This window comes from Perna viridis, chromosome 14 (assembly GCF_037379345.1).
Source record: "Perna viridis isolate PV_CMFRI_1.1 ecotype Kerala chromosome 14, ASM3737934v1, whole genome shotgun sequence".
Classification (NCBI taxonomy): domain Eukaryota; kingdom Metazoa; phylum Mollusca; class Bivalvia; order Mytilida; family Mytilidae; genus Perna; species Perna viridis.
Genome location: NC_142458.1, coordinates 3,315,082 through 3,436,977, shown reverse-complemented (window position 1 = coordinate 3,436,977; position 121,896 = coordinate 3,315,082). Strand labels below are relative to the sequence as shown.

The following is a 121,896-nucleotide window of genomic DNA, read 5'->3' as shown; positions in this document are numbered from 1 at the left end:
ATGATTTTAAAGTACACATTCTCAGCTTTATTTTGACTACTTTTAATCACACAAATAATGCACTTACAATGCATATGTCTAGGTTCAGTGTGTTGTTGGTACTACATAGGTGGGGGGTGGCCATTTGACCCGGAAGTGGTTAGTGAGACCTAAGCCATGTTGGGAGTTATTGCCCTTTTTCAACGATTTTTGCTATTTTTAATATCATTTCTTTCCAAAATCTTCTTCTCTGACACTACATGACCAATTAAAACCAAACTTGGTATGAATGTTCCTTGGGGTATACTGCATAGAGTTGATGTGGAGATTTTTTATTCGTCAAAAAAACATGTCCACCGTTATTAAAAATAGAACATAGGGGTCAGACAGTAGTTTTTCACATATATCTCCTAAACCATTTGGTTTATCCAAATTCTATCAATAGTTGAAATGATCCATATTATTAGGACTACAAAAGTCTTCAGACTCCTTGTAAGAGTTATTGTCCTTGAAAGGGAAAAAATGACATTTTTTAAAATATTTTTCAGTTAATATCTTGAAAAAAAGATAGATTAAAAGAAACTTTCAATTGTTGAAAAGATCTTGTGATAGTTCCTACCAAAGACTTCTTTAGTAAAAATTGTAGGACAACTTCTTGTTTAATTTATTGCCTTTGAAAGGCAAAATTCAAGAAGGTGAGCGATACAGGCTCCTGGGAGCCTCTTGTTTTTTTCGGTAGTAGTCCTTCAAAAACCTAGCTTCATATGACTAAAGAAAGTCAAGAGAAGAGTGGTGCAAAGTTCATTCCCATAATTGTTCTACTGGTCAGTTAAAACACCTTTCCTCCAAAATTGACAAAAATTTTGTTAACCAACATTTTAACATTGCACTAAGCAATTCTCCTGAATACTGACTGTTTTGACAAATTAATCCTTTTCTCCATCTTTGATTTGAAGTAAATGTCTACTCCCCAGATTTGTATAGAAACATCAGTGAATAAGATCATGCAGAATAATGTAATATTGAAGTGCGGTGTATGAAGTAGGAATATCTCAAGTTCTTTACACAGATACTATTACAAAAGATAAGGTTACCAGAAGAGATACTCTGCATAAGTTCTTTGAAATTTAGAGAATTTACGTTGGATTCACGCCACTTTTAGTGTAAAGACACTTGTGAATTTGAAGGATAAACCATAATTTCATCACCTAAAGTAATATCAAATTAAAGTTCGTTTTTGTCTGCAAAAACATGTCTCCCCCGTCCCGCAAACTGGATCTACTTGCAGAATCCATCCCGTCCACATAACAGCTTCATAAAATTCTGTTGAGAGGCTGCAGAGAAGTTGCCCTAATTGGTTCTGAAGTTCAAAAGGGCACAACACCCACAAAAATTTGGGGATCAAAATTTCCTTGCGATACGCTCTGAAACATGTAATGTTCTTGCTACATACTAAATTTCATAAAATTTGGTTCAACAGATTCAGGCGACTTGCCTGACAAAGGTAATTTATGAAGATTTTTGGTAAATTTCAAAGTTCGAAGGGGCATAACTCCTACCAAAATTGGGAAAGTTTCCTGGTAATATGCACAATAACACATGATGTTCTTACAACATACCACTTTCATAAAATTCGGTTCAGTAGTTTCAGGGGAGTTGTGCTGACAAAATAATTTATGAGGATTATTTGCAAATTTCTTTCTAAGTTAAAAGGGGCAGAACTCCAACAAAAATTGGGGGATCTTAATATCCTGGTAATATGCACTACATACGAAGTTCTTGCTACATACCAAATTTCGTCAAATTTGGTTCAGTAGATTCAGATGAGTTGCACTGACAAACTTTGTGACAGAACACAGATGAACAGGCCAAAAACAATATGTCTCCCTACCTACGTGAGGGTGTGGGGGAGACATAAAATGAAAATAAACATAATTGTTAATTATGTATAATTTCAGTTACGCTATGTTATTTGTGTGGAGATGATTTTACGAGGTTTTCAAAAACAGTGGAAATTGGCAAATTGGAAGTAAATATACAATAAAAAAAAAGAATCGTAATGGTAAAATCCAGATTTGAACTAGCGGAATTCCACTTTAAAGCCAAAAAAAATCATGCCTGTTTGTTGTGTATGTCTGTTTTCCATGTCTGGTCTTTCTTATTACTTTCTTCTGATTACCACTATAACCTTGGTTCCCTTGATTACTCTTTCATTAGGAATATGTTGGGTTGCCTAGTGATTGCCATGTTAAATGAATCCTGAGCACCAACTAAGAACCATAAATTGATAAAATCAGAAGTAAATACATATACAGTTTGTGTATATCTAAAAATCAGGAATTGTGAAGGAAAAATGAAGATTTGTAAAATTCATGTGCAAATAACACCCCATGAAAGGGGGAGAGGGTCAAGTTACTTTAATTGGCATAAAGCATACAAAATGCAAAAAGTACCACAAAATCATGGTTTTATTATCAATCACTCAAACAACCTAGCCATATTAACACAACATTATCTATGGCGGTTTTACAATGTAGCAAAATGGATGTTTTGTACAAAACAATTAACAGCTTCTATATTCAGGATAAATAGATACTCAGATATATATATTCAACGTAATGTTAATGAATATCATCTACGTCATTACTCATAGTACTTAAAATAAGGATGTTTTGGTATCACAGACATTGCATAGATTTCTAAACTAAGTAATTCTGTCCCCTGATCACAGAAGCTGCTATTGTTTTTTTCCAATTTCAGCCATTTTGTTTAATTAGGTAATTCACACATGATCGCTTGGTTAGTATTCTGTGGAATGGTACAATTTGGTAGCAAATGAGAATCACAGCCAGTAGCTAAATATTGTCTCTATATCCTAATATAGAAATATCTGTATTTATAGACATAAATCCCGTAATAGGAATCTCCATAATTAAATATAGAAATGTCTATGTCATGGAACATACACAAGTATGTGTCCTTTAACTGAGTTGCCTTCACATTTCATTCAAATTATAAAATATTTTCACAAGTCATGTACGTGCATACACATTTGCTGGAAAAATACTGCTTTTTTCAACATCTGTAGTACAGCATTGATTTCATGAAAACATTTTATAAGACACTATGTAAACATACAAAGCAACCTAAGTTTAGAAAAAACTATAAATATAAGGTATTATTTCTTCAACGCTGGGGTTAGTTAATACATAAACATCTCATTAATCCAAAAATCTTGCCCATCTGAAAACAACTCAACCATACATATGTGCTTTTGGTCCATTAAAACATTCATTTTACATAAAAAAGTAAATATTCAAACTATATCACTTCATTGGTATTATGGCATTTGGGAATATTTTGGACTAATTGAGTTACCTATATAAATTGCATTGCAATTTTGTCATTATTAGATCAATAAATAAAGACTTTCTGTGTACAAATCTATGACTAGTCTTTTTTTGATTTGTCAAACTCTTCATGTGTAATACAAATCACCAATTAATCATTGAAGTTGATATGATTGTAAAAATGAATGCACCAATATATAACGGGAGATGAATCAGAATTCAATTGAAAATTCCTTTAGCACTAATTATACATCAAAGTTGATAATTCAGAAGATAGCAGAATGGCTACAAATGCCCAGCATTCTTGTATTTTATCTTTAAAGTTGTAACAGAGTTAATGTTGTCATTTATTACATTAAGTACGAAACAAATCAGTCACTGAGAGAAAAATTTCTGCCTAATTGAAGAAATTGCTGCCAATAAAAAACTTCAGACCTATCTTAATGAAAATTGGTACATAGAATATTCCTAAAAGTTGATGTCATTATTTGAGTTGACGGTTGAGTTCTTCAGAGATGGCTGCCAAGAAGTCCATTGTGTACAGATACTGTTCTGGTTTTATACTGGAAAAGATAAGAAAATCATATATCATGTAAATAGATCTGTGGAAAATTCAGTCAATGAGGGGAACAATCATACATTGTATAAAGAGGGCCACTTTCAATGTGGCTACATATGAGAATCTTAATGTAATGTATCATTAATTATACGGAAAACAATATTATAATAATAGCAGTAAAGCATAGCAATTGTATAAACCTGGATACTGTTGTAGTATACAGACATGGTTTTAAAAATTGGAAGTAAATATACATTAAAAAAAGTAAGTAAAATGTAAAATCAGGAAATTTCTCTTCTATAACATATCATGTCTGAGTATAAGTTGCTTCTGTATCTAAGGTTTTGCATGTTTCCATTCAGTCTTCCTTATTGTTTTGGATTACTCAGGCCTTTCATCATTTCTATATTTTGAACATTTAGTATTTATTAGCACTTACTCCCATGGGGACTTCCATGGAGCTATTTTAATTATGAAGACGATCTCATATAGACCATTGAAATATCAATAGAAATTTCCTATACAGTATTTGTCTTCACACACTGAAGCATAGAAACAAATCTATTCAACCCATGCACGATGTAATTGATTAACTTCCATAGATCATGTCAAAAGACACAATCCATTTCCTATTCATGTTATGAATTTTTAATTTTAGTGTTAATTTGCCAATCAGTACAATTTACCTTTCAGCATATACGAACTTACTTTTTCAGACCATATATACAGCCAGCCAAGTCCTTGGTCATTTTACCAGAGTCGACTGTAGCTACACATGCTTTCTCTAATGTGTTGGCAAATCTGCAAACGAAAAGTATCAATGTTAAATGATCTACATTATACCATGTATATACAATTACTAAGTATTTTACCATGTATATACAATTACTAAGTATTATACCATGTATATACAATTACTAAGTATTTTACCATGTATATACAATTACTAAGTATTATACCATGTATATATAATTACTAAATATTTTACCATGTATATACAATTACTAAGTATTATACCATGTATATACAATTACTAAGTATTTTACCATGTATATACAATTACTAAGTATTATACCATGTATATACAATTACTAAGTATTTTCATATAAAACAAAATAAAATATACCAAATCTGAAGGTGTTAACTAACAAAGATGAATATAGCAAGATTTGCAGTTATATGCAGTAAAATAAAGAATCATACAGGTAAATTGTTCACTTGAAAGGGTAAGGATCTATTAATAGTACCATGTATATCTGATTTTGATTTTATTATACCGTATTTTGGTGTGTACAGTGCACATATATGTATTGTGCACATATAAGTATTATGCGCAGTGCAATTTTGAAGGTCTAATTGTGTGACTAAAACATCATGTAGACATCAGTAGCTACATTAATTGAATAATTTTAATTTTGAAGGATGATAAACTTGACACAGGATAAATGAAATGGCTTATAAAACAAAATCTAAAGTCTGTAAAATCGGACATTTTCAGTTTTGTTTGTAACTCAAATTTCACAATTTTTCATTTAAAAACATACTTTTAAATAAGAAAATTGTAAGAAACAATAAAAATAAGTATCAGAATAATCATTTTCAGCTATAAAAGCATTAAAAAAGGAGGGTTTGACAAAAAAGGAATTAGTCACTTTTTGGTTTTTAGTTGTTTCATATTAATTTCTAACCATGCTTCGTAAGAGTTTATAAGAAGGAAATACTGTACAATCTTTGTTTGAAACATGTTATTAAGTTATTTGAACATGATTTGAAGAAAATATCACTAAAAATATAATACTTAAAGATGTATTTGATGATTAGATAAAATATCTGTTAGTAACATTTCATTTCCGGTTTGTTTGTTTACTTTATGAAATGTCTTTTCACGTACTGAAATCTTTAATTTCGTGGCCAATTCTTATGTATTGATGTATAATCCAAAAACACCCATGTTCTGGAAATGATTTCTATGTAAAAATGTGTGCATAATACACATCAAAATACGGTAGCCAGGAATTTTAAGTCAGTCAAAGGAATCTGCTTTAAACAGTCTTGACATCCTATAATTTCAAAAAGAATCACATTTCCAATATTAAAGGAAGTTGACAAAATTGCTTACAAAGTATGCCCCAACTATATAAAGTAACAAACCAAATTTGAAACCAATCCAACTATTGGGAGCAGAGATCATTTCATGTAGTGAAAATGTACCTTTGTAATTCTGGGTTTCCATCTAATTTTCCTCTGTGTTCAAGACCTCTGGTCCAGGCGTAGATACTGGCTACGGGGTTTGTGCTGGTTGGGTTTCCTTTTTGGTGTTCTCTGTAATGACGTGTGACGGTACCGTGGGCAGCCTCTGATTCGATGGTCTTACCATCTGGGGCAACTAGTACACTGGTCATCAGACCAAGGGATCCATAGCCTGAAAATAACTCACAGATTGAAGGTACTTTCTGTAGTAATCTGTAATAGTACTGCGGTACACTGTCAACTAGGCCGAAAAAAAAATGTGTGTTTACTGTCACAATGCTGAAAAAAATAGGATCAGTGGGTCTAATTATTTGTTCAAATGTAGTTTCTTGACTAATAAGCATAATAAGCTACATAGAGAGAAACAGAAGACTGTGTAATGGTATACATGCTTGTCTATCAGCTAGTTTTCTTTTTAAATTGCTGGCAGTGCTGGCACTGGAGGGCACCACAATTGTTTAATACGATAAATACCTGTACTGGTGTTGGAAAAGGCTTAAAAAAGTTAGGGTCAAAGCGATAAAATGAGGGTTGGTCGGGTGAATGTAAACACACATATTATTTTTTTTTGCCCTATCATAAATCGCAAAATTTTTGTAACAGATTTATTTTGTTTTTTTTACGTGGAAGAACATTGATTTATGTTCAAGGAATTATCACCTCACCTATGAAAAACTTTGCAGAAGATATTAGATGGAAGAACCTATAGAAAAAAAGGTGGCATTAAAATATCCTGGTGTAGTCATAAATAAGATCCAGGATCAGAATAATATAATAATCATAACACTTCATCCCCGTCTTGAAAAATATGAAAATCATCACTTTCTGAATCTTTATAAGAAAAATGAAGAAAATTAAAACATTTGATATAACATTTACTTCAAAAGTCAGCCACAGGTTTTAAAGGTCACATTGTCCAAGAAAAACAGTTACCTGCCCAAAGCTACAACTGACATATTGAATTACATACCCTGGGCTACTACATCAGACTGAACATCACCATCGTAGTTCTTGCAGGCCCAGACAAATCCACCATCAGATTTCAGGGCTTGGGCAACCATATCATCGATCAATCTGTGTTCATACCAGATTCCAAGTTTCTCAAACTCTCCCTTGTATTGCCTGCAAAATACAACACATAACCGACCACATGGTTTTCACACTGCATAGATTTTTCTCTAAATTTCAACCCCTTTTGGATGAAATGCAACTAGTTTTAAAACAAATTTAGCAATATTTGAAATCAAGCATTATTTAGCAAAGCAAAATAAAAGCAGAAATAAATAAAGTGATCATATTGTTGAAAAAGATACCAGGCAGTAAAATCTGGATTTGCGAAAGAAAAATTCCATTTAAATGACAAAGAATGTTTGAAACTTTTTTTTCATTCTTCTCGTATGAACAGCGATTAACATTCCATTTTAACTCGCTAATTTCACATGAATAGTGATTAACATTCCATTTTAATTTGCTAATTTCACTGTTCAAGTATAATCCATAAACACTGAACAATACAACAAAAAGTGTCACGTTGGTAGAAATGTTTTGAGATTGTAAAAGATGATAAAAACTTAACTGTTCAGGCTCATTCAGTGTTCTAGGATTTTTGAAAGTTTTAGGTCTCCTTGAGAAAACTTGAAATTTTCATTAACTTCCTCACAATTAAATCTATTTAGACATTCAAGTTTCCTACTAGCACAAAGGGAAAGTGAAGCTTAATAAAAAAAATTTCCCATACCAAAATCTCATTTGCCTCAGGTGATAGGGATGTGGAATCAGAGAACACTGGTCATTTAAATACAAGTCAAGGAATTATTACTTGCTATCTTGGGGAGTGCTCAATAATTAGCACTAACCAAATTCAAAGTTTACAATAGCAGCCAAGTGGTGGTTTCACACACTGCAGTACACAAGTATTACTTAAAGTAATTTACAGTTTTCAGGATCAGATTCTTTTCATAATCATATATTCTCATCCCCGTCTTGAAAATGAATTAATCATCATTTCCTGATCAATCTTCAGTGGAATTGGTCTTGTCTGCCGAACCATACCAACATAATATGTGTAAGATAAGGATTCATAAGCAATCACAAAAGGAGATTTTCCTAAAATACTTGAGATTTTCTTAAGTTTCCAATTTCAATTGATCTGCTTGTTGTAAATGTGAGTTAAAGAGGGATCTTAGGAAAATCTTAATTCTATGAAACAGGGTGTAAAACTTGTTGGATACACAGGTTAAAAAACAATGACTCTGATCTTTCCAACATTGAGAGAAATACAAATTGCTCAATTACTGTCCCATATTAATATCGGTTTCACATTTTTTAAACTGAAAGATGAAACATGAACAAGGAAATTATCAAGAACACAAAACATTAACTGTCAACGTTTTAGCTTTTCTGTATTACTTGTCATAAATTTCCTGGAAGATGTCCTTAAATCTACCATCATATCTCTTCAGAATGGTGTTCTTAGTGCTCATGTAAAGTGGCCATTTCTTGTTGATAGCATACTGGAAGCAGGCATGAGCAAATCCTGTGATACTCTGCAAACAGAATTTATACATACTTACAGTATGTGTCGTATGTAAAATGGCAACTTGAAATTTTTTTGACTGTCAACAGGGCCTAATCAAGAGAGAGAAATGAGCAAAAACTTCTTGTTTGTGCTCACTTCTCCCATTTGTCTTTGACAGGGAGGTTTTAATAATAGATTACATAGACTAAAATATCAATATTGTTATTTACAGACAGAATTTACATGACTTTCTCCATGACACTGATATATACAATCTACAAAATGTTCAGCTGTCGAGCAATACCATGTTTTCCATTTCATTTTGTCCATAATCACTCAAGCACCGATTAATCTTAATTTGCAATCTATTTACGATCAGACATTTTGTCCATAATCATTCAAGCACCGATAAATCTTGAATTTACAATCTATTTAGGATCAGACATTTTTCATAATCATATTCAATCATCCCCGTCTTGAAAATGAAATAATCATCATTTTCTGAGAAAGTAAAGGTTAAACATACACATAGATATGGTTTATGATTGAAAATAAAATTCTAAGCATTAGACTTTAAGGCAAAATACTTTGTAACTGCCAATTAATATTTTGATACTTGCTAAAATTATCTAGGTGAAAATATTTTTTAAGTCAATCCATAAATGCTTTGCCAAGCCCTGCAAGATACACACACAGAGGTCAAATCCTGAACAGATGGGCAAATATGAACACAAATTCAAGCTTGATACAGCTCTGAATTTGACTGACTTTGTTTTGTAGTAATTCAACATGCTTAGTGGGATTTTTTTATGTGCAAGCAATGGCCTTCAATTATTTTTTGCCCTTTTCTGGCTCACATTTCCTGTTGATAAGTAGGGAAGGAAATAATTTCATTTTTAAATCATAATATAACAAGAGCCAACCTGTTCTACCTTTCAAATACCACATAATTTTTTTTCAAGTCCTACTCCTACCAATAGTCCCTTGCTGTAGTTATCTCCCTTACCTCATCAGTGTTGTACATTCCCATCACACAACCTCCACCATTTGTGAAGTTGAAGACCTCCATTCTCTGTTCGGCACCACCTTCTGGTGTCCAGACCATCTCAAACTTTCCATTTCCCTGGGCAACGAAGTCGGTTGCTCTGTACTATGAAGAAAAAATTAAACTTTTACATAAAGATAGTTTATAAATATAAATTTGATAAGATAAAACACTATTCTTGTTTAGGATTTATAACATCTTATGAGACAACAATTTTAGGTTGTTCAGTCTTTAATTATTGATCCTTTTAAAACTTATTCATACTGATACTGTATATGTTTATTTCAACATTTTAATTTCAATAGTTGATCTTCCATTGATTAAATGGTAAATTTTCTTACGTAGACAGACATTTAAACATTCCTTCTTATGAAGTTTAAATTTTCCATGTTAATTCTCCAGTTAACTATGTAAGACATTTCATCAGGTAATTGTCATTAAATCTGTGAAAGTACACCTCTGTTCCCTGAAGTTAACTACATTATTGGCTGTAAAAAAATCATCATGCAGCATTGGTTCTCTTGGTAAGGCCAAAATAAAACAACTCCTATCTTGAGCGAGAGCGAGAGCGAGAGAGAGAGGGAGAGAGAGAGCCAATACAGTAAAACTTAGTTATTTTTACTTAATATAATTTTCTTCATTTCATTCAAGAAAATAACACATGGCGCACAATTTCAATTTTTGATACAGTTTTTTTTTTAACGCCACTAAGTTATCAGTATTTGGTCAATCAGGGAACATAATTGATTGGGATTAAAATTTTGTCAATGGGACTATGGCCCCCTTACCCTTCATTTCAATGGGACATTTTCCATTTTAATGGGCCATCATAAAAAACACCATGGGACAAAATATGGAATAGCAACTATAGCCAGCTTTGTGTAAATATAGCAGACTAAATTTACAATGTAGCATAAACAAACTATAATTTACACTGCAGATTAATTGTTCATTAGGAGATAAAATGTTTGATATTCAGTATAACTGTATCATATGTCGATGTCAATTAATTGTCACATCTGATCACTTTTCTTTTCTGTTGTTTGAGTTTTTATACTTATGAATTGTCTAGTGCTTAATCCTAGTCCAAACAACCACAGAACCCTAAGTTGTTTTGGTGAGAGCCTATTTTATTTTTTTTTTGTTTGGTTACAATTAGATTTTGTCCATTTATCTTGGAAATGTTTTGGTGGGGCTTTAGGACTAGATAACATGACCCCACCATCATCAATATTGTAAATAGGAGGGGTCAGAATCATATTCAGTTGGGGAGTCAGTTTCTACAACAATTGCAGTTTGATTCTGGTTACCAACATTTGCAGTTTGATTCTGGTTACCAACATTTATATTTTCTTTTGCAAAAGATAACTTTTTTGTTTTGGGTCAAGCTTTAAAAAATTACTTTGGTGACAATTTCAACTTCAAATGGGACCACCAGTACACAACCGACAGCCCATCATAACTTTGAAAAATGTTTGATGAAAATATGATGGCCTAATCAATAATTCTAATTAACTCGTTATATCCCTAGATATCTCCACCTTGAATAACATAACTTAGTTAAGTAGTTAAATGTATGACACACCTGTCTGTCATGCATAAAATAATTCACTACCAACAATGCTTACTTGGTCACCGAAGGCATGACGACCAATAACAATAGGTCTGGTCCAACCAGGGACAAGTCGTGGAATCTTCTCACAGAGGATTGGTTCACGGAACACTGTACCATTCAAAATGTTTCTGATAGTTCCATTGGGACTCAGCCACATCTTCTTTAACTTGAATTCTGAAAAAAATAATGGTTTGCAAATTATGGTCCAAGTACAGAATGTTTATATAACAATCATTATTTTCAATGTACTATAAATATCAAGGATTCAATGCTCTTTGTATATGCTATGATGTACATTCAATCAAATGGCAAAATTGCATGAACTACATGTACTAACAATGGTTGATACACTAGTTTCTGCAACTTGTCCAAATGTTGATAGTTTCTGAGAGATTAGTATGCTGGATATGAATTGACATTTCTACCATTAGAAAATCTAAAAGGAGCCTAAAACATGAATATGAGTATACATGTATAATGGCTTTGACAATAAAATTTACTGCAATGTATAACATTTGTTCAATGATGGTTCCACTTAATACACTTTTTTTCTTCAGAGAAGATTGTCGCACCAGAAAATGGCTTTCTTTTTTTTTGGAATGGTAGGATTTATAAATTTTTTTAAATGTCTGATTTCTGATGGTTATTTTAAGCCCTGAATTATATGTTCATATCATTCAGGTCACTTTGGCAACTAAGTGTACTATTATTTCATTTAAGCATTCAAGAATTCTCATTCAAATTTTTCCATCTGACAGAGAAAAGTCATCCCTTCATAGTTCTGTTTAGAAAGCTGCAAAAAAATTGCTTTTTCATCCATACCCTCAACTCTCTCTTCATCTGGGGTGATTGTGGCACATTTAACACCCACATTGTACTTCTTGATGGCCATTGCAGCATCAATGGTGACCTGGTCATCAGTTTGGTCACGGTAAGGCAAGCCCAAGTCATAATACTTGAGGTCTACATCAAGATAGGGCAAAATCAACTGCAATGAATATAAAATAAAAGTTAAACATCTATTTATATCAACAAGCTAAAACAATTAAAGCTGAGATGTGTCATGTGATGTGTCATGTGATGTGTCATGTGATGGGTCATGTCTGCTATAGCTAGTAGCAGATTCAAAATTTTAAGAGAGACAAAGAACTACAGGACCACCGTTAGTGTCCAACCCTGGTACAAAAAAAATGTAGGCAAAGGACTACAGGACCACCGTTAGTGTCCAACCCTGGTACAAAAAAAATGTAGGCAAAGGACTACAGGACCACCGTTAGTGTCCAATCCTGGTACAAAAAAAATGTAGGCAAAGGACTACAGGACCACTGTTAGTGTCCAACCCTGGTACAAAAAAAATGTAGACAAAGGACTACAGGATTACAGTTAGTGTCCAACCCTGGTACAAAAAAAATGTAGACAAAGGACTACAGGACCACCGTTAGTGTCCAACCCTGGTACAAAAAAAATGTAGGCAAAGGACTACAGGACCACTGTTAGTGTCCAACCCTGGTACAAAAAAAATGTGACAAAGGACTACAGGACCACCGTTAGTGTCCAACCCTGGTACAAAAAAAATGTAGACAAAGGACTACAGGACCACCGTTAGTGTCCAACCCTGGTACAAAAAAAATGTGACAAAGGACTACAGGACCACCGTTAGTGTCCAACCCTGGTACAAAAAAAATGTAGACAAAGGACTACAGGACCACCGTTAGTGTCCAACCCTGGTACAAAAAAAATGTAGGCAAAGGACTACAGGACCACTGTTAGTGTCCAACCCTGGTACAAAAAAAATGTGACAAAGGACTACAGGACCACCGTTAGTGTCCAACCCTGGTACAAAAAAAATGTAGACAAAGGACTACAGGACCACCGTTAGTGTCCAACCCTGGTACAAAAAAAATGTAGGCAAAGGACTACAGGACCACCGTTAGTGTCCAACCCTGGTACAAAAAAAATGTAGGCAAAGGACTACAGGACCACCGTTAGTGTCCAACCCTGGTACAAAAAAAATGTGGCAAAGGACTACAGGACCACCGTTAGTGTCCAACCCTGGTACAAAAAAAATGTGGCAAAGGACTACAGGACCACCGTTAGTGTCCAACCCTGGTACAAAAAAAATGTAGGCAAAGGACTACAGGATTACAGTTAGTGTCCAACCCAGGTAGGTACATGTAAAGGACTATAGTAACACTGTTAGTGACCAACCCTGGTACAAAAAATATTTAGTCAAAGGACTGCAGGACCACTGCTCAGTGTCCATAAGTGTCTATAAATAGCATGGGAAATCCCAGTGTTTTCACATGATAGAGGTAAATTTAGAAATCATTATGGAGATTAGGCTTCACATCACAAGAAGCAAAATGCACCTATAAAATGTACAGAAATGTTTTTCCTTTCAGAAACTGTTCAAAGTTTTTCAATAAGATCAGAACTTTTTTCACAGCACTATGAGGAACAGGGGCAATTTCTGTGTAGGACTATTTTTGCGTATGTTCCAAATGCTCATTGGTTGAATTGGTGGTCTGTAACCTAAAATAACTAAAGCTAGATAAATTCTTTTGTCCATTTAGACTGATTATTTTTTTAAACAAAATCTTAATATGACTTAATTACCGTGTCTTTGATTTTCTCCCATATGATTCTTGTCATTTCATCACCATCCAACTCAACTACTGGATTGGCAACCTTGATTCTTTTAGCAGGACCAGCATCTACAGAAAATGTAGTCCAAATTATGTATACATTTACAAAACAAAAACTAAGAAAAACATTTTTAGTAGGTATTTGTAATTACCATAATGATAAAGTCAACTCTGAGAACTTTCATGACTGGAAGAATTAACTCCTTAGACACAGTAATTCAGCTAGCGCTCGTCATTTTCGCCATTTACGAAAGGATTTCCTAAATGACGAAAATGTTTTAGATCGTTTCATCACTGAAAATTAGAAAAGCGTATAAAAAAATCCATTCAAACAGTATTTCAGATAAATTTTCGCTCTGACAAATTTATGACCCCAAGCTTGGCAATTACCTGGTCAACCAGGTGTGAAATACATTCTATTGTTGTTAACGTGGCATCCCTGATATGTGCATCGTTAATAATCCTTTAAAATAACAATTTATCAATTGTTTGATCATTAGGACCACATAAGATAATCCCAGAGTTCTCACTCAACTTCAGCCGAGCGTTTTCCACCGCCGAAAAAAGCTTTGAGTTGACTAGAGACATTTCTGATTTTAAGTACGGGTTAGGGCTCTGAAGGATTAGACAAAAATCTTAAACTCCAAAAACAGGCTATTCGCCTCATTCTAGATGCTGAACCTTTTTCTCCATCAGAACCCTTGTTCAAACAATTAGGAATCATGAAAGTAGAAACAAAGAATAAATAACACAAATACCTATTAATCTATAAATCTCTGAATGGGGAAGCACCAAGTTGCATATCATAAAAGTTTAACTATGTTTCAAGAAACAAACCTTATTCACTAAGAAATGCTGAACAAGGTAACTTGATAATCCCAAAAATTAAAACTGATCTTTTCAGACATTCATTTACATGTATATATTCTGGGTCTGTCTTGTGGAATAAGTTACCCAAATAATTATGTAATCAAGCCACTGACAACTCATTCAAAATCAATCTAAAAAAATACCTTAATACTTTTGAATAGAGTATCTATCTAAACACTATAATGAGCTTGTTAATATTCGACAGTGAGTTGACAACAACTCTATATAGCAGAACTTCTGCTAATGCAGAATACGTATGTGGTAGATACATTATTGTACTTGAAAACAGTCGAACAGATATATTAACTTGGACTTCTTGCTTAATTCTTTTCTCTTCATTGTACTCTGTGCATGATGGTCATGTATAATACTGTCCACCTTGCAAGATTTATTCTACACTAAATCCCAACGAAAGGAGAAGTCCCAAAAGTTGAAAGTTTCTATAATATATTGTACCTGTAGAACTTTCAAATTAAGGTTGTCCTACGGCAAGTGAACAATTACATTGTATCTAAGACAACATCTACTTCCAAAATTTTAAGCCTCTTTCATCAATATGACTACGTAAAGACCTCTCTGCTACAGTCTGGACTCTCAGTTTTTTCAAAGCACTTCAGAAAGCTAAATCCTGATCATTCATTGCCTGTTTAACGTAATACTTGTAATCAAGTGTTTCTAGGGCAATCTTTTGAAGAAAATATGTTCCACTTTCTGTTTTATTACTCAATTAATTTTCAAATATAATCTGAAAATTTACAACGAAGTTTCAAATTTATAAATAATTGTATAGATATATATATTCACACAGTAAGTGGGGTATGACTTGGTATAACACTTAGTACAATTCATTTTTAAAATCTGCATGCATAATTCTTTAAACAAAATATATTTAAAAATTTGTTTGAAGTTTTTATACTTTTATATTTAGAAGACATGTGCGTAATTGTAAAATCCTAACAGTGTACATAAATAAAACGAAGAATACGTTTTTGTAACTACATGAAGAGAGTAACACATGACACATCAAGTATAATAATTAATTTTGTTTCTGTATTTGCTTTTATTCAAATTGAAAACATTGAAATTCAAAGTTGACATTTGAATAGGAGTAAATAAATAAAAAAATTTGTATTTAAAACAAAAAAGATTAAATTGGTTTTTTTTACATTCTATTACGCTTTTCAAAACTTGTGAAAATGCGGCACGTTTAGTAGTGATAAATCAATTAACAGTACAAATGTTTGAATGTGATGTTAATCGCTGTGTTAATTTCAAACTTGGAAATAATTATCACATATTTAAAACACATTGCAGGGTAAAATTATACAGGTAAGGACTACCTGTAAACAGTTAAGAAACATCATGATGATGCTCAGCGGGTAGAAATTAACCTCAATCAAGTTTGAAGAAAAAAAGTATTATAATCTAATAAGTGAAATGAGGTGAAACATAAGTACAATTTATTATTTTGCTATATTAAAAAACGAACAGTTTTTTAATTATTACATTGATATTATGTTAAACAGATTTTTTTTGTTAAATGATAAATCATTTCTCAACGCTATCACATCACCGATTATCAACCAGCACTCAGCCGCGACTCAACCGTGGAACAGTGATTGCTGCAGAAGCCCAATTCTCAACGCAACTCTGCCTAAACCGTGTTAGGTGAGAAATTAACATCTGTGTTGCACCAACTGTATTTTATAAAAAAAATCATACTCATGTCTATCTGTGTTTTTTAGCTTGTACAAGAACAGGAGTTTACATTTAAAGATGAAATGATCGGTAAGCCTTGAATTTATGTAATATTACCTAGTTTCAAACACAGGGGCTCGTTCCAATGGACAATATATAGGTCATATATATTCAGAGTTCTCACTAGGATTTTTACATGGCGAGTCCTGGGACTCGTCACTTTTTGGAAAGGTGAGTCCCAGATGAACTTGGTGGATCCCACCCTTTTCCTGGTTTAAAACCAGTTTAAATGCTACATTCATTATTTTAGTGCATACATAGTACTACATATATGTATGTACAATCATACAAAACCATATCTCACTGCAAATATGCAAGTCATCCATATTAAATTGTGTAGAGTACAACTCAGCATCTTTTTTTTTTCATTTGAAAACTTATTATGTTTGCTGGTTTCATGACACAGCACAATAAATAATGTGTATTTAGTTCCATGTACCTACTAACATACCTGCCAATTTTCGAAAATCCCCCATGAGGGTTTTTATGCGGGACAATGTGTGAACCTATATATTCATGACATATTTTGCAAATTGCATGGGTTTTACTGTAGTAATGTATGAGTGAGACAATCTCTATAGCATTATAGTGCCTTTTTCAGTCGAACAACATATGCATGCACTATAATTGATTGAAAGAGTAATCAAGGGAACCAAGATTATAATGGTAATCAAAAGAATGTAATCCAGGGACAAAGACCAGACATGGAAAACAGACACACACAACAAAGAACATAAAGTAACTAAAATCATACATACAAAGTAACAAAAGTAAATGAGCAACTCAGACTCCACTAAAAACTGGGAGCATGGACCAGGTGCACCGGTAGGGCAAGCGTCCTCTGCTTTTCTAGAAACACCCGCCAAGTTGCTCATAAAAAGTCAAGTCCGGGGTAGACAAACAAGGAAAGGAAAACTATGACCCAATGAATAAATCAGTTTTCATGGTGCTGATGGATACACCATAACAATCCACGAGTTCATGATGATGACCATACAACTTCTGTAGTGATGACTGCAATCTTGTAGCAACATAACCCTGTTCCAGAAGCCTATTTATTTGAGTTCTAGCGCGATACAAAAAGTCTGTAGTTTCGGCAAGCTCTGGCATAACGTATGAGTTGTGATATGAACACTCCATATGCAGGGAAGTTTGTAAGTCCCCTTTTCTGTAGGATTCCTCCAAACCTAATTAAAATTTCTAAGTTTTATCAAATTAAAAAAAAAATAAATGAGAAAACATTCTAATTCATTTCTACCAAATGAGAATACATTGAATCTTTCCTTTTTCCCATTAATGTCAGTTGAAGGGGGGTTAGTATTTGAGTTTTGAAATTGAAGAATGATTGTAGTCAGCTTATTTGTCAAAATAAGCTTAACTTGGATACTGTGACAGTATGATGCTGCATAGTCTTCAGAGTAGTTGGAAGGGAACTTGGGCAACCCTTACTTCTCATTATATGTATACCTAAGGTGCAGTGTATGAGGAAATATTCAAGAATGTTTATAATGAATTTCCAAAATCATCACAATTTTAGAGGAATAGTATTCCTTTTAATTATTGCAAACGTACCCTTACCTGTTTAGACAACAATTAACACCTTTTGTCAGATTTATGACTGTTCTAATTACAGAAATGAGATTGAAACTAAATTTTGTTTTGTAAAAAAATTGTATGATGAATATCATGTGTAATTAACTTTGTAAACTTCCGATTGTCCGTTGTTGTAAAAAACCAGAGTTTTATAACGATTTTTAAATAAATTACTGATGTTAGGATGCAGCTGATATTGTGAAGACGCGTCCCGTGGACTCGAGATGTTTTAACCAGGCACATCCAGCACCTTTTTCTTGCATCCAGGACATGTGTACGCGCCTTAACGAGAACCCTGTATATTATCAGGACCTTGTATCTATATATAGCCATTGGCAGTTGTTTAATCTGGTTCCCGGTTAACATTCGGGTCATTACAGTTACAAAAGAGCGCACAATCATATCAAGGGGACCAATATCATAGCAGAATAGCGGAAGTCACCTGATTTAAGAGCATATCGCATTCTTGCCATTTCAGATGATGCAAGTTGGCCACAATCGGTGACAGAGAATATATGACAATTAGCAACTTTGAAGACTTCAGTTTGTTCTTGTTTTTTTTTCATTACTGCTACTTTTTTGCTTACTTTAATACTTGTAATTCAGGCATTAAATAAAAATTCTCAAGAATTACACTTGTGTATGCATGGTCCAAGGTCAAAATGGGAAGCATATTCTTTCCAGTGATTAAGGTCAATTATTCACGACAGTTTAACAGCCCCCAATAGCAAACCACGTGACACAAAATTAGTTCAAAATTGGATTGGAAAGACTCTCGGTCAACCAAGGGCAAGAGTAACTAACTGACCTCAAAGACTCAAAAGCACGGGCTAAAGTTTACAAGACTTACAATTTCTCTTAGGGTTGTTTGTAATAACTGCTGGTGCAACCAAATTCTGTGCTGTGCCACTAGCACGACAAACAACTCTTGCTAAAGCTGCAACTGGACTTGCCATTTCCACACACTTGCTGAGAAGAGACCGGCACCGGAAGTGGGTAATTAAACAAACGGGCACCTGCTAGGGGAAGGTGCTGATTAAGGCTACATATTAGAATTCAAAATTTCACTATTTTGCTTTCTTTTCGCATTAATTTTGTTGTGAGAGTTTTAGATAATATATATCTAATCAAGTTACAATTTAGATCGAGTCTTATTCATGTTTTATTTTGAAATAATACGTTGTCAAGAAGTGGGAATTTACCTATCGACGAATTGGAATAGTCTACGGAAACCGCGACGTAAAAAGCCGGTCGATACGATTGGTTCACGAAGATTCGGCCTTCCGTCGGCAGCCATCGTTGCCCTCGACACCGGCACTGTTCTAGCAGTGTGGACCAACGAAATTGGAAAATAATGGCATAATTTGCCTTTTGTAAGTTGAATTATTGGTTGCAATTTGTTTACAATCATATATCTTTTTGTGAGCTTGTATTGTTTGGCGCACATGGCTTTTCTTTTACATTCTTGCTTTATTCTGTGGTTTACCTTTGAAAATCTTTTTGATTGACCTTTTTCAAGGTGGCAAATTTAATCAGTTTTGATTAGCAAAATGTCCTTTTAATGTCATACAACAAATTACTGACATTCTGAGTGGAATGCTTTCTTTGCCATAATTTTGCCAGTATGGTGTTTTTAACATTTTGGAATTTGGGTCTACAGATTGCCACATGTTCAATAATGGAATTTGCATATGCATGTATGTAAAATTAGCTGCGAAACGTAGCACTAACTTTTTTTTGTGTTATTTTTTCAACGTTAGATTGCAAAATCAAAAAAAAAAAAGATCAAGAGCTACAATTTCGCAGCTAATGTACTATTTGCCTTACTCCAATTAATACTAATAGGTCTAGTACATTTATATCAGGTACATATAATTTAGTTGACATTAAAACATAATCTATTTGCTTTCAAAGGTGTAAATCAGAAAAAGTGATGCTTTGACAAGTTCCCTTCATTATTTGTCCCTATTGAAACCAGTGTCGGATCTAGAAATTCCGAGAAGTATGGCCTGCCCTGTAGACTTGCCTGAGAGGCCCACTCTAATGATTTACTGTATGATCAGCCAAATTCAGAATAAATATGAATTAATCCAGAGTTTCCTGATTTTTGTAAATTTCATTATCAGGTCCATCATGTCCATGCTCCAAATTTTTAGTTGAGTCTGAGTGCCTCATTAACTTTTGTTGCTTTGTATATATTATTTTGGTTATTTCGTGTTCTTTGTTGTGTGTACGTCTGTTTTCCATGTCTGGTTTTTGTCGCAGAATTACATTTTCATACATGTGAACCTACCGGCAGTAGTTCAATTCTACCGGAATTAGAACATTCCTACTGTTCTACCGTTGAAATAGAAAATCTACCGCTTTCCAAACATTATACTGTGAACAAATTTTGGACGCCATTTTTTTTTATTTACTGAAAGAAAAAACCTGAGAGGATCGAATAACAACATTTCCGGTTGATCTCGGGTAAACAGGTGAACTGTTAATTACCATTAATTAGGGTCATAAACAGTAATTTAGGGCTTTAGTGGTTATCGAAGAGACGTAATTTAAAAGATGTGTGATGATTATATAACAACAGGTGTTGATTGACAATTATCCAAAGTTTTGGTGGCACATGCTTAATTGATTAAACAATTGGGAATGGTGTAAATGGGGGACATATGATATTTTGATGGTTATGTTGACCATGCATTCACTGAAAATGAAGTATAGCTTATTTTTTATCCAAGTCATTGGAGGAACTAAGTGATTTCTTATATTTGGAGCACTGTCACGATCATCAACCGTCAAAATGCTGAAATGTAATATTGCATCTGCAGCATCTCCTGCCAAGAAAGCAAAGTACTGTTCCAAATTCAATTCTGCGTGGAAGTCAAAGTGGTACCAAGACAGTAATGACTATTTGAAATGAAATCATGCTCGTAGTGACAATTTTTAAATGAAAATTATTTATTTAATTATAGTAGATATATCCAAGGAGCTATATATAAATCCTTGATACATTGAATTGTCAATAATAAATAAAATCATTAAAATGCCCAAGTGTTACCCAATCAAAAAGGTCTTTCCAACTATTCAAATAGTGTATTCTGCATTTTTTCCCATGGAAACAGACTTAAAACAAGGTTTTCCATAAGTTTCACACGTACATGTATTTGACTCGTTACACTGAAAAAAAAAAACGCAGATGAAAACCTCCAGTTTTCAAACCAAATCTCCAGTTTTGAAGGAATGACTATCACATATATGCTTTTGATTTCCTATAGAATCTTGGATCCCTTGAATACTTTTTCATTCAATAACAATAAATATATTGTTACCAATATTTAATGTTATTACTTCTGTAACCCAAAAAACATTTAAAAGAATTCATAAAATTATAATTGACAGATTTCTTGATGCTGCATTTCCAGCAGTTTCCAGATAGGCAAAATGTAATTTTTACCTTTATCACCAGGCAGCAGGTCTTCTTGTCACTCAACGCCATTCCTTGTCTTAACTCAAAAAATTATTCAACAAATATTATTCTTTCAACTGTTTTTATATACATATGAAAAATGTACACCTCAATAATTGAAAAATTGATTATTTTTTTCCTTCATTTTTAGCTTGTTGAATTGAGCCATTTTTTTCATGAGTGTTTTCTATCATCAGGTCCAGACATTATGTCTTATTTGGACACCCAATTTTAACTAGGCTTAGCCTAGTAGACCTGTAGTCATTTGATCTTTGTTACAAAAAGGACTACATGTATATGTTCCTTATTGTTTTCAGGTTGAACTGTCAAGATGTTGTTCAGATTTAAGACATCCTCATTACTTGTGAATCTCAGTGCTAATGTTGAGAAAATCTCCATACAGTGCAGCCGTGGCTTCAAACATGCTCCAAGAGTATACTGTCAGAAGGCTGAGGGTGCTGTCCCTGGTATACCATACAAAAATTTGACTGTTGGGGTACCAAAAGAAGTCTTTTCTAATGAGAAAAGAGTCGCTATTTCACCAGCTGCTGTTGCTAATTTGGTGAAGAAAGGATTTACTGTAAACATTGAAAAAGATGCTGGTGTAGAATCAAAGTTTACAAATGCTGACTTTGAAAATGCAGGAGCGAAGGTCACATCAACCAATGATGCATTTAAGTCGGATATTGTTCTCAAGGTCAGAGCTCCAGAAGTTAAGGAACTGAGCCTGTTTAAGGACAATGCCACCCTAATTAGTTTTCTATATCCAAAACAGAATCCTGACTTGGTAAATGAACTGGCAAAACATAACATCACATCATTTGCAATGGACATGATTCCCAGAATCAGCAGAGCTCAAGTGTTTGATGCTCTCAGCTCAATGGCAAACATTGCTGGTTACAAGGCAGTTATTGAAGCATCTAATAACTTTGGCAGATTTTTCACAGGTATTAATGTGTTGATGTAAAGTGTATAGATTTTAGATGGACCACACAAATAATGATATTGCCTGGATTTTGTCTATGTGGACAGTCACAATTTGACAGGCAAATGATAATAAAAAAATATTGTCTTATAATTTTGGTTTTTAGAAGACAAGATCTTAATAATACATCAGATCTTTCCACTGACTTTTTTTTTATCTCAACATCAACTTAATATAACCCCTTCCTAAAAAAAAATGAAAAGTTCAGGGGGTATACAAACATGCGGAAGGTAACAATTTAGAAAAATTATAACAAAACCACTGTTCATGCCTTTGAACAAAAATACTATTCTGCCTATACATGTAAGTGCTAATAAAAACCAATGCATTGCTTTCTAGGTCAGATAACAGCAGCAGGTAAAGTGCCCCCAGCAAAGATCTTCATCATAGGTGGAGGTGTAGCTGGGTTGGCAGCAGTTGGTACAGCTAAGAACATGGGTGCTATTGTCAGAGCTTATGATGTAAGACCAGCCGTGAAAGAACAGGTGGAATCTCTTGGTGGAGAATTTCTGGAAGTCTCTGTTCAGGTAAAGCTCAGACCTTGTCACTTATAGTTTGCAATGATGAATGAAAAACTAATTAATTGTAGTTAAAGACAGATCTTTTTGAGGTGAAATTCTTAAAGTTTGTGTGTGTGTTAAGTTTTTGAAGCATTTTGTGGAGATATGCTTGGGCATATTGGACAATCAAGAATGCCTTCCATAAAAATCCTTTAGAATTGGGAAAAAGCAGTTGAGACTTGATACAAGGTTGAAAAGAAGACACCGTAGTCAATGTGATAATGTTTTTTAACACAACAATTACCAGAAACACATAATTATAACCTTGCCACAGGAAGTGGTGAGGTTTAATGTGATACCCTCCAAAAAGTTGCTTGTCTGTCCCATGAAAGTTTCATTAGGATGACTTAAGAAGGTATTGAACTTTGAAGGATCTCATTTACTGCCCAGTTGATGCCATATTTTTCTTATTATATCAGTGTTCTAGGATTTTTCAGAAATTGAGGTTTCCTCAGGAAAAATCTATATGAAATCAACTTTCCCACAGTCAATGACTGTTTTCATAACAAATCCTTACAGCATATGAAGTTTTCAACTTGCCACGGGAAAGTGTAACTAAGTACCTAACTTTTCCTGACCCCAATTTCACTTGCCCCAGGTAACGGGAAATAGGAATCCTAGAACACTGTATATGTTTATCTATGTTCCAGGAATCAGGTGCAGGTGAAGGAGGCTATGCCAAAGATATTAGTGAAATGTCACAGGAGTTCCAGGATGCTCAGAAAGCTCTGTATGCTAAACAATGTAAAGAAGTAGATATAGTCATCACAACAGCTCTTGTCCCTGGTAAACGGGCACCCATTCTCATTACTAAGGTAAATTAGTGAACTAGATATAGTCATCACAACAACTCTTGTCTTTGGTAAATGGGCACCCATTCTCATTACTAAGGTAAGTTAGTGAACTACATGTAGATATAGTCATCACAGCATCTCTTGTCCCTGGTAAACGGGCACCCATTCTCATTACTTAGGTAAGTTAGTGTTGCTTGTGCATTTTATATTGTCCTAAACCCAGGGCCACATAACTTGAAAAATTACTTTTGACTGAGAAAATTCTGAACTGTTTGTGGCGTCTTCAACTTCAAGACTTTGATTGAAGTGAGAGGGAAAGCACTTTGTTGTTATCTGTAGTAGAAATTTCTTAATGTCATGTTAAGCTTAGAGCAACATAAATCAGATGCCTCAATAGGATGAACACCCCTCCTTTAGTACAACAATGTGTTGAAAGAGCATACTAAAATTGTCAGTTATTTCTGTTTTTATTTCATTTTTTTTTTTTTTTATTTCTTCACTGAAATGTAAATGAATATTTTAAATGATAACCTGTTTTTCACAGGAAATGGTAGATGCTATGAAGCCAGGATCAGTCATTGTTGATTTAGCAGCAGAAGCTGGGGGTAACGTAGAGACCACAAGACCTGGAGAAATCTATAAATACAATGATGTAACACATATAGGATATTCTGATCTGCCTAGTCGTCTACCAACACAATCTAGTACATTGTATGCCAACAACATCACTAAGTTTTTACTTTCAATTGGTAAGGGAAAGTAAAGTTATGGCATATTGGTGGAAAATTTTTAAAATGTAATTTGCAAATTTTAGATTTCTCAAGCTCTATCAACAATAAACTAAGTGTTAAAGCAGTTTGAGGGAAACCTATTTTCAAACAACATTCCTATCCAAAAAAATGTTTCAGCTACTTAGCTACTTGCCTGAATCTTTAATTTCATTTCTTTTCAATAAACATTAACTTATGAAATTTTGACTAGCCTGTGTAGATTTTTACCAGACTCAGGCATATGGCTAAGGGGTCAAATATTTGAAAAAAGAGTTAATGTCTTCATAGGGACAACTGAAATGAAAGTATGTATAAAAAAGTATAAAAACAAATGATAATGATGAGAATGGTTCAAAAATAAATGAAAAAGAAGTATCACTTAATTATTGTGTTTATTTTGACTGTGGTAACTCTTTCAGGTGCAAAGGATCATTTCAGTATCAATTTTGAAGATGAGGTTGTTAGAGGAGCAATTGTCACACAAAATGTAGGTTACATTGGTGTTAAAGATAAATAAGATGACATATAACGAAAATAGGTATGGTAAATACAAACCCACTATGATGAAAATGTTAGCCTAAGGCCACCCATTGGGTTTTTTATGGAGACAAAGCTTCATGTAAATATATCTTATCATTAAAATAAAATACAGGTACATGTATGTCTGAGATTATGAAAAGACATCAAAGTAAATGCATATGGTAACCAAACAGAACACCAATAAGTACTTATTAGAACTGCCAACCCTTACTACTTTAACACAAGTCTTCTGATTTTCGCAAACAAAATAACACAGTACGAATTAAGAAAATATTATGATAATCCAGATTTTTTTCCCTTGTTATGACCTTTACCAGATTCAAAATTAGTGTAATCCTCTTAGTGGTCATTTCTGCATTTGCCAGTAATGATTTTACAATACAAAATTAACCTCATGACCTTGGTTCAAGCTCATGTAGAAGCTTTACAAAACAAAAATGTCTGCCCCTTACAAAAAATCTCCAACAGATCCCCAGCCTGACTATTTTTCATAACTTAGGTTGGCAGCTCTTATTTTATCAGGAGATTTTTATATAAATTAAAGTGAATTTTTTAATTAGTAAGATGTTTGATTCATTTTGCTGCTGATGTCATTAATTCTTCTGTTAAATTTAATATCTTTTTGAAATTGATTTGATTGTATAACATCCATTTTTGTAGGGAGCAGTTGTTCCACCAGCCCCACCACCTAAACTTGATGCTGTTGCATCCCCTCCTCCAAAGGCAGTTGCTGTCAAGGAAGTTGAGCCACCAAACAAATTTAAGATACAGATGAATGAATCAATGCAGTACACGCTTGGCTTAGGTGGTATGGTTTGGCTGGGTATGATCTCACCAAGTCCTGCCTTTGCTACCATGGTGACAACATTTGGCCTGTCCTGCATTGTAGGTAAGACTAGATTAGAGAATTAAAGGAATTTAATGCATGAGTTTTGTAGGAGTTGAGATAGTTAACTCTGTGATAAATAGAAAGGAATTTTCTACTGAACAGATCTTTTTCTACATCCTGAAATGTTACCTTGAAATTAGTTTGAAACTAGATTTATGGGGAAAGAGGTATGGGATCCTTTTTTATAAGGAAGGTGTGAAATATATTATGCTTCAAATAAGTCGGACAGAATCTAAATGTCAAAAGGAAAGTAATAGATAATTGTAAACTAATCTTTTAAAAACTCAAATGAAACAGTCAATTCCTCAGAATCAACTGTTAAAAAGGATCAGTAAATTTGATATGCTTATTAATTGTGATGTCTAATTAGTCCTTTAAACGTGACATAATTCATATTCCCAGGTTACCATACAGTATGGGGTGTTACACCAGCTCTCCATTCACCATTGATGTCTGTAACCAACGCCGTTTCTGGATCAACAGCTGTTGGTGGACTGTTACTGATGGGTGGAGGTTATTTCCCCTCTAACACCATCCAAGTTCTTGCTGCCCTGGCTGCTTTCATATCCTCTATCAATATTGGTGGTGGATTTGTTGTCACACAGAGAATGTTGGACATGTTCAAGAGACCAAGTGAGTATAGAGCAGACAAGCAAGGGAAACCAAAATGATTTCATTTAAGCAGAGTAATTAATATCTGAATATATCTGTGTACAGCCCTCAATTTAGTCTAGTGAAATGGTTGCATTGGCGACTTAAATAACGTTTTTGCGACTGAAAACAATATTAAAGTCGCCAACTGGCGACTTGAAATAATATTGACTGGCGACTGAAAAATCCGGAAAAAAATCATGTCCAAGCAGGTATTTTTCATATGTTACTCAATTGTCACCAGTACGTTTGAAAGTAGCGAGATTTTGAAAACGATTTCAAGCGTGTCATCGATTGTTTCTAATTCCCCGTATTTTCATATAAGGGTATTTAATGTACAAAACACAAAAGAAAACAACTAAACAAAGGGAACCAAAGTTGTAGTATCAGTTATTTGAGACTCAAAAATCAAGGGACACTGTTACATAACAAGTTTGGAAACCAGACAACATGAAAAACTAAAACCAAAAACACACTAAAAATTAAAAAAAGTGAATGACCCGGACAAAATGAAAATACATGGTATTACTTGAACTTGTGATAACATTTTTTCTGGTGACCTACTTTTTTTGGCTGGCGACTTAAAATTTGTGTTGGCCACTAAAATTTTAAGGTTGGTGGCCAAAAGACCACCTAGTTTCAAAAGGTACTTTGAGTGTTGGTATATGGGCTGTTCCAGTAAAACATGTATGGGACGGGGGAAAGGCACTTGAAAATTGGGATAACTCCCATAGAAGCGATATTTTTCCACTCCTACCCACCCATAGAGGTAAAAACCCACGCTTTATAGATGCCAACAGAAACAAATTAAATTTTATATATATTCTTTAACAGTATTCCCATGGTGATACATTACTTTTTTTATATGATTCAGCTGCATGTGACATATTTCATACAGATAATAGCAAGACATAGCATGATTTCATGAATGCTTCATTTCATTTAAACGTATTCTGTAGTTTTGCACATAATCAGTGTTTTAGCTAGGATTTGAAAATAGTGGGTGCACAGGGAAGAGGGCACTTTAACATGTAGCATGTTTTTTCAACCAAAAAGGGATGTTGGTGTATTTGAAGTGTTTTTTTTTTAGATTTATGTTGCATTAAGTCAGAAATATCTTTATTTATTTTTTTGCTTTTCTTGTATGTTTGTATTCTTATTAAATAATACAAGAATGATGTGTAGACAAAAATTAACATTACTTTTGGAGAATTTAAAGCAGTATACTATCACACTATAAAGGAGATGAGGGCAAGTGATTCTTAACATTTATGACATACTATGAGGTAAAATGTTGCATGAAATGAAACAAATATTCAATATTGCTCCAATTTAATTTCAAAGTCATATTATTTTCTCTAACTAATGTAATTATAACTTTTGAAAAATTACCTGTACTGTTGACAATATAGAAAATTTTAAAATGAATTGAACTGACGGAGATAACCGACATATTGAATAAACAAACATATATATATGCAACATGCAATTGTTTACACCCATGGTTCTACATAACATAGACCTGTCAACTTGAAAATATTTTTAAAATTAATTGTACAAAAGAAAATAATTATTAACTAATGATTGGCTGTCCATGAAATGGTGATAGATCCAATCAGGATCCAATTTCTATTGGTCAGTGATGGTCATCCGACAACCCTGATCAGCTGATTGATCACCAATAAATTACATGAGGTACAATGTATACCTGCGGGTTAATTGGGACAGAATGTAGTAAATGAAAGTGACACTTTTTAATTGGCTTGGGGTAATTTATTCTTCAGATAATTATAAAAGGGCACTAAGGGGGTAATATGGCAGAAGGGCGGGGTGCTGCACCCTTCCATATTGCCTAGCTAAGACAATAATTAAAAACCATGTATATTTGCTGTTTTGCCTATTTCTTGCATGTTGCACATATTCATGTATAGACTAATGCTTTTACCACTTGTACATTCATATATCTGTATATTAAAATTGTTTCATATATTAACATTCATTTTTATGCACACATATCCTCTCAAAGCTTGATTTTTGTCTTGCCTAAGAGCAAATACGAAGAAGGCCAGAATATAGGGATTACCTTTCTGTTATTCACAATTGTGAGAGTATTTGTCCATAGCAAATTTTCAACAACCACTTTATATCACAGGTCGATGATATTTGGTATGTGAAGAGAAATAGAAGATAATGCAGTATTGATCCACACTGTACAACAAAGACTGAAGCTGGTGTATTACCATGAACTATATTGTATCTCATCTAACCAGTTTCTGTGTTTATCCATATGATTGCCTTGATAGTTGTTTGAAGTTTCCTAAAATCCATTTGTTTTATCGGGGATCAATGATTTCAAGAAAACTTCTCTTCTTGTATACCTAGCACTTTCAGCTGGAAATCTGTATTTAAGCATCATTCAAGTTTGCATGCACTCTGTGCAGGTGAAGAACAAGAGAGTACAAAGTAATACTGATGTTTATCAATATCGAGAATTCTGCTCATTTGCACACTGGAGGCTATCTTGTTTAAGGGTATGGAAATTTTGGTCATTGTTGTAGACTCTTTGACAATGTTGAAGATGGAGAACAGAAGTAAAAGCCTGTTCTTTGATAATTTGGTGTTTTTGTCACATGCACATTCACTCCATAGCCCATACCCTTTTATTTTGAAGTTTTGGAATGGGTTATTCTTGATATCAATATGCAATGACTACATAGTGATATAACAACTGTTCAAATTCAGTTTCAAAAGAACCCATCAAGTTTAATTGTAAAAGAGTTGCTTTGATGATAATTTAGACACACTGAATAGATATAAGAAGATGTGGTATGAGTGCCTTCATTTTTCCAACAACCACTCACAGAGGCAAATTTTCAAGCCCAGTGCTGTGCCATAGATGCATTTTCCACCAACCCACAACCAAGTATATATTTTTTTTAAAATGCCGTTCCCGGGTCCCATGTACAATGTATGTTTTGCTGGAACAGCCCTAAAGAACTTTTTTTAGATTTATGCAGAATAAACTGCAAAGTTATGTTTCTTATAGTTAAATATTTTGGCAAAAACTATAGTAAATTCACCTTAATTTATTCCAATACACACACCTTTTTTCAGACAGGATTATTTCATTGGTAAAAAGTTGTGGTTTAAAGTTCATGACCTTGTAAATTGATCAGGTGATTGGAAAGTTTTGTATCCAAGATAAAATAAAAAGGATGGCATCTTTTCTAACAGTAAATATGGTCATATTGATTTATTGTCCTTTAAAACAAGTCCACTTTTTAGCTCACTTGGCGTCCGTCATCTGTCCTTGTCATTAACAATTTTTCCAAACTCGTCTACTCTGACACTACTTGACCAATTTTAATCAAAGTTGGTATGAATGTTCCTTGGGGTATCCTGCATAGAACTGATGTGGGGATTTTTGATCTGTTAAAAACATGGCCGCAGTTACTAAAAATTGAACATAGGGGACAGACAGTAGTTTTTCACATATATCTCCAAAATGGTTAGGCAAAGCCTATTCTGAAAGGGGTAAAAGTGTTCAGCATGATTAGATCTATCTGCGGTCAAATTTTCATGTAAATCTATTAAGCCATGTTGGAGTATGGCCCTTTTTCAAAGTTTTTTTGCTATTTTTAATGTTATTTCTTTCAAAAATCTTCTCCTCTGACACTATTTTACCAATTGAAACAAAACCTGCTATAAGTGTTTCTTGGGGTATCATGCATAGAATTGAAGTGGGGGTTTTTTGATCCGTCGAAAAACATGGCCACTGTTACTAAAAATAGAGCATAGGGGTCAGACAATAGTTTTTCGCATATATCTTCAAAACGGTTAGGTTTAGTCAAATTCTTTCAATAGCTGAAATGATCCTTATTTTTAGGACTACAAAAGTCTTCAGACATAAAATTTGTCAGACGCCTTCTTATAAGAATTATTGCCCTTGATGGGAAAATGACCTTCTTTTTTTTTTTATACAGTTTTCAGCCAATGTCTTGAAAACTATGATAGATTTAGACTTTCATTTATTGAAATGATCCTTATGATAAGTCCTATCAAAGTTTTCTTGAGTCAAAATTGTTGGACTTCTTGTTTAATTTATTGCCCTTGAAAGGCAACATTCATCCAGGTGAGCGAATCAGGCTCCTGGGAGCCTCTTGTTGTCTTCCGTTGTTACATGTATGATTTTTGTCTTACCATGTTACATGTATGATTTCAAGTGAAGTAGAAGTCACTTGCCTGTATCATGGAATTTAAACATAAATCAAAGTGTTCACTTAATCAGTGTTGAAGCTTCATGAACAGTGGAAGTTCTTAAGGCTTCAAAGGTTTTGTTGATTGACATATATCTTTTAAAATACATATTATTTAAGTATCGAGAATTGGTATTTCTGATTAATTGTTTGAAGTGTCTGTTCAACTTTGTGTTACAGCTGATCCTCCAGAATACAACAAATTGTATGGAATACCAGCAGCAGCCTTCCTGGGATCTTATGGATATGGAGCTTACATGAACACCTTTCCAGACATACATCAAATGACCTACTTAGCTTCTGGTTTGTGCTGTGTTGGAGCTTTGACTGGTCTTTCCTCACAAAGTACTGCTAGAGTTGGTAAGTTGCAGGCGTGGAAATAAGAAAATGTATTCAAATTGTCAAGATGGTAAGTTTTGTCTTAACTGAACTAGACTGGAGTGAAATTTAATTGCCTATATGATATGTTAAACAAGAAAAACTTCTAAAATTACACACCCAGTGGTCAAGAGCTGTTTTACTTGGACTTGCCCATCACAATATATTTATTCACTATAGGAAAATAGGAGAGTGCGACCTTTTTTTTTATTGATCACATCATTTTCTGTTATTATTGAGCTTTTTTTAAGGCTGTGCTTTCTAGAAAGCTTGTTAGTTATTTTTATTACAGACTACAGTTAAAGTTGGCATAATTAAACTTCCATGTGCACTCCTTGAACCGTTAAGGTTTCCCGTACGCATGATACCCAAATGCATGATAAACGAACAGTTCTATTGTGCATTTAAATGAACGCTGCTATCGTGCATTTAAATGAACGCTGCTATTGTGTGTTTTAAACACACAATAAACAAACGTTCATACCGTGCATTTTAACGCACGATAGCCGAATGATGAAAAATAATAATATTAATAAATAATGAAGAAAGAAAAAAATTAAAATTAATGAAATTATTTAAATTAATAATAGCAAAAAATATAAAAATAACAGTTGAATCAAGGAAATAAAGTACAAAAATAAACGAATGCTAAAATGGGAAACATAAATGTTGCAAGGGGTGTAAATTGAATTTTCATACAAACTTGTAAAAAGACGAAGCGATTTTTTATGTCAGAAACCTAATTTGGTCCATGATTAAGATGGGATTCTTATTTTGTTTACCAGTGATTTTCAGTAACTGTTTTATTTTACAGGAAATGCTCTTGGTATGATAGGTGTATCTGGTGGTGTTGTGGCTACCCTTGGACTACTCAAACCATCTCCTGAAAACTTCGCCCAAATGGCAGCCCTCATGGGTTCAGGTAAGATAATGCCCAAATGGCAGCCCTGATGGGTTCAGGTAGGATAACGCCCAAATGGCAGCCCTCATGAGTTCAGGTAGGATAACGCCCAAATGGCAGCCCTCATGGGTTCAGGTAGGATAACGCCCAAATGGCAGCCCTCATGGGTTCAGGTAGGATAACTCCCAAATGGCAGCCCTGATGGGTTCAGGTAAGATAACTCCCAAATAGCAGCCCTGATGGGTTCAGGTAAGATAAAGGAAAACATAGATCCACTAATCAGAAGTCCATCCACTACTGCTGTTTGTCTTATACATCTGTATGATAAACTAATGTTTGTTTGATGTTTCTCCACTCGGAGATGTAGATAGGTAGGAATATTATTTTATTTTATAGAAATAAACACCCAGAGTGTATTGTAGTCACTAAAACAGTACTGTATTGATTACTTTAGGTAGAAATTGAGGGGGAAATTAAATTACATTATGTGTAAGGCCAAAAATTGTACGGAAACAGCAAACATAAACATTTTTAATTTAGACCTGTAAGTACAGAATCACCAGTGTAATGATTTAAAATTTTGGTTAAGCATGCTTCTGTTAGTGCATCATGGCCTTGTTCACCAAAGATATTTAGATTTTATTGGAGTGAGTTATCTGTAGTCCATGAATATGTACTGAATATCCAGGCTCAACCCCAGACTCCTATGTCACCCCAAGGGCCACAGGCCCCTGGGGTGATATAGGTTGAGGGTTGATACCCCATGTGATACAGATTTTGACATGTCATGTTCATTATATCATATATATCGGGTATGCAATATAGGTTTAGAGGTGTGATATAGATTTAGAGGTGTAATATAGGTTTAGAGGTGTGATATAGGGTAGACGATATTTGGTTTAAACAAACACTTATAATGCATATGCAAAAAAAAAAAATATATATTAATCTAAATATATGATATTGCAGGTGGACTGATAGGAGTGATTGGAGGAAAGAAAGTGGAGGTAACAGACTTACCACAGATGGTTGCTCTATTCCACAGTCTGGTCGGAGCAGCTGCTGTCCTAACATGCTTTGCCAATTATCTGTTAGAACAGCCACACTTTGCCACTGACCCTGCTGCTAATGTAATTAAGACATTTCTTTTCCTTGGAACATACATTGGAGGTGTTACATTCACCGGTTCCCTGGTGGCTTTCGGAAAACTTCAAGGTACATGTATAATATATTGTCAAACTTTTCAAAATAACATATAAAAGTGCTTCCAAGGTAGAATTGCACAAGCTAGAGCCCTTTTACAGTAACTATCAGTAACTGGGTGTAACTATTGTGCTACAATAAAATGTGTGGATTTTAATGCAAGGGAGATAATCTGTCTGTTACCCTCCCTTAGCCCAATCTACATACATGTGCATGCTAGTATAAAAGAAACATAGAAGTGTAAGGGGGTTCTTAATGTATTTGTAAGTGCCTAAATGTTTAAATCAAATGCAAAACTAAAATATTTGTAGGGCAGTTGTATACAAAAGAAGTGAAAAAACTTTCACTACATTAGCTTGGTCCACAGAAAGGTGTAGGGTAAAGAGATTCTGTCATTGATATCAAAATGTTATTTTGTTTTTAAATTTTAAATTATAGTAATAAAGTGTGCTAATTTTTGTGTCTTTATTGATCTGTTTATAAACACCTAAATAAATTCCTTTACTCTGAGCTTATTTAGTGCACAGCTTAGCATTCGCGAAAAATTAGAATACCAAAATTTTTGTTTTTGCCTCAAAAATCCTAAATTTAAAAAATATAAATCTCTATATGGTACCTTAGTTTTGAAAGAGTAATCAAAGGAACCAAGATTCTAGTAGAAATCAATGCAATCCAGGGACAAAGGCCAGACATGGAAAACAGACAAACACTACAAAATACATAAAGTAACTAAAATAATATATACAAAGGAACAAAAGTAAATCAGCAACTCGGACTCCACTAAAAACTGGGAGCATGGACCAGGTGCACCGGTAGGGTAAGCGTCATCTGCTTTTCTTGAAACACCCACCAAGTTGCTCAAAAAAGTTTGGTCCGAGGTAGACGACAGAGGAAAGGAAAACTATGATATGTTGAATAAATTACTCCACATTGTGTATCATTTAGACATGCCTATGTCATATTTAAAACAGGGCAACATCAAATATAACAAAAAGAGCAGACATGATTTTCTTCCGCTTTTTCAAGTCTGGATTTTACCGTTACGTCTTATTTTGCTGTAAGTTTGCTGATTTCTGCAATTTCTGCTTATATGGTTGGCTTTGTAAATATACTTTTATAATTGGCTTTATAAAGGCATGTCTGATTAATGAATGAAAGTAGTCAGATTTTGATCTCATTAATAATTTCTTCTTTTGTTATAAGGTGTATTGAAATCTGACCCATTACTTCTACCTGGTAGACATATGATGAATGCAGGTATGATGGCAACTAATGTTGGTGCTATGGGTTATTACATGTACAGTGACAATCCTACGGTAGGGTTGGCCTGCCTCGGAACAACCACCGCTCTCTCCAGCATCATGGGAGTTACACTCACTGCTGCTATTGGAGGTAAGCTGTTACTAATATTGAATACTTCTACATGTACAATAAATACAGAATAATGACTGTTTGGAGGTTCAGATAGGAAATATCACATTTAGCTTGATATGATTAGATGTTATGTTAGAAACTGGCGTTATACTGGTCATCAGAAACTTCTGTCAGTTTGACATAACTATCATCACGACAGTATATAATAGAAAATATCTGGCAGTAAAAACAATGGAAAAATGATAAAATTACTGATAATCCAATATTTAAGCAGCAGTGATGAGACAGATTCCTATAATCAGTGTCCAGGCCTCTGAATTCTCTGATGAAATGAATCAATATCTGAGACTGCTACATAATAAATGACTCCATTAAGACTACAAAACTGTTTAGAATTGAAAATGTCAAGTTCAGTTTAAGATTAATAAACTAGTTTTAATGTGCTTCCAGTGATTCAGCACTTTAGTCCTGAACCAAGAAATGGGTTTGTCTGGCGGGGGGTCAATCAGATGCATTCATTTATCTAATTTAACGATTCGGTTTGAGTTAAATGAATTCTAATAATAACACAGGGGAATACCAAAAATACTGCAGATCTACAACATGTAAATTTGACGGCCAGAAATTTTATTCGTATCAAGGACCCCCATGACAGTTATTCAACCAGACATTTTTAATTTCAATAGTTCATTGACCGATGTCCAACACCAATCTGAATCACTGGCTTCTATTGTCGTGTAGTACACATGCTAATATTGTCCATGTGAAGTTCACATGAACTTTACTTAACAGGAACTCCATGTGAAAAATTCACACGGATTCATCGGAACTCTTTCAAATTTTATTTGCTGAATTCATGGGAAAATCATGTGAAATAATTATGCCTGTGTAGCTTGCTTGTTGGAATGCAGTAGGATCTGCAGTCACACTTTAGACTTGAAAAAGTTTGTAGTCGCTGCTTTTCATATAGGAGATAGTGTTGCATCTGGTTGCATTAAAGTTAGTATAATGGGTTAGAGTGGGGTGACATCTTTGGGCTGTTGCTTGTCTTAGCTGGCACAATGAAAACCCTTTAGCCTAGTACAAGAAGGGTTATAACAAAATTATCGAAATGATATAATCTAGGGAATAGTCAAAAAGGAAAGTCGGTATAACAAATGGTGATATTAAAGCAGGGTCTGTTTGATTGGCCTATAGTCTGTATAACTAATGACGATATAAAGGTAAAAGCAGAGTCCGTTTGATTGGCCTAAAGTCTATATAACTAATGGCGGTATAAAGGTAAAAGCAGGGTCCGTTTGATTGGCCTAAAGTCTATATAACTAATGGCAGTATAAAGGTAAAAGCAGGGTATGTTTGATTGGCCTAAAGTCTATATAACTAATGGCAGTATAAAGGTAAAAGCAGGGTCTGTTTGATTGGCCTAAAATCTGTATAACAAATGGTGATATAAAGGTAAAAGCAGTCTGTTTGATTGATCTAACATTTTCATCCTAATATGAAATATCTCTATAAAATGAGAATCAGTCCATACTGAAAAATGTGATACACCACAAAAAAGGCTACATATTTTTATTTTTGTAATTAAGTTGTTTTATGGGTCTGTATTATGAAATGTGTAATTATTCTTTCCAATCTGTCTGCTCGTAGGAGATAATCAACATTGAAAATCCAATAGATTCTATTACATTTGAGTGTCATATACAGAGATATCTCCCTTAATTTTGAAGTCTACAGTGCAGTGTTATAAAATTTTTATCTCCTAAGAACACAGGTTATATGAAAAACTGATTGCTGATTTCTGTTTACTATGGCAATTCAAACAAAATATCAAAAATAAAAATATGTAGGCTTTTCAGCCATGAATTGCATTTTGCATGATACTTAGCTGGAGTGCTGCTTAAATATTCAGTTACAAACTATATTTATTTTGTAGGAGCTGACATGCCTGTTGTGATCACAGTATTGAACAGTTATTCTGGCTGGGCTCTCTGTGCTGAAGGTTTTATGTTGAACAATAATCTCATGACCATTATTGGTTCCCTGATAGGATCATCTGGTGCCATTCTTTCCTACATCATGTGTGTTGTAAGTATCATCTGGTGCCATTCTCTCCTACATCATGTGTGTTGTAAGTATCATCTGGTGCCATTCTTTCCTACATCATGTGTGATGTAAGTATCATCAGGTGCCATTCTCTCCTACAAACATTAAGGTTGTGTAGTATAGTTTTCTATCATTTATGGCTCATGGATACACAGACAGAATTTTACCTGGCCAGAAAAATGGAAATGGATGAAATCAGAAGTAAATATACAGAAAAAAAGGAAACGTTGCAGTAAATTTTAAAAAATCTTAATTTCTGATTATAAAATTTTATCACGTCTGAAAGCAGCATACTTGTATGAAATAATACAGATTAGGTTGTTAGTAGTCCTAAATAGTTAACAACTATGAATTGTCAGTAACTTGTTTGGAATACATTGGTCACAGTGTAATTGACAGTAACTTGTTTGGAATACATTGGTCACAGTGTAATTGACAGTAACTTGTTTGGAATACATTGGTCACAGTGTAATTGACAGTAACTTGTTTGGAATGGTCACAGTGTAATTGACAGTAACTTGTTTGGAATACATTGGTCACAGTGTAATTGACAGTAACTTGTTTGGAATGGTCACAGTGTAATTGACAGTAACTTGTTTGGAATACATTGGTCACAGTGTAATTGACAGTAACTTGTTTGGAATACATTGGTCACAGTGTAATTGACAGTAACTTGTTTGGAATGGTCACAGTGTAATTAACAGTAACTTGTTTGGAATACATTGGTCACAGTGTAATTGACAGTAACTTGTTTGGAATACATTGGTCACAGTGTAATTGACAGTAACTTGTTTGGAATGGTCACAGTGTGATAATTTCACTATTAGCAGCTATGACAGTGTTCTGATTTCACTGTGATGCCAATCAATAGCTGTGATACCACTATATGTTACCTGATCATGTCATCATATCAATGAAATGCTTTTCTTTAAGTAATCGTATGTTGGCAGAGATGTTAACTTATTAAGATTTTTCTTTTTTTTTTTACAATTTTGACTGCAAATTACGCTCTAGGGATTGTGAATATTTCCTTAGTACCTTTGTTAAAATTTCAGAAAGTTCAGACGTTTACGAATCATTTCTGTAGAATACTGTAAAAATATGGATTGTCATCAAGTAGTATAAACAGATCTGTGTTTGGTTATTACTTGCCACTTAAGAAATCATAGGTTGAAAAATTATGTGACATGTATTCCTGACATTTTTTCTTAATATATCACCAGGCCATGAACAGATCATTGACCAACGTCATCCTCGGAGGATACGGAACCAAATCTACTGGAACAGGAAAACCCATGGAGATTACAGGAACTCACACTGAGATAAACGCTGATGAAGCTGTAGAGATGATCACTGAGGCCAAAAATGTCATCATCACCCCTGGTTACGGTCTGTGTGTTGCTAAGGCCCAGTATCCAATTGCAGAAATGGTAGAGTATCTGAAGAAAAAGGGCATTAACTGTCGTTTTGGAATCCATCCAGTTGCTGGTAAGATATTTAAGAGTGGTTTTTTTTTTGTCCTCCCAAATTCAAAAATATTTTCTGAAACCCGAAGACATGCATGCAGAGTTTTATTTGGATTATTTATTTATAAAGGGAAAAATCGAACAATTAGAAGCAATGATGAAATAGATTCCTTATAATATGTGTCCAGGCCTCTGACATACTTGATGAAATGAATCTAAAACTGAGCTGATTTTTGATACAGCAAGTCTAGATAAATAAATTACTGTAAAATCAGAAATAATTGCAATATTTTGATTATTGGGAAATATATTTTGACATTAAATGGCAGTAATAATTTACATTATTGAATGTTTAATGTTTCTAATGTTTAATTGTTCTGAAAATTGGATTAAGTAAAATTCAAATTTTAACTCAAATTACTAAATTGCAATAATTCTGAATTTACAATAATTATCTATAGTCGGCGTCACATAAATATAATACTGTTAAAATTTGAATAAAAATATTTGCGACGACTTTATTGACACCTACCGTCGTTTAAATTGTCTTAAATGACTTGCTCATTCGTTTAGCCAAACGGCTTCTCCCTAAACATTGAATCGTTAAATTCCGGTCAGATTTTAATTCTAGGTGCCAATATTTACATTGTAAAAAGTCGGCCATGTTTACAGTGATCGGGTTGCTAGGAGATGTTGTTTACGTTAAAATGGTTTGTCCAAAAACCAAAGAACCCAGAATGCACTTCGGCGTTATTTCGGATATCTCGGATTTATTTTACGCGAACAACGTACAATACTGAGAAGTTGATCAAGCAGAGGATTGTCACCGGAGTTCGACGGGAACTTACGAACTTCGTTTGTAAACAAATCGTCCCGTAAAAACCAACATGGCGGATATTAGTATGGGATTTTCCCGTAAGGATTTGTTACGCATGATTTAAGCTAATAAGCGACTTGTTTTTGAGAAGCTGTTTGGCTAAACGAATGAGCAAGTCATTTAAGACAATTTAAATGACGGTTGGTGTCAATAAAGTCGTAGAAAATATTTTTATTCAAATTTTAACAGTATGTTATTTATGTGACGCCGAGTATAGTGGCCATATATGTAACATGTTTTGATATAAAGTTTATTCTCTTCAAGCAACTTAATTTTTTCATTTGTTCTTTACTTCAGGACGTATGCCTGGTCAGTTGAACGTTTTGTTAGCTGAAGCTGGAGTACCCTATGACATTGTGCTGGAAATGGATGAGATCAATGACGACTTCCCAGAAACTGATTTAGTCCTGGTCATTGGAGCTAATGATACCGTTAACTCTGCCGCTGAGGAAGATCCCAACTCCATCATTGCAGGCATGCCCGTATTGAGAGTCTGGAACAGCAAAAATGTAAGGAACCTACTTAAGGTTTTCTTTTAATTGGTCCTTGTAAAGTTATGTTAATTAGTCTGAATCCACTATCATAGAATGTCCCCTAATGAGAATTATATATTTATCTCAGATTTCAAACTATCTGAGAAGTTTGTAAAAGTTGAGTTGAGGAGAAATTTGTTTTAAAATTTGTAAGGAACGATTAAGATTGGGTAGGGAGGGATATCACTAGTAGGTGTTCATTCATTGATTTTTTGTTTGAAGCAGCAATGATGAGACAGATTCCTATAATCAGTGTCCAGGCCTCTGAGATCTCTGATGAAATGAATCAATATCTGAGTCTGCAGGAAAATATGTACATAGTCCTCATGGTGTTCCTGTCTTGTTGTTCATGAACTTCATCCATTTAATACTTATGTGAAACGTCTGCTTTATATTTGCCATTGGAGAACAACAGATATGTCTTGATTTGCTGAGATTTCCTACTCTCGTTGCCAGGGCAATGAAAAATATTGAGAAGCATTTCCCTGATCATTTTAGATACACAAGTTAACAAGTACTATCTTTAAAAATAAAGATAGTCGACGCAGTAAAATTTGTTCCTTTTACTTGTAATTTTCTGCATGTCATTCAGGAAATAACACATGGCACACAATTTTAATTTTCGATACATTTTTCTCAAACGCAACTAAGTTATCAGTATTTCGTCAATCGGGAAACAGATCAGGTGACTTGCATTTCCAAGGAAGAGCATCTTTAAGGTCAGAGGGTAAAAAACTAAACTATACCGACTGCGTCTGGAAAACCTTCCCTTCATTGGGTTTGATTAGTAATGGTTTGACAACCAAGAAATAAACTTGGAATGGCCTTAGGTCAAGAAAAAATATGTATGCTTAAGGGAACATTGGATGAAAAAAAAGGGTAGGTGGGTAGGTAAAACCCTTTTATACAAACAGTTACGGGAGGATTTCTTGACTTTATTAAAAATGCTCACCTGAATAAAAATGAGCAGGTGAGAGTTTACTAGAGGAATAATATAAGCATATGATTACAACTGTTTCTAATAAACAAATAAGACTACAAGTAACATTATTGACTCACATTTGAATATTGGCCTAAATATGATCAAAACTGCCAATACAAAACAAAAGTAAACCAATTCAGGATTTAGCTGTCCAATACGTCATATTGGCCTGGTTAAAAGTGAAATTGGACGGGCCAATATGATGTGTTGTACTTGTTAGTCAATAAAGGTATAATTGCATAAGGTTTTCCATATTGGCTGAGTTACTGGTCCTCAGCAAGCAATAATGAACCAATATGGCTAGCCTCAAACCAATAACTAAGTCAATATTAAAACCTTATGCAATAATACTTAAGTATTTACAAATATGTGCAGAACTAACTTTTTAAAAATGATATTTTCAGGTGATTGTTATGAAGAGAACTCTTGGTGTTGGATATGCAGCTGTAGACAACCCCATCTTCTTCAAGACAAACACAAGCATGTTGCTGGGTGATGCCAAGAAGACATGTGATTCTCTCCTACACAAGGTCAAGGCCCATTATGGAGACGAATAATGACAGCTATTTTTAGGATTCTATTTATAGACTAGGAAATTTCCAATTTTTTTCATACCTCCATTGTTTTGTAGATGATCATTGATTTGAAATTTCTTTATATAGAGTTAATATGTATGGTAATAATTTAAAGCATTTTGTTTTGAAGAACAGTCCTTTGGTGCCAAAGAAATTTTATTTAAGATAAGGGCTAGTCTTATTACTTTAAATGTAAAAACTTAGTTTATATATCAGATATAAATCATTATTTTTCATGTATTTTTATGGTAATTTTAGATCCATTAAGGTTCTTGATAGGTTTCTTTGTGCAGCTATTAAAAAATATAAAGTCAGCAACACAAATTTGTGATCAATGATTTTAGTTTTAAATCATTGCAAGTTTTTCCTTTGAATTTACCAAAAAGTTGGAAGTAAAAAGTAAGAGATCTGATCCATTAAAAAGTTTTTCTTTTGGTTGCTATTTTTTATCCTTTTCAAATTTTTGGGTTTTTTTTCACATCTAGTGCTACAATATTGTTTCTAGGTTGTATGTTGTTAATTCCAAAATAACCAACAAAAATAATTTCTGGCTGAGCCATTTGTTTTTTTTATGACTGCTTAACAGTTATGATTCAGATACAATGGCACTTTGAGTTTAGTGTGCTTTCGATAGCAAGAGTATAATTTGGAAAAAAGATATTTTCCTACTAACAAACACAAGCACTCCATCTTAGAAATCAATTAAAACAAAGATTTTTCTTTGTAAGTTTATATTTGACTTAGAATTTGTTCTTTGTCCTTTCAGAGACATGTCTTACATGTAAAGGAATTGTTCTGGTTTTGTAGATTTCTGAAATTATAGATTTTTGTGATGTATGTGTGGACAGTGCTATGGACATGATAAGATTTTTCACATGTGCTAAAATAAAATGTGTGAAAGTTTTAAGTGATGATATCTGTTATTTCAGCCTTTCTTCCGTCATCTTTGGTTTCTAAAGGAGGGGGTAATAACAAAATTACTTAACTGATAAAATCTAGAGGGTTGTCAAAAGAAAAAAAAAAAACAAGTGGCAACATCATAGTGAAAACTGGAAAGTTGGAGACCACGACAGTGGTCATGACTTGGTAGGACATTTCATAAAAATGTAGACATTCATAGAGCTCTAAACCTCCCATTTTCATTTGGATTCATTATTTTCGTTCTATTTCAACACAAATGGGCAGCATAAAATTGCTACCAGTTAAAATAAGTAAAATCAGTAATCAAAACAGCACTGAAGATATGAATAATAAATGAGTAAAAATTAAAAGAACTGAACAATTTAAACTACCTAAACCAAGCCACAAGTTTCAAATAGTCTTGAACTTTGTAGGGAAGGTGCATCAAGTTCAAGATGAAATAATAGAATACAAGTAAAAACTACAGAAAATTAAATTGTAGACATTATGAAAATCTGTTAGATGTAAATCTGTATTTTCAGAAACAGAATATTTTTCAATAAGATATAGATATTGGAAATAACTTATTTGGCAGCGAATGAGGCATATTTTCTTATAACCTTGGTCCAAAAGCCTGACTCTTAAGACAACAGTAGGGTCTTAAAAAGTCAGAATAGTCCCTTCTAGCTGGTGACATGCCTTAACAACTGAGAAATATCAAAACTATATGCAGGGGAAGCTGGTATATTACTGTAGAAGCTTTATAGATATATATAAAGTATCCCTATTCCCTCCAGTTAGAATAAGAATTTTATACAGGATACCAGACTTCTCAGGTCAATAGCAAAACACCAGTCTTATTAAACAGGATACCAGACTTCTCGGGTCAGTAACAAAACACCGGTCAGCTTAAACAGGATACCAGACTTCTCGGGTCAATAACAATACACTGGTCAGATTATACAGGATACCAGACTTCTCGGGTCAATAACAAAACACTGTCAGATCACATAGGATACCAGACGTTTCAGGTCAATTACACACTTGAAAGAATACTTCGAATGTAATGCTTCTTAGATAATTAACAAAACACATCAGATTACACACGATACCAGACGACTCAGGTCAATAACACGCTGGTCAGAATACACAAGATATAGTGCTTCTCAGGAAATAAAAAAAAAACCCTGTTCAGAATTCCAGGTCAATAACACGCTGGTCAGAATACACCGTACATAATGCTTTTCATGTAATTAACAAAACACTGGTTATATACTCAGGATATAAGTCCTAAGGTAATAAACAAAACACTGCTCGGGATAAGAGACCTCTCAGGTCAATAACACGCCGGTCGGAATGCACAGGATATAATGATTCTTGTGTAATTAACAAAATACTGGTCAGATTACACAAAATACTAGACTTCAAAGGTCAATAACAAAAATGCTGGTCAGATTACAAAGGATACCAGACATCAAAGGTCAATAACAACACGCTGGTCAGATTACAAAGGATACCAGACATCAAAGGTCAATAACAAAACTCTGGCCAGATTACACAGAATACCTGAGTTCAAAAACAAACTTTCCATGTCAATTAGAAAACTCTGTTCAAATTTCACAGGACATCCGATATCTCATATCCTAGGCGTATTCTTCTGCGTACTATACACACACATGTATGTCCATGTAGTATATGAATTTTCGCTTGTTTTATATATGACAAGTGCCTACACATAACAAACCTTATATGTAATGCCTATGCCGCATACAAATAGAGATGGATTTTTATGGAAAAGGTCGATTTGTTTAATTTTGCAACATCTTCCGACATCCGAGTACATGTACATCAAGATTTATTCATAAAGAAAAACAAAAACAATGACTAGATTACACAGGATACCGGACTTCTCAGATCAACAACAAAACAAACACTGGCCTAATTAGACATGATATCATATTTCTTACACTGGTCAGATTATATAGGATACCAAACTGTTCAGGTTGATTACAAAACACTTCCAGACTAGGTTTAATTTCGCAACATCTTCCGACATCCGGGCACATGTACACATCCGAAATCGGGGTACATGTACACAAAGATTCATTTATATCGCCTCTAGTGACATTAATCATTTCAACATCATTTACATGTATATAATGTTCATCTGTCTATTTCCGACACTTAAAATCAGGAAAATTATATATTTGACAAGGTACAAGTAGTAAACTCAAATTACCGTTACATATAGGAATGGCGACAATACTTTCATAACAATAATCTGGCACTCATTTCTTTTAACAATACATAGTCGTGAAATTTTGAAAATGAGATAGTTCTCATTTTCGCTAAAATTTTCCACGAAATTAACCGTCCCTTTTTTTTAAAAAAAAAAAGAAGAAAGGTTCCATCTTTAGATCCGCCACTGTAATATAAACGTATTTCATGTCAATATTATACTGATACACCACGATGTAGCAGAACTAGCCGCGATGAAAAAGACAGTGTTCCCTCGATGTAATAAATGCCGTGGAGACAGGAACTGATAAAGTGTTTAATCCCCGGTTCAACCCCATCTCTTTCCCGAAATACGCGCTAGAACAAGGAGACAGTAGTACCCTGTGTAGCGCTGAGATATACGCGATAGACCGAAAAGACAGAATTAACCTGTGTAGCACTGATATATATGCGCTAGAACGAGGAGACAGTATTGCCCTGTGTAGCACTGAGATATACGCGCTAGACAGAGGAAACAGTATTGCCCGGTGTAGCACTGAGATATACGCGCTAGAACAAGGAGATAGTATTTCCCTGTGTAGCACTGAGCTATACGCGCTAGAACAAGGATATAGTATTACCCTGTTTAGTACTGGGATGGTGATCAACATACACTCTTCCTGTTTTAATGCAGCTTTTATTTTTTTTTTTTTTCATTTTGCTTATAACATTGATCTCCTTTTTGCAAAATACTAATGATGGACGGATCCAAGGGAGTGGGGATGATGCGCTGGGGGGCCCGGGCGACCTTATCAATTAGCAAAAATGAAAATAGCTTATTTTTGTGTTTAAATGCGTACATTAAAATGTGTTTATCAAGGATTTCTTGGGGTCCCTTGGTGTCCCCTAGCTTATTCTCTGGATCCGCCTCTGCAAATTTAGATACACAAATCTGTGCTGGCATATTTGAACAATGGTTGGTCGAATGATGGTACAAGAGATCCAATCTAAACTCCCCTGATATCCTACGTGTATCCGTCTTTGGAAAAGTACAAAACTTTTCCCACTACATTCTGAATTAAGCTGAAAGGACGCATGCAGCTTAAGTAAGGACATCCGAATTTTGTAAAAACTTCAAGAAGTACCACTTTCAAAATGGTGAGGTTTTTTCATATCATGTTTCACCAATATACCGATTCGTACAGAGAATGACACTTAAAAAATTGTCATTTTCATTTGTAAAATTTACAAAAAAAAAGAGGCTCTAAAAGAGCCGATCGCTCAACCTTGCAAACCATGCCCTATTAACTAAGTAAGTAAAGGTGTCATGCTTTGTTGCCATGTTTGACAAAACATTGCTGAAAAAGAGCATATACTGATGAATTCTGTAAGTTAAAAAGAATACCTAAGACACTGTAAAATGTTAAAAACATGAGGGGGCGTTAGCCAAATACATTTACTGAAAAAGAACATAATATGAAGTTAAACCAATTGCTATCTATAATTTTGTATCATCACCATTCATATCAGGAGACCATATTTATTATATAAACCAATTATCGTTGAAATCAAAGCAAGTATAAAAATTAGCGGGGAAATGGCCGCATTATTCGATAATTGAGGAAAAAATAGCAAAAAGGGCAAATATTTTTCAGGGGCACTAACTCCTACAGCAGACAACAAATCATTTTAGAAATTTCGTAAAGGTCCTTCTTCTGATGGTGAACAATATTACGGTTTTTTTATTCAACGGTTTTTGAGTTATTTGCAGAAAAAAACTGTATTTAGACTCACATATTCTGTTTTTAGTAACAGTGGCCATGTTTTTTCATCAATGAAAAATCCAAACAGTCATTTTTTTGCAGGATAATCTAAGTGTAGATGTGTATATTTTCATGATAATTAGTTGCATGTCTAGATAAGCATATTTTGATTTCCGTTAATCTTATATCCAGAAGTTTATCTTTATTATGATTTTAAGTGGTTTTCTATAGGAAAGGTGATGAAGTACAGTATCATGTTACCCATTTAGGATGTTGTTTTAAGTAGTTGTCAAAGATTTTGATTTATCGGAAACTGGTGCTAAGTTGGTGTTGAATTGGTGCTTAATTTAGGTCATTTATGTAAGATATGATAATAAAAATAGTTGGTGCATAGTTGGTGTTAAACAGTATATAAGGACTTTAAATTTCAGTTTTTTGGGGGAAATTGAAGGTTGAAATTAAGTAGTGGAATAGAATGGGATAGCCAGTCAAATAAACTTTAAGGATTGAGACTTGGCATATTTGGCTGATCGAACTTGATGTTCAGGGATATACGTTTATATATTTATTTTATGTGGTTAAGGGATGTGTTTTTGGAGACAAGTGATGCCAGAGGAATATTGTTTTTGAGAGTTGGAACTTGCCGTAACTGAAAGTTACGTCGTTACTGTTGAGAGGTTATTGTAAATTATTGACGTTAGTATAACTTGCCTTAACAGGAAGTTATCGTGTTCCGGACTATGGTCCGAGGTTCCGGGCAGTGGTCCGAGGTTATAGATTGTATATGGTTGACGAAAGTATAACTTGCCTGAACAGAAAATTATTGCTATATGGAGAATTCCTCGCTTTTTGATGTCTGTTGTGTTGTTCCCCTGTGCCATGTGAATCCAATCCGTATTAAGCGTATTAAGGAATCTGATAACTTGATTGAGCGCACGATATGTGAGTTTTCGTAATTTCCTGATGTCAAAATAACTTTTTATCCTGTAACATGTATTTTCTGTATAATCGTAATAAATTGTAGATTAGTGACAATTCTCTTTATTTTGAACCTGCCTGGAATTGTGAGCAACTTAGCTTCTGTGGTTAAAACATACCAGCCAAGAGCTTTGTGCGTACTCGACCGCCATGGCATAAGGAACAATCATTATAGCTTCCATACAAATGATCCATTCAGGAGTTTCAGACCGAAGACGACGACGACGAACGCCAAGTGATGGCAATAGCTTACATGGCCTATGGCCAGGTGAGCTAATATGGGAAATAATGTCCTAACAACCATTTTTCTGAGCAACGTCGGCAGGCGCACCTCCTTTTCAAAGTGTCTGGACCCGGCCCTACATATATGATGTATGATTTATTGAATCGAAGAAATCTAGAGTAACGTACTGGTTGTTACATTGTAATTCGTGATAAAAGTGCAAGCCACTTTGAACGTGATTTAATTTAACTTTGAAATTCTATGAATTTAAAAACTGCACAGGAAACCCCTAACTGTGCCTCAATTTGTTTCATAAGACACGTTCTCCTAAGGTATACCACAAAACATGACATGGAACGGACGATTGCTGTATACGTATGTTTCCGTTTTGTGGGTTTTACATTGTTCGCAATAATATAGCATTCTTTTAAAATCGGATATTAGCTTCGGTGACTGTGTAGATTTTTGATACCTAAATTACGTCCAATATCTTTTGCATAATGAAGATCACAGCTTTGTAAAATGACATTTGTCGTTAGACTGTAGTGACTGGAGATATTCGACTCTTCAAGAAGATCTGTGATGCAGGATTTAAAGACTATACTTTAATATGTGTTCACGAATTTATACAGAAATAGTGGAAGCCATGTATAACATGCCACAGTGTTCAAGTGTTTATCAAGCTGTTAGTTTTACAATGCAACCAAAACTGATTTTTTTCTTAATCTCGGCCATGTCTGCTACGCTGAAAAATAAATAGATTTTTTTTCTTGACTATTGTAGTGATACGCGGATCGAGATTTTGTGCTGAAAAACTAGAAATAAAAAACAGTTAATCCTTCCAAGAATTTTGGCACGAAGAAAAGAGCTGAGACAAAAATGCACCAAGTTCTGCTATAATTTTAAAATCGGATCGGACAAATTCCTAACAGATTCTTCCGTCTTGTACATACGAGATTTTTTTCGTATAACTTGAAAGGCCGGGTTATTTCGGTTGAGAATTTTTGTACTTTTTTGCATTTTCGGTCTGTTGACAAGCCAAATTATTGTACCATTCCATCATACCATATTGTTTTTGACAGGTTGGCTTAACCGCAGTTCATTTTTACAGCATTAATAATCCCGTTGTAAGACAGCAGTTCTGACTGTGGTAATCATTACTCATCAGGAAATCGGCCTTGAGGGTAATGTTTAGAACGTAACATAAATATCTAATTCACGTCAAACATTTGCCGCCCCATCGTCGGGGATGGTGTTGCATACATTTTTGGCGGTGCTCCTGACCGCGACGGTGGCATTGACACAACCAAAGACATCCCGGAAGGTCGCATGTTATCACCATGATGACCATCACCAGTCCGTTTACGACTTTACGTTACTCGATGTCCATCATGAGAAGAATATTAGTTTTTCGGATTATCAAGGGCAGGTAAGATATATGTATATTATACATTTTTTTTCTAAATTGAATGATTGATTGATTGGTGGGGTTTAACGCCCGAGCAGCGATATTTCAGCTATATTCAGGCGAGAAGAAGCTTGAAAATTTTTATTTATTATTTGTTTGTTAACCAATTTATTTTAAAAAATGTGTTCAAATAGATATCAGCTTTTACATACTCTTTTGGTAAAGTATTACTTAAGCTAGGCCTAGGGATGGAGTTCCTTGCATGCATACGCCAGACCCCAACTCCCAAAAGATAATATTAATAATAATGAAAAAAAAAAATAGAATATAAATAAAAATTAAAAATATAAAAAAAATCATTCTGTTACATACCTGGAACAATCATGCGTCTGTTTGCAAGTTTTAAATGCGCATTTCTATTCGAAAAATAATAATCGCTTTTCTGCTTAAAAAGAGATGCCTTTTTATTTGTAATTTCAAATTCTGACTTGTTTTTGTTATAATTTCTCGAACAGGTGCAAGCTGCAGTTTTTTTGTAAGCACGAAGAATGTGTGTGATTTGTTACATTGTTTATGCTATCATTTTTGAACACCGCATTCTCCATATCGGTAACATGTTTATCTGATGCATCGTGTTGTAAATTAAGGCGTGATTCGAAAAGTTTGATAAAGATAAAATCTCGAGGATCATATTACTATTGCTGAGAAAGTTTTAAAACTACGGTATTTGGGATCAATCTTTTCATTTTTATGGATGTTATTATTTTCATTTACAGAGTATCTTATAGTGTTTTTTTGTTTTTTGTTTTTTGTTTTTGTTTTTGTTTTTGTCTGAATGAATGTATTCTTTAAGTTTAAATATGCCTGTTTGTATGTGCATATTCTGTGGAAGGTATTTATACATATATATATACCTTACCTAGCTGGCCGAGTGGTCTAGGGCGCTGGACATTGTGCAGGCGGTGTTGCCATAGATGTCACAGCGGTACAAGTTCGAGTCCCGCGGAGGGAACGACCACAAATTTACATCGCAAATGTGACAATTCTAACATCGTTGGGATTTTTCAGACCTTTCTATACGTTTAGTTTATCTTCCCTGTATCAATTTGATCCGATGGAGCAGTGTAGCGAATAGAGTCGTCACATTCTGAGACTATATGTATTCATGGTTTGGAGTATGATAAGCAATATATCATACATAAAGCTAAAATATAAACTGCACACACACTAAAGAAAACACAAACACGGCAAAACAGCAGAACAAAAAAAATGGGTATAAAAACGGAGGTCTGTAAATGAGGAGTAATAACACATTTGCCAATTAAATATAGGCAGTAGTCGAGAGTAATGGTCTAAAGGGTATGTCCGAATGACAAATAGGAATATCAGGGTAAAAAACGGAAAATTCCACCGCAATGGCCCTGACTTGGTACAGGCATTTCAAAATTAAAGGTGGGTTAAACTCTTCTACTCTAAACATAACGCAATGGTTTTTATATTAAATGTAAAAGGGGCGTTATGTATGCAAAAAATGCCAGATTTTTCCCGATCTATCAAATACAAATACCGATTTCTGCACAGTTGCTGCGGAAATGATGCATATAACCCTGAAAGTGTAAATACACTTACGGATTGTGCAAGTTTGGAAAAAGGTACGTTTTATCGTGAACAAATGTTGCCTGAATTTGCCGTAAAATCTTGGGAATTGGAATGAGTGGGATCATTTCCAATATACATTGTGATAGGGATGAGCCGCTGGAATATATCACCTTTTCATGCTTCAATTTATTTATGATGCGGATATCACATTGTTCATATGTAATATCCTCAATATAAGGGCAATTGATATGGTGAATATCTCAAGATTGTCAGCTCACTATATGATAAAGTTGGGGTTCTCGATTTGGGAGTTGCTTACAATATCTGAAATTATATGGAGTGACCCAACCCCTTTCTCAAGAATATGTATACATGTATAATGCACTTTAGTTAAAAGATTGATAGTTTTTAAGTAATGCTTCTTTATGCAGCAAAACATTCACGAAATATGTACGGTAGTTCACGTTTACGCGGTCTTTACCATTAAAGATGCTATAGTTTATCGCTGTGCTCACTTACGCGGTCGTTACCATTAAATATGCTGTAGTTTATCCCTGTGCTCATTTACGCGGTCGTTACCATTAAAGATGCTATAATTTATGATCCTGTGCTCACTTAGATTTATTAACTATCCGTGCATTTTTGCTGATAAAGCTTTTTATAATGGTTAAGAATATAAACACAAACTTCATTGATAAGATAATTTATAAACATAACACAAACTTCATTGATAAGATAATTTGATCCTTTGCCAATACAAATTCGTTTATATTAAAGATAGCTTATGCATGGAACATACGCTCAAATACATCTTTTGTTTGTTTAACTTAATATTTTGAACTCAACCTTCTTAGGTTACTTTGATATCTTAACCAGGTAAAATTATGTTTGATTACTAATGCCTGACTACCTGAAATCTGGCCTGTTAAATTACTGAAGTCTGACTACCTTGGAAACTGAAATCTGGACTGTAAAATTACTGAAGCCTGACTACACTGGAAAAAGAAATCTGGCCTGTTAAATTACTGAAGTCTGACTACCTTTGAAACTGAAATCTGATCTGTTAATTACTGAAGACTGACTACCCTGTAAACTGAAATATGGCCTGTTAAATTACTGAAGTCTGACTACCTTGGAAACTGAAATCTGGACTGTAAAATTACTGAAGCCTGACTACCCTGGAAACCGAAATCTGAACTGTTAAATTATTGCTGAAGTCTGTTTGATGATAGATGCCTCACCTGTTTGGTGACTGAAGCGTTACCTGTTTTGGTGACTGAAGCCTTGTCTGTTTGGTGACTGAAGCATTACCTGTTTGATGACTGAAGCCTTGTCTGTTTGATGACTGAAGCCTCATCTGTTTGGTGACTGAAATCTTACCTGTTTGGTGACTGAATCCTAACCTGTTTAGTAACTGAAGTCTCAACTGTTTGGTGACTGAAGCCTTAGCTACTTGATGAATGAAGTCTCACATGTTTGGTGACTGAAGCCTTACCTGTTTAGGTACTGAAGTCTTACCTGTTTGCTGACTGAAGCTTTGCCTGTTTGGTGACTGAAGCCTTCCCTGTTTGGTGACTGAAGCCTTCCCTGTCTGACTACTTAAGACTATCTTACCTGTTTGATGACTGATTCCTTACCTATCTGACTACTTAAGACTGTCTTACCTTTTTGATGACTAAATCTTTACCTGTCTGACTACTTAAGACGGCGTCACCTGTTTGATGACTTAATCCTTACTTCTTTGACTACTTAAGACGGCCTCACCTGTTTGACAACTTTAGCCTCCCTGATTACTGAAGCCTTACATGCGTTTCTAAAGCTTTTTATGTCGAAGGCCGCAAGCTTAACTGCACGTAATGTCATACAGATATAAGGAATTACATTCAAAATGATTTGGTATTGACCTTTTTGTACTTATAGGTTCTCTTGTTGGTCAACGTAGCTGGGTTTTGAGGTTCAACTCCCCAGTATTACGGACTGAATGCACTACAGGAAACCTACAAAAACTTCCAGATCATAGGAATTCCATGTAACCAGTTTGGAAAGGTGAGTACACAGCAAAAACACCTAGTTTCAATTCGGAAAGGCGAGTATACAAAATGTACTAAGTACTTTAAGATTACCCAGTTTGGTTAGATAAGTACTCTTCAAGATTACCTAGTTCGGAATGGTGAATATACTTCAAAATTACCTACTTTCGAGTTTGAAAATCCAGTGCTTTTCTAACTTGTATCACCCAGTTTGAGGACCCTTCAATATCATCCATTATTTGGTAAGGTGGGTACCATTCAATATTACCAAGTTTAAAATGTCATTGAAATTCGAAATTACCCAGTTTCAGTCTGGATATTCAGTTCAAGATTACTTTGAATTCGTAAAAGTTTTATCAAGGATTATAGCAGACTTCGGAAATCGAAAACATTTCTGTATCCTTTTGGAACAAACTTGAATGAATAGACATATTAAAACTACAGCAACAATTTCAGTGTATTTACAGTAAAAACTAAATTGAATTAGCAGAGTTAGTGTAAACATTTATGATCGATAAAGAATACAAATGTTAAGTCATACGCCCATCAATGTATGTTCGAAAAAAGGTAATACACATATGTAGATATATATAGACAAAAAGTCAAACTTTTAAAATGAAAGGTAAACATTTAGATAACGCATTACACTCGTTTTTAAAAGATAAAACAGAATTCTGCATCATGCTTGCAGAAACCAAATTAGTAACATTCCTACACGAGTACAGATAAGTAAAGATTGATTGAAGTTTACGTAATGTAACTGATACAAATAGATAGTACAGATATAAAATTGTAGGACGATACCAGCTTTCTGCGCCTGTTCGATACAAGCTGTAGGTCGAAATAATCCTTATACGACCGCCGTTGGACGGATGTATTATTGTACATGTGTATACTACTGAACTACATGTAGGTGGAGTCCATTCTAACAGTTGTTTTTTAATGTCATCGTTAATTGGATGTGGCTTCTATGATATAATGCAAAATAAACAGTAGAAATCTGGAATGGGGGCATTAATGGGACATTTCTGTGTGTGTAAAACAACCAATGTATCAGTTTTGTTGTATCGGACGTGTACATGTATAAACAAGTACGGAAATTCATAGCGAAGACGAATTCAACGAGTATAGTTGTAATTTTACAGTTATTTTTTTACGAATAGGATCCAGTTTTTAGTGATGTGCATGTTGCTCATTTACTTTTGTTTCTAATGTGCTTGTTATTTTTGTTTTTTTTTTCATGTTCTTTGCTGTATCTGTCTATTATTTTTTTCTGTCTAGTTGTAATCCCTGAATTGTGTTCTTTTTATCCCCATTCGAAATCTGATTTCCACTACGATTTTTCGTACTTACAAGTTTGACCTACCGCTCTGTTTTATTATTTTCCAGCAAGAGCCTGGTCGCAATGGAACGGAGATCCTTAACGGTTTAAAGTATGTGAGACCAGGAAATGATTTTGCACCGAAATTTCCACTGACACAAAAAGTTGACGTGAACGGTGGAGATCAGCATCCACTTTTTACATACCTAAAAGTAAGTAAGGGGGCTAAATAGCAATGGATAATCCGACGGTGTGGTTATATTCGGTTTCTGTGCTTATTCGTGTATAGAAAAATGACAACTACAACATCCCAATCCTCCCCCAAAAAACCAAACAAAAAAAAAAACCTTACGGTGCATTATTTTTAGCTGAAAAAAATAGGGTAGAATAAAAGGAAACACTAATGGCATTGTTTGCTGATGTCAATTATAAACAAAACATTTGACACCGGTCTCTTCCACATAATTAGCAAAAGAAGGAACAACTAAAAATTTCCCCAAAGTATGAATTACTGCAAACCATGCACATATGGAATGATTGATATAATTTTTTTATGTGACGTATCATGTACCTTTACGTCTTATATTTCCTGCAAATGACAAAACGACTCCATAAATCACCAGAAAGTCTGTAAGGACTCTCAAACGTTTTTTTTTTTTTTAAATGTTAATATTTTGAACGTTTGAAAATATGTCATATAAAGTAATTAAACAGATAGCAGTGATTTATCGCATGTTCCATGTGTAAAAAAATGATAATTTATTCCAGGAATATCTCCCACAAAACAGTAAATAATGAATCAATGGTATCATAGAACCCACAGATTTAATGAATGCGCGGGACGAGTTAAATCTACAAGCGTTCATGGCCCAAATAATAATAATATTGTGGTTGTTCACAATTACCAATTGACTTATCTTATTTATGACACCGATTATTGCTTTTTCAACATTAATGATTGGAATTCGTGTTATGACTTTTTGGCGGGAGAAAGTCCGAGAGTGAAATAATGAATTTATTACACAATATGAGATATCATAATTTATCACATCGGGAACATTAAAAAAATCCCTGTTATCAATAAAATAAAACTTTCTACACGAACCAAGGATAACGACACAACAAACAACTTGAAATAATTCAAATAACAAATTATCCTTGGATTTCTAAAATAAAAAAACCAGCTTCTATAGTGAAGCATTTACACGCGATACCAATGATATTATGACATCAGTACTGAATTTTAATAAGTGCACTTCTTCCATGTTTTGCCTTTCCCTCCTTGAATTGTAACATTTGCTACTTATTCATATATTTAGGATTATTGCCCCCCTGTAGACGACATCTTTTACACAGAAGGCAATGGTATCTTCTATAAACCGTACCGTAACAGTGATATCAGGTGGAACTTCGAAAAATTCCTGATAAATAAAGAAGGGAAAGCTGTAATGAGATACCCAACCCGAATTCTCCCTTTAGAACTCTCTAAGGATATTGAGGATCTACTCAATGAAAACATTGATAGTGGTACAAGTACTGTGTCACAAGGGCGATGACTAGGAAAGACAGTAGCTACGTCTTTATTGCTCCAAAAGTTGTATTTTACACTTATTTTCTTTTCAGTTTGAATTTTATATGAAATATTTTCCGCATTGGTACTCTAATGAAAAAAAGCCATACAATGTATGCATTTTTTTGTTTTGTATTCACACGTGTAGTCTCGTTCCCAACCCATCATTTGACCTACATTATACACACTCACTTTGAGTTAACGGTTTTTAGTGATATGATGTCCGTCCTTTCGTCCGCGCTTAATTCCTTCCGTTACGAAGAGGGTGCCCATCTCTTATTCGTAACTCTTCTTACAGCATTAAATGGAATTTAATGAATCTTTTAGAGAATCTTTATTACATGTTCCCATCAATTTGGATCTAAAAGGCGCATGTTGTCAAATTGGGCGTGGGGTATCAAATAAGTGAGCATTGCTCACATATTTTCTAGTTTGTTTTTGTATGTGTCATTAAATAAGAATTTGGAAGTTTAGAAAAGATATCGTTCTTGATTTTGTTCGATTTGGTTAAGTGGACGTAAGGTTTTCTCAAAAATGCAGATCTGAAAATAGAGAGGACTATAGCTACATAAAACTATAGCAAACGTAGACCGAAAAGTACTTGGTTTTCTAGACAATGAATCATTTCTGCCATAGGCAATTTTATATGGATCAGTCTAAATCAATGGCTAAATACATTATCACTTGATGTTAACAGTGTATTTAAGGGTGTTCGCTGGTCTATTTCAGAATAATAAAATTTCAAAAGGTGAAATCTTTTAAGTTCTTACAGGCTAGAACTATATAACAAGAAACAAATGTATGGGTCAGCACGCTCTTTATTTCTTTTTTAGATCTGAGCATTTGAAATTTGGCGGGAAAAGAATTTCTTCATATTGTCCATAGGTTTCGTCTAAGTAGGTTTTATCTATTAAATTTACTGAATAAATAACAAAAAAAAAAAAAAAAACAGTTTAAGGTGAGTTTAATGAAATAGTGGAAAAGTCACTGGACAAAAAATATTAATCCTAAGGAATGGATAAAACCAGAGAAGTCCGAAAACTGACAAAAATGGCTGTACTTGAGCAGTGAACATCCTTAAGTATGGTAAGTTCATTCGTCTGTGTTCTAGCCATCATTGAATGAATCATTTCTACCATAGGCAGTGCCTGAATTTTAAATGGATCACTACTTAAATAAATTGCTAAAAGATCGTCATATAATGTAAAAAAAATAGTGTATTTAAGACTTTTTTCATTGTTCTTGTATTTTATCACTATTTTTACAGTGAATGAAGAAACCACCATCAAAGAGGAAACTCTTGGTGGTTTTGGATCAAATCGTGTTTGATTAGTTTATGCATTCAGGCTCTTCAAACATGATATTTTGTGAAAATATCCAATAAAATATTAGAACCCTGATTGTGTTACTGAAGCATTTGTCAAGGTAAAGGCTATTACATTTATTAACAGTTGGTTCATGTAACGTTAGGAAGCTTTATTATATGTAATGATCCTCAGTAGTGAAATAATTTTATACTTCAACCGTTCATAGACTATTTTAGCAGTCAAAATGCATTGACTTGACACATATTTGTAAGTGATATACGGTCACTGGAGCAGAGTGGTTGCGCAGTGGATGCGATTTTACGATTGTTTGTTCAATTATGTAATTGGGAAGCTAGACGACGAGCACTATAACTTTTTTCTACGACCATGATTTCGATTAAAAACGATCTTTCTAATCCTACGTTTATTTACACAATATATACATTCACATATTTGAATACAATGTTTACCTATCGAACTCTGATTTCTAACTGACCAAAATTATATGCTGAATCTGAACTAATAAACCCAATTAACTTAACTGTAACGGAAAACTCCCCAAATTACCAATTTGAACTTTTACTTTCTCAGTGTCTGTCTGATACAGATCATTAAACATGTTAAGCAGCTGACCGCTATCAAAATAATTAATTAGTTCCATATACTGGATGACCAGACAAACAACGACTATCTTATCTTAACTAAATCAAGGTTACAATTCGATTTCTATGTAAAATTATCCATGGAAATTAAAAGTGAAAAGAAATAAAACTAATTAAAAAAAGTTATCTAAAACATATGAAAATTGAAGTAAAAAAATATAATTGTCTTCTAAACTGTCACTGACTGAATATCACTTTTTGTCGCAAACGTTACATTGTTTCGAAGTTGCCAGGATATCGCCTGCTTTGAATACAAAAACAAAAACGTTTCGTTTGAAATTTTTGTTGCTGTAATAAAGGCAGTAACAGTGCATTGATGACAATTCTTTGATATACCAATTCGGCTCAATCCGGTGAAAATGCTTGGCACAGCCGGCCACGCACTTTCCTGATGTTCTAAGCCTCATGTACCAGTTTCATGTCATGACAAGTCAAAGCATTTCTTAAACTTGCTTGTTCGTTATAATTGCTTGTTATTGTCTATAGAATTTTTAAAAAAAAGTTGACATACCCACACTTTAATGCTACGATTTGATTGCTATAGTAAAAGAATACATAATCTTTAAAAATCTTCATCAAAATTTCATGATTTTATGTTAAATACATTCTAAAATTACACGTTTACCGCGGACGTGTCATTTTATAAGCAACTCGGTGGATGTTTCTGGAAAAGCAGAGGACACTTACCTTACCGGTGCATCTTGTGCATTCTCCAAGTTTTTAATGGATTCCGAGTTGTTCATTCACTTTTGTTTTTTCGTATTATTTCGGTTCTTTGTTGTGTGTGTCTAGCCGTTATTGTTCTTTTGATTATTGTTCGGTTCTTTGTTGTGTGTGTCTAGCCGTTATTGTTCTTTTGATTACAGTTCAGTTCTTTGTTGTGTGTGTCTAGACGTTATTGTTCTTTTGATTACAGTCCGGTTCTTTGTTGTGTATGTCTAGCATTATTGTTCTTTTTATTACAGTTCGGTTCTTTGTTGTGTGTGTCTAGCCGTTATTGTTCTTTTGATTATTGTTCGGTTCTTTGTTGTGTGTGTCTAGCCGTTATTGTTCTTTTGATTATTGTTCGGTTCTTTGTTGTGTGTGTCTAGCCGTTATTGTTCTTTTGATTACAGTTCAGTTCTTTGTTGTGTGTGTCTAGACGTTATTGTTCTTTTGATTACAGTCCGGTTCTTTGTTGTGTGTGTCTAGCCTTTATTGTTCTTTTGATTACAGTTCAGTTCTTTGTTGTGTGTGTCTAGCCTTTATTGTTCTTTTGATTACAGTTCGGTTCTTTGTTGTGTATGTCTAGCCGTTATTGTTCTTTTGATTACAGTTCAGTTCTTTGTTGTGTGTGTCTAGACGTTATTGTTCTTTTGATTATTGTTCGGTTCTTTGTTGTGTGTGTCTAGACGTTATTGTTCTTTTGATTATTGTTCGGTTCTTTGTTGTGTGTGTCTAGCCGTTATTGTTCTTTTGATTATTGTTCGGTTCTTTGTTGTGTGTGTCTAGCCGTTATTGTTCTTTTGATTACAGTTCAGTTCTTTGTTGTGTGTGTCTAGCCGTTATTGTTCTTTTGATTACAGTTCGGTTCTTTGTTGTGTATGTCTAGCCGTTATTGTTCTTTTGATTACAGTTCGGTTCTTTGTTGTGTGTGTCTAGCCTTTATTGTTCTTTTTATTACGGTTCGGTTCTTTGTTGTGTATGTCTAGACGTTATTGTTCTTTTGATTACAGTTCGGTTCTTTGTTGTGTGTGTCTAGCCTTTATTGTTCTTTTTATTACGGTTCGGTTCTTTGTTGTGTATGTCTAGACGTTATTGTTCTTTGGATTACAGTTCGGTTCTTTGTTGTGTATGTCTAGACGTTATTGTTCTTTTGATTACAGTTCAGTTCTTTGTTGTGTGTGTCTAGCCGTTATTGTTCTTTTGATTACACTTCGGTTCTTTGTTGTGTATGTCTAGCCGTTATTGTTCTTTTGATTACAGTTCGGTTCTTTGTTGTGTGTGTCTAGCCGTTATTGTTCTTTTGATTACAGTTCGGTTCTTTGTTGTGTATGTCTAGACGTTATTGTTCTTTTGATTACAGTTCGGTTCTTTGTTGTGTGTGTCTAGACGTTATTGTTCTTTTGATTACAGTTCGGTTCTTTGTTGTGTATGTCTAACCGTTATTGTTCTTTTGATTACAGTTCGGTTCTTTGTTGTGTGTGTCTAGCCTTTATTGTTCTTTTTATTACGGTTCGGTTCTTTGTTGTGTATGTCTAGACGTTATTGTTCTTTTGATTACAGTTCGGTTCTTTGTTGTGTGTGTCTAGCCTTTATTGTTCTTTTTATTACGGTTCGGTTCTTTGTTGTGTATGTCTAGACGTTATTGTTCTTTGGATTACAGTTCGGTTCTTTGTTGTGTATGTCTAGACGTTATTGTTCTTTTGATTACAGTTCGGTTCTTTGTTGTGTGTGTCTAACCGTTATTGTTCTTTTGATTACACTTCGGTTCTTTGTTGTGTGTGTCTAGCCGTTTTCCTTGGATAATGTTCTTTTTATTACAGTTCGGTTCTTTGTTGTGTGTGTCTAGCCGTTATCCCTGGATTATGTTCTTTTTATTACAGTTCGGTTCTTTGTTGTGTGTGTCTAGACGTTATTGTTCTTTTGATTACAGTTCGGTTCTTTGTTGTGTGTGTCTAGCGTTATTGTTCTTTTGATTACAGTTCGGTTCTTTGTTGTGTGTGTCTAGCCGTTATTGTTCTTTTAATTACAGTTCGGTTCTTTGTTGTGTGTGTCTAGCCGTTATTGTTCTTTTAATTACAGTTCGGTTCTTTGTTGTGTGTGTCTAGCGTTATTGTTCTTTTGACTATTGTTCGGTTCTTTGCTGTGTGTGTCTAACCGTTATTGTTCTTTTGATGACAGTTCGGTTCTTCGTTGTGTATGTGTAGCCGTTATCCTTGGATTATGTTCTTTTGATGACAGTTCGGTTCTTTGTTCCCTTGTTTTCTAGAATACAATACAAACTCCGAATTAACTTTAAACAATTATGACATACGATAAAAAATAGTTCCCCATTACCCTTAATATCAAATTCCACTTTCGGAATTATCGAAGGACTGCTCAATTTTGACAAACAGTGCATCCCATTGAAGACTTTACCCTATCCATCCTCGTATCCTACATGGACTTTATTCTACATATGTGTTATTTATCATGATACTTTTGATTGTTCTGTCCTATATAACCTTATTAGTTCAAGAGTAGAACTCTAGATAAAGTGTATCACGTTGAAATATATGTATTTACTTTTCTCATATTAAACAAACATCAACACAACCGTCCAAACATCCACCATTTTCCGTCCTTATCCAAGGTTCCGAAAACCATACCAGAGAAAATAGTACCGAACCATAAACCTGTTCCAAGGGAAGAGACCATTAAGCTGAGTACAACCACCGTAATTATGCATAGACTGCTCGTAACAGTACTGTGATATATACTCATTGTGTTTAAACAACAGGTAGGGATTTACGATGGATCAATTATTTATAAATATGAAATAGGCGCAAATGAGACTGTATCCACCAAAATCCAAGCAACAAACAATTAAGCTTCTACAGGTCACCACAAGGTCGCCAATGATGGAGTACCGAATAGCCTCGAAATAAATGAAGTGAAACTGTTCATAAATCGGCCTTAATCTATAGAAACATATGTAAAACGAATAACAATGGATATAAAAAACGACAAAAACTTGACTACAGGTTCTTGGCTAGGGACCGGCACATAAAGTATGTGGCGGGGTTAAACATTTTTATGAGCGCTCAACTCTCTCCCTTACCTATGACAGCGGTCGAAAAATACAACAATAAAACGAACTATAAATATCTATCGAATTGAGACCGATACAGGACAAACGACAAGAAGCCGTATCTACCTCAAAGAGTACCCGCTTGGAAAGGTGAGCTATTGCCACCACTTGGCGTCCACCGCCGTCTTCGTTGTTAACGATTTTTCAGAACTCTTTTCCTCTGAGACTATTGGTACAATTAGGGCCAAACTCGGTATGTTCCTTAGGGTATTGTGCTCACAACATGGCCGCTGTTACTGAAATAGATCATAGGCGTCAGAAAAAATTCATATGCATATATCTCCAAAAACAGTTAGGTGAAACAAACGTCTGACAAGGGTAAAAGTGTTCAGCATGACGAGGTCTATCTGTGGTCATTTTTTCGTGTAAACTTGTTCAGCCATGTTGGAGTTACAGCTTTTTTTCCACGTTTTTATTTGGGAGCTATTTTCGACTGAAACTACTTGAACAATTAAAACCAAACTTGGTATAAATGTTCCTTGTGCATAGAACCAATGTGGGGGGTTTTGGGGGAATAAAATGCAGGGTAGAATAGTGTGGCAGGGGATAAAAAGGCATGGTAGAATATTGTGTGGCAGGGGAATAAAAGTCACGGTAAAATACTGTGTGTGGCAGGGGAAGAAAAGGCAGGGTAGAATACTCTGTGGCAGTGTTGAATACTGCGTATGGCAGAGGAATAAAAGCCTTGATGTGAAGAATATACCCACAACGCAGAAGATTTTTATTCTTGTTTTAAGATGCCTTGACTGTTTCCTTTACATGAACTCTCTACTTGCTGACCTATTCCTTCATTCTTATGAGGCTGACTTTATAGCTGATCCAAAAAGGAATATCGTTCAGCCAGATCATTTAATCTCGGTTTCCACTATATAGATGACGTATGATCTTTAAACATTCACAATTTCGGGAATTTGATACATCGCATCTAATCCAAAGAACTTGAGATAAAGGAATTTACACACATTGTGAAGTCAGCCTCATATCTTGACCTACACTTAGAAATCGATGGTAAGGGAAAACTATTGACCAAACGTTACCACAAACGTGATGACTTTTCATTCAGATTTGTCAATTTTCCTGTCACCTGCAGCAACACCCCTTCGGCACCTGCGTATGGAGTATTCATATGACAACTCATACGTTAAGCCAGAGCTTGTCGAAACTACCCACACTTTTTGTATCGCGCTAGAACTCTAACAAGTAGGCTTCTAAAACAGGGCTATGTTGCTACAAAATTGAAGTCATCACTACAGAAGTTTTATGGCCGTCATCATGAACTCGTGGATCGTTACGGTGTATCCATCTGCACCATGAAAACTGATTTGTTCAACTTGTCATAGTTTTTCTTTCCTAGAAAAGCAGAGGACGCTTACAATACCGGTGCACCTGGTCTATGAAAATTTGATATAGTAAAAACATGGCCGTTGTTACTAAAAATAGACCATCATGCAAATAACTCAAAATTTGATGCGTTAAGCTAAATCTGATAGAGGGCAAATTTAATCAGCATGATGGGATGGACCAATGCCTAAATTTTTAGACGGATCCGGTGACGAATGATTGAGTTATGGGTCCTGAAATGGATTTTTGTTAAATCTTCTCTTAGACAACTTGTAGGATGGATTGTAGCCGAACATGATATGAATGTATGTTAGGATATCCTTAACATTTTTTATCTGTCGAAAACATAGCCACTACTACTATAAATTGACAACTTGTTGAAATTACTTGAAAACCAAAGGGTTTAGCCTAATTCGACCTATGCCGATATTTTTATAAAGATCTGTTGCTCAATGTTGGAGTTATTTCCATTGAAGAATAAAAAAATGACAATTAGAGATTTATTTTAAAATATGAAAACCGGGTAGATAACAAAGATGTTCTGTATTGTTTAAATGATTCTTTTAACAATAGTACGGTAAGGTCAAGAGTCCAGCTTTAGAAAGTTATAGACTATTTTTGACCAGGTGAGCGATTCAGGCTTTGTAGAGCCTCTTGTTTTATTATCATACTACAGAAACTGCATTGTGTATTATATACTCCTTCTTTACATGGTTAGGATATCCGTATATATTTACATGAGAAACGATCGTATCAATTTTTAATTAGAATTGTAAATTGCCCTTTCATGTACAGTAATATTCATCTGAACCAGCTTCCCTTTTCATATACTGTTTATATTTCCCAGTTGTTATAAGGTATGCCAGAGCTAGTATCCACTCTTCTGACTTCATATGCACCACCATTGCTTAAGAGGAGACAGGCTTTTCAACACAGGGGTATAAAAGAACACGTCTCATCTCTACCTGAAAAAGCTTATTTCCGATATCCAGATATTATTGAGAATTATTCTGTTTCTGACAAACCTATTATTGACGATGGATTTTCATTATATCATTTTATTTGGATATTGTAAAGCAGTAAAGTGTTCCAAATCATCATGTGTTTATTTGGTTAAGTTATGGTGCAGCAATAAAGTGTTCCGTGCATTATCGAGTGTTTAGTTGGTAAGAATAGGATATAGCCGTTAGGTGTTCGAAGCATTTCGAGATTTTTTAGTTAGGATATGGCATAACTATAGTGTTACAAATGTTATAGGGGTATTTATTTGGTTAGGATATGGCGCAGCACTATAATGTAACTACTGTTATGGGGTATTTATTGGTTAGGATATGGCGCAGCTATATAGTGTTATAAATGTTATGGGGTAGTGTTTGGTTAGGATATGGCGCAGCTACATGTATATGGTGTAACAAGTGTTATGGGGTATTTATTGGTTAGGATATGGCGCAGCTATATAGTGTAACAAGTGTTATAGGGTAGTTTTTGGTTAGGATATGGCGCAGCTATATAGTGTAAAACGTTTTATTGGGTGGTTTTTGGTTAGGATATGGCGCAGCTACATGTATATAGTGTAACAAGTGTTATGGGGAAAGCTTTTGGTTAGGATATTGCTCAGCTATATAGTGTAACAAATGTTATAGGGTAGTTTTTGGTTAGGATATGGCGCAGCTACATGTATATAGTGTAACAAGTGTTATGGGGTAGTTTTCGGTTAGGATATGGTGCAGATATATAGTGTTACAAGTGTTATGGGGTAGTTTTCGGTTAGGGTATGGCGCAGCTATATAGTGTTACAAGTGTTATGGGGTATTTATTGGTTAGGATATGGTATAGTAACAATGTGTTCCATTCATTACTCAGTTAATGAGTACTATGTCTTCTAGAAGACCATTTCATTGCAGTTTCTAGAAAGAAGCGCCGTGTTACATTTGTATACGATAAAAGAGATCGTCCAAATACATTGTGACAAAAAAGTTGTTTTTCTTGTTCCAAAAGATACTTACCACTTCATACTTACTAGCAATGTAACGGGTGCCTTCGGCAGAGCATGACATATACCCTCACGGAGCACCTGATGTCACTTGGGAGAGGTCATATTGCTCTTGGTTTTTTATGTGATGGCTAGTTTTATTTATCTACAGTTTTTATATGTAGTTGTATTTTATTTTTTTCTTTTATATAAAGTATGTAGATCGTCTCTGTTTCATGTTTACACAAAATGTTCGATTTTGATGTACTTTCTTATTGGTCCTATTATTGACGCTTGTGTATTTTTTTTACGATATTTTGGATCATTACATCCATTTATGAAATGTTAAGAGTAATAAGTAAGTGAATCGATAAACATGATGCCCAATAATTGTATTTGATTAAATATGATTATTTTATTTTAAGAGGCTGTCCATGTAGAAACCAGGTTGTTCACATAAAATAGGTGGCACAAGGTTAATCTCATCTCTCTGATTTTTTTTTTGTTCCAATGTAATTTTTGTATCATAGGTGTGCCAAATATTATAAAGATTTTTTTTTAAATCGACAACGAATGCCTCAGAAAGTTTCCCTAAAAAATCCTTAAGAAAGCAACTAAACTTTGCACAAAATAAAAGTTATCTTCCCATTTCAATGAATTTTAATGGTTTCTATGTAATTCATTTCTCTTTAACTGCTGCAGTTAATCAAAAACCAACATTCAATTCAAAATGGATGAAAATATTTAAAAAAATATTATGTGCCACAAACTGCCTGGTTTTTACATGGACGGACTTAACTCATTCTTGTTATATCTCTGTATTAAAGTGTAATCAGTAGTAGTAATATTAGACAAGAAGTAAAGTTTTGACACAGGAAATACATGCTGTTACTTGTAAAGTTTACAAGGGTATAGCTGGCATTGTTTTAGCAATACAAATATCTGTCTCCACAACAGTTACCGTCAAAAACACACCATACATCACATTGACACGTCACGGGTATATTGGCTGGGCTTACCCAAAGACATCCCCTGGTACAAGATGATAACGCAACTAAAACAAAGCAAGTATAAATCAAGTCTTTTCTCAATCGACTTATGAAACAAATATGTCTTTACTTATCGCATCCTTAAGTCCAATCATATCCATTTATATGTACAACTTATGAAATATATTAACAAAAAAAGTAATTTTAACCACACACACAGACAGACAAACACAAACAATAACTGGCCGTTCTTTTAATTTGAAGATAAAATTACGCGGGCAATTACAAAGGATAAAAAATTTCAATTTTCAATGTCCCAGCCGTGTACTTATTATAACGGAGAGAGAAAACATAGGAACATTTTACCAGGACTGAGTAAAAATATAGGAACATTTTACCAGGACTGAGTGAAAATATAGGAACATTTTACCAGGACTGAGTGAAAATCAAAGTTCATAAATCATGTTTATAGGTTAATGAAATGAAATGATTAAACAATTGCATACCTATTTTTTGAAAATAAACAGTGTCAAAGGGAAATTACAGTCATATTGCGCCAATGATAATATCACTATATCGGCCTTGGTGCAGTATGTAAAATAACACCTCAATTAAAACTAATACTTAAGACCACAAGAAAAAATATTACTATATGACAAAACGGTTATAGCATGAATATGGGTCTAATAGTATAAGGTATAAATACTAATAGTAAAATAACAGTGAAATGAATAAAAAAGAATATTGACTATCTAAAATAGGATATTCATTTTGCGTTATACAGAAAATGGGTTATAATACATATCTTTTAAAAGAATCCTGAAAAGTATATCGTCCAATCAAATCACTATGTGTAAATGAGGAGACTACATACAGCATATGTTTTAAAGTTGTGGAACATATATAAATCTAACTCCTTAGTAATTTGATCTATGACACTGATCAGTTAAAGGTTTGAATAGTCAGGAAAAATTCATGATGTCTCAAAAAATATATTTCGTGTACATGTAAATATAATTAAATACACACATTTATATAACCGTCGAAAACTTTGTCTTGACCTGTACGGAGTATGGCTCAAACTAAGGCGAAAACCCTTTGATTTTTGATGGGAAATGCTTAGAGGAATTTATATAAAAAAAATTCTGACCCAAACCTTTTTGAAAATAAATATTGGCCGTAAACACGGTGAAACTAGAAATTTTGTTCCCGAGATATCTTCAAAGTCATACCCAACCCGCCTTTCAGTATCAAAAACCTTATAACTGGTAATTTTTGCGGATCATTTCCGGTTTGATGTCAAAAACGTGTATTTTGACCTCTTAATCTAAATGTTGCGGTCTGTAACAGAACTTCGAAATGTCATGATGTACTTTCGATGTACTTTAGGTAAACTTTTTTACGACTTTAAGTTTTTGTAGTGGCGCAAAATACCCCCCCCCCCAACACACACACACACACAAAAAAACAAAACAAAACAAAACAAAAACAAAAACAAACAAAAAACAAACAAACAAAACAAGCAAACAAAAAAAAATAAAACAATACATAGTCATAGTCGTCAATTTATTCCGTAGACGTCACTTAATCTCTTATCAGCTTTACAATAAGTATATTTACCATCACATGTTGTTCCCCAATAACCAGAGGTACATTGACAACTGTAAGATGAACCGACTACACTACAAGTGCCACCATTCAGGCATGGTCCAGATGAACATGGTGTTACTATTGAAAATGTTGACATATAGTAGATTTAACGAAAAATCGATATTAAATCGTTAAAGAAAAAAACTGGACAAAGAACGGAAATAACTTGTAATCTAAATATAGAATGAAATAAAATGTAAGATACGGAGTCAAAGCTCCGTCGTTTGTTATAAGTTGTCAATAAATATTGCCATAGAATATCAACTTCGTTCTAAGAACATAAAAGCTCTTTCATAAAACAGTTAAGTACCAGTCCACATAAAATCCAGACACTACCAATGGTAACGTGATTCATGGTGAAGAAAAACCGATCAAACAAATGAAGCTTTTTCAGTCTACATATGTTATACTTTCACAAAGCAATAATCATTTCTGCATTCAGATCTGCACTTTTAGATAATCATACATCTATCACCCACTAAAATCAACGATTTAAACCTAATCAAGAACGATAACTCTTGCAAAATGCCAATTTCATGTACCATCTACATAACTTTTTTTCTCAAAAGCGCATAAAAAACTAAGACTGGTTATGTGATCAGTAATTGTTTCTGAACAAGAAATACAACCGAATTTGGTGGGTTTTTGACATGCATGAATCACCTTCTGTCTGATTTTTATAATGACAGCTACTTAAATGTATAAATATTAGGAATAAATATTATGAATAAATATTATAAATAAATATCAGGAATAAATACTAGGAATAAATATCAGGAATACATATCAGGAATAAATATTATGAATAAATATTATTAATAAATATCATGAATAAATATTATGAATAAATATCAGGAATACATACCAGGAATATATATCAGGAATAAATTTTAGGAATACATATCAGAAAAATAAATATTAGGAATAAATATCAGGAAAATATACCAGGAATACATACCAGGAATATCAGATATAAATATTAGGAATGAATATCAGGAATAAATATTAGGAAAAAGAATTTTTATGGCATAACTTCATGGAAATACATCATATTAGTACCACAACTACACGTCATTTTATAAAAACTGCTGAAATTGTAAATTTTAATGTTTTTTGGGACGTATTTAAAATCAAGAAAAAAAAAACACCGAAGAAACAACTTTATATTCTTACGCATGATTGACTATGTAATAATAAATGTTTGAACAAAATATGAAGTTGTTTCTTGGGTGTGGATACCATCGCCTCGCCAAAATATGACAGGAAAGGGTACAAAATTGACATAGTATCTGAATTTTGGTAATTATAAAACTTCAAGCAAATATTTTGTCCTTTCGATGTAAAAAAATATTAGAAATCTGTCTTATCAATTGTTGTGGACTCAGGTCTCCAAATGTCTCCAAATTCACAATTAAATCGTTCACCTTTCAATTGTATTTTAGGCCAATGAGAACCTGTATCGCCTATTCTCCTTTGTGCCTCGTTTTTATTTAAATTAAGTACACTACTTTTTTTCTTGGCCGTTATTTCAAAAAGCTTCTTTTAATTAGCAGTGTTTATAAAATTCAGACAGGAGGTGATTCATGCTTGCCAAATACCAACCAAATTCACTTTTATTTCATATTCAGAAACAGTTGGGGCCTATAGACCACATAACAAGTGTTAGTTAGATTTTCGGTTTTTGCTCTTTCTAGATAAAAAATATCGATTGCTCATGAAATTGGCAATTTGAAAGAGGCATTATTATTGATTATGTTAGATTTGGCTGATTTTAGTTAGAAATGAATGTATGAATTCTAAAAAGAAACTTAGACTATCTAAATACAGAAAGGACTATCGTAAAATGTAGCATATGTAGAACGAAAAAGCGTCGATGTTCCGTTGGCTTTTCTACACCATGAATCACCTATACCGTAGGTAGTGTCTGAATTTTACATGGATTTGTACTTAAGCCGTTATTTTTTAATCGACTTTTTTTTACCCAACTGTGCCCTGTGGTAGAAGATAGAGGGATAAATGTAGGAAAGTAGGAGCAGCCATGTATAAACTCTCAGACCATATATAGAAGAATATACGTTAATGCATCTTGGATGACTGAAAGTGTAGTCACGTGACCATCTGATCCTTTCAAAATTTGTTTAAAGAGTTAAGACTACAATTTTATCAACGAAGATCTTAGAAGCGTACTTGAAATGCTACTTGTATAACGCTCAAGTGTTAGTCTCTGTACAAATCAAGCAGTACATGAAATATGGTACGAAAAAACCACCATTTTGAAAATGTAAGTTGACCATTTGCACCACCAGAATCAAGAAGACAAGATTTTACATATTACGTTTGTAAACTGAGTTATAATTTCATTGAAATGACCACAAATGAATATTTAAAGAGAAAATATCTCAGTATAAAACCTCACATTTTCTTTTGTGAACAAATCTGGTGATAGTGGTATTTTCAAATAGATAAATCATCCTTGAAATTGATTAAATGACAGATATACAGTGTATATAAGGGGAATGGCTAGGGTGAATATGTCAATGATCTGGATGAAAAATGTCAGTGTATGGTCATGCATGCATGTTTCTGAATTTTCCCAATTTCCCTGACTCGTACAATTACTACCACTTACTTATTTCTTCAATAGGTGAATTACCCATACAAAACAGTAAATTTTATGCATTGTATTGAAAAACCCGAAATAGCAACCTAAAATCAAATCGGTCTTCGATTTTTGGCGATAACAGTAGATCACAAAAATGAATCTAGAACGAGATTTCTAGAAAGATTGTAAGTACAATTTTCTCAATTGAATTTCGTTTTTTTTTCAGTATATTAAGTTTATGAGAATGAAATGTATTTCATTTCATAATTAGAAACGTTAGATTTCATAACTGACTGTTATGGGATGAGCTATAAACATTTTGTTTTACCTTGACACTGGTCCCCAGAGAAACCAGCCGGGCAACTACACGTAAACGATGTGGCATCAAGGGGGTCGCAGACACCTCCGTTCGAACAAGGATTCGGGTTACACACATATGCTAAAGATAAAAAAAGTCCATAAAACCGGAACTTCACTGCCTTTTCACCGGCAAGAATAATTGAATATAAATAAATCTTGTCTAACATGTTTGAAACTCTCAACAATCTTTATTGATCGTCTTCCAATTAACCAATCAAAAAGTAAGTGCGCCTAGTAACAGATTGTACTTCTACCCTGACATCAAACTTTAAGCCTAAACAACAATGTATATATTTTATTAAATAAACTTTTGTGATACTACTCTATGCAGATTATAGTACGAATAAAAAATAATCTTTGTTTAAACCAGTTTACCATTACAAGTGGGACCGGAATAACCAGTTGAACAGTTACATGTGAACTCTGTAGGACCTGTCGGAGTGCACTGTCCTCCATTCGAGCATGGGGTTCCGTCACAGATAGAAGCTAAAATTAAAAATTTGTTTGTTTGTTTGTTGGGGTTTAACGTCCGAGCAGCAATATTTCAGCTATATTCAGACGATGAACATGAAATGGATGATAAAATGAACATGAAATGATGATGAAATGAAAAAGGGACGGGACACAAGGACAATGGGGTCGACAAATTTTGATTGCCACTGGAAATAGGGAGGGATGGGTAGGGTCGGGCAATTTGGCCTCCTGTGGCGGAGTCCTATGGTTCCTACTCCGGGAGAATACCATAGTAGGGTTCTTTAACGTGCGAGGAACGTAGCATCTTTCCCAACACGGTGCATCACTATGGTTTGCGGTTAGGTTTTCCGTATTATAGCCTGACAACCCCAGCGTGTAACACGCCAGGGGTACCCCATTCCACCACCTGGGGCACACATCCCAGTTGCTCTGTGGGCAGAGCGCCCTAGCCCCGGCTAGGGTTCTGAGCACTATTTAGTCGCCTTTTACGACAAGCTTAGCGCTGCTGTAGGCCTATTCTTTTGACACCCGGACCAGCACGGGGCAAAATTAAAAATACATATCCCTCAAAAAGTTTTAAATGAAAATCTCATTGCACAGTGTATCATCACAATATAACTGCATTTCATACTCTTACAAAATATCCAATGTTAGTTTTTTTTCAGCGCATGATTTTCCTATTTAATGTACGTGAACTTGCGTTTTTAGGCTTTACAAAAGTAATAAAAGGTTTCCATGACAATAAGGATATATTTAGGAATCTTGTTTTTCATTTCTAAGTTAATAAATTTGGCTACTCTGCTGGTAATCATAACCGTCATTTCTATTGGATAATATTTCACATGACTATAACAACGCTTTATAAATATCTGCCAAAATATTCTTGACAATATAGTAATTGTAATCAAAAGACAAAAAAACAAAAAAACAAAACAAAACAAAATATAAGCTCCTAAATTGATCAGATATATTGAGTACACCATTATCTTAATTATAAATGCCTAAAATATGTTTTATTTTGTTTGTTTGTTGGGGTTTAACGCCCGAACAGCAATATTTCAGCTATATTCAGACGATGAACATGAAGTGAATGATAAAATGAACATGAAATGGTAATGAAACGAAAAATGGGATGGGACACAAAGACAATGGAGTCGACAAATTTTGATTGCCACTGGAAATAAGGAGAGGTGGGTAGGGTCGGGCAATTTAGCCTTCTGTGGCAGAGCCCTATGGTTCCTACTCCGGGAGAATACCACAGTAAGGTTTTTTAACGTGCGAGGAACGTGTCATCTTTCCCAACACGGTGCACCACTATGGTTTGCGGTCAGGTTTTTCGTATTATAGCCTGACAACCCCAGCATGTAACACGCCAGGGGTACCCCCATTCCACCACCTGGGGCACACAACCCAGTTGCTCTGTGGGTGAGCGCCCTAGCCCCCGGCTAAGGGTATGAGCACTATTTAGTCGCCTTTTACAACAAGCTTAGCGCTGCTGCAGGCCTTTTCTTTTGACACCCGAACCTGCACGGGGCGCCTAAAATATGAATTTTACAGTGTCGGTATGTTGTGAACGAACAATTTGGTTTGATATTCATACCAATTTTCTAGGGGAAAGGGTATTATTTTAATTTTTTTTAAAAATTCTTTCTTGTAAATTAGTATCTCGTGGTTTATTGATGTCGAAAAAAAATTATCTATCGAATGATACAAAATCTAAGAAGCATTTGTTGAGCAATACGTTGCAGAGTCGAATTTACGCAACTTTCTACGGGAAAATGTTTTGGATAAATTCTGACAATTAAAACCGCCACAAGTCATTAAAAGATCCCTAAAAGTATGCATCGTGATGATACTAAACAGAAAATACCAAATAAATCATTTCTTAGTGTTACCTAAGTGTTACCGCAACTTTCTTGATACCATTGTAAACCTGAGACATTGGAATACATGTTGATAACTATGTCAGTTTACCTCTTTTTGGAGAAGGAAGAAGACCGAAGAATAAAATGAAAAAATAAAAGCGGATTTTTGCCTCATCGAGGTATAAAAATAGTCCGAAAGTACAAAACTGCTTCATTTGTTTTTTGGCAACAAAATGATTCGTAAATAGAAGGTATAAGGGTAGCTGAAAAGCTATTATGGTTAATGGGTGGGTGCACGGGGGTTAGCTCAGCCCACGTACTAATTGGATAATTGGCTTAATAAAAATGTGTCAATAAAACACATTAATGTCTAGTTATGTAGGCCATGATTGTCGCTTTAATTTTTGCGATATAATATAATAATTCATATGATTAAATGTGGTTTTAATCAACCTTATAAAAGCTTAAATGTTTTAATACTACATTACTGAATAAGAGATTCAATGAAATACTCATTTTATAACACCATCTATAATTACAGATTCAATATCCTTACCATCACACTGTGGTCCGGAGTAAGCTGATGTACAGCTACACTCATACATTGTTGTATTAAGAGGAACACATTGTCCGCCATTGTAACATGTAGCTCCGTCGCAAACAGAAACTAAAAACAAAACTTCATGTGTGATATGTTAAAATATTACGGATTAAGAAAGGTATCATTCAAAAGAGGACATGCAGTATGGATTTACTAACCAGTACGTACACGTAAGTTAGGAGTCAGAAATTGACATAGCCGTGAAAAAGTCCATTCATTATTGAGAAGAAAATTGATGACGTTACCTATAGAGAGATCTATACGTCAGCTAGAGTCTATCTAAGCTTGCATTGTACTTTAGAAGGATTCTACCATCATGGACAATACAGTATCCCGGAGAGTCATACTGGCATAGCAGCAGAGGAAGAAGATAAACATTTAATTAGCTATTCAAGTAGTAGAGACTATGTAGGTTTTTCGTAAAAAGGCGATATTTATACACGGGACATACTTTATGTACTTATTCGTTCACAATAAGCATAAGCAACCCATATTGATAGGAACAAGAAACGTTTTGCGTGTCTGGAACATTAATCATTATCAATCAGGCTTTTGAACCGGGTTATTTTGCTACGGTACTAAAATCATCACTGCAGAAGGTTTATAGTCGTCTTTTGAATTTGTGAATCGTTATGATGTATCCATCTGCACCATGAGGATCTATTTTTTTCACCGTTTCATAGTTAGCCTTTACTCTTTCGTCTACACAGAACTTGACTTTTTATGAACAATTCTTGCATGGCGTTTGTTTATAAAAAAGACTCCATCAGTACACCTGGTACATACTCATGGCGTTTGTTTATAAAAAAGACTCCATCAGTACACCTGGTACATACTCATGGCGTTTGTTTATAAAAAAAGACTCCATCAGTGCACCTGGTACATACTCATGGCGTTTGTGTATAAAAAAGACTCCATCAGTGCACCTGGTACATACTCATGGCGTTTGTTTATAAAAGTCTCCATCAGTGCACCTGGTACACACTCATGGCGTTTGTTTATAAAAAAGACTCCATCAGTGCACCTGGTACACACTCATGGCGTTTGTTTATAAAAAAAGACTCCATCAGTGCACCTGGTACATACTCATGGCGTTTGTTTATAAAAAAGACTCCATCAGTGCACCTGGTACATACTCATGGCGTTTGTTGATAAAAGACTCCATCAGTGCACCTGGTACATACTCATGGCGTTTGTTTATAAAAAAGACTCCATCAGTGCACCTGGTACACACTCATGGCGTTTGTTTATAAAAATGACTCCATCAGTACATCTGGTACATACTCATGGCGTTTGTTTATAAAAAAGACTCCATCAGTGCACCTGGTACATACTCATAGTTTGTAATAAAAAAGACTCCATCAGTGCACCTGGTACATACTCATGGCGTTTGTTTATAAAAAAGACTCCATCAGTACACCTGGTACATACTCATGGCGTTTGTTTATAAAAAAGACTCCATCAGTACACCTGGTACATACTCATGGCGTTTGTTTATAAAAAAAGACTTCATCAGTGCACCTGGTACATACTCATGGCGTTTGTGTATAAAAAAGACTCCATCAGTGCACCTGGTACATACTCATGGCGTTTGTTTATAAAAGTCTCCATCAGTGCACCTGGTACACACTCATGGCGTTTGTTTATAAAAAAGACTCCATCAGTGCACCTGGTACACACTCATGGCGTTTGTTTATAAAAAAGACTCCATCAGTGCACCTGGTACATACTCATGGCGTTTGTTGATAAAAGACTCCATCAGTGCACCTGGTACATACTCATGGCGTTTGCTTATAAAAAAGACTCCATCAGTGCACCTGGTACACACTCATGGGGTTTGTTTATAAAAATGACTCCATCAGTACACCTGGTACATACTCATGGCGTTTGTTTATAAAAAAGACTCCATCAGTGCACCTGGTACATACTCATAGTTTGTAATAAAAAAGACTCCATCAGTGCACCTGGTACATACTCATGGCGTTTGTTTATAAAAAAGACTCCATCAGTGCACCTGGTACATACTCATGGCGTTTGTTTATAAAAGTCTCCATCAGTGCACCTGGTACACACTCATGGCGTTTGTTTATAAAAAAAGACTCCATCAGTGCACCTGGTACACACTCATGACGTTTGTTTATAAAGAAGACTCCATCAGTGCACCTGGTACACACTCATGGCGTTTGTTTATAAAGAACACTCCATCACTGCACCTGGTACACACTCATGGCGTTTGGTGATAAAAGACTCCATCAGTGCACCTGGTACATACTCATGGCGTTTGTTTATAAAAGACTCCATCAGTGCACCTGGTACATACTCATAGTTTGTAATCCAGGAAGCTCATTTAATATCGTTGTTTTGTGCGCGTTATTAAGATTATTTCATGTTCTTTATTGTCTGCTTTCCCTGTCTAATCTTATTGTGCGTGTCTGCTTTCCCTGTCTAATCTATATCTTTAAATTCTTTTGATTAAAAACTCGAATCTTTGTTTGATTATTCACAATGACACATCTATTGTGAATTATGCATTAACAACCAAAATCAACAACGATAAGAAACGTTTTACACATGGCTGGAAACCTCTTCAGTTTGAAATTCCAGCCACATGTAATATAAAGAAAAAGGTATTTTTTTTATGTAGGTCATTCATTGACAAAATATGTTAAAAGATTTATTGTTTCATTCATACGTCAACATCAAATGCTAGCAGCGATAGGAGCAAGAAATGTTTCACGTGCATGGAATAATATTACAAGTTCAACTATGTATGACACTTATTAAAGTTACAAAATTTTAAATACATAACAACTTATTGAAAATAAAATGATTTATAAGGCCAAAGTTTCCCCTTTGGTGACCCATGAATGTGAGTTGACCAATAAAACTGTTAGAAAGGGGTCACATGACACTTACACTATATCACTATCAAGTAGAAGTCTATTTTTATTACTGGTGATTTTTTTTATTTTTTTGCGTTGCTTATCGTTTTATTTTTATGTGCGTGAATTGAAGCTGATAATTTGACTCAAGGAATATTTTTGACCGTGTTTGTGACTTCACTTATGCGCTGGATTCTTTAAACTTTCATTTTGTTCCGTTTGTCTTCATCATGACCTTTGGACTTGGATGACGCTGTTTGTAAATACAAACACATGTTAAGTTTACATTTACTTTTATCATGTGCAATTGGACGCAACATGCGTTGCTTCGGAATATAGTGCCATCATTTTTTTGGTGATTTATTTTGATTAGTGACGTTGTTGAACGAGCAATATACTCTTTACTGGTTATGCAATATTTGTTGTTGCTTCATATGAAGTTATATTTAGACTATCTGGACTGCGCATGTGTGCTACCTCTCCGGAAATATGAAATCCGAACATGGTTTACCAAGTTGCAATTATAGGACATAGCTATATATGTAGATTGAGGAATTTCTGTCGTTCATCCAATTATCATACTAATTTATCACAATGCATTCAATATTTACTTTCGTTGTCAAGGAGGCCTTACTGTACCACAATTAATTCATCAGAGATCAGATCTGTACGATTTTTCATCTCTACCACTACTACCAGACATCGTGTATCTTCAACTTGGTGGCAACGGTCGCTCAAATTCACCAGTAAATGAGGTGGTAAACAATATTATCGCTTTTTCCAACTATTTACACTACTGTTTGGGTGTTAAATTAGTAATTATTGGTGAACTTTTGCATCGAGCAGAAGGACCCCGTGTCGATGGTTATTTTAACCAGAGAGTAATATACAAGAACACTTGTCTTCAAACTACCATTTTTACCAAGACCTTAGACCACATCATCTTCTGGCACCATCGTGGCTTCTGGAAGGATTGCAGTCACTTAGGATGGGATTGTGTACACCTCAACCACCACGGGATGCCAAAATTCTCCAGGAGCGTTAGAAGTGCTATTCTTCATGCATCTCATTCGGTAATATCTATTTTGATTTACCTTTGTGTCACATTTTCATCGGCATTTCACTTATTTTGATGTCTCTTTTTTTTTGTGGCACATGGTGCTGACATGTACATGGAATATGTTCTCATATTTGACAGACATCTGGGTACATGGTACCCCCTTTTTTTGGTACATGGTGCAAGTTCTGTAGTGCCTTTGTTAATATGCACATATCTGATTTTTTATCTTTATGCTGCTTCTTGTTTATACTGTCATATTGACATATTTTTGCAGCAATTTTTTTATATGTCGGAACAATATGTTTCAGTTTAGACATAGCTCAAATTTATTGGTCATGTACATATACGTGAACACTTTATATTTTATCCCGGATGTCCAGATACATTTTACATGTACATTTTGTTGTTCCTACTAGTTAATGCAAGTTATTCTAACTTATTTTATGTTTGATAAATATATTTTGCATACACCCAATCTTCATACAGTTTTCATGAATAGCATATGATGTCAGTATACAAGTATTTGTCCATTGGTACTTCTTGTATGTTTCTAATAAACATCATTTACAAATACGAAACATGATTTTATTCAATTACATCAATGATTTTGTTTGACTATTGGTTGATTATATACATGTAACAATACATACATGTATCTTATTTCATTGAGGAATGTACCTATCAATATATTTACCAATGTCCATTTGTTCTATTAAGTGTACATAACAATGTACTTTACTCGCTGCAGGTACACATGTACATATACCAACATCTGAGCCAACCCCTATCAATATTCAGGAGACAGCAGAAAATCAGAACCGCCATATGGACCAGAACATTCCAACACCACAGATAGACACAAGTATTGATAATCAACAGAACACCACTACGTCTACTAATGTGTCTACATGTAGTAACATCAGTGCACTTATTAACAATATTTTAGGTTCTGAACCCTCAGTTAGAGAATGTAATAACATAAATGCTTCTGTACATCCACCAGTAACATATTTTACAGCAGGTATGCCTATTGATGCCCAAGTATCTAAACAAATTAGGGATAAAATATGGTGTGATGTTTTTATTGATTTATCTTTACTTTTGCCAAAAATATTGAGAATGACTCTTGGGCTGTAACAGTAACACCAGGTCAGATTTCTGTACAAAATCGTTTGCATTCATTTAAGCCAAAACAATCACTGTCTTTCTTGGATTGGAATGAGGCCTTTCACGTTTTTATGGCAATATATTTAAGAAAATTTCAAATGGAAGCCGCAAATTTACTTAAGAACATGAGTATCATAAGGGAGATATTTGAGTTACGAGGAAACGAAGCTTTCCATTATTATAATGAGTCCTTCCGAGTCTTGCGGAAAGAACATCAGCAACCATGACAAAAGGTGGTAGATAACATATACAGAAAGGCTATGTATATGAAGTCTTTCAAAGCCCCTTCAAAACAGGGTAACCGATCAATATCCCACAAACATTAGCCCTTTCTTGGTACCTCTAGACGTGGCACATGCCATGTCTACAACAAATATGAGAGTTGTGTCAGAAAAAACTGCAATTACGCCCATGCATGCAAGCTGTGTAGAGGACCACACCCTGCTTCAAAGTGCAACAGAGCTGTTGGATCAGAGAACAAAGACAAAGTCGCCCATCCCAAACCACTCCCAAGCCCAGTAAATCATGATATGTTAGAAATTGAATTGCAAGGATATGATGTACTGAAAAGGGATAAACTTATTTCTGGTTGTAGATTAGGATTCCAATTAGGCATTGTGGGTGACCAATCATCAAGAATAGAAAAAAAAACATAAATCAGCCATAACCAATTCAGACATTGTTTATGAGATATTAGCTAAGGAATCTTTGAAACAGAGAATTGCTGGCCCTTTCTTAAAAACCCCTTTACCAAAATTGGTTTGTTCACCATTAGGTTTAGTGCCTAAAAGTGTTCCTGGAACATTTCGTCTTATTCAAGACCTTTCCTTTCCCAGAGATAGTTCAGTAAACTCCTTAATTCCCAGACAGAATTCTACAGTTCAGTACCATAGTGTTGACATAGTTGTCAATCTAGTAAAACATCATGGCCGCTTTAGTAAACTCGCGAAATGTGGTATTGAAGATGCTTTTCGCATAATTCCTGTGCATCCCTCTAATTATCATTTACTTGGTTTTACATGGAATAATTTCTTTTATTTTGACAAATGTTTGCCAATGGGAGCAAGCAGTAGCTGCCAAATATTTGAATCTTTCTCATGTGCTCTACAATGGATTGTGAAACAAAATATCATGCTGCTGGTGTGTCACATTTCATTGACGATTTTATATTTGTTGGTCCACCCCACTCTGACAAATGTTTACATGATCTCAATCAATTTTTGTCATTATGTGAAAGAATTGGAGTTCCAATAAAAACACAAAAAACTGTACAACCTACTTCAGTACTTTCGGTTTATGGTATTATTGTTGATTCAGAGAATATGGAACTCCGGTTGTCAATTGACAAAATAGAAAAATTCGCACTGCATTAATTTCCAATTACAACTGTAAGAAAATTCAGTTAAGAGAATTACAGTCTGATTGGTTTACTTAACCATGCTTGTATTGTTGTTTGTCCGGGAAGAACTTTTTAAAGGAGGTTGATTGACCTTACCTTCCAAGCCACTATATAAAATAAAGGTTGACCCGTGAAGCGAGAGCTGATATAGCAGCATGGAAACTTTTTATTGATAGTTTTAATGGGAAATGAATGTTTATGTCTGACCATTGGTTATCCGCGGAACATTTCAATTTATATACTGATGCAGCAGGTAGTCTTGGTTTTGCTGCGGTGTTTGGTTATAATTGGTTTGCTGAGAGTTAGCCGCCTGTCTTGGCTGCTTATGATATCACTATCAAAGAACCTTTTCCTATTGTTTTAGCTTTAGAACTTTGGGGACATGAATTAACTAACTCTAAGGTGCTTTTCTTGTCTGACAATCAGGCAGTCGTTGACATAATCAACAAACAATCATGTAAACACTCTGTGGTAATGAGATTAGTACGAAGATTAGTGCTTGCAGCAATGAAGTGCAATGTTTGGTTCCGAGCAAAACATATAGCTGGTAAATCCAATAAAGTGGCTGATGCGTTGTCTCGTTTCAAATTTCAGCATGCCAAAGTACAAGCTCCTTGGTTGTCCACAACACCAATATTAGTGCCATGCCACTTGTTCTACATTAGAAGTCTATTTTTATTACTGGTGAATTTTTTTTAACCCACCACCACCCCTTTCTAACACCTTTTTCTTTGATCCGCTGTTATTGTGTGTATTATTTATATATATGAATTGCTGGGAGTGGCCGTTTTTTTACATGTCGTTTTATGGCCGTTTTTAATGCCATCTCTTTTTTGTTGTAAGGAGACTCTCCAAATCTTTAGGGGAATAATTTACTTTTTTCTGTAATATAGTGTCATGTTCACTATTTTTGTACTCTCAGTTAATGTATATATATGTACATATTTTCTCTGTTATTTTATACATCATTTTAATAAATGACATTAACTGGAGACTATTTTCCTTCATCATTGCCCTTACTAAAAAACCTAGTGGAGTAGCGTGTCTTGTCATAGCTTAAGGAAATATGAATTTATCTCCTGGAACGTAGTACAATATAATGTACTCACTGTTGCATTGTGGTCCAGAAAATCCAGTTTGACAGTCACACGTGTACGTAGTCGTACTTGTGGGTGTACACTGCCCGCTATTCATACATGGTGTGTTGTCACAAATAGAAGCTAAATTAGATAATCATATCTGATATATTCCTGTTTGAATCAAACTTCAAACTTTAGCATGTATGTCACAATAATGTAATAGTAGGGATTGTCGAAAATAGGATTGTGACGTTTAGAAGTTAAGAATCGAATTCAGGTCAGAAATACTGAAATTATTAAAATAAAGAACGTATGAAATTTTGAAAAGATAAAAACATTTTAAATGTTAAATAAAATAATCACATTAACTCTATACTTTACATTCTTTAGTTACAGTCGAACAACAAGCTAAGGCGTGATAATTTTGCCTTAAGATAGAATAAATATTATTATAGTCATATTCATCTTTAAATGAAACACCATTTCAAAACTCGATGCTTAAATGTATAAAACTACGTTAAATCAATGAAATCGACTTTAAAATTGTGGGTGCCTAAATTAAATATAAATCAGGGTTTCTTGTAAATTATTAAATAATAAATCTGAAATAATCATTTTGTTTATAGTAGACTATATGATACAGTATTATTACCATCACACTGTGGTCCCGAGTAAGCTGATGTACAGTTACACTTGTACGTTGTTGTGTTAAGAGGAACACACTCGCCACCATTGTTGCAAGTAGCTCCGTTGCAAATAGAAGCTAAAGAAGACAAAAAAGTCGACCAGTGCACCAGGTCCATGTTCAAAGTGTTAAGTGGAGTCCGGGTAGCCCGTTTACTATTGTTTTGTTGTATTTTTTTCTAGTTATTTCATGTTCTTTGTTGTGTGTCTGCTCACTCTCTAGAATTTAGTTTTGGATTATATTCTTTTAGTTTCCACTCAAATGTGGTTCCCGTGATACAAGTGAAAAATTGACGTGTATTGCACGTCGAGTCGTCAGTTATTGAAGTTACGAAATTCAAAACTTGTAGTCATTCATACATGTACTCACTGTTGCATTGTGGTCCAGAAAACCCCGTTTGACAGTCGCACGTGAACATAGTCGGACTTGTGGGTGTACACTGTCCGCCATTCATACATGGTGTGTTGTCACAAATAGAAGCTGAATAAGATAATCATATCTGATACATTCCTGCTTGAATCATAATTCAAACTGTTACAGGTATGTCACAATAATGTCATGGTAGTGAACTATCGAACATAGGATTGTGACGTTTAGAATTACAGAACTTAATTCTGATAAATACTGAAACAAGGAACGTTCGAATATTTGAAAAGATACGATAATCTTAAATGGTAAGCGTAAAAAAATAGCCACACGAATTCAATGATGATTTACATTCTTTAGTTACCGTCGAACGTCAAACGAAGGCGTGTTATTTTTTGCCTTTAGACAGAAAAAAATATTCTTATAGTCAAATACATGGTTAAATGTAACATCTTTTACCCTGGCGCTTAAATGCTATGAACCCACGTTAAACCAACTGAATATCCATAATAAAAAATTGGGTGTCTACATTTAATACAAGTCAGAGGTTCTTGTAAATTATAATAAAATTACTAATTTTTCCGAAATAATCATTTTTGTCTTATAGTACAACATACGAAACAGTATAATTACCATCACATTGTGGTCCCGAGTAAGCTGATGTACAGTTACACTCGTACGCTGTTGTGTTGAAAGGAACACACTCGGCACCATTGTTACATGTAGCTCCGTCACAAACAGAAACTGGAAATAAACAGCTGACTCATGTATTGTTGTATGTTAAAACTATCACGGTTTAACAGGTTGCTTCGTTAAAGAGGGATATTTATACAAAGCACATGTCCATCATGTCCATTGTTTTGTTTTAAAACGTTCACAGCAAATGTATGTAACCCAAATCGATAGCAACAAGAAATGTTCTACGTGTCTGAAACATTCACCTTTATCAATTGAACCTCTGGGACAGAGTTATGTTGCTATAGGATTTAAACCATCATTACAAAAGTTTTATGGTCGTCTTTATGAACTTGTGCATCGTTATGGTGTATCGATCTGCACCATGAGAATTGTTTTACTCAACATTTCATAGTTTTCCTCTCCACTTTTGTCTACAACAGAGTTGACTTTTTATGAGCAACACGCGTGGTTCAAGAAAAGCGAAGACAACCTACTCGACCGGTGCACCAGGTCTATGCTCCCAGTGTTCATGGAGTTGGCCCATTTAATATTGATTTGTTGTAGTGTAATTTTAGTTATTTCATGTAATTTGTTGTGTGTCTGCCTTCACTCTCTAGATTTTATCTTTGTATTATATTCTTTTGATTTCCACTGAAATACTGGTTCCCGTAACTACACTTGTAAAACTTAGACGTGTGATACAAATGAAACACAGACGTTTATTGCATGACGTATCTCAGTTATCAAAGTTTAAAGATTTAAAACTTTTTTGTCATTTATACATATACTCACTGTTGCATTGTGGTCCAGAAAATCCAGTTTGACAGTCACAGGTGTACGTAGTCGGACTTGTGGGTGTACACTGCCCGCTATTCATACATGGTGTGTTGTCACAAATAGAAGCTGAATAAGATAATCATATCTGATACATTCCTGCTTGAATCATAATTCAAACTGTTACAGGTATGTCACAATAATGTCATGGTAGTGAACTATCGAACATAGGATTGTGACGTTTAGAATTACAGAACTTAATTCTGATAAATACTGAAACAAGGAACGTTCGAATATTTGAAAAGATACGATAATCTTAAATGGTAAGCGTATAAAATAGCCACACGAATTCAATGATGATTTACATTCTTTAGTTACCGTCGAACATCAAACGAAGGCGTGTTATTTTTTGCCTTCAGACAGAAAAAATATTCTTATAGTCAAATATATGGTTAAATGTAATATCTTTTAACCTGGCGCTTAAATGCTGTGAACCCACGTTAAACCAACTGAATATCCATTATAAAAAATTGGGTGTCTACATTTAATATAAGTCAGAGGTTCTTGTAAATTATAATAAAATTACTAATTTTTCCGAAATAATCATTTTTGTCTTATAGTACAACATACGAAACAGTATAATTACCATCACATTGTGGTCCCGAGTAAGCTGATGTACAGTTACACTCGTACGCTGTTGTGTTGAAAGGAACACACTCGGCACCATTGTTACATGTAGCTCCGTCACAAACAGAAACTGGAAATAAACAGCTGACTCATGTATTGTTGTATGTTAAAACTATCACGGTTTAACAGGTTGCTTCGTTAAAGAGGGATATTTATACAAAGCACATGTCCATCATGTCCATTGTTTTGTTTTAAAACGTTCACAGCAAATGTATGTAACCCAAATCGATAGCAACAAGAAATGTTCTACGTGTCTGAAACATTCACCTTTATCAATTAAACCTCTGGGACAGAGTTATGTTGCTATAGGATTTAAACCATCATTACAAAAGTTTTATGGTCGTCTTTATGAACTTGTGCATCGTTATGGTGTATCGATCTGCACCATGAGAATTGTTTTACTCAACATTTCATAGTTTTCCTCTCCACTTTTGTCTACAACAGAGTTGACTTTTTATGAGCAACACGCGTGGTTCAAGAAAAGCGAAGACAACCTACTCGACCGGTGCACCAGGTCTATGCTCCCAGTGTTCATGGAGTTGGCCCGTTTAATATTGATTTGTTGTAGTGTAATTTTAGTTATTTCATGTAATTTGTTGTGTGTCTGCCTTCACTCTCCAGATTTTATCTTTGTATTATATTCTTTTGATTTCCACTGAAATACTGGTTCCCGTAACTACACTTGTAAAACTTAGACGTGTGATACAAATGAAACACAGACGTTTATTGCATGACGTATCTCAGTTATCAAAGTTTAAAGATTTAAAACTTTTTTGTCATTTATACATATACTCACTGTTGCATTGTGGTCCAGAAAATCCAGTTTGACAGTCACAGGTGTACGTAGTCGGACTTGTGGGTGTACACTGCCCGCTATTCATACATGGTGTGTTGTCACAAATAGAAGCTGAATAAGATAATCATATCTGATACATTCCTGCTTGAATCATAATTCAAACTGTTACAGGTATGTCACAATAATGTCATGGTAGTGAACTATCGAACATAGGATTGTGACGTTTAGAATTACAGAACTTAATTCTGATAAATACTGAAACAAGGAACGTTGGAATATTTGAAAAGATACGATAATCTTAAATGGTAAGCGTAAAAAATAGCCACACGAATTCAATGATGATTTACATTCTTTAGTTACAGTCGAACATCAAACGAAGGCGTGTTATTTTTTGCCTTTAGACAGAAAAAATATTCTTATAGTCAAACATATGGTTAAATGTAACATCTTTTAACCTGGCGCTTAAATGCTGTGAACCCACGTTAAACCAACTGAATATCCATAATAAAAAATTGGGTGTCTACATTTAATATAAGTCAGAGGTTCTTGTAAATTATAATAAAATTACTATTTTTTCCGAAATAATCATTTTTGTCTTATAGTACAACATACGAAACAGTATAATTACCATCACATTGTGGTCCCGAGTAAGCTGATGTACAGTTACACTCGTACGCTGTTGTGTTGAAAGGAACACACTCGGCACCATTGTTACATGTAGCTCCGTCACAAACAGAAACTGGAAATAAACAGTTGACTCATGTATTGTTGTATGTTAAAACTATCACGGTTTAACAGGTTACTTCGTTAAAGAGGGATATTTATACAAAGCACATGTCCATTGTTTTGTTTTAAAACGTTCACAGCAAATGTATGTAACCCAAATCGATAGCAACAAGAAATGTTCTACGTGTCTGAAACATTCACCTTTATCAATTAAACCTCTGGGACAGAGTTATGTTGCTATAGGATTTAAATCATCATTACAAAAGTTTTATGGTCGTCTTTATGAACTTGTGCATCGTTATGGTGTATCGATCTGCACCATGAGAATTGTTTTACTCAATATTTCATAGTTTTCCTCTCCACTTTTGTCTACACCAGAGTTGACTTTTTATGAGCAACACGCGTGGTTCAAGAAAAACGAAGGCAACCTACTCGACCGGTGCACCAGGTCTATGCTCCCAGTGATCATGGAGTTGGCCCGTTTAATATTGATTTGTTGTAGTGTAATTTTAGTTATTTCATGTAATTTGTTGTGTGTCTGCCTTCACTCTCCAGATTTTATCTTTGTATTATATTCTTTTGATTTCCACTGAAATACTGGTTCCCGTAACTACACTTGTAAAACTCAGACGTGTGATACAAATAAAACAGACGTTTATTGCATGACGTATCTCAGTTATCAAAGTTTAAATATTTAAAATTTTTTTGTCATTTATACATATACTCACTGTTGCATAGTGGTCCAGAAAACCCCGTTTGACAGTCGCAAGTGAACATAGTCGGACTTGTGGGTGTACACTGTCCGCCATTCATACATGGTGTGTTGTCACAAATAGAAGCTAAATAAGATAATCATATCTGATACATTCCTGCTTGAATCATAATTCAAACTGTTACAGGTATGTCACAATAATGTCATGGTAGTTTGTTTGTTTGTTTGTTTGTTGGGGTTTAACATCCGAGCAGCAATATTTCAGCTATATTCAGACAATGAACATGAAATGGATGATAAAATGAACATGAAATGAAAAAAAAAAGGACGGTCACAAGGATAATAGGGTCGACAAATTTTGATTGCCATTGGAAAAAGGGGGATGGGTAAGGTCGGGCAATTTAGCCTCCTGTGGCGGAGCGCAAAGGTTCCTACTCCTATCGAATACCACAGCAGGGTTCTTTAAAGTGCGAGTAACGTGGCATCTTTCCCAACACGGTGCACCACTATGGTTTGCGGTCAGGTTTTCCGTATTATAGCCTGACAACCCCAGCATGTAACACGCCAGGGGTACCCCATTCCACCACCTGGGGCACACATCCCAGTTGCTCTGTGGGCAGAGCGCCTAGCCCCCGGCAAAGTTTCTGAGCACTATTTAGTCGCCTTTTACGACAAGCTTAGCGCTGCTGCAGGCCTATTCTTTTAACACCCGGACCTGCACGGGGCTGTCATGGTAGTGAACTATCGAACATAGGATTGTGACGTTTAGAATTACAGAACTTAATTCTGATAATTACTGAAACATGGAACGTTCGAATATTTGAAAAGATACGATAATCTTAAATGGTAAGCGTAAAAAAATAGCCACACGAATTCAATGATGATTTACATTCTTTAGTTACCGTCGAACGTCAAACGAAGGCGTGTTATTTTTTGCCTTTAGACAGAAAAAAAAATATGCTTATAGTCAAATATATGGTTAAATGTAACATCTTTTAACCTGGCGCTTAAATGCTATGAACCCACGTTAAACCAACTGAATATCCATAATAAAAAATTGGGTGTCTACATTTAATATAAGTCAGAGGTTCTTGTAAATTATAATAAAATTACTAATTTTTCCGAAATAATCATTTTTGTCTTATAGTACAACATACGAAACAGTATAATTACCATCACATTGTGGTCCCGAGTAAGCTGATGTACAGTTACACTCGTACGCTGTTGTGTTGAAAGGAACACACTCGGCACCATTGTTACATGTAGCTCCGTCACAAACAGAAACTGGAAATAAACAGCTGACTCATGTATTGTTGTATGTTAAAACTATCACGGTTTAACAGGTTGCTTCGTTAAAGAGGGATATTTATACAAAGCACATGTCCATCATGTCCATTGTTTTGTTTTAAAACGTTCACAGCAAATGTATGTAACCCAAATCGATAGCAACAAGAAATGTTCTACGTGTCTGAAACATTCACCTTTATCAATTGAACCTCTGGGACAGAGTTATGTTGCTATAGGATTTAAACCATCATTACAAAAGTTTTATGGTCGTCTTTATGAACTTGTGCATCGTTATGGTGTATCGATCTGCACCATGAGAATTGTTTTACTCAACATTTCATAGTTTTCCTCTCCACTTTTGTCTACACCAGAGTTGACTTTTTATGAGCAACACGCGTGGTTCAAGAAAAGCGAAGACAACCTACTCGACCGGTGCACCAGGTCTATGCTCCCAGTGTTCATGGAGTTGGCCCGTTTAATATTGATTTGTTGTAGTGTAATTTTAGTTATTTCATGTAATTTGTTGTGTGTCTGCCTTCACTCTCTAGATTTTATCTTTGTATTATATTCTTTTGATTTCCACTAAAATACTGGTTCCCGTAACTACACTTGTAAACTTAGACGTGTGATACAAATGAAACACAGACGTTTATTGCATGACGTATCTCAGTTATCAAAGTTTAAAGATTTAAAACTTTTTTGTCATTTATACATGTACTCACTGTTGCATTGTGGTCCAGAAAATCCAGTTTGACAGTCACACGTGTACGTAGTCGGACTTGTGGGTGTACACTGCCCGCTATTCATACATGGTGTATTGTCACAAATAGAAGCTGAATAAGATAATCATATCTGATACATTTCTGTCCGACTCAAACTTCAAACTGATACATGCACGTTATTATAATGTCATATGTCGTTAAATGTACCACAATTTCAAAACTCGATGCTTAAATGTATAAAACTATGTTGACCTAACTGAAACGTCTATACAATGTTGGATGTCTACATGAAATATTAACAAGTTTATTGTAAATGATAAAATAACCAATCTAAAATAATCATTTTGTTTTATGGTACACTGTAAGATACAGTATAATTACTATCACACTGTGGTCCCGAGTAAGCTGATGTACAGTTACACTCGTATGCTGCTGTGTTAAGAGGAACACACTCGCCACCATTGTTGCAAGTAGCTCCGTTGCAAATAGAAGCTAAAGAAGACAAAAACAGTGGACCAGTGCACCAGGTCCATGCTCAAAGTGTTAAGTGGAGTCCGGGTAGCCCGTTTACTATTGTTTTGTTGTATTTTTTTCTAGTTATTTCATATTCTTTGTTGTGTGTCTGCTCACTCTCTAGAATTTAGTTTTGGATTATATTCTTTTAGTTCCCACTCAAATGTGGTTCCCGTGATACAAATGAAAAATTGACGTGTATTGCACGTCGAGTCGTCAGTTATTGAAGTTACAAAATTCAAAACTTGTAGTCATTCATACATGTACTCACTGTTGCATTGTGGTCCAGAAAACCCCGTTTGACAGTCGCAAGTGAACATAGTCGGACTTGTGGGTGTACACTGTCCGCCATTCATACATGGTGTGTTGTCACAAATAGAAGCTAAATAAGATAATCATATCTGATACATTCCTGCTTGAATTATAATTCAAACTGTTACATGTACGTTACAATAATGTCATATATCGTTAAATGTAACAGCATTTCACAACTTGATGCTTTAAATGCATAAAACTATGTTGACCTAACTGAATCGTTTATAAAATGTTGGGAGTCTACATTAAATATAAATCAAAATTTATTGTAAATGATAAAATAATAAATATAAAATAGTCACTTTCTCTTTTTAGCACAAACTACGAATAAGTATATTTACCATCACACTGTGGTCCCGAGTAAGCTGATGTACAGTTACACTCGTATTCCGTTGAATTTAGAGGGATACATTGACCACCATTGTTGCAAGTAGCTCCATCGCAAACAGAAACTGAAAAAGAAACAGACTCGTGTGTTGTTGAGTGATTATGGTTTCCTCTTACTGTTCAAGGGGAAACCATGGAGGTTTTTTTTTGAGAGGGAATATACAAAGCACATGCCTATTGTCCTTAAACATTCACGGCAAATTTGATCAAACCAAATTGATAAGGAACAAGAAACGCTTTACGTGTCTGGAACATTTACCATGGCCTTACATTCAGCCATATGTGATGCATATGAAAAAACTAACAATTTTGTTTGCCGTTCTTATGTGAATAAAATTATAAGATTTAGATATTTTGTCATTCATACATGTACTCACTGTTGCATTGTAGACCAGAAAAACCCATTTGACAGTCGCACGTGTACGTAGTCGGACTTGTCGGTGTACACTGCCCGCCATTCATACATGGTGTGTTGTCACAAAGAGAATCTATGTAAGATAAATATTAAAATATCTGATGTATTCCTGTATGGATCAAAATTCAAATTGATACATGAACAACACAATATCTTAACATATACACCAAATTTATGACAGGGACAATGTGATAACTGATAACTCACAATTAAAAAGATACTATGCATAATGATACGTCACATTTAAAACAACGAGAGAGGAGAAGTTAAAAGATGGTAAAAGAGCAATCAAAGGAAGCAAGGTTATAGCGGTAATCAAAAGAATGTAATCCAGGAACAAAGACCAGACATGGAAAACAGACATATACAACAAAGAACATAAAGTAACTACAATCATGCATACAAAGTAACAAAAGCAAATGAGCAACTCGGACTCCACTAAAAATTGGGAGTATGGACCAGGTGCACCGGTAGTGTAAACGTCCTCTACTTTTTTAGAAAAACCCTCCGAGTTGCTCATAAAAAGTCAAGTCCGAGGTAGACGAAATTGGAAAGGAAAGCTATGACACGTTGAGCAGTTTTCATGGCGTCAATGGATACACCATAACGATCCATGAGTTCATGATGGCGACCATAAAATTTCTATAGTGATGACTTCAATTATGTAGCAACATAACCCTGTTCCAGAAGCCTACTTGTTAGAAGTCTAGCGCAATACAAAAAGTGTGCGTAGCTTCGGCAGGCTCTGGCATAACGTATGAGTTGTGATATGAACACTCTATACGCAGGTGCTGACGGGATGTTGCCACAGATGAAAGGAAAGTTGAAAGTTCTGAAGAAAAGTTTAGAGAATTCAACATTGGTAATATTAATAAAATATTACAATCATAAATGAAACATTTAGATAATTAAAATATCATAATCATGAATGAAACATTGGTAATATTAAAATATCACAACCATGAATGCAACATTGGTAATATTAAAATATCACAGTCATAAATGAAACATTGGGAATATTGGAATGACACAATCATAAATGAAACATTTGGAATATCAAAATATTACAATCATGAATAAAACATTTAGAACATTACAACATCACAATCATCAATGAAACATTGGTAATATTAAAATATCACAATCTTGAATGAAATATTAGTAATATTAAAATATCACAATCATGAATGAAACATTGGGAATATTGGAATGTCACAATCATAAATAAAAGATTAGGGATATCAAAATATTACAATCATGAATAAAATATTTACAACATTACAATATCACAATCGTCAACGAAACATTGGTAATATTAAAATATCACAATCATGAAAGAAACATTGGTAATATAAAAATATCAGAATCATGAATGAAACATTGGGAATATTGGAATTTTACAATTATAAATAAAACATTGGGAATATTGGAATTTTACAATTATAAATAAAACATTGGAAATATCAAAATGTCGCAATCATGAATGAAACATAGGAATTATCAAAATGTCACAGTCGTGTTTGAAAGATTGATAATTCATTCAGTGAAACCATGACGGGTGCATTCTAAATTACTGACGGAAAATTAGTCTAATGGGATGTGGCAACTCTACCATCTTACTTGATAGTGCATCACTATGTAGATGCATAGCATGCACGACGAGGAGCAACATAGAATGTTAATACAAGGATGCATATAATATGTATATAACCAAAATCTAGAATCGATGCAAGGTTGCAAATTTGCGATGCAAACTTGGTCGCTCCATCAGTGGGATTCGAAACCTTTATCTGATATCTATGGCAACACCCCCTGCACTAAGTCCAACGCTATAGACCACTCGGCCAACTTGGGTTTATCAAATAAAGCTTTTGTTTACCGAGTGATAATTCCCACTAAGTAAATCTAAAGCGCGAACATTAGCACATGATGTAACTGAATATAATCGAAAGGATTGTACAAAGATACCAAATGCATATTATATTTATATATATTCGGTATCTTTTCTATAATATATATAAATGACCATGTTGTCCTATAACTCAGTCTATGATTCTGTGTTATTACCATCACATTGTGGTCCAGAGTAAGCCGATGTACAGTTACACTCGTAAGCTGTTGAATTTAGAGGAATGCATTGGCCACCATTGTTACAGGGAGTCATGTCGCAACCAGACACTGAAAAATCAAATCAGTCAGCTCATGACATGTCATGTTAACTTTAAGTTATCTTCACGCAAAAAAGAACACATGTGGCACCAAATCGTTTTTTAAGATTATAACAAAATCAAATCGCAATGATTATCTTTTATTCTATCAACAACTCTGGATAAATAATAGATAGTCTACAAATTCAACATTTTGTGAATCAAATTAAACTTAATTTCGGTAAGGCTTGTTTTTGGAAAGCGGCATCATTATCTTATCAAGAAATCGTATACTCACTGTTGCATTGTGGACCAGAAAAACCATTTTGGCAGTCGCAAGTATAATCTGAAGGACTAGTTGGTGTACACTGTCCACCATTCATACATGGAGTTGTGTCACAAATAGAAACTATTAAAACAAACGTTCGTTACTAATATGAAAGATACCATATGAATTCTTGTTCATTTCGCGCTCGAAAATTGATCATACCCTAGCAGCACACTTAATGATGTTCTAAACTTTTTTTGGAAGATTATCTGGCGTAATGAATCTAAACAAGATGGCGCATATCTGACATAAAATTCGATGAATGTTCATGCATTAATATCTGGAACAAGTATGGTGAAGCTGCTATATATCAAGAATCACTGCTGGTTGAAATAATGACTGTAGTGACCATACATAGTCAAAATATAACTGAGGAAAACATATGTCTACTGAAACGCTCATTTCGTATTACTTAGTCATATTTTGACCGTATCAACACTTAAAATGTTCATTAAAAACACAATTTGTCTAACTCAACACATAAATACGTTGTCTTAAAACATCAAAGCAAATTTAGTATTGAGTAGGACACAAAATATCTGATGCAACGTTTTTGTGCGTTGAGGTGAACACATTTTGTCTCACACAACGCAAAAAGTGTTGACGTAGATATTTTTGTCTAACTCAACCAAAAAAAGCGTTGACATTGACATTTTTAACTAACTCAACCTAAGAAGTGTTGACATAGCCAAAATGTCTACATAAACATTTCATGTTGTTTAGATTGACAAAAATTGACTGATGCAAGATTTTGTACCGTTGTGGAAGACGAAATGTATTTCTCATAAACAGATAATGTATTGATTGAGGCATTTGTGTTTTATCAGTCAAAAACGACTGTGGATGGTCATATCAGTCATTATTTCGTCTAGTAGTGAATGTCTCTATTTAATAGGATGATAACTTTTCGAAAGAAAAAAAAACAGACGTTGATATATTGTAATACAGTACAATTTATATTTTATTATTATTACCGTCACAATGTGGTCCAGAGTATTCACTTGAACAGTTACACTCGTATGATGATGTATTAAGAGGAACGCATTGGCCACCATTGTTACAGACGATACCGTCGCAAACTGAAACTACATGCCAACAGAACAGCTATCTTTGTGTTTTTTATGTTATGTTGGTGTGTTATGACGGTTTAATATGGTGTTTCCATTCTGTAGAGATGTAAAATTGGTTTAAATAAGTAGCAATCTTTCTAAAAAAAATCAGACTGAAGTGATTCATGCATTTCAAAAACCCACCGAGTCAGTTTATTTCTTGCTCAGAAACAGTAACAGATCACATAACCAATCTAAGTTTTTCATTTGGTGATTGCGCTTTTGTGATTAATAATCATTTTTGCTGGGTTATTCTTGACCAAGAATCACTTTACCAGTGCTATGTTTAATTTTGTAGTACACACATGAACTTACTATTGCATTGTGAACCAGAGAAACCGGTTTGACAGTCACATGTGTACTCTGTGGGACTAGTTGGTGTGCACTGTCCGCCATTCATACATGAGTTTGAGTTACATATAGAATCTAAATGAGACATGTATCTATTACTATCATATCTGAAACATTGAACACGCTAAAACGATATAATATTAATGTTTTGACGCTACGATCATATCTGAAACATTTAGAATACTGAAACGTCACAATATAAATAATACTAAATCACGATCATGTCTGAAACATTGGGAATACTAGAATGCCATAATATCTAAATTCTATATCAAGATCATGTCCGAAACATAAAAAAAAACTAAAACAATACAATATGAATACTTTTGACATCAAGACTTGCTTATTAATAAGAATATTAAAACGTCAAAATATAAATAGTTCTATGTCACGTATAAGAACAGTAGAAACGTCACAATATAAATACTTTTACGTCACAATCATATCTGAATAGAATGAGAATACTGCCATGTTACAATCATGAATAAAGCAATATAAATGATTCAAAGTAATAATTCATGCCGTATGTGTCAGTCTGTGTAAGAATCATTAAGTGACTGAAACATTGTTTGAAAAAAAAAAACAATTTTGAAAGTCTAATTTGACTATTTGCATCTTGCCGAAACAACGCAGACTTTTTTTAACGCGCTAGAATTCTCACAAATAGGCTTCTGGAAAAGGGTTATGTTGCTACAAGATTGAAGTCATCACTACAGAAGTTTTATGGTCGTCATCATGAACTCGTGGATCATTATGGTGTATCCATCAGCACCATGAAAACTGATTTATTCAACGGGTCATTGTTTTCCTTTCCTCGTTTGTCTACTCCGGACTTGACTTTTTATGAGCAACTCGGAGGGTGTTTCTAGAAAAGCAGAGGACGCTTACCCTACCGCTGCACCTGGTCCATGCTCCCAGTTTTTAGTGGAGTCCGAGTTGCTCATTTACTTTTGTTACTTTGTATGTATGATTTTAGTTACTTTATGTTCTTTGTTGTGTATGTCTGTTTTCCATGTCTGGTCTTTGTCCCTGGATTACATTCTTTTGATTACCGCTATAACCTTGGTTCCCTGGATTACTCTTTAAAACTCAAGGAAAAGAAACACGATTTTGTATATCGCTTTTGTATATTGAGTTATAATTTCATTGAAATGCACTAAAAATATACATCCTAAGGGCAGAGAACTAATTTTTCTAACATTTTATTGAAAAAAAAATCTGAGCAAATCCAGAGTTACAGAGATCAAATAGTGGTCTTTTCAATCAAAGAAGTCATCATTGAATAAAATTATATCGTCAGATCGGTGGGGTGCTGAAATGTATATTTTTCCGTTTTGCCTGATTCTTACAAAAACTTACACTTATTTTGTAATGATTCACAAACTACGCTTTAAATACTTATAATCACAATCATGAGCGGTACATTACAATCTGAAATCAATGAGATCGAAACAACGAAAGAAATTAGCAGTAGACCTACAGACCTAGTCTATGTAAAATCAAGCAGATCTACAATGATATTGGCTCGAGTTGCTTTAAAATATACAGCGCTGTCTATGTTAAACTATGATGGATCTATGTTGACAAAAATCAGTGTCTAACACTGTCGAAAGACACAAAATGTACAATTTTCAGACTTGAACGAGACTTCGTCGAATTTGAGGACATTTTAATCGCATATGATGGTGTCTGTCCTTTATATTTTTTTGCATTTCTGGGCGGTATTTAGATTCTTGTATCACTTTATTAAGCATTTTAAAAATTATTTCACTATTTATACAACTTCAATTTTGTCTTAGCAACTTGGATTCGAAACTGATATTGATGGAGGGGAATAACCGGGCATAATTGATATCATATGGTTATGGTAGAAGTACTCTGGCCGGGTATACTTGCTATCGTAGTACTCTGAGCGTGTATAATTGTTTTCCTACAACTCTGGCCGGGTATAAATATTATCGTAGACGTACTATGACCGGGTATAATTGTTTTCGTACAACTCTCTCCGGTATAATTGTTATCATAAAACTCTGACTGGGCATACTTGTTATCGTAGAACTCTGACTGGGCATACTTGTTATCGTAGAACTCTGACTGGGTATACTTGTTATCGTAGAACTCTGACCGGGCATACTTGTTATCGTAAAATCTCACCGGGCATACTTGTGTCATAGAACTCTGGCTGGGTATACTTGTTATTGTAGAACTCTGACCGGGCATATTTATCATCGTGGAACAGTGACCGGGCATACTTTTATTGTAGAACTATGACCGTGTATAATTGTTATCGTAGACCTCTGACCGGGTATAATTGTTATCATAGAACTCTGACCATGTACAATTGTTATCGTCGAACTCTGACCGGGTATAATTGTTATCACAGAACTCTGACCGGGTATAACTATTTTCATAGAACTCTTACAGGGTATAATTGTTATCATAGAACTCTTACCGGGTATAATTGTTATCATAGAACTCTTACCGGGTATACTTGTTATCATAGAACTCTGACCGCGTATAATTGTTATCATAGAACTCTTACTGAGTATAATTGTTATCATAGAACTCTTACCGGATATAATTGTTATCATAGATCTCTGACCGGGTATAACTGTTTTCATGGAACTCTTACAGGGTATAATTGTTATCATAGAACTCTTACCGGGTATAATTGTTATCATAGAACTCTTACCGGGTATACTTGTTATCATAGAACTCTGACCGCGTATAATTGTTATCATAGAACTCTTACTGGGTATAATTGTTATCATAGAACTCTTACCGGATATAATTGTTATCATAGATCTCTGACCGGGTATAACTGTTTTCATGGAACTCTTACAGGGTATAGTTGTTATCGTAGAACTCTTATCGGGTATTACTGTTATCATAGAACTCTGACCGGGCATACTTTTTATCGTAGAATTCTGACCGGGTATAATTGCTTATAAATATTATCTTACAGTTTAAACCTGTACATAAATTCTTAAACATGAAAAACTGAACCTTTTCTCAAACGTTTTCTATGTTTTTTTACTGAAATACTTCACACTGGAAATTATAAAGGTATTTAAAATCCCCAAAACCATTGTTGTATCTTGTTAAAACATACACAATATATTCGATATTTCCACTTTCCTTAAATTGTGACGAATGAAACCTAAGCACAGTTTCTAAAATCGTGGTAACAGATTGCGACTTTCAAAATGTTTTAAATGTGTTTTTAAGCCTAATCTTGATTCATTTCTACACGATTAAAATGAAAAGGTATTTCTTTAAGCCTTAAATAAATTTTGGGGTGCATGTTCTAAACTTTCTTTTAAAAAGGAAAGGAGTAATTGAGTCGTTGAATAGACTTAAAAAAGACTAAATAAATAGCTTTAAATTGATAATTTGTCTAAAGCCTAAATTTACAGTTTCGAATAGGAGAGCATATACCAAAGCTTAAAACAGAAAGGTATTCACGAAAGCTTTAAAAATGAATCCCGAAGCTTAACAAAGAACGGTTACATGTATTGTAATGGTTTTTATAACAATCTTAAGACTGACCTAGAATCCTAAGATCATGAAGATATTCCGATAGATTTAAATACAAATGAGAGTCAATAAGGTTCAATTAAGAAAGAAGAGTATTCCGAACGATTTGAATAGAATGAGAGTCAATAATGTTCAACGAAGAAAGGTTTTGTGATGGTTAATACAAATGTAAATTCCTACATTTAAATGGAAGGGCTTCCTAAAACTTTTAACGGAAATGTATTCCTTAGCTTTAATGGACAGGCATCCGAAGAATTTCATTTCAAATGCAAGTTTCTTAGCTTTCAATGGAAAGCTTCCTTAGAATTTTATTGGAAATGTATTCCTTACTTTAAATGGACGGGCACCCAACGAATTTTAATAAAAATCTAAGTTTCTTAGCTTGAAATGGAAAGACATCCGAAGAATTTTAAAAGAAATGCAAGTTGATTAGCATTAAATGGAAGGACGTACTAAGAATTGAAACAAAAATGAAGTTCCTTACCTTTAAATGGGACGGTAACCTTAAAATTGTAACAAAAATGCAAGTTCCTTAGCTCTAAATGGGAGGGCTTCCTAAATATTTTGATAGAAAAGTAAGTTACTTTGCATTAAATGGAAAGGCTTCCTTGAAATTATAACGGAAATGTGTTCCTTACTTTAAACGGACCGGCTTCCTAGGAATTCTAACAGAAACGTAAATTTCTTAGCATTAATTGGACAAGCTTCCTTAAAATTTTAACGGGATGTGTTGCTAAGCTTTAAATGACGGGCATCCGAAGAATTTCAATACTAATGCAAGTTTCTTAGCTTTAAATGGACAGGCTTCCTTAGAATTTTATCGGAAATGTGTTCTCTGTTTTAAATCGACAGGCATTCGAAGAATTTCAATACAAATGCAAGTTTCCTAGCTTTAAATAGACAGGCTTCCTTAGAATTTTATCGTAAATGCGTTGCTTACTTTCAATGGACAGGCATCCGAAGAATTTTAACAGAAACGAAAGTTCCTTAGCTTAAAATAGACAGGCTTCCTTAGAATTTAATCGGAAATGTGTTCCTGACTTTAAATGGACAGACATGCGAATAATTGCAATAAAAATGTCAGTTCCTTAGCTTTAAATGGACAGGCGACCTGAGTATTTTATCGGAAATGTCTTTCTGACTTTAAATTGACAGGCATCCGAAGAATTTTAACAGAAATGTAAGTTTCTTACCCTAAAATGGACGGGCTTCCTTAGAACTTTATCGGAAATGTGTTCCTTGCTTTAAATGGCCAGGCATTTGAAGAATGAATTTCAATACCAATGTAAGTTCCTTAGCTTTTAATGAAAGGCATCCGAATAATTTCAATACAAATGTAAGTTTCTTAACTTTAAATGACTGGCATCCAAAGAAATTCAAGAAAAGATGTAAGTTCCTTAGTTTTAAATGAACAGGCTTCCTTAGAATTTAATCGGAAATGTGTTCCTTACTTTAAATGGACAGGCATCCGAAGAATTTCAATAGAACTATAAGTTTCTAGACTTTAAATGGATAGGCATCCTTAGAATTTTATCAGAAATGTGTTCCTTACTTTCAATGGACAGACATCCGAAGAATTTTACCGGTAGTGTGTCTCTTACTTCAAATGGACAGGCATCCGAATAATTTCAATAGAAATGTAAATTCCTTAGCTTTAAATGGAAAGGCTTCCTTGGAATTTTAACGGAAATATGTTCTTTACTTTCAAGGGACAGGCATCCGAAGAATTTCACAGAAATGTAAGTATCTTAGCTTAAAATGGACAAGGATCTTTAGAATTTTATCGGTTATGTGTTCCTTACTATAAATGGATAGGTATCCGAAGAATTGCAATACAAATGCAAGTTCCTTAGCTTTATATGGAAGGGCATCCGAAAGATTTTAACAAAAATGCAAGTTTCTTAGCTCAAAATAGGCAGACTTCCTTAGAATTTTATCGGAAATGTGTTCCTTAGATTTAATGGACAAGCATCCGAAGAATTGTAACCGAAATGTAAATGTCTTACTTTAATGGGAAAGGTTTCCTTGAATTTATCGGAAATGTGTTCCTTAGCTTTAAGTGGAAGGGCGTACTAAGAATTTTAACAAAAATGCAATATCGTTAGCTCTAAATGGGAGGGCTTCCTAAGGATTTTAACAGAAATGTAAGTTCCTTACTTTCAATGGACAGGCATCCGAAGAATTTCACAGAAATGTAAGTATCTTAGCTTAAAATGGACAGGGTTCCTAAGAATTTTATCGGTAATGTGTTCCTGACTTTAAATGGACAGGCATGCGAATAATTTCAATACAAATGTAAGTTTCTGAGCTTTAAATGGACAGGCATCCAAAGAATGTCAATAGAAATGTAAGTTCCTTAGCTTTAAATGGACAAGCGTCCTTAGAATGTTATTGGAAATGTGTTCCTTATCTATACATGGACAGATATCCGAAGAATTTCAATACAAATGCAAGTTCGTTACCTGTAAATGGAAAGGCTTCCTTAGAATCTTATCGGAAATGTGTTCCTCAGCTTTAAATGGAGAGGTATCCGAAGAATTTCAATACAAATGCAAGTTCCTTACCTTGAAATGGAAAGGCATCCGAAGAAATTTAACAGAAGCGAAAGTTCAAAATTTTATCGGAAATGTGTTCCTTATTTTAAATGGACAGGTATCCGAAGACTTTCAATAGAAATGTAAGTTACTTAGCTTTAAATGGACAAGCGTCCTTAGAATTTTATCGGAAATGTGTTCCTTACTTTAAATGGATAGGCAACTGAAGAAATTTAATAGAAATATAAGTTCCTTAGCTTTAAATGGAAAGGTTTCCTTAGAATTTTATCAGAAATGTATTCCTTAGTTTTCATTGGACAGGCTTCCTTAAATTTATCGGAAATGTGTTTCTTAGCCTTAAATGGAAAAACTGAAACGTAAGTATCTTAGCTTAAAATGGACAGGCTTCCTTAGAATTTTATCGGTAATGTGTTTCTAACTTTAAAGGGAAAGGCATCCGAAGAATTTTAATAGAAAAGTAAGTTCCTTAGCTTTGATTGGAAAATCTTCCTTAAATTTATCGGAAATGTGTTCCTTACTTTAAATAGACAGGCATCCGAAAGAAATTTAATAGAAAGGTAAGTTCCTTAGATTTAAATGGACAGGTTTCTTTAGAATGTTATCGGAAATGTGTTCCTTAGATTTAAATGGACAGATATCCGAAGACTTTCAATACAAATGCAAGTTCCTTACCTTTAACTGGAAAGGCTTCCTTAGAATCTTATCGGAAATGTGTTCCTTACTTTAAATGGACAGGCATCCGAAGAATTTCAATTTTTTTTTACAAAAATGCAATGTCGTTGGCTCTAAATGGGAGGGTATCCTAAGAATTTTAACAGAAATGTAAGTTAGTTTGCATTCAATGGAGAGGCTTCCTTAGAATTTTAACAGAAATGTGTTCCTTACTTTAAATGAACAGGCATCGGAAGACTTTCAATAGAAATGTAAGTTTCTAAGCTTTAATTGGACAAGCGTCCTTAGAATTTTATCGGAAATGTGTTCCTTAGCTTTAAATGGACAGATATCCGAAGAATTTCAATACAAATGCAAGTTCCTTATCTTAAAATGGAAAGGCATCCGAAGAATTTTAACAGGAGCGAAAGTTTCAAATTTTATCGGAAATGTGTTCCTTACTTTAAATGGACAGGTATCCGAAGAATTTTATCGGAAATGTGTTCCTTACTTTAACTCATGTGTTCCTTAGCTTTAAATGGACATGCATCCGAAGAATTTAAACAGAAATGCAAGTTCCTTAACTTTAAACACGACGGTGACCATAAAATTTTACGAAGAATGCAAGTTCCTTAGCTCTAAATGGGAGGGCTTCCTATGAATTTCAATAGATATGTAAGTTCTTTAGCTCTAAATGGAAAGGCAGCATTCGAATTTGAATAGAAATGTATGTTCCATAGCTTTAGATAGAAGGGCGTCCTAAGAATTTGAATAGATTTGTTTGTTTGTTTGTTGAGGTTCAACGCCCGAGCAGCAATATTTCAGCTATATTCAAGCGATGAACATGAAGTGGATGATAAAATGAACATGAAATGATGATGGGACACAAGGATAATGGGGTCGACAAATTTTGATTGCCACTGGAAATAGGGAGAGGTGGGTAGGGTCGGGCAATTTAGCCTCCTGTGGCGGAGCCCTATGGTTCCTAATTCGGGAGAATACCACAGTTGGGTTCTTTAACGCGCGAGGAACGTGGCATCTTTCCAAACAAGGTGCACCACTATGGTTTGCAGTCAGGTTTCCGTATTATAGCTGACAACCCCCAGCATGTAACACGCCAGGGGTACCCCATTCCACCGCCTTAGGCACACAACCCAGTTGCGCTGTGGGCAGAGCACCCTAGCTCCAGCTAGAGTTCTGAGCACTATTTAGTCGCCTTTTATGACAAGCTTAGTGCTGCTGCAGGCCTATTCTTTTGACACCCGGACCTGCACGGATAATGAATTTGAACAGAAATGTAAGTCCAAACGCTTTATATAAACAAATATTTCCAAGAGTATTTCCCCGTGGACAAGTGAAACTCACGCAAGATTTGTGTCTCTTTGGTATTCACTGACATAATTCTGTTTCATCATATAACGATTTCAATTTGAGTTTAAAAATCGGGAAAATGTAAGTGCTAAAAGAGCAACAGACAAGTACATCTCATAGTAAAAATCATGCATATAGTGATACACCAACACAATTTTTAATATTTTACACATCTAGTAAGCACTCTTAAAACGATATATATATATAGGTCTGAAAAATTCCCAACGATGTTAGAACTGTCAAATTTGCGATGCAAATGTTTGGTCGTTCCCTCCGCGGGACGGGAACTCGTACTGCTGTGACATCTATGGCAACACCGCCTGCACAAAGTCTAGCGCCCTAGACCACTCGGCCAGCTAGGCTATATAAAAATAGCGAATAGAGTAGTCACATTCTGAGACGTTTGTATTATATTGATTTATTGTGACATGCATTATTAATTTGATCCTCTATCCTACATAATAACATCTAAATGGACTGTCCCGTACTACCATACATCGTGTACTAAGTTACAGCCCTAGATTAATCCTACGAGGAGGAATGACCCGGCCAGCGAAAGCTATATTTTTATGTAGCCTAGCTGGCCAAGTGGTCTAGGGCGCTGGACTTTGTGCAGGCGGTGTTGCCATAGATGTCACAGCGGTACGAGTTCGAGTCCCGCGGAGGGAACGACAAAAAATTTGCATCGCAAATTTGACAGTTCTAACATCATTGGGAATTTTTCAGATCTTTCTATACGTTTACATTATCTTCCCTGTATCAATTTGATTCGATGCAGCAGTGTAGCGAATAGAGTCGTCACATTTTGAGACGTTTGTATATATATATATATATATTTTAAGTAAAGAAGGTGATGATTATGATTGGATTTATAATAAAAGAAAATGGCAGGGATGTTCAGAATGAACCATATCTTATTGTACCGCCCACCAAACCTGCATTAAGTGAATAAAAATGTTTCTTGGGCGTACTAAGTGTACTTCCAAGAAAAGTCCTCAACACATTTGATGAATTGTTTGTTTTGTTTCTGCCTAATTCTTAAATGGGTTTGTAGTTTAAGGCGCTTGATCTAAAATGCTGCAATCACTTGGCTAGTTTTTATTGCATTTCTGGGTTTCTTTGCTTTCACTGATAATTAACTTCCTTCTTAAAGAAAAATCTGCTGTGATGTTATTATCAATGAATTAGCCATACACCCAGTACAATGAAGAAGTTAAAGTATATAACATAATAAAAGATCAATTAATTCCTTACGCAGCATTTACTACAGCGTTTGAACACTAAAACAATCATACTTTGTAAGTATTTGAAAATACATTATTTTGTTTAAAAAAACAAATTTATAAAGGAAACATAAAATGCAACAACGATGAAACACAGACTTTGATCGAATCAGACGTTGATTCTAGGTAGCGAGTCCGGTGTTGGATATTACAAACTGTAAAAATAAATAAACCTTGATTTGATTTTTCTTGGTTGGGTTTTTATTACAACAGTCTACTCTTAAGTTCTGTCTTGTGATGGTAAACGACCGGTATATGGTATGTAAGTCTCCCCGTTTCGCGAGAATGGGTCCCAATGCTTGGAAATTTATCGTTTTAGAGCGTTGAATACAGTACTAAAAACAGATAATTATTCTGTATGAAAATTCCGATAAAAACTTTTTTTTAAATTTTGTCAACACGATAAATTCATTTCTGTCACCAAATTATAGTCTTTAAGTCTTTTCAATATTACAGGGAAAAAGAGTTTGATGACTCCAATTTTGTTTTTGATATATGAAAGAATGTCAGTTAAGAGTTTTGTATGTAACTTTAGAAGAAATTATATCTACCACTTTTTTATCGTTTGCGAACGATTGAAATTCCCTATAGAATTCATATAAAAATTGCTTTCATTAAGGCCCAATTATCTCGAATTTAAGTTCGGTGACCTATGTTTTTACATTTAAATCCTTAAGTTTATCCATTCAAGGTCATCTTCCAGACAAACTAGGAAAATTTATCTACCGGAATATTAGGTATGGTCTACCTTAAATGAATAAACCAGTTTATTATTTTACTAGTGTTATCACCCATTTTTTGGTTGCTGAAGAGGACATGAAAGTGAAATGAAATTGAACAAGAGAGTAAATCGGTTCAAGCACCAAATTTGTGGGTCCAGTAAAAGATTTTTATTATACAGAGAAGGAATTGGGAACTTTTAAACTATAACTTTCGAAAAAAAGTTAGACTCCTGGTTTGTTGGTCATCATTAGTGACTTGCAAATTGGCATCTCACATTTGGTGATAGAGGATGAAGTCGTCACAATGGTATCAATTGCGAATTTAACCTTTGACATAAGAAGCACTGAGAGCCTAATTTCAGTTTGACAGAAAGTTAACCTGTTATACCAAGAGTAATATAAAGCAAGGATCTTTCAGTTTCATATCTGTAATAAATGTTTATAGATAACATCTTTGATAAGGGTTTGTTAGTAACAAATGTTTATAGATCACATCTTTGATAAGGGTTTGTTAGTAACAAATGTTTATAGATCACATCTTTGGGTTTGTTAAAACATGAAGCCAATAAATCCTAATTATAAAACTGTATATGACATTATTACTTAAAATATCAATAACTTTGTCCTCTTGCTGGTTACACCTGACTTATATTAGTTCTCATGGGCATGTGTACTACAAATTGTTTAAAATAACACTCATCAATTAAGAAGTTGGAATTTAGGTGACATTTATCATGGAAACTTCAATTTTAGATAGTTTAGGTCAAGAAGTATCTAGAAACATACTTAAAATATGTATTACTGCTGCTGAGAATTAACTTCAATGTAAAAATGTGGTGCAAGTCATTCAAAGTGAAATTGGGAGCGAGAAGATCATCCCACTGTTGTCAGAGTGTTATGTAACCACATAGCTTAAGTATGGTGAGTCAGGGTAAAATGTGATGCATGTCACACATGTGCCAAATTCAGGTCAATGTCAGGTGAATGGTGTTCTACTCAACCACCAAAAAGTATGAGATCAAATATACACCCACGAAGAATGATGCATAGACCAAATGTGGTATTTAGTCTATTAGGTATTACACTTTTAAGACGGTGTGCATGTACACACTTAATAGTTGATGGCACATGACACCATTTAAACACCTCGTTTTTAAAAAAAAATTGCGCATTTCATATCACAAATGCATCATCTCTCAAAGATGAATGATAGTTTTGATTAATTGTTACAGTTTGAAAAGTACAAAGAAAGCATGGAAATTTGTTTAAAAATTGGAGATTACTCTTTTGTTGCTTTGTAGTAGATAACTTTAAGATAAAACATTTTCTAAGCCACCCATAGTCAATGTAAAACAAACATTACATTATTTGACATTAATGCGATATAAACCTTACATTAAAAATGTTCAGTGAGATGACATTTATCCTGTTTCATACATGTCAAAGGATCTGACTGATTCTTACATGGACAGTTATCAAAAAGAGACCACACTGCTATCAAAAAGAGATTACACTGCTATCCAATAGAGACTACACTGCTATCAAAAAGAGACTACGCTGCTATCGATGTTGCTCCCAGAAACGAATTCCTATGTGTTTCATCTCAGGTGAGACAAACATTACTAAAAATTAAAGAACCAAAAACACATGTAAAAAACTCTATTAGTAACTACTTATCCTAATAAGTTTAAACATCATAAAACAATGAATACATCAAAACTTTCAAGTACTTACATCATGAAAAAATCAGATGACTAGAATATTGTAGGTAATACTGAAAAATGGCAGGATATGCTAGAGACATTGTAAAAATGCAAGACAATCATAAGGTGATGTGTGATTGTATGATGAGGGATGTTTTCTCAATCCATAAATGCAAGTTATATTTCATTTTATAGTATGATTTATTCCACTCCGTCCATGGGTGGACATAGGGCGACTAATTTTATAGTATAACACTGTAAAAAGTTTTGATATTGAACTTTACAGAAATGTTGACGTCATAATTTTCTTCTGACCTTACTAGTTATGGCAAGATAACAACTATTGAAGAAATGTTTAATTGAAATTCACAATATCAGCAAAACATAACTGGCTACTAATCATTATGAAATAAAAACAAACAGTTCCGGTTTACTAAAATTACAAACATAAAATCGTTATTCACCTTTTTTTTTTATATCAACAACCCTTCTTCTATTTCATGTTAAAAAATGACAACAAAATTTATCAGGTTAGAAACCTATTTAAAAACAACATACCAATCTTATAGTAAAGTAATCTATTAACTTTGATCTGTCTATATTTACTTCTAAAGCCAGCGAAATTTTCACTCCAACGATCTATATACATACTCCCTATCTATTTTTAGAGCCTTGGAGTTCCGTTTTAAATCTTGCATCGTCTTTGTGTACATAATATATTAAAAAATATAAAACAGAAAAGCATGAAAAAAATGTATTATATTCAACTCACTCAATAAGGCATTTATAATCAGAGTAATGTTTTTATAAAGTGCTGTTAGCAATCTGCAGTTAATAAAACACAGGTTCACAGTAACTCATGTAACATCTTTAAAATCATATATTACGGACCGGTTTAGTGCCGGTCCGTAAAAAAAGTCGAAGGTCAAAGTACGTCGAAGTATGAACGAAGTATGAACGAAGGCTAAAGGTCAAGGACAAACCAGCAATCTTTTATGAATTATTCGAAGAGACCAGTACTAACCATTCGCTCAAGAGGGCTATGAATTCATTCTCGACGATTTGGGCTAGATCTAGGATTCGTCGGTGACCTCTTTCTCTAAATCTGAGTAAGTATTTTGGCAAAATAGCCCAACAGTCTTTAAGTTTAAAATTAATTTTAAATTACATGCATGCATATGTTTACCTTGACATTGGGTTCCTGAATATCCTGTTTGGCATGTGCAATCAAAAGTCGTACTTCCGGTGGGTGAACAGGTTCCGTTATTTAAACAGGGATTATTATTACTGTCACAAACAAAAACTGAAATAAAACACAAAACGTTGGTTTATAGATTCATCGTTAGGTATATTTAAAAAAAAGTTTGATCACAAGGAGTAGCGACTCCCTTTGTCACATCTTTAGAACTAGACAAATATTTTATTGAAGGAGTATACTTTAAGAGGCATTTAGTAATGATGGTAATATCTAAGATCAGTCATACTTGTCACCTAGGACTTGTAGTGTATAACATGAGAAGCTTACAAGAAATATCAAAATACCTACATTCTCTAATGAAACCGCCATCTTGCAGTTGAGTATATTAGTTATTTACCATCACAAGCACTTCCTGAATATCCGAAGTCACAAAGTGTAACCTACATTTAAAATGCGTGACATGAAAAAACATACCTTCTTGAATATCTAAGATGACTGCCATAGGTGATGCATTCATCTGGAAGTGGGGGACTGAGAAAGCTATCTTTACAAGATTTTTTCCTGTTCATCAATGGTCACAGATGTAAGTGTAAAACCTTCAACCCGAAGTTGATGACATGTGATACCTATCATTCCAAGAACGCCCCGAATAAGGTCACAGTCACAAGTGTCACCTCCATCAGGCAGTTGATAAAATGGGATATCCATCATTCCAAGAACTTCCTCAATATCAAAGGTCACAGTCCCAAGTGTAACCTCCATCAGGCAGTTGATGAAATGGGATATCCATCATTCCAAGAACTTCCTCAATATCAAAGGTCACAGTCCCAAGTGTAACCTCCATCAGGCAGTTGATGAAATGGGATATCCATCATTCCAAGAACTTCCTCAATATCAAAGGTCACAGTCCCAAGTGTTACCTCCATCAGGCAGTTGATGAAATGGGATATCCATCATTCCAAGAACTTCCTCAATATCAAAGGTCACAGTCCCAAGTGTAACCTCCATCAGGCAGTTGATGAAATGGGATATCCATCATTCCAAGAACTTCCTCAATATCAAAGGTCACAGTCCCAAGTGTTACCTCCATCAGGCAGTTGATGACAAGGGTAACCTACCGTTACAAGATCCTCCCGAATATCCAATCTCAGCCCAACATGTAACATCCATCTGACATATGATACTTACCATTACAAGAACTTCCTGAATATCCCAGATTACAATCACAAGTGTAGTTTCCTCCTGGTAATGGTGTGCAGCGAGTGTTTCCGGTACAAGGATCTGGGTTGCAAACTTCATCTTGAAGTAAATAAAATATATATTGTATTTTATTCAATATTAAAACTATATTTTTTTTAAAAACCAATCATAAAGGATGAATGAATTACTGCAAAATCCAAAACCTGTCTTAATCAAACCCTGAATAATCCGAAAATCTGTTTACATCGAACTTTGAACAATCAGAAAACCTATTTAAATCGAACCCTTAATCATCCGTAAATTTGTTCAAATCGAATCCTGAATAATCCAAAAACCTGTCAAAATCGAACCAGGCATAATCCGAAAATACTGTCTAAATCAGTCACTTTTTGAAGTCCGTTCAAATCAGTTGAATGTATTTAAATTTGAACTTTAATAAACCGAAAACCTGTTTAAACTGAACTAATTTTAAAACTCAAATCAAAACGATGTCGGTTACGACAACTCTCACTGAGTTTTTTTTTCGTCTTTTAAAATACAAAATATATTGCGAATTCCTGTACAAGTGATTGAAGGAGTAACCTTACAATCAAGACATAGGGAGATCCGAATATTAGTACTCATAACCATAAATCAACAGTTCTACTACAGAAGAGAAGCTTCGGTATAAAAAGAAATTTTGAATACTGTAAAACCGTTATTTCCAGTAAATAATAATAAAAAAAGAAAATACCACTCATATAAATGTACATATTGCAAACTTGGGTATGGTGTTTACGTATTTCGAGGAGTATCACAAGCATTGGAACCAAAATACATAGGAAAGTCTAGAAGAAGGGAGAATCCAAACTGTCAACACCAGTAGAAAAGAAGTCAACAGTAAATTAGTTATTTTCCCTGTTTAACACTCTCATTTGTATTTTGAAATCTATTTTTATTATATAGATAGCAGTGTTTTATCGAATGTTCCCAATGGAATAAATTTGGATAATTCACACTGAAATAAATTCGGTAATTTCACTCTCGGACTTCCTCCCGTCAAAACGTCACAACTTTGAAATCAATCCGCCGTTCACAAAATTTGAAATTTGTGTTGAAAATAGCAAGAATAATCGAGGAAATCTCTGTAATAAATAGGATAATCAATTGGTTATAGTGAAAAACCAAAATATGATCACTCATGCCAAGAACGTAGTAAGATTTAACTCGTGCACGGAACAAGTTCCGCACACTCGTTAAATCTATGCGTTCTTCGGCACTCGTGATAAAATTTTGGTCATTCAATCCTTCCAGTTAATTAGCCTATCATAATTACTTATGGCGACTTTTTTGTTGTTAATTCGCGTAACTTATAGAAAATCAATTTCACAAACTGCATCATTCTTTATGTATAAATCTAATAAATAATTCAATTATGATGTTTTATCTCAAAAGAATTTGTTTACTGATACAGTAATGAACAAAACAATGTATGTAATATAAATAATTTAATTTTATTGAGATTAGAAAAAAAAATATATATAAATAATCTGCAGTTGTTTTCAGTGGTGTGTGCTTACCATCACACTTGATCCCAGTGTATCCCAAAGAACACACACAATTAAATGCAGTTAAGTTAACAGGCACACATGTGCCACCATTTTGACAGTCGTCTGCGTAACAACTTGAATCTGAAAAAGAGGAACTTGAGGATTATTACCAAGAGTCTGTATGTAAATGTGAAATTTGCCCCAAATTTTGCGTCATTAATTTCTGGTTGTTGGTTATAAAACTGCCCAAAGAGAAGTAACTCCGGTGTAGGACAAACTGGTTCCCCTTGATTTCATATTATTAGAAGAGTCAAGCAAGAGTCGGTATGTATATGTGAAGTCTGCCCTAAAATTTGCCAGTTATATTAATTTCTGGTTGTTGGTTATAAAACGGCTTAAAGAGAAGTAACTCTTGTGTAGGACAAACTGGTTAACTTGATTTCATTTTATTAGAAGAGTCAAGCAAGGCAGTCTTTAAGTTAACTTTATTTTTGGTTGATTTTAGAATGTTATCCAGTTAGTAATTGTTTATTTTAGCATTTGAGACAATTAATTAAATTAATTGTAAGGGAAAATGGTTTATCTATACTTATCTATAATAGTTTACCGTGAACTATTCCAACTTTAGAATAGTAAATTTACTTTAAACATTAAAGAAAATCATCGTATAAAATATTTACAATAGCAATAAGTTTATTTTTGATTACAAGAAATTCAGCCATTCGTCATCGATTATGCAGCGAGTACTAATTATGAATAAAAAGACAAGGAAAGTCTGAAGCCATTAAAGGCCAGAAACGCAAACTTGGAACTAATTTCTTTGCCATGTGAATGGTTTGATAATAATATGATGTGGCATGTCAAATTAAAAAGCAAATATGCCAGTTATACATATATATGTTATAGTAAATGTTTTGTTAGTTACTGAAATGTCAGTAAATTTGTATATAACTTCTTAGACAATATATATAATTCCCTATTCTGGCCAGTAATTATGTATAAGTACTGTCTAAAGTTTGTCTACTATTTTACCAATTCAATTTTAGTGTGTAGCTAATTATAATACTAGATGTAAAATATTAAAAAAATTGACTCAATATGATACACTATTATTTTTTTTTACTTAAAATTCTTCTTGACATTTGAAAGATTTTACTGTTTATTTTTTTCTCTAAAGATTCAAGTGGACAGTTAATATTAATTAGTTATAATGAACATTGACCCGACTCAACAGAATGGATCAACCCCACGGTGAACTTTGATACACCCGACTCAACGGATCGACCCCACGGTGAACTTTGATACACCCAACTAAACAGAATGGATCGACCCCACGGTGAACTTTGATACACCCGACTAAACAGAATGGATCGACCCCACGGTGAACTTTGATACACTGGACTCAACGGATCGACCCCACAGTGACTTTGTTGTTAACAAACCAAACAAAGACACTTTTTACAACACAAACTTTCAGCCAAAATGGAAGGTTATCCAGTTCTTGTTCCTAAACAATATTTTCTCAGGTCAAAGGTTTATCTGATTCACCATTCCTTTCAATGCCAAACCAGATTTTGCTATCAACAATCAGTTCGATCATTTCAAAATGGAAGGGAAGTGTTTGTTGTTACTTGCTCAAGCTTTTATTTTGACAGCTTACGTGTAGAAATATGTTCTGCACGTAATTGTAAAAAATATTGAGAATATTTTTTCTTACCCAGACTTTTTTCTCCCTTTACATGTTCATGTATTAAGTGATGGACATACGTACATGTAAGAGAAAAAGTACTTGTATAGACACATTTTTATAAAATAACTGCAGACAAATTCACCAAGAAACGACCTGCATGTATCATCAACCAAATACTGAGGTTTTCAGACAGAAGTTATATGGAAGCCTGTCTAGGAAATATGACCATTTATCATTTCAATCTATCCATATGACGTCACATACCAGTATATATATATTACATGTACTTACTTTGGCAAGTCTCACCGAAGAACGGTTCTTGGCAGTCACATCTAAAGCTGGTTCCAGTTGCTACACATTGACCGTTGTTAAAACACAGAATTCCAGTACATGATGTTACTGTAAATACAATTATATAGACACTTTTGTAAAGCTGCTTGGAGGGGGTTAAGTATCGTTCAGGGGAACTGATTTAGTACTTTAAAAACAATTACATAGACACTTTTGTACAGCTGCTGGGATGGGGTTAACTATCGTTCAGGGGAAATGATTTAGTAATGTATGATTGGTACGACGACATTCGTAAGATCGCTTCCTATCTTAGTTGGATCCATTGTTAAGCGGTCGGGGGTCAAGTGTCTTTTTAACTCGAAAAGGTTGGTTTAGTATATAGAAAACTGGAAATTACTGAAGCAGACCCACAGGCCAGCTAGTTCCCTACTCCGTCCTGGAATTTCCGGATCTGTGTCTATTGAATAACAAAGGTAACACTAGTGTAGCACTTCTCCTTCTATGTTGGTGTACTACTGTACTAAACCTTTTTTTTATTACAGATTGTTTGTTTCTAAAATTGCATGCAAACTGAAAATATAAGAATCGTACAGTTTCCACTATAACACAATATGATATGTACGATGAAATTCTGGAATAATTCGAAAACCAAACCTGTCTAAACCAGACACGTTTTTCTTTTATAACAGTTTAAGTGTAATTTGGACATTAGTAAACCAAACACCTATCTTACCAGCACCACCCTTTAAGTCACAAAAGGGTCCAGTTTAATATAAATGCTGTAAACATGTATAAATATTGGTACATGTACATGAAAAAAGGTTTCAGAGCATTGACTACATTGATTAATATATACAATTACTTTTAACTTACTTTCACACAATGTTCCGTTAAAACCTGGCGGACATTCACATAAAAATCCACCATTGTTCAGATTTGTACAGTTCCCTTGATTTAGACATGGCGCTGCGTTACATTTTGGCTCATTCGAGCTCAAATAATGAATAAAAAGATATGTCAAAATTCCTGCGGCTGCAAAAGTTAAAAGTTGTATTACTGGGAGTATCATTCTGTCCAAATATCAATACAAACGGGTAAAATAGAAATATTTAAGCTGTCCAAGTATCAGTCAGTATGACTCTCTTTTGAAAGACTACGGTTTTCCAAGTATCAGTCAGTATTGCCCCTTATGGAAGGGTTTCGGTTTCTCAAATATAGTATACACGGACCTTTAAGGAAGGCCTCAAGCTGCCCAAATATCGGTGTACACGGCTCTTTAAAGAAGGCCTTCAGCTGCCCAAATATGGTTGAATACTGCCCTTTTTGGAAAGTTTGATACCTACGTGAACTTTTCCAGCTTTAAAACTATTGGAATGGACGGTCCTCAAGAAATTCTTCCGGCACTCCAGAAGATGCAGTGACGCAGAACAAAGTCGACCACGCGAGGCACCAGCTTGTAACTAGCATTATATCTACATATATCTACCTGTGCAGCTATTGTGATGAATATTTAATATTTCATGGCTATTTTGCAAAATTATGAATCAATTTCTACTTATATGTAAATGTATTTCCCCCCAATGCTGGGTATTGGTTAATATAAACAGGTAATATTACATGTTGGTTTAGTTCCGCTTTGATAAAATGATTTCTAACATTAAAACATGCTTGTTTCCCTGGCGACAGATGTCTTCCATTGCTCGAATCTTTTTCTTAGAAAAAAAAATCATACACAGTTCCAAATCTTGGGGCGTGATTTAGATACACATATAAAACATATTTTAAAAGGGGCTAGCTATCAAAGTGATATTATTGAGATTTATTTCTCCAACTATTTCGCCTGTTGTAGTCGAACGCAAGTTTATGGTATGGCATTTATATATAGTACTTAGTAATAAGTAGAACCTTTCTTCCTAATTTCTTACAGGCTCAACGAGCTCTTTCACCAGAAGAGTTTATACATCACATTATAACTTAATAATAATTACTGAATTTGAACAAATTATATAAATCTATTAATAAAAAATAGGATAATTAATTGGAAAGAGTGAATAACTAAAATATGATTATTATCTTCATCCGTTCTTGGCACAAGTTGTTCTATTTTTTATCATATACATTTATATTTGTTCAATTTAAAAACCGTGTTCCTCATTGTTAGTACACTGTACATACATGTATGTAGGCAAGCCTATAATGAAATAACTACAATATATAGGCAAGTCTATAATGTAATAACTACAATATGTAGGCAGGTCTATTATGAAATAACTACAATATGTAGGCAGGTCTATAATGCAATAACTACAATATGTAGGCAGGTCTATAATGTAATAACTACAATATGTAGGCAGGTCTATAATGTAATAACTACAATATGTAGGCAGGTCTATAATGTAATAACTACAATATGTAGGCAGGTCTATAATGTAATAATTACATATAACTGTAACTCGAAGGAATTGTTTTTGAGGTTATATACACGTAGCTGTATTTTAGACACGTGATGTCAATGCGAGTTTAGACACCACATGTGATGTCAATCCCATTTTAGACACCATACGTGATGTCATTCGAATTTAGACACCATATGTGATGTCAATCCGAATGGTTTCTCTTCAGATTATTTAAGTCAAGCCTCTATAAATTCTTTGGTCGGAACAAACACCAGAAATAAATTATTCCTAGTAGAAAGAGTAGTTTGGATTTTTATAGGCAAAGTTATGTAGGAACAGGAAGACAATCATAATTGAATGATAATGACTGTAAAGTACAGCTTTTAGCAAGAACGAAAACAATTCCGCTGAAAATGTATTTATGCAGAATGAATGTATACGAAAACAATTTACATGATGCAATCTTTGTAACGCCGGAGTGAGCGAGGAACTTGAACATGCCTTTTTTGATTGCCCAGCATATGATGATATACGCCTGAAATTTAGTGTTACATATATCTCAATCGAATGCTGAGAGCAATTTGAATACTTTTTACAGATATGTTGCATGGAACTAAGATGCAGTTCCTGATTGGGAACATCGACATCGGCTACCTTTTTAGTAGGGATATCGGCCATTTCTACGATTGTATACGAAAAATGTTTTTAAAGGATTGTTTCGATTTGTTTATATACGTCTTCGTTCGATTTTTTTTAATGTGTATGGAATTGTTTTATGGTTGTTCATTTGTCATTTTATTCCAAGCTCATTTTTCTAGGAATAATAGAGGGTTAGTTCTAAATAAAATATATAAAAATATCTACAAAATGTCTATATAATATTTTTTATTTACTACTTGTTTCCCGTATTTAGGTATTATGTGAGCCCACCATTTCCAGCGAACATTGTTAGTACGCCTGTATTTAAAGGAGAAGGATTTAGATGTATAATTTGTTTTTGTCATTAAATCAAAGTTCATTTTTCAACTTCTATGGAGTTTTTAGTAAAGTTACCTAACTGAATTAATACAGAAAAATCAGAAAAAAAATTTAAATACGAATTACATGTAACAACAGACAACTCAACATTCTAGTATATTGACTACACATACATTTTGTACATAACAAACATTGACTGCAAATTCATTGCAATTTCAACTGAATTGATGCAATATCAAATCAATTGTGCTAAAATATAAAATGAAACATTTCAACAATTTCTTATACAGTAATATTCGGTCAAAGCCTCAGTGGTTCTGTAGGATGTATTTTGTTGGAAAACATGAGCAAATTAATTGTCTGGAAACCTCTTTTTATAAGTTTCTAGACCGTAAATCCCCTTTTTATATAAATTTCTGGATACGCCCACCTGAAACGCATGGTTTATCGATATCATATGATAGAGTTTGGTTATCTTATTCACTGTATTTGGATGTCAACTGAACAATCGTCTTTAGAGAAAGTACACACTTCATACAAGTATTATTAAATAACACTATAACAATAAAGTTGAAAATTATAACACTTTCCGTATATCCGTTACACAATACAAAGCTAGGACATCGTTGCTTCTAGCAGATAATTGAGTTGATAATTCGACTGTCTTTGTGGACATAAACCACTAAAATCCCCCAAAATCTTTCGTAACACAGTTTTAGCCAATCATTTGCACGATATGAGAGACACTGACCATCATCTGACTATTCCTATACTTGGTTTAATTTTTGATTTCGTGCTAACATATATACTCAATACTGTTAGTACGGGGCGCCGAATGGGACTTGATCTTTTTGTGATTAAAATCAATATTGTTTCACAAGAACCAATTCAGTGAGACAAAAGTCTATTTTGTGTCACAAAATTCAATTTTATGAGCCCCAGGCAAGATTCAAGTTTGTGTCACAAAATTCAATTTCTGTGTCACAAAAGTCAATTCTGTGAGACAAAATTCAATTTTGTGTCACAAAAGTAAATTTTGTATGCAAATTAGTTTACAGAATCCTTTGGATATGCAAATTAATTCAAAATGTGAAGCATCATGTACACGTGTATTACAAACAAAGTATTCACTGCAATACAGTGGATATGGTTCGAATGTGCACGGTTATAATAAAGCACATAAGTGAAAGAAATATCGGATATTGTAATCGTATTACCCACTGTGTCACTTAATCTTGAATCTAAAGATAGATTATTTGAGCGTTTGTAATCAAAAGGGAAACGAAAGTTAGACACGTACTATATCTGTTTTTCATCTCGCCCGACCTGTTCCACTTAACCGAATTTCTTTAGTTATACATCAATAAAATCGGACTGAAATAAGGAACCATCTGTATCTGGCAAAAAATCGTGAGGGATAGTGGAACAAAATGATATTTCGCCGACTTTGACAGATTAACAAATTTCACCACACAACACCTTTCTAATATGATTTTCTTGGCTAATCTGACATTTATTTCTTTTTCCATCAAAATTTCGGACAAATACATTAATACAAATTATCTGGTCAAATTTAAACAAATTTGTTTGCGATTAACAGGTCGGGCAAAGCATTTTATAGTTGAGTCGAAAGATGTCAGGAAATGATAACGAGATTCACCAGGAGAAGTCCCAATAAATCGAAAGTAGAAAAATCGCGTGTTTTAAAACCTGTTTTATCAAACAAATCACATAGAAAACGTATAATAGCAATTTTGGTCATTTCAAAACAGTTTTACTGTAGAAACAACTTAAAAGTTTTTTTTTTTTAAATTCACTTGAAAGGGTCTTAACCGTCCTGCGTTGCTTGAATTATCGGAAACCTGCGGTTATTATATCCAATGAGAAACTTTACAAAATCGTGATGAGAGAATTCATTTGCATATTCAAATGATTCTGTAAACTAATTTGCATACAAAGTTGACTTTTGTTACAAAATTCAATTTTGTCTCACGAATTTCAATTTTGTAACACAAAGTTGAAAATTTGTAGTATTTTATAAATTTTGTTAATCTGAATTCATTTTTGTTGAACAAAATTCACTTTTGTCTGTACAAAATTGAAATATGAGAACAAAACCACAAGAGTCCCGTTCGGCGCCCCGTAGTTAGACCCGGTTTGCACTTCTATGCGGTATTTGTTATTCATATCGGACTGAGGGGTTTCTTAACGCCCTTGGCTATTATTTGGGGTCTCTTACGGACGGTGTAAAGCATCGAATCGTTAACACAGTTCCAGAGCATAGTCATACCCGTGAATGTGGGTCATGGTTATAGTAGTAATGTGACCGCGTTCATTCATTCAATTCATTAAAGATTTGATGTCGATCCGTGACCTAGTGATCCAATTTGTGATCTGCACGCTTATATTGTACAACATACAGCATTTTGATGAAATCTCGACCCAGCAAAATACTTTTCGGGATAAAATCAACAGCTTCAAGTGCATGTATGACAAATAGGTAAGTCAACTGACTGGTGCATGCCATCAATTGATGAGAAATCTCCATGGCCGAAAAAAAAAATAAAGTTATATTTCCGATCGCCATTCTGAAATTTTGTAGGGTCGATAACAATGTTTTGAAATGCTGAATGTACATACATGTTACGTTGGTTCTGAAACCAAACGATAGTGGCACTGCCTCTGGGTACAGGGGCGGATCCAGGATTTGAGTTTTTTTTTTTTTTTTTTTTTTTTTTTTGGGGGGGGGTAATTGAATTAAATGCCGCGCAAAGCAAGGCAAAAAATGTTATGAGGTGAAACTTGTGGTGAAAAAAGTTTTTCTTACCGATTTAGGGGAGGGGCGTACGCCCGGCACGCCAGTCCTTGGATCCGCGCCTGGGATACATTTTATACAGCTGCAAAACAAGTACTATAGTATACAGTTTTTGTCCGAGGAAACATTTTCAGGCTACCAATATATATAAATATATATAACTATTTAGAAGTTGATTAAAATTGTTTGTAACAAGATTTAGTTGGAATATTGATTTTAAAGTGTTAACTGTTAGTCAGTATCGATGGATTTAGTCTTAAAGTCCTTCATACACTGGTATTGTAATTTTGTTTCATAAGAATGTCGCATGTTATCTGTTTGTAAGTGGGAATGTTTATGCATTTTTATTCTCTTTTGGTAGAGAACTGTTTAACTAGGACTAATGTAAAAACAAAGACCTTATAGACGTAAATTCTTAGCAAATCACACACTACACAGCTCTTCATAAGGAAGAGTAATTGACAGGCTTTTTAGGGAATTGAAAATGACGCATTCCCAAACCCCGAATTAGCATACATTTTGATGAGATTTTTTTATTCTGTAAGCATCGTTGAACTAATAAGAACTTATATCAATAAAAATGTATTATTAATGAAACCTTACACATTAATAGTGCAAAAGCCTCTAAAAAGTATAAATCAATAAAACAAAATCTTCAAAAGACATTTAAAGGCAACATGACATCTCATCTTCAAGTACATTATCATGTAAAATTCAGGAAGTTGATGTCACGTGATATCAAGTGGATATATCATTGAATTGACCCGGTTTTGACGTGATATACATGCGCGTTGTAAAACGTTATCATGTGATACCGAAAATGACAAGAATCTGGTTCATTTATAATGAGCTTTCTTAAGACTGCAGGCTGGGGAAAAGTGTATGTGTGTGTGTGTATGTTTATCACTTAAAAATAGTCAGCGTTGAGAGAACGGTAGAGCCCTTGGGATAGTTTCTACTTGAAAGTCTCGTGGGTTTTTATTTTTATATTTTTTGAACATATACCAAAAGTTGCACATATTGTACATGTATGACGATTTCTATTAAGTGAGCTGATAATTACATGTAACATATATACGTAGATGTCCGTGATAAAATAGTCGAAAATGAAATCTTTAAAAACGCCCTCTATTCACGAATTTTTAAACAAGATGAATTTTGTTTTTTTTTTCTAATTTTTTTAGATACGAAATTTTGACTTCACAAAACTAAACTAAAACAAAAAACAAATAGAAATGTTTGCAGCTGTGTTAAATCAGAAATTGATCTGATCCCCGAACCACAGGTGAGAACATTATTATTGTTAAATACAATTCCAAATCTTAAGGACAGGTAATTGATCGATATTGCCCTCTACATATGCAAATAATGTGTGGATTTCGTGGAAGAATACCTGTTTTGTAATGACCTCTTGACATTTCCACGCGCATTACTGATTACCAACATGAACATGTTTAAATTATAATGAGAATACTAGTTCATTGTCTTCTCTGAAAAGAAATATTTATACAATAGCTTCATATGTAGAGGGAATTTCCATAATAAATTGACTACCCAAGGGGTATATTACTTGAAATGTTGATAATGCCTCGTGCCTCAAGTGAGGGCAGTATCAATGTTAAAGATCAAACAAGTATTAGTTTTTCAAAAAAGCTAGACGTCTCTTAGCGTTAAAATAGAATACATGAATGTCCTTATATGTTATTTTTCTTATTTAAAAATTAGAAAAGATATAATTTTTTAAATATATACAGTAAATAATTTTCGGTAAAAAATAAAACTTTTAAGGGCTGTAATGTTTCAAAAAATTTTGGATTTTGATGTAATTTTGCAGGTGGGTAGACTTTTCAATGCTCTACATCATGGCTCCTTATATTGATTATCTTCTTGTATAGTTAAAGAGCTGCAGCTCTATCAAACTTTATGAATTTGGATGAAATTTTGCAGGAAGGTAGAGCTTTGAATGTTCTACAATTATGCTTCTTACATTGATGATCTATCTTGATGCTGACATACTCCCAAAGATATATTCCCACAACTCATTACATCGAGACGATTAATAACCAAAGTCAATCATGCCTGATCAAACTTTCTTCTATGTTAACGACAAAATCATTCATGCGCGAAAAGGCCGCGAAAATAAAACGGGAATACACGATAGATAATGTAGTGAATATTAAATAACATTGATAGTATCAAAACTTTCTTGAAATTATTGTTACATATCAATACCATATTGAATGTATATCGTAACTCTTTTTTTTTAATTTGATCGTTGCCACTATTTACGAAGTTTACCGATTCTTCTGATTTAAGACTGGTTTCCGTTCAGCCATTATCAGTCTAAAGTTTGTATGTCGGGGTTTAACGTTCGAGCAGCAATATTTCAGCTATATTCAGACGATGAACATGAAACGGATGATACAATGAACATGAAATGATGATGAAATGAAAAAGGGATGGGACACAAGGACAATGGGTCGACAAATCTTGATTGCCACTGGAAATAGGGAGAGGTAGGGTCGGGCAATTAAGCCTCCAGTGGCGGAGACCTACGGTTCCTACTCCGGAGCAATACCACAGTAGGGTTCTTTAACGTGCAAGGAACGTGGCATGTTTCCCATCACGGTGCACCACTATGGTTTGCGGTCAGGTTTTCCGAATTATAGCCTGACAACCCCAGCATGTAACACGCCAGGAGTACCCCATTCCACCACCTGGAGCACACATCCCAGTTGCTCTGTGGGCAGAACGCCCTAGCCCCGGCTAGGGTTATGAGCAATATTTAGTCGCTTTTTACGACAAGCTTAGCGCTGCTGCAGGCCTATTCTTTTAACACCCGGACCTGCACGGGGCATCAGTCTAAAGAAGATGCTAAAAATAATGATAATATACCGTAAGCGCATACGGTTCTACGTATTGCTTTGAGAGTGTGTTATGTGGTCAGCCAATCATAAATAATCGGCGCTTCACTTCTGCGTTATTTGAGATTTTTATCCAATGAGACGATGGTTTTCAATTTCTTCGTACATGTTATCTGCTGTCAGTTCTTTATAATCGTCTCCACGGAGACGATTAATCACATCACAAGGGCAGTTAATCATCTCGAAAATGACCCGGATATTGCACTATGACATATTAACCATATCAATAGAGCATGACCAATAAGAATCGATCATTGTTCTTTGATAAGAAACAACACAATGTAAGAATGACAAAATTATATTATGTCTTATGATTAATCAGTAAAGTTTTAATCCTAGCCCTTGATTTGCACTTTAAGCTCTTTAATTCGGTTACATAATAGTTAATCTACTCATATAAATAATACGAGTTTGATGGTTTGTACTTGTAGAGAAATCGTATGAGTTTATTTCGTAATTGCTTAAATTACATTCAAAATCTGCTGAATAAACGTCGATTGTACAGTAAAATCTGCATGTCCAAAATGGTATACAACTAACACAGCCTGTCAGAGGGATAACAGTCTGTCAGAAGGCTAACACAGTCTGCCAGAGGGATAACAGTCTGTCAGAAGGCTAACACAGCCTGCCAGAGGGATAACACAGCCTGTAAGAGATAACACAGTCTGTTAGAGGGATTCAAGGAACACAGCCTGTCAGAGGGACAACTAACACAGTCTGTCATAGGGCTAACACAGCCTGTCAGAGGGATAACACAGCCTGTCAAAGGGACAGCTAACAAAGCCTGTCAGATGGACAACTAACACAGCCTGTCAGAGGGCTAACACAGCCTGTCAGAAGGAGAATAGGGCTTGTCCTAACAACCCATTGAAAACCCGGAAAAATCGAGAAAAATCAAGGTCAAGAAGAGAACACATGTTACACATGTATTAATATTTGATTTATGTTTCAGGGATGGGTCACATCTCAATAAAGATCGTTTTATGGTTTTAAAAATAATACGAACAGTCCGTTAAATACTGATTTCACTGTCAGAACTTTCAAGATATACAACACCCTTGAAAAAAAAACAATGAGGAAGTTAGAAGTTTTTGTTGTGGTGTTTTAACGCGTTGTGTTATTGCTTTTTTGTGTCTGTAATTTTTTTTTATGAAATCGTTACAATTTTAGGTCCAATTAAATTTTTAATTTGTATATTTACACAGGTACGGAGGACGGGAGGGCTTGTTCCCATTTCGCCTTAGCTCTGAATTCTTATACTAAAAAATATTCCCATTTCGCCTTAGTACAATTTTGTATAAACTAAGGCGAAATGGGAA

The 121,896-nt window shown here is 34.4% G+C and overlaps 3 protein-coding genes and 1 pseudogene across 6 annotated transcripts; 2 read left to right on the top strand and 2 right to left on the bottom strand.

Moving 5' to 3' along the window:
- Window positions 1-2,429: 2,429 nt before the first annotated feature.
- On the bottom strand, window positions 2,430-19,159 carry LOC148597761 (isocitrate dehydrogenase [NADP], mitochondrial-like). Its single transcript, XM_088562419.1, has 10 exons — window positions 19,033-19,159; window positions 13,933-14,030; window positions 12,139-12,304; window positions 11,330-11,490; window positions 9,663-9,806; window positions 8,548-8,684; window positions 7,109-7,260; window positions 6,100-6,310; window positions 4,597-4,689; window positions 2,430-3,892 (listed from the first exon to the last, which is right to left on the bottom strand). Exons 1-10 carry the CDS (start codon window positions 19,136-19,138, stop codon window positions 3,814-3,816), a joined length of 1,347 nt encoding a protein of 448 aa, XP_088418545.1. The 5' UTR covers window positions 19,139-19,159; the 3' UTR covers window positions 2,430-3,813.
- A 256-nt stretch (window positions 19,160-19,415) lies between these two features.
- Window positions 19,416-42,392, top strand: LOC148597760 (NAD(P) transhydrogenase, mitochondrial-like). The gene is made up of 16 exons (XM_088562418.1): window positions 19,416-19,555; window positions 21,963-22,592; window positions 22,970-23,157; window positions 23,841-24,005; window positions 24,529-24,733; window positions 25,174-25,241; window positions 25,955-26,183; window positions 26,586-26,816; window positions 31,271-31,450; window positions 32,283-32,390; window positions 33,339-33,584; window positions 34,776-34,964; window positions 36,883-37,034; window positions 38,276-38,540; window positions 39,693-39,904; window positions 41,315-42,392. Exons 2-16 carry the CDS (start codon window positions 21,977-21,979, stop codon window positions 41,465-41,467), a joined length of 3,207 nt encoding a protein of 1,068 aa, XP_088418544.1. The 5' UTR covers window positions 19,416-19,555; window positions 21,963-21,976; the 3' UTR covers window positions 41,468-42,392.
- A 6,330-nt stretch (window positions 42,393-48,722) lies between these two features.
- Window positions 48,723-56,894, top strand: LOC148597759 (glutathione peroxidase-like; annotated as a pseudogene). Its single transcript, XR_015918744.1, has 4 exons — window positions 48,723-48,995; window positions 52,494-52,619; window positions 53,993-54,136; window positions 55,244-56,894. The product of XR_015918744.1 is annotated as a glutathione peroxidase-like (transcript).
- A 6,490-nt stretch (window positions 56,895-63,384) lies between these two features.
- Window positions 63,385-112,823, bottom strand: LOC148597758 (uncharacterized). Of its 3 annotated transcripts, XM_088562415.1 has the most exons (29): window positions 112,338-112,823; window positions 111,465-111,572; window positions 109,514-109,624; window positions 107,943-108,053; window positions 106,743-106,859; window positions 93,699-93,809; window positions 93,249-93,359; window positions 92,245-92,355; window positions 91,867-91,977; window positions 89,762-89,872; window positions 89,339-89,449; window positions 88,954-89,064; window positions 88,551-88,661; window positions 88,170-88,280; window positions 87,334-87,444; window positions 86,177-86,287; window positions 85,351-85,461; window positions 84,723-84,833; window positions 83,886-83,996; window positions 83,258-83,368; window positions 82,421-82,531; window positions 81,791-81,901; window positions 81,389-81,499; window positions 80,767-80,877; window positions 73,105-73,215; window positions 70,585-70,695; window positions 70,178-70,288; window positions 67,218-67,325; window positions 63,385-65,662 (listed from the first exon to the last, which is right to left on the bottom strand). In XM_088562415.1, exons 1-29 carry the CDS (start codon window positions 112,531-112,533, stop codon window positions 65,535-65,537), a joined length of 3,321 nt encoding a protein of 1,106 aa, XP_088418541.1. In that variant the 5' UTR covers window positions 112,534-112,823; the 3' UTR covers window positions 63,385-65,534. The 3 variants fall into 3 exon arrangements, with proteins under 3 accessions (XP_088418541.1, XP_088418542.1, XP_088418543.1); XM_088562416.1 differs by lacking the exons at window positions 107,943-108,053; window positions 109,514-109,624; window positions 111,465-111,572; window positions 112,338-112,823 and adding an exon at window positions 107,229-107,518; XM_088562417.1 differs by lacking the exons at window positions 107,943-108,053; window positions 109,514-109,624; window positions 111,465-111,572; window positions 112,338-112,823 and adding an exon at window positions 107,103-107,171.
- Between the last annotated feature and the right edge of the window lie 9,073 nt (window positions 112,824-121,896).

Coding starts and splice junctions, on each gene's coding strand:
- LOC148597758 (XM_088562415.1), bottom strand. CDS start 112,533: ATGATACTCCCAGTAATACAACTTTTAACTTTTGCAGCCGCAGGAATT. Junction 89,065..89,338: donor CTCGGGACCACAGTGTGATG/GTAAATATACTT, acceptor TATCTTATTTAG/CTTCTATTTGTGACAACACA. Junction 87,445..88,169: donor TTCTGGACCACAATGCAACA/GTGAGTACATGT, acceptor GTTTATTTCCAG/TTTCTGTTTGTGACGGAGCT.
- LOC148597761 (XM_088562419.1), bottom strand. CDS start 19,138: ATGGCAAGTCCAGTTGCAGCTTTAGCAAGAGTTGTTTGTCGTGCTAGT. Junction 14,031..19,032: donor AAACAACCCTAAGAGAAATT/GTAAGTCTTGTA, acceptor CATTTTCTGTAG/ATGCTGGTCCTGCTAAAAGA. Junction 4,690..6,099: donor GGAAACCCAGAATTACAAAG/GTACATTTTCAC, acceptor TTTCGTTTGCAG/ATTTGCCAACACATTAGAGA.
- LOC148597760 (XM_088562418.1), top strand. CDS start 21,977: ATGTTGTTCAGATTTAAGACATCCTCATTACTTGTGAATCTCAGTGCT. Junction 23,158..23,840: donor TTCTGGAAGTCTCTGTTCAG/GTAAAGCTCAGA, acceptor TCTATGTTCCAG/GAATCAGGTGCAGGTGAAGG. Junction 24,734..25,173: donor TAAGTTTTTACTTTCAATTG/GTAAGGGAAAGT, acceptor TAACTCTTTCAG/GTGCAAAGGATCATTTCAGT.